Raw genomic sequence first — 144,179 nt, forward strand, 5'->3', positions numbered from 1 at the left:
GAAATAGATTGGATTCAGGAGAACGCATATAGAAAAATTGTAAAACCTATGTTCTCAATAAGAAGGTAAGACATCTAGGCACATTGTAAAAACAATAACTAACTCGATAGGATTTAGGTACCTAAGTAATTCTGATAATCTAGATATTCTTCTGTGGAAATAAATCATAAGGCTGAAGATATAGATGTTTTTAATTTAAAATATTACAATCCCATAGTATTTAATTATAAATGATAATGATAAATTAATGATAATCTGTATACTCTGGGGAATCTTGGTAAAATATTATGAAATTTTTGGGCACTATCAGGATGAGAAGTATGTCAGAGTTTAAACAAAATTGGGCCATAATCTTAGGAAGTAAACTTAGACTTTGTTTTTTCCTTCATTCCTCCATCTCTTTTTACAGTTTATTAGTATACAAGGTTCCTGGTGTGTATTAAGCTGGAATGAATTTTTGTGCTAGAGCTTACACATCTTTTCCAACTTCAGAATGCTTCCTTTTCTCATGATGAAAAATATCTATTTACAGATCAATGAAAGGCTACTCTCTTTTCCATCACTACTCTGGTTTAGCTGACTGCTCCCTTTTTGTGTGTGGAGCACATATTGCTTCTAGTGCCTGCTGTTCTTTTATCATAAATCCAAGTCCCCATAGAATTGGAAGATATTTTTTTCACATTACTTATGTTTTCAAGTAGGAACATGAAGTTCAAATTCTGAAATATGTTTGAAAAGAAAAGTCAGAGCTGTTGTTATTAGAAGGAATTCAAACTTCTTGTAACACTGACATGAAACATTGCACTCATTGTTATGGGAGAAGGTCAGTAGTTCAGATAGAATATGCATTACAGTTCCAAAAATGAAACTAAAGGAGCACTGATAATATATTTTTAAAGCACCTTTGCCTGTGCTCACTTATATGTTATTCATAAAAATGTGGTGGCCTTGCATCATAGAGACAATTAAGGCAGTGATTTATAAAACAGCCTTATCATAACATGTATTAAGGAGTGAAATGAAAATGTAGTCCCAGATTTCATAGTCACTTCTGGTTTTTTAGGAAGTGTGTACAACAGAGACAGGCTACTAATGGAGGCATATTTGCTTTTAATGGATGGGGTCCTAACAGGAGAGGGTGGGTACTTAATGAAAAGCACTCAAGTGTTACAGACAAAATTATGCCTCTGGAATCCTGCTAACAAGAAAATGTGCAGTATCACTACAATGACTGGATTATAAATGTAATTTGATCATATTATTAAATAATTATATGAATGAACGATGTTCGGCATTTCTTCTTAGGAATATAAAGCAATTGATGAAGTTATAAGGTCATTGCAATTCTTGGACAAACAGAGACTATTTGAATTTTTCATTCACAAATGCTATATGAACTTTTAAATGTCTACACCAGGATAAATGTTTTCTCTTTTATTTACCAGGGAATTATTTTGAACGAGAGCAATGTATATTGCAGTGTGCTCAACACAGGCAATTTCTATAATGTTGATTTAGGGTATTCCTCCTATATGAAAGTTTAATTATGCCTGATAGAAACACCTCTGTCACAGAGTGGTGAGAAACAGGACAAGATTTCCTAAGCAGTCAAATGAAGCAACTCTTGTTTGCTTACCTGACATTGACATCATAACATACATCATAGACTGCTCTTCTGTGAGAGCAGTGATATCCTGCACTAAGTACCAGCCCATCTCCTGCCCTTGGGTAAAATGATTGCATTGCTAATTTTTTTTGTCAAACAGTAAAAGGATATGTTTGATATTATGCTATGAAAGTTTAATTCTTTTTATGTGAGCTATAATTCATGTTACATCAACCAACATAGTTATGTGGGCGTGTAGTTGAGATGCAATAATTGGAAACATGACTAGTTTTAGTAGCAGCTGAAAAGTCTTATTAATTACTACCAAGAACCAAATTGTTGGATAACGTAAGTATAACATTGATGTCTCTATGTTCTGAGATTAATTTAAATGGAAAGATAATCTCTCACATTCTTTAAAACCCCACTGCAAAACTTTAAACCAATTATCTAAGCATCAGTCAGCTGTATGCTCATGTTTTCATTTCTGCATACTAATTGTTGAATTCTTTTACTGATAAAATACATTCATTGTAATTTATCAAAACCCTAAGTTCTCAATTTTATTTTTTTTGTCAAGTGGATAAAAGTGAAATTTAAGAAGTTTTTAGACTAGTTAAATGTGACTCTAACTAGTCACTAGTAAGTAGCTGGGTTTTTTTGTCTTGAGATTGATTAAATGGATCTCACTACTAAACACACATTGTTTGGACTTACAAGTGGCTTGGAGTATTTGATGGCATACACTCAGTGTATGAGCAACACAGTTGTGGAGCTAGGTCTGGATATGGAAAATTGTAAGGATTTCTTCCTTTAATGTCAAAATACCCAGCTGTTTTAGAATGTTGCACACCCAATATTACTTAATGATACAGGATTAGGTGAACAACTGTAGGCAGATAGTTGAATGAAGCTGGGAAGATACTCTATCATATCTAGCTACTGTGACTATCAGCAATAGTGAAGAGAGCAGCGTATGCTTTGTCTTGTGCCAGCAGTCAGTGTACACTCTTCCCAAAGCCTTAGTCTCTCTTTTCTTGCTTGTCCTAAAGCTTGAGTTGCTGGTGGTTTGTGTTTTGTTACCTTTATGAAGATAGCTGAGGTGTGCATCAGGGTCATAACATTTCATGCTCTTGGAGATGACCTAACAGAGCACATTCACTGGATAGGGGACTGCACGAGGCAGAATGGCAGCACCAAGAGCACTCTGGTGATGGTTGAGGCTGCTCTCATCCTGAAAGGGATTTTTCCCACATGTAGACTGACACCTGAAGGAGAATGTTCATTTCAGCCCCATAATTTACAAAAACATCCACACTAGTTAAGTCAGGTGCTGAGCTCTTCCCAGCCCTACACTGTTGCTTCTGGCATGCAAATTAATAACTGAGGCACTGCACATTCACAGATGCAAGGCTTAGAAGGCATTTCTCTCTTATCCTGTCCATAATTTAGGTGCTGGGTTAGAAGGGAGTCCAGAGTCTTGCAGTTGGGTGGGCCTGAGCTGTTCTCATTTCAAAGGGAAGTTGTGTCTAATGCTCAAAAACTCAGTGAGATTGCACATCAGGGACTTGCTATTAAACATGAAGTCAAAACAAGCTCACAAACTGCTTTTTCAAGTGCTTGTTAGCCAAGAAAAAGGTCTTTCCTGGAGATATAAGTAAGCACATACTTGTATTTAATCTTTTCCCACTTCCTAAGCTATGGTTTGCTCAGTTAAATTTTAGCCATTCCTAAGTTTCCCAAAGCCCTAATTTCTCACTGCATCTTCACCCACAGAAGCTTAAACATTCTATGATTTTAGACACCCTCAGGGTTTGACCCCGAGACTGAAATTTTAAAGTGAAATTCAACCAAAAGAAGTTTAAATACACAAATAGGTCACCCGTGATCTTTGTAGACCCTTTCTATGAATCTAGCCCATACATAACATTTTATCTTTCAGTAATTAATAAAACTCATAAAGAGTTGGAAGCTATTGACCTCAATCTAGTTATTTCTTTTCCTGTTTTGCTAATTTATTGTTTGCCAATTAATCTTAAGTGCAGAAAAGAGTAGGAGGATTGAAAATCCATAAGCTTTCATTTATTCGGGCCATTTCATTACCAATTGTAGATGTCAAAGCAATTTTCTTTCTTATAGGTAGAAATGGGGTTTTTTTTTTCAGATTAGAGTTTGCTTTCTATTTTACTAATAATTTTCTCATAAAACAAATTTTCAGCTGAGGTATGAGATTTATTACAAATTTCTGTGGTATTAAATGACCTTTAAGATAATACATGACCAGGTTAACATGCTTTTAGGTTGCATTGGAGTTGCTCATTTGCTTTCTGCTAACGCAGGACTCTGGCCAGCAGAGGTCATACCAAGTAAGTGGGATTACATAGTCAGACTTCTCTTAATATCTCTTCAGGTAAAGTTGCCAGTAAAATACAAGATAATGCTTCCAGCAAAAATATCTGATGGCTGTGAGAATATTCCTGGCATGAACTGAGCACCTTCTCCCACGGCTGCATGTTGCCAGTTGTCTGCACTCTGGCACCAGCGCCTTGTGATTCTGGCATAATCCATTTGTTGGTCTTTGCTTGACTCTGTTATTAATGCCAAGCTCTTCTCCATTACTGTCCATCCACACAGCTCAAATGACCTCACTGGCAGGTGCCAGTTCTATGGCTTGAAAAACACAAGTCCATGGCAATGATGACTTTCTCAGGGCGACTCAACAGCAAGAGACACGACCAGAAGTAGAACTTTACCTCTTAAACCATAAATTGAGCATGTAAATCACCAACCCACACAAATTTTCATCAGACTGCACAGCCTGGGTAGTTTGCCTCAAGCACCAGAAGACAGAAATAATCTAGGACTGAATAGCATTAGAAGGTAAAACTCCTTTCTCTGTGTTTCTCTGTAACAGCAGAGAATGCACTGGGGGAGGGATGGATTGATCAAATGCATGGAACTGCACCAAAAATGAAGCACTTAGGCAAATTATTTCACAGTAGAGAAAAGGTAGGGGTAGTGGTACTGCATGTTTCTCTTCACAGCTCTAGAGCAGCCCTCAGGAACCAAGGCCAAAGCAAAAGTACCTGCTAGATCGTTAATTCAAGGAGGCAGCTAGCAGGAGCTATGTCAGAAACTGAGAGAAGAGAAAAATGAGGACATAAGCTGATGAAAGAAAATGAGGCAGCTGTGACCACTCCTGCCTAGTGATCAGGGGAAAATTACCTAGAAGTATTTTGGACAGCAAAATAAGAAACAAACAAAGGCTGGAATGGAGGGGCAGAAGGGTTTCCTACTTGTTTTTAAAAATAAATTGGTAGATACTAAACTTATTTGTCCAGTCACTTTTAAATCTTGCTGTTTATATCAGGTATTGCACCATCTCTGAAGACTCAAAACATTGCTTTGAACATGTGCAACAATAAGCTTTATTGGGATTAATTTAGCTCACCAGGCTGGTCTATGCCTGCAAGATTGTCTACTATTTCTTCAACATGTGAGAGAATTCACATGGCAGTAGAGCAAGTCTAGTCACTCAAAAACAGACCATGAGGTTGGAGAAATTTCAGATGGTTATAATTCTCATTCTCTTTGATAGAACTCATTGTGTATCCAGGAAAAAACACCTGCTTTGCCTACCAGATTTCTGATTGCTTTAACTTTTTTTCCTTAAATCGTTTTGGTGACTTTTTGCTTTCATGATTTCCCTGTTGCTTAATAGTATAATTTTTGCTCTCTTTGCTTGCACACCATATGTGGGCTACAACATGCATTAAATACTTCTGGATTTTAACTATTATGAAAGATATGGATCTCACAAAATGTCAGTTATGGTTGGAATTCAGTCTGGTATTAACTGGTTGAAACCCTACCAATATCAAGGATTTCTTCTGAACATGAAGTCTCCCTTTTCTCCTGTCTGTTGACCCTCAAAGCACCATTCATATCTTCTTTATCTAAGACTCTGAATCAAGTTTATTTACAGAAGCTTCACTTAGGAACTATTACTGTCAACTGGGATGGACCAACCTATATAATATTTATAATTACTATATGGTCTATCTACTGTATACAGGACACTGTAAACTACATGCTATATTCTGTATACTTTGTCACATACACTTTATTAAATTAATAATTAATCCTTTATATGTGTATCTGTAGTACTAATGACAAATACAATATCTCAGTGAAACAATGGCTTTTTGGAATTAGAAATTCATGGATGCGTGTGAATCACCTTTAATGCAAAGGCTTCAATTGAGTGCTATGATCAACAGAATCCAGCTTTAGAGAGTTAGACTCCTACAGTAGATAGATCACTTTCTACTATGCAGAATTTTTCCTGTAAGAAACTGTTAGGTTCAGAACATAACACCAAGGGATGATTTTTTATATTCTGGTACTTTTATACTATAGGGCATACCATATTATTACATGAAAAGAAAATACACAAATTTGCATTTAAAGAAAATAAAACTGTAAATGGATCACACAATCAATTCAACAAATAACAGTCCAGTACAAATTGTTTCATGTTCAGTGTACAGCCAAAATATGCTGAAAGTATGTACGTTATTTTTGGCAAAGCTTGAATTCAGCTTGGAGCGTGCTACTGGTTGCTTACTTTTCTCTTACCACAGTTCACATAACTACTGCATACACTGAGTATAGTAGATAGCATAATGAACTGTAAACTGTATTGCTTGCTTGTACCCCAGCTAAAGAAAAAATAATTTAAAAGGATCTGAGAGCACTTGGAATGTGTGGGGTTTAAACTTAGTAATTTTTGTGCAGTGCTGGCCTTTGTGGTATTCTGGGACATTTAGGATTCAATTAGCAGGAGTCTGCTTTGTTTTCATTTTTAGTATAGTATAGAAGCATGACACTATCCAAATAAAACTTTAGTATAAAAATAACCTCTTTCAAAGTCAAATGATACGAACATTGGAGAAGAGTAAGCAAAAGGAAAGAAAGGAAAGGATACTGAATGTAGAAAACAACTTCAGAAAACTCATTTCTACAGTATGGAAGCCTTTTTGTTTCCATTGTGCATATTAGGTCACTTCTGAAATGTCTGCTTTTTTTCTCCAGATAGTAAAACTATTTGAAATACAGAAAGTACACTTTATTTCTACAGATGTCATTGTACATCAGAGCCCTGTTCAGACTGGACTGAAAAATATTTCTGAAACAAAAAAAAAATTTTACTGGAAATGTCTTCTAATTATATAGAAACTAATTATTTTTAAGTATTCTTTTGGATTTCCTTCTTGAAACACATATTTATTTGTAGCCTGAAACATCATTTGAGTAGCAAATTCTTGGATAGGTTTTGAAATGTCACTATTTTTCATGTTGCATTTACTTCTGAGATTCAATGTGATCTTTACTAGAAAAAATTATGAGGCTTTTGAGGATAATCTCCAAAGTGTTTGTAAAAGAGTACTAGTACAGCTTTGTATCCGTTTGACCTACCGCAGCTTTTAGTATCATTAGCTGGCAATGATTCTAAAGCAATCAGGTATAAATAAAAGGGCAAAAGGACAGGCTTCTCTGGCACTTCTGGTAGATTACATAGTTGTAAAGACATTCCTTTAAAGATTACTGATAATATGTAACATCTAAAAATTCCCACTTTGGTTATTAAGAGAATTAAAGACGTTTGCTTACAAGTAAACTCAATTAACTCAGAATATATTTTCAGTGTGGACTAAACCCAGCTGTGTTTCTACTGTGCTAAAAGTGCCTAGTGGTCAGCTATCTTTACTTATAAAAACACCCATTTCCCAACAGTTACCACACTGTGGGGTGTAAGATAATGCCTTTTACCCTTTCATTATTTCAGATACCACTGTGTACTGACTTGGTAAATGCAGACCTTTAGTGTTCAGCTGAGCTGTCCAAATATTTAACTGATCAAAAAATCATCTCTGTTTTCTTAGTTTAGTGGAGACTCTTAGTGGTATTCATGTGGTATTAATAAATGAGCACCTAGGAAATTTCTCCAAGAGTTTTGTGTTTGGAAAACCTGTCATCTTTAAAATAGGAAGAAAAAAATTACAAACTATAGAGCATAGCTGTCAGCATCAGTAAATGAACAGAAAAACATGTAATAATATTGGGTCACTGACAACTTCTTGTCTAACTTGTGAGATGCAGACTTTAGAAGTCATTTCATCCAGCTAAACTTTAGTGTGCTGTGAGTATTCAACACTATTTTATAAACATTTTAAAAATAGTATTCTTGCAAAAGGCTATTTACATGTAAATATTTTGTGCAATATTTTTGAAATATAATAAAGTTTGATGTAAGAAGTGTAAGAAATTGCTTTGTTTATTTCTGGATGTACTATATACAATTTATAAGAAAGAGCCTTTACTTGAAATACAACTTTTCTAGCAGTTTCTCTGAAAAAAACAAAATTAAGGAAAAGACATAAACCAAATATAAAGAATTATTCAAAAGTACAAATTAACATATGTACAATGTGACAATTATTAAATGAGAAGCTAAAATGTTACTTTGCAGAGCCACAATCACAGTGACTCATGTCTGCTGTAGCCCCTGGTTAGAAACGTGGATCTTGTGGTTATGGCAGGGAGCTCTGACTCAGCAGACACACATTTACGTACAACTGGTGCTACCAGTTTTCCTGTGTAATATCTAGAATGGAATTTAGGCTAGATTAACAAAACCAGGCAAACACAAGCACACTTGATGCTGCAGTGCTGAGCAGCTTTGTGCTTAACTCACTACGTTACAGTTTCTACGCAGTGCGCAGGACACTTTGAGCAGAGAAGCACTTCTTGATGGGCCAACTTGAAAATAAGAATGTAGTTCAATTTAAACCCTTATCCTATATTTAGGTGTTTTTCTCATTGCTGCAGTTGATGCCTCCCATTCCAACTTTACAGTCCAAATTGTACTCTTCAGATAGTTGCCTGTCTCCCTTCTTTCAAAAGCTGTGTACAAGTGGTGATAGTGATGCCCTCTCACTTCTGCTTTTATACAGTACCTTACTGGTTAAAGCACTCTCTTAAGATAACAGAAACCCAGATTCAATACCCTACTTTGACTGAGAAAATTAAAACAAAATTCCTTTAGCCTTTCAATCTCCCTCCTAATGACCAACATAAAGCTCATGAAAAGATAAGTACAGCTTCTACCTCACATGTTTTAACTATTCTGTGATGGGGAGGGAAAAAGACAAAAGTTGTTAACTAGATCAGAGAATGTCACTAAGGGAAGCAGGCCTTCTAGCAGACCTTCTGAAGGCCTTCAGCTAAAGGCAACAAGATAATAAGTCTTTTTACTAAGACTTGATCCCTAGTCCTGTTGTCTGTGGAAGAGATTTCTTTCCCTATTTCCATTAACCTGACCACTTTTGACAAGAAGGTCCACTGCCTATAAACAGGAGTGGACAGTCTACAGCAGTGCACAGTACAGGCTACTGGGTTTATCACAGTTTTGCAGGCACATGTGCCCCTACAGAATATGGCATATAAGTAGAAATCTCAGATAGAAACTGCATTTACATTACACCTTGAAATAAGTAAGAATGCATTACTCTTGATAGATTCAAACTGTTTCCCTAGGGTTGAGTGATAATGCTTTACCAAGTTGTTATGGATCGCTTGAGTTTATTCTGTAAAATGTATGAGCGCATCAATGAGAATCTTAAGGGTGGAAACAAAATACTACAGACAGCAGCCTTATGGTAAAATGATAAGAACATCAGCTTCTAACTCTTAAAATCTTTTTAACTTGGAAATGTTTGGTACTTTATATTAGATGTTTCTTAAAATCTTGCAAAGTATTTTTTAGTCACAGTATTTTGATTCATGCTGTCTTTAGCATGGAGCAGTATTTATATTGCTATATTTTTTTCTCTTTTTTCTCTACTAATATTTTTCAAGAAGTGCTCTCTTACTTTCTGCTGATAACTAATAATCTCCAGTCAAGCATAGCTTTGCTGTTGGGAACAGTGACAGATAAAGAACACTATCAATAATACTTCATTAACAGCATGGGAATAGTCTTAAGTGTCTTAACTCTTTCACCTAAAGAATTTTGATAAGTCTTTATTGAATCTGAGTTTTTCCATCAAAGACTCCATTTCAAAATGTAGGTTTGGGTAAGGAAGGACACACCACAGAACTGAGCTATATTTGATTCATAAAACTGAAAGTTTATTATCTCCATTGACACATCTGGGTGTTCTTTCCTGAGGACAATTTTTCTGACATTCTGCCTTGAGCTGTCTGCCTCACTTCTTTCATTATGTCTTACTCAAATAACTGAATATGCTTAGACACCACAAGAGTCAGTGGGAATGGGATTGTGGTCTTTGAACTTCACAGAATTGCATCAGATTCTTTTAAGACTGAGCTCATTGTTTTCATTGCTTATTACATCCAACTTAAGTGCAAAGTGAAATGCAAAACAGAAGAATGTATATAATCAATTTATTTATTTTGAAACTTCAAAAGGTTGTTATTGTTTCAGATAAGAGGTAGCTGCAACACTGAGTTTATTGAACTTCTGTATTCTACTTCTCAATATTTTTTACATAATAACATCCTCTCTGAACTCCAACTTTATTAAATTTACCTATGCTTATGGTGCAAAACAAGGGTTTTTTTTTTCCCCAAGCAGGTAATTTGTAGATTTTTATCTGTACTCAGCATTATTTCACACATGTATCTATTTTAAAAAAACAAACCACCTTTGTCATGAGAGCTATGCTGTAAATAACAGTGATAAACTTCTTGTTGCTTAACACATGATCTGTTAATGAATATGTACAGGTCTACAAATGACACTCAGAAAGGATCTGCAACTTTAAGTATTGAAGACACAGAAAAGCATAACAATCTTATCTAGTACTCTGCAGCTGTTACTGTATTAAAAGTTTCTTTGCTAGCCAGGTCATTCAATCTGTTCTTACCTTGTTTGGGATGTTTCAGGCACACAATTTACAATTTGGAGAGGAGAAAAGGGTGTTTTTATTCCCACTTCTTTTTATATGTCTGTCAAAGTAAGAATGCTACAAAAACATAGATATGTTTTCTGTTGTTGCAAACAAACACTGCAGGGTTAAAAGATTCAAGAGATCTCTCTTTTGTCCAACTGAATGCTGTTCCCTTCTAATCTGCAGTTTATAAGATCACAGGAAACCACAAAGAACATATTTCTTCTTAAAAATCTACTACTTGGTAAATTAATACTTTTATAATTTTGTACCAGCACTTAAAGTACTACAGAAACCTAAACCCCAAATAATATGAAACAAAATAATACCATGCAGTTTGTTGACTCCTAATAGCATTTATCATTTTCACATGCATTTGCTTTGCATTGCATTTGAAAACTGAACACCAAAAGTTCTTGTAAAGCTTGAAGGTTAATGGCATTAGTCTGCCCCTTGACTATAGGAAGCTGTCTATCTAGTTTAAACCGACAGATGTGCTTTTACAGCTGGAGCAATACACAGATATTTGAGTTTTGGCCTTCTGGGAGAAAGTAGTGGGTAAAATAGCAAGAAATGCCACTGAGCAATTTTTCCAGAAAAGATTGATCAAAGTTTGGAGTGTATCTTGACCTGAGAAGACTGAAGAATTCACAGGAGTCTCTCTAAAACAACCTTTTTTGTTGACTGAAAAAGTTATACCAAAAAGACTAATGGAATTGTATTATTATTATATTATATGAATTTATTCCAAACAAAATATATTAGTTTGATGGCTTTAATGTATTTGAAAAACTCACTGAATAATTTCTTCACAATATAATATTTTTCAATATTTTTTCTTAATTTAGAATTATTAAATATATGGGCAAAACTTTTATATTAATTTTTTCTGTTAATATAAAAGTAATATGTAAGTTTTGGTGTCAAAGCATGCATTTTTTTGTCCAAGTTTATTTCCACGAAAGAGATAAATTACTTCTGCAAGTCTTTCTAATTTCATCTAAGAATCCTGAGATAAGCTCTATCTGATAATGGCTTGTATGAATTAAGTGACTCTTTAAATACCACTTTTAAGATGCAACTTCCTACATTTGTGAAAGAAGTTATACAATATGTATTGTATTGCAGCAGAAATGGTCTTGGTGACCCAGAAAATCTAATTCAGTCCTATCATATCCTAAATATGCATAAAACTGGCTCTGGCTTAAGAATTATTCAGGTCATAATGACTGAAATATTGTACATTTTGTCTTCTCAGAAATAATTTTCAGTATAGAATTTTTGCCTAACTAGGACTTTTCTGAGAGAAGCAATAATTACAACATACTTGGAACTTAATGGATTTGCGAGTCATTTCCTCATTCTCTGTAGAAAGTGAAGAAAGTCGTACAAAAAGTGCTACTGTTGATCTCTAAGGGCTAGCACTGAATTCCCCTGAGATAATACATAGATAGCATCTAAAAGTTTGTTTGGAGTAGAATTGCACTGAGGTCACTGTTCAAGACAACAAACTTTCTGCTGCATTCTCTGACCCCAAAAGGTTAGAGTTTAGGAATTTCCTGGAGAGATTCTGTTTGGTCTAACATTTTTATGAAAGTATCAAGGGGATAGTTAAGAGCAATAGTGAGGTTATTTTCCCCAGAGCTGTAAAACTCTTTTATCTAGCCAAAAATACTTTCAGGGAGATGCCTGTTAGGTCTGTGTGAATGCAGAAGAGAAATCAGAACAAGGAAACTGGTTTTTGCAGGGGTCTAGGAACACAGCAATTTTTTAAAAAACTACTTTTGTGTTTACTTTGACTAAATATATTAAGTGCATTTATTTAAGTAGCATAGCAGTCTAATGTTTGTGTTTTGCAGCACATGAAAAGAAAGTTCTTTAACATTTATTCATATTTTTGACCTATTTTCATGTACAAAACTCATTAAAACATGGAAGAAAACAGATATATTTTTCATTGATGTAGTGAATTTGCTAATGATGTAGCCTGAAAAAACAGCTGGACACAGCTGACTGGACCCTTGATGATACAACTTTATTCATGATAACTAAGAGGAAGTCAGAGGAAAGTTAACTTTGTCATAATTGTTTTTGTTCAGTTTTCTTCTACTTGATTTGTGGAATATTTCAATTCCAGACATGTACTGCACATCATGCAATGATATAAAAACATCTTAGTGAAGAAAGAAATAAGAGTAGCTTTGTACAATCCACAACACTGGTAGTTTCACAGCAGAAAAACTGATTTTCAAGAGTATCCAAAAAGATACATTTTCTGACAAACTCGGCATGTGTTCTTTATCAGTGTGTAATTTAGGGCGTCTGTAATAGCTCATTAGTACATCTGCAGGCAGAATGTCAGTGCAAATCCTGACAGGTCGAGGCAGACAAGCCCCCCAGCACAGGACAGCGCTGGAGTCGATGCTGATATGGGGGACAGCAGCTGATAGTGTGGCTGCTGGCAGCAGGGGACACCCAGCACCCTGGAGGCCAGCTCAGCCCCCTTCACATGGGCACACCACAGGTGAGCTGGTACAAACAGGGACACAGCGTGGGCTTTGAAAGAACAAGCTGGCTGTAGATCCTTTAGTGGGCACAACTATTCAGGAGCACCCTGATGGCAAAGTCAGAATAGGTGCTAAAACCATGGTGTCTCTTACATTGACTGTGACTGTTGGTCACCAGTCACCTAACCTATCCCACTGCTACATTCTTCATTTCCACTCACTGGGGCACCTACAGCTTGAGTTATATTCACATTTGACGTTCACTTCTTGATTAACTTGCAGCATGGTCTTGTTTTCTTTGATAATTTATTCTTTATTGCTAAGACTCTGTTCAAGTTTTAGCCATATGTAATTGTGTTCTTGTTGACGAGTGTGCTTGTTACCCTCATTCCATCAACCTGTTTTCCTTTTTCCATCCCTATCTCCCACACTTCACTTTTCATCTAGGGCCTTACTGAAGGCTAGATTCCAATTCGTAGAATTGGAATAATTTCTTCAACCTTACTGTTTCATATGGATTCTCACATTTTGGTTTTTGTCTGAGTCCTATAAATACAAACAAATAGCAGTAATAGGGTTATCCTCCATATAGGTTTAACACTGAATATTAATGGAATTGTCATTCATATAGGCTTATTATTATTTCATTGCTTTCTCCTGGGGGTTCTGTAGGTGGTCACTTTCAATAAAAAGTTTCTTTGGAGGAGAACTGCTTTGTTTTTCAGTATCTTGGAGATATCTATAAGGTCTTCAGGGCAGACACTATGTCTGTTTTCTGTGTGGTCAAACAAATCACAATAACCTCCATCTTACAGCCATGCAAAGGGCAGCCCAGATTTCATAGAACATATCAGAAGGAACATTTTGTTAGTTGGATCTAATTTTGGTTATCAGGACTAAAACCAAACCAAATGGTCCTTGTCCATCATGATTTTTCTCACTCCCTGCAAGTGAAGGATGCTTAGATCAAACACATCTGATTGATACAACCCACAGGAGTCAGTTCAGTTTAAGTCAATACTGAAGATCTAGGGTACATATTACACAAAGAGAATCACTAAGCTTGAGCAACAGCTCCTTTCATGGCTATTTATTCCAAATAATACACTCATATAATACTATCTTATAAATGTAAACTAGGTTTTGCTTTTCTAAGCTTCTTATATAAACAGTATAACACAGCTTTCAGCTGACCAGTTGTGAAAGGTTTGTATGACTTCTAATAATGTGCTATTTACAGGCAAAGGCTAATAGTAAAATCTGGCACTTTGTGTGCAATTTGGATCTTTATCTACAATAAGTAAAGGTTTTAATTCTGTATTTTCACTCAACTGCTAAATTAATTAATTTCATAAAACTTTTTTAAAACTTTTTTGTATAAACCTGTTTGTATGAGCAGCATGTATTCCGACAAGGAGCTCACTGATTCAGAAACCAATCAAGAATTTATAAAAATAAGTTCTGATATTAATATTCAGTTTATTCAGGGTGCTGCTATAGCAATTCATAAGATGCAACAAAAAAAAAAATCTACTTCTACTTTGGAATAAACTTTTTGTAGTACTTTTTTTCTCTCACCATTTTGTATCTATCAGCAAGGAGAATATTTATGTGAGCCATTTGCACTGATGAGTTCATTAGAGTAGAGTGAGGAAAAACTTTTAGTTTGCAGAAAGGAGAAAATACAAGACCTCCCTAAGTGTTCACTAGAAGGTTTTGGGAAGAGGAAGCTGGTTACTAAGAGGAAGTTGAAGGTAACCTTTAAAACTAGAAACAGGCAGGGTGAGAATTAGGACAGCCTTCTTACCAAGGACTGTTCAGGAATATTTCTTCTAGCCTCAATGCCTCTTGAGAGCTAAATGACGTGTTACCATCTGCTGGGAACTGCCCAATGAAATCAGATATTTTCTGCAACTGGGATTAAGAATAGAGGTAATTGCCACTAATGTACCAAACCAAATATGGTAAGAAGGGAATGTTACAGAGTTCTCAGAGGAATTAATGAATTTGAGTAATTGAATCATCAATTCTTAATTAAAAAAAAATCATGTTTTTTGTACTCTTACAGGGTTGCTTTTCTGTCTGGAATTGAGATTCCATTGTGTCATTAAATCAGTATTAACACATTCAATTTTGGGTCTTGGCTGCTGCCTCTAAGATTTCATGTCTCTTAAAAGACATTTTTAAAGATATTTTTTCCTAAGAGAAGGCATAACAACTAACTGGGAAATTTCAGGTCTTCCTAATGACCTTGCACTTGAATAGCCACTTTTATCCCCAGAGGATTTAGTGGCTCTTAAACTTAATAGCAGCAAAGTGCTTTAGAACAGGATGAAAAGAATCCTTCAGCAGTTGAAAATGAATGGTAGAAAAATAAGTTAAGTGCTATTATTTCATAACCAGACCAATTTCAACAGTTCAGGAAGGCATTCTGTAGAGAATATGGAACAGAAAAGGAGATGTTTTTTTTTTCCTAAAATCTGCCTGAGGAAGCATGAATTTTAGTTGTAGTTGTCAATATAAGTTTTGTAACTGAGGTTTTGTCACTAATCCTTGCTTAGATGACTTTTTATTGTAAACAAAATAAAACTGATCTGCTAAATTCAAAATCATCAACCTCAAAGATTTACATGAAAATTTAAAATTTTGTCTTTTAAAAAATGTAATAGAGGATCTGATATATCTGAATTCTGAGAGGATAAATCTGAAATAGGTATGAACATCTTTCCCACTCCGTATATCCAAACAGAACAAGCTCCAGATTTCCAGTTAGAAGTATTATATGTACAGTTTATCTGAAATAAAAAGAAGTTCCTTTTAAAACTGAAATTTAACCTCAAGCAGTACGCACATAGATGAAAAGTCTTCACTTTTCTGTTGCTGCTTAATAGCCATTTAATGGGCAATAAAGCTTGGTCCCTAAATGCACTCTACTGTGTAGTTTGTCCTTGAACTCTCAAGTGCTGCATTGGCCTCCAGCTGTTAGCAGTGCACCACACTAATATTAGCAAGAGGTATCATTAGTGCTACTAAATGTGAAAAGAGGAGTATTTAAGTTACCGTGATCTGGAACATAAATAAACTGTTACTTCATATCCTCTCTTCAACCACTCTCTGTGGCTGTGTTTACATCTTCCTGCTGGGACAGATCATGGCGTGCACTACGGTCCAAATTAGACATGTATTCAAGGAGTGTCATGGTTCTCATCCAAATCGGGAGTCTGTGAAGAATAAAAACCAGGTCATGAGGAAAAAAATAATAAAAATCCATCTTCTTGGGTGTTTCTTCAAACACTATGACTAGAGTAACTCATAGGTATCCCAGTTCCTAAATTCTCTTATCTTTTTATTTCTTTTTCACGTGGGTGCTTTTAGAAATAGCAATTCTACAACATTTAAATTGTTTTGTTGAGGAAAAAATATTTCTAATTTTAAAATGGCAGTAATTTTATTTTCACCAAAATGTAACTTTTTATATACCATAAATTCATTAATTAAGAAATGCTTTTATTATCTTCATTATTTATTAATCATTCTACTCATTATCTCATTACTTTTTAAAAATTTTACAGTATGAGCTTAATGTAGCAAGAGGAAAGACAGACTTTATTTTTGAACACTCCTTGGTTCCAAGAAACAATCCTGCACTCAGTATCTTTGTCTTCTTTGAGCTATGGTTAAGTGAAAGTTAACCATAGCTCAAAGAGCCTGATAACCAGCCTGATTTCACTGTTCCCACCAATATGGCATAACTCTGGAAACTTGGGAAGGAAAGAAGACATGAATAAAAAGTCTTGCATTCCAGAGCAAGGGAGTATTCTCAAGAAGGGGGGGGGGAGCAGTAGGGAGAGGGAAACTGGGGCTTTGTCTCTCGAAGCATAACAGCATGTTTATAATAGAGGAAACACATACCCTTAAAAACTGACTTGATTGGAAGAAAATTACTTTTAGCCAGCTACTGAAATCCCTAAGCACATGCTGGTTTGTTTAATGGGAACCGATTTTGAAAGCATTTATGGAATGTATAGAGGGATCCTGTCTGAAAACACATACAAGGAAGGCATACCAGCTGCAGCTATTCCCTTCATCCTCACTGACATTAGCAATTTAAGATTTAGTCAAGCACAAAACACCCATGACCTTCTGAGCCATGCAGTCCCACAGAAAGCAGTCGACCTCTGCAGTTAGGCAAGCCATCATGAAGAAACATCACTGTACCACAGAAGACCTAAAATAAATCTGCAACAGTATTGAAAACTGTGGGACACTGAAATAAGAAAAGTTGTAAATCTGTGTCCTCTCTTGTCTGTTGCAATACTCTGTTCTCAGGATCTTTATCCCTGTAAAGCTAGCCAGAGAACAAGACTAAAGAGGACTGTAACTCAGCATGTTTTGTTCCTATTGTTCTCCCTGACATCAATTTTTCTAGCTTTAAAAGTCATCCAAAAGCAAATTTTGAATCGTGTTTCTACCTGGTTTCTGCCTTAAAAAATAATCCACGGTTTACAGAGAAATCTCCATGCTATATGAATTCATTGTATGGTTGATCAGAGGCTTGTAGAAGTAGCTCCATTGCCACTCCAGCTCTCTAGGCTGCCCATTTTTTAAGTATCAGTTCATTACAGAAAAATGTACCTGGCTGGGTAAAGTATTTTTTTTTCCCATAGTTAGTGAAGAATAACTAGAAATATACATAAAGGAGGGGGGTTTAGTACTCAATTAAAACTCCTTTTTAGTATTTATCTTTGTTGTTGCTAATCAGAGCTTTTCCAGTGATCTAGTTTACAGCATGACTCTCCAAGCAGGGGCAGAGGCATTTAATGAGGGTAGAAGTGAACAGAGTAAGGGAGAAAATGATCTGGTGGAGACAAAATGGATGTGGGAAATTCCTAAGTTAAATCAGTAATTTACAGTTCCAAAATCTACTCTAAGCACATTAGTGTGGGACATTTTATTGTCCCACAACTTTCTTAGTTATTTTCTCAGATCAGAAGGATGTCAGCGGAAGAAATTGAGAAGAACTCCCAAAGCAGATTTTTGCCTTTTAATTTTGAAAGGCAAAGCACTGTCTAGGAGACAAGCATTCCTACAGGGTCCTAGGTCCCAGATGAATTAATTTCTCCCTCAGATACCCTAAGTAATATCACAACATGCCAAAATGTTTACTTAAGGTGCAAGGTACTCACTTATTCCAATAAAAAGTAAAAAAAAAATCTTTGTAATTAATGGAGTTATTGTTCACAACAGAGAAAATAAAAATATCCACCTAAACATCTGAATTCAAATTTGTAGGCAAAGATTGACTAATTGAAATAAAAAAAATTTGTATTCTTTGTAAAGCTTGTGGGTGAAAATAGTTTTATGATACTTGAAGCAAAAATTCCAGGTAAAATCCATCTTCATAATAAAAAGAAATTTTCTCCTGAAAAAAAAAGGAGGGGAATTTGCCTGAATGGTTCTTGTGAGCCCTCAGCATATTTTTTTTTCCTTCCATAGGGAAAGTAAAAGGAATGATGATTAATGTTGGCAGCATTCTTAGCAGAATTGTAATATATATTTAGCCACTGAGTTCACATTTCTAAATAATATTATAACAAATGTGCTTCATTAGTGGTGTACGTAGCATTATAAGACCTTTGCAAGCATTACGAAACTTCAAAAAACGCCCAAGGCAGTCTGAACAAGGGAGATTTGGGGGTGATTTTTCACTCTTTTTAAACAAGAAGTGTTCTTAATGAATGCATAATGAAAAGCTCTTTCTTCTCTGCATTATCAAATACATTTTTATTGATTGAAAGCCACAGTTACATTAATTCTTTTAGTGTCATTAAATTCACATCCCTTGCACTACATTACATTTGCATTTATTATTTCCCTTTCTAAGACATGACTGAGAAATAAGAACTTTTAGCCTTTTGCTATTGGCCTGAAAATGTATTTTACAGCTTTATAGCCTGAGAAAATTGTATTTCAGATGGAGAATGGGAAGAAAACCCCTTATCTTTAATACAAATACCATGCCCTCTCCTATCTTCCCTTTAGTAGACATGTTCTATGTTGAGAACTTCCCATACAAAGGTTTCTTCATGTTCCTAATTATCCTCCTGGGCTGTGACTCTGTGCTGTGATTTTACTGTTTTTAATTTGAACGAGTGAGACTTTATTGTAGCTAAGCAGCAGATCAGTCAGGTAGAGTGAAATTGATACATATTCTCTAACATGCTGCTAATAAGAAAATTATTTATTGAGGTTGGCATATTGGAACAACAGTAATTTCCCTTGGCAAATCTCTTCCACTGAATGAAAAGCAGCCTTACTGTAGGTATTTCTTCAGCAATGATTTCAGGTCATCCCTCAGTCATATGGTTAGGTTAATCTAAAGCTAAGACTTTGTAAGAACAGACAAAGACCACCTCCAAGGAGGATTGGCAGAGATTAGAGTTATCTTACTCAAAGTACATAAAATAATAAAATGCTCTGTTGAATAGTTTTGGTCTGATAGCTGGCATTATTGAGCAGAAGTTTTCACTGAATCTTCCATGCTTATCTTACTAATCATCCCTCTTCCCCAAAAGATTAGCTACTTCATACAATCACGTAGAATGTGAACATTTGGTACAGAAAGAAACCAATCCAACATAAACCCCCCGAAGGCCAAAATAAAAGTGAAAAAAAGCTGAAACTTTTTGGGAATATGGAGAATATTCAAAAATTATTTTTCACGGTATCAGACCAAGCTGAATTACTTAAGGTGTTTATCCACTTACTGAAAACTGTTAGATTAAGGCAGCAAGGATGGAATCAATGGACCTTAGAAGCTCACCAGGCTCAACCACTCTACACAAACAGGGTCAGCTAATCCTATGTGATTCCTGGAAGGTGCTTGTCTGGCCCTGAACATGCCCAGACAGACACACCATATATCCTCACATTCCAACTTGTTTCAGTCCTTAATTATGACCTACTGTAGGATTTTTCTAATTACAAATGAAAATCCCTTGTTCCTTCCTTGTTCTCTGCCTATACAGAGTATATATTAATCCCTTCCTCTTTTATGTATCTGAACTGTTTTCATGCCCACCATCTTTTCCTCCTCAGCCTAAACAATCACATTTTTGCAGTTTTTTTCTTTGAAGTCATATTTCCAAACCTGCTGCACCAAGAGTTGTGTACAGAAGTCTGGCCTGTGCATTACTCCCCATAAAGCAGGAAAGCCATCACATTTTCAAAGAGGTACCACAACAAGATGAAAATGAGGAAGAATTTAAGCTTTTTCTAGATGAAGCTACTACACACTATCCTTATAAAATGCTAGTTCTGTTATGATGGGAGGGTAGAAAAAGTGGTGAGAAGTACCCATTTTTACATTAAAACCTTGTCCATTGCATGAATTCATTAGGAATTGCATGTGCTGCTCAGATAGAAGACAGGAAACATTTTTCATGGGTCTCTAAAGAAAGCTGAAGGAGTCTGTGTGTCCCCAGGAAAGCTGCTTTTGACCTATGACAGAGGCTGAACAATTTTATTACCCTTTGAATTATAGATTGACTAGAAGAACATAAAGAGCAGATACAGTTGCTGGTTGCTTTAAAGAAACATGAAAAATATTTCTGTTGGATGGGCCCAGAAACATTCATGAAGCAATCGAAAACTCTTTTGACTGATTAGAATTAAGAAGAGAGATGTACTGGAGAGTTATGCTGTCAAATGTTTTTCACCACTCGACATGTCAGCAAGAGGATTTGGGCAGGTGCTATGAGACAAACAAAGTATGTGTTTATGCACATTTAACACCTTTCTGCAGGCACTCTTGCCTCACACTGTCACCCTGGGCTGCTTTCAGCACGTAATGTGCTTCCCAGGGATAAAAACAGCACAGATATAGGATTTTGCAGAACACAGCAGTGTTTGGGAAAACTGAATAGTTTTGGAAAAAGCTGTGATACCTGGGCTAATGCTCAGAAAAGGGGAGGAGATAAATGTCAGTCCTCAACAACTCTTTTCCTACTTGTGCCAATACAGCAGGCAAAATACTGTATGGTGGATGCTATTGCCAGTAGGTCTGCTTCAACAAACAAGAAACAGATGTAAAAATACTTAAACAGAAAATACCTGTACAGATATTGATTTTTTAGGTGCTCAGCAGTAGCTGAAGCTGCAGTTCTAAGATTTTATAATGAGTATTTGAGAGTTTTTCTAGAGATCTCAAGGAAGATTTACTTTTTTTCTAACCGAAATTTAGGTAAAACTCATGTTTCCCAAAAGTAATTGGCAAATATTTATGTGGGATTTTGCTTGTTATTTTATAACCCAACATTTGGTTGGGTTTTGGTTTTATTGTTTTGGGGGTGGATTTGAGTTGTTTTTTGTTTGGGTTGGGTTGTTGTTTTATTTTTTGGGGAGGGGGCTTGGTTGGTTTTGCTTGTTTGTTTGATTAGTTTTTGGGGGGAGTTGGGGTTTTTTGAGGGGAGCTGATTTTTTTTGTTTTAGGTGGTTTTTTGGTGGTGGTGCTGTTGGTATTTTGTTTAAATTTTGTAGCAGGATCATTTGCAAACTGATGGAAGTAGCTGGTGATTTAACATTCACTCCATGAAATTAAGGAAAATAAAGAGATACCCAAACCTAGACACATACCAATTTACTTACTAAGAAACTTTTCCAAACCAGAAGTGATATTCAGCTCCAATTGTAGAACCTGAAAGCACAGAGATATTAAGAAAGGCTATTGGTACAAGTAACTGTCAGCATACTCTCCCTTTTGGAATCTAATATTACTTCTATAGGGCTAACATATATATAATAATACAAAGTCACTACTTCAAGAAAGAAAGACCTGAGAAATAGAAGTCCCACCAAAGTCCTTTCTCAAATGAAGGAGGGACAATTTTTATTATGTGATTTATCAAAAGATCTCAGGAACATGTTGAAATATGTGTTTAACCCTATGCAAGAAGATTATTAGGGAGTGAAAAAGCATGCACTTAGTGATCGAAAATAAAGAGTGACACTGAAGAAACTGTTGCTTCTTGCTATCCATGCTGAGGTCCAATCAAGCAAAAGAATCCAATTAATTAAAAAGCAATGATGGATTTTTTATTGATGCCTACATGAATATGAATTTAACCTTTTTGTAGACTGCTCTTAATTCCTTGGTATAAATTTATTATAAGTAATTTTAAAAAGCAAGGTCATGGATGATTTTAGTGGCAAGAACAATTTAGAGTGTTTTTTACTTAAATAAAGTTTGGACCTATCTCCACAAAAATATGATTACATATGTCTTTATCATCTCCTGACTCTCCAGCAGATAAAGACAAACTAATGTTTCTCATTAGAAACTAATCTGCAATTACTCTGGTCAGATAAGGAAACAGATAAAGAAAAGTATCAATGTTTGTATCTTGGATATGTGAAAGATTAAGAGAAAAATACCAACTTGTTATATTCATTACTAACAGACACATAACAGTATAAGGTCACTACCCTAAGAAAGTATTACTTCAAAATATTTAGATCTTACTGATGGATTTAGGTGTTTTTTTGTCTTGCCAAGCTCTTTGAAAAGTTCCCAGTTTCTTATTGATTGCACAAAATCTTGTGTTCAAGTGGTTCAGGAACTTAAATTTTAAGTCCATGTGAAGTATGCCAAGAGCATGAAACCAAAGTTGAAGGTGTTTCCATGGAAGAATGAAGGTTTTGCACTCTGCATATGTTTTTTTCCAGTTAATAAAATGTAGAAAATCACCATTAGATTATGGACAATTGTTCCAAGGAAAAAACTTAGCAAAGCATTTGGAAAAACCTAAGTAAGAAAACCATAAATACATGTTCCATAATAATCCTGATGAAGTATCACATAAACATACAAAGCTGATTTGCAGAAGACCACTCAGGTAACAGGTATTGATCAAGCTATTAATTTTTCTGTGTCACAAGTCTGATGTTAACTTAGAAAGAGGGAAAGCTGTGCAGAAACTCTTTAGCTACCCAAAACTGAGAAGCTAATTAACATGTCTGGGACAAGGACAGACTGCTTCTTTCATGACTTGGTCCCATCTCCAATTTGAACCATGTAGATTCACACAGACTTAGCCTGAAAGTTTATGTAAGATTTACTGGGCTTTATTGCAAAACTGATGAAACACAATTCTGTCACCCTCTTGTAAGTCATCTAACTACAAGTCCAAGTTGACTTTTTCTATCTTTAATATGTACTAATCACTTACAATTTTTTTCCTGTGGTACAGGAAGGGTGATCTAATAAAGAAGCATTGCAAAGAACATTATTTAACCTAGAAAAGCTGGCAATCAAGCTTCTGAAGGCTTGCAGGTTTTTTTTTTGCCAGAAATATTCAAGTTTCAGTGTTGGACAACCATATTCAGTAACAAGCTAGACTCCAATCCAGCCTAGTTGCTAGGTATGACTGCAATTTACTAGAACATATCTAGTGAAGCAAACAATACTAGATAACTGACAAAGTAATGTATGTGCTTACATGTCCCTTGAAGGAAAATTCAGTGGAATAATGCTTATGGCTTCCTGGGGGATACAGTTACTCTCATAAAGAAAAGAAATGCATTATAGAGAAGTTCTAATATAGCATGGGAAGAGTCCTTACCCCATAATGGAAATTGGACCTTTTATTTTAACTAAGTGCAAATCTTTGAAACTGCTATTGAAAATGAAATTGTCAGTAAAGAAACAGCTCACCTCAGCAAGGGGAGGAGTGCCCTTTGCCCAGTTTTGAGGGAGATGGATCTTGTGAAGAACTTCATAAGTATTTGGGGTCTGCCTCACAAAGCCATTTCTATAATGTGAGAAATGGAGGACACAGGGAAATCACATAAGCAACAATATGAGGTATTTAATCCCAGTGGAGTCTGGGTGGCCTCAGTAAATAAAGAGGCCTCATTTCTCCCAAAACCTTACCAGTCTGTAAGAGGGTGACTCTAGTAAAAATGGCTACCCTCATACATATGTAAACATTCTACTTTTTTTTCACTGTTGTGTAGTAGATCTATATTAGAGCTGTAACCTCCATCATAAGCTTAAAATAAACAAAATAAATTAATCATCATTACTATGATAATAAAATTAATAAAAGTCATAAAACAATCAAAGCCATTTTTAAAGGGCAATATCTTAATCCTCTTTCTCCTCATTACTTTGGCATAAATTTTTCTGTTAGGAAATTCCCCAGCATCATAAAACTATACAAGAAGTCCTCATGTTGCTTCATGTTAATAAAAAGAAAATAGCAGCTTTGGTGATCTGTATTATTCAAACTTGTTTCAATGCAAAGTCGTAACTTTCATTCCATCCTGCAAGGAATTAGGAACCAGCTGTCTTTAATCTGCTCTGCTGTTCTAGTCAATCACAGCTCTCCTGAGCAGCAGGGAAAGGAGGATTCAGGTGTTGACACTTGCTTCTGATTGCTGTGTGCTGATAAAGCACAGCTGCCCAGATGAGGAGAAAGTGGCATGCTTCTCCAAGCCTGAGCTTTTCATTTTGGCACCATCTCCACTGGTTAGTTCCTTGATTAATTCAACAAAGATTTTGTCATGTTTTTGTTTGTTTCTGGTAGTCTATACCCATGTAAAGATAGATTAATATCCATGTAAGGCTAGGTTAAATGATTACTTCTTAGTATAAAATCTTGTTGTTGTTTGAGCTCAAGCATGGTAGTCACATTGGTGTATTCATGTTTCCTGAAAACCAGCCTAATTTAGCAGGGCCTTTTGTCCTTGTATTTAGCTAAAATTCACTTCCTTTTATATTACAGTGCTATGTAGCATAGAAGCTGTAGCAAGTAAGTAGAAGTGAAGTAAAGAATTTTCATAGCTTCCATTTAAATGGGTTTCAGTACTGGCATTCTCATTTCTCTATAGAAGTAGAGGAATCGTAATGAAGAATCTCTTTTATTGTAATAGTTTAATATTTCAGTACTCTAGCAAAAGAGTGATATTAAAAGGCAACAAGTCAAAACTCTCCATGAGAGAAATTATGGTGCCAGAAATGGCTGACATTTGTGCTAATTTTAAATTAAAATATGGCCAGAAAACATGGACTAAACTGGGGACAAAAAACCAGTTTGGGCAGTATTTTCTTTTTTGCAAAAGGAACATGATTTGGTCCCTGGAAGAATATTAAATTGTACTTAATCTATATTAGACTGTTCTAAACCAGATGACTTAGTCATTAAATAATATTACTTAGTGTTGTAAACGAATGTGGATAATATTTTTTATGCCAAAATTTTTGCTGTAATGAGTAGGAAAGGAGTTTAGAAAAGCTTACAAGGAATTAGTCCACAGGTTGTTAATGATCCACTTCCTCACACAAACCTGTGCGTTTAGCACCTGATTTTTATTATCCTCTTTGCTAAAGCTCTTATTTGAACTAGGAGTAAATCTTATGATGCATAATACTTTATTGAATACTTATTTTCTTATTTACGTGCTTTGTTGACTTCATAGAACCTTTAGGTGGGGAAGTCAGGGAACATCATGAAATAGAAAAATCAAGGAAAAAATAGCATTGAGATCACAAACAAGGAATATGTTTATCTTAAAAAGAAATATAATTCAGTATTTCTGAAGACATAAGGTTTCAGTGATATTAAATAGATCAACAGGAGTAAAAATGTTGTTATTTATATACTACAAGTTGCAAGCAAAATCAGTACAGCTCTGTTGCTGTTATGACGAGTGCCCTGTTTTACTGTCTGCCCTATGTTTTCTCTTCCTAACCACCAAAATCACTCAAGTTTATTACCTTGCCTAGCTTCTTAGCCAGACAGCCATTACTGAAACTGCTTCACCTCAGTGGATGAGTCTTCCTGTTTTCTTATGTCTAACCCTACGTAATTTACTGATGGAGGTTGTTCTTACAGAAATAGGATTTTAAAAGTGGAACCCAGTTTTAAATAGGTGCCATAGAGAGACTGTGAAAGGAATTTTTTTTAGTTGCCTTTTGATGGATTTTTAATTGGTGAATATATTTCTGGAATTAGGAGGGAGAGAGAATAAGATCCAGGGTAATTTCTGGACCAGTGAAAAGTTATGATAATCCTTTGGGATTTGGTGACTGAATCAAAAGGCAGGCAATCATACTACTTTGATACACTTTTAAAAAAATTCAACAGACATAGCAGATGTTTTCTAATGCAACTTGAGTGCCCCAATTAGTTGTAGGTAGTGGGTTGCTTTTTTTAAAGTGAGGAGTTGGATGGGTAAATGAAAGAAACAATACCTCAGCTGACAATCTGTAACTGAAGGAAAACGAATGGAGTAAGTGAAGAGAAAAATTTAAATGAAATGAGATCTTCCTGTGAAAAGTGTTCTTTTTTTCTTCTCAGAGTGGAAAAATGGTCATTAGAAAGGTGTTTTTCTTGTTTGAGATTGTAGCATTGATAATTAGTGGTGATTCTAAAGTGTCTAATTTTGTATTAAGGAAAAGACATGGTTTCTGTTGCCTAAACCTTGAGAATAAGGAAATTATGTGTTTCCCACCTCCTAAATAAGTTTTCCATTCAGTAGATTTAAAATATATTTTTAAATTCTGTTCCCTGTTTTTGATCCAATAAACCTTTAGCTGCTGTTTCAGGAGCTCTTTCAGCTCTAGAAAAACAGTTAAAGATACAGTCTGAATTTGGTTATTTACTAGTCTCCTGAGGGAACAGACAAATCTTGTGACTTTTGCATCTCAGGTACGTGACCACAACTCTATGTATATTGATGTGCTTAATATGGCAAGAGCACACCTAAATGTTTGTTTACTGCCAGTCTTCTAACAGCCTGAATCACATACCAAACATTAAAACAGCAGGGTGAAAAAAAAAAGAAAAGGAAAATTTTTACCCTAGCTCACTCTTTCTATTTTGAGCAAAGTGCCACTGAGTCGTGGGCAGTGGTCCTGTGACTTCATTCTCTGTATCCCTCTCAATATAGAGTACTGGATGTTGACATGTCTTTTTCCTTTAAGGTGTTTCTTAAAGAAACTGAATTGAAGGAGAAATTAATAAGAGATAATGCAACTTAAAGGGTGAAAGTCATCATTCCAACAGGAACCTTCTCATTTCTCACTCTAACATCTATGGAAACATAACAGGGATATATATCCATGTTATTAGGTGGAGAAAAGTGAAATAATGAGAGCTTCTGTGCCTTCCTTCTGGTGGAAGTGTGGGCTTCTAGTTGCCTCTTAAAACATTTTGTTGTTGTTGTTTTAGGCTCTAAATACATAAACTAAGAGAAGGTATGGGGCTCAGTGGCAAAAATAATTGGGCATACCTAAACAAACTGCCAGTCTAATTAACATTTTTCTCCTCTTTCCACATCATGTTGAAAGTATTTATTTATGCACACATTAAATGTATTACATGAATGTAATATTTATGCCGACTCACACCAGCTAAGTCCCTGAAATAGCAAAGCAGCGTTATTATCTACAATTCCAAAACTAAGTTGGCATGCCATTGATCAGGCGTTATTTAAAAGGCTTAAGCAGACTTCCCAGGGAGGCTCATTTCCATCCAAATCAAACCTATAGCGAGTGTAACCTCACCTTATTTGTAATGCCTGGTGGGACACGCAGGGCTCCTGTTGTTGATGAAGTATTGCAGTGTAAGTAATTTGCCTGCGTAAGAGATCTATAGCTCGAAGGTCAAAGGTCCTGATGGCCTGTGACCCAGAAACAAGAAATGTTTAGCCTTTCTGTGTACATAAAGTTTGGCCACTTCAAAACCTTTTGAATGTGCCTGTGCTGTGCCGTGCCCCTGCAGATTTATGCGACTTTTCCCTCAACAGTATTTGTTCCAAAAATTCCTTTAAAAATAGTACCTTGCAGGATCTGCTTGGCCTCCCAGAGGGTGAATAAAAAATGCATTCACTGTCACGTTTGAGCTTTTGGGAGTGAATGATACACTTCCCTAAATATTTGTTGCCTTACGTTACTGTGAAAACAGTAGCTTAAATTGAGATTTCAAAGACAGTATTTTTCTCCATGGTTTTAATTGCCTGTGCAGCTTTGGTATGGTAGTTAGCCTTGTTGGTTTTTTCATCTTCCATAAAATCTCAGTTAACAATAATATATTACGTATAAATAACATGTTTCCTACAAAAATAACTTAGTTTGATCAATTTCAGGTATCGCTCAGATGAAGAAAAGATTTTTCCAAACGGTCTGGAATTTATGCCTGCAGCTGCTGGATCAGGCAAGCAACAGAAGTTAATCCAAAAATATGATAAAAATTTGGCAAAACCAGGGATTTTAGTGCAGCCTCCTTCCCAGTCTTGAGCGCGATCTCAGCAACATTTTAACTCTTTTTATTTAAAATTAGCTAACCATGGTGTGATGATCTCTGAAGGTTCTTGACAATGAAAGCTCTTCCTTGGGCTGAGTGTTTTCAAACCATTCCTTTTTTTGCTAGAGTACAGTTATGCCACTAAGAGACCTATTAGAAATAGCCTAAATCCATTTTGGGGCAAAATAGTTCTGTAATGGTCAAACAAATATCCATAGGTCTCCAATTTGTAGATCTTTTCCCTAATGAATGGACGCTGGTAACAAAATAGGATTTTAAAAGGAAAATCTGATTAATCTGTAGAGTGGCAAATTGTGGGTTAATAGCAAGAGTGAGGCTCTTTATCCAACAATTGTTCAGGATACACGTTTGCTTTCAATGCTGAGCAGAGAAGTTTTCCCTGACATTACCCCAGCAAAGAGCTCCTACACAGCTGTGCTGGTCTCTCCAGCTGTGTCCAGGTGAAACATCAGGATGTGCAGTAGGAGGTGATGGTGGAGTGCAATCAGGATAAGTGTTTACACATGAGAGCTTGTAGCAATTCTAGATTAAGTCACCCAGACTTGGTGTTAAATGGATATTTTGCTGGGATAAAGTGTCTGTATTGCTCCAGTTACATGCTTATTTCAGCTGATTTAAGGTATAAGCCAATTAAATTACTCAATTTGACTTAGGTTTTTATGTAGGTTTAATCTCTGAGCTACTGCCTTCTCAAATTTTCCCAAGCTTCCCTTTTTTTCCACAACTTTTTCTTATGGAAATAGTGACTAGAGAAAAACATGTTTTGACTATTTAAGCTTTTAAATTTTCTTCTCAATGTTTGGGGAAAGAGTGGAGAGGAAAAGCATCATTATTAAATGTGACTGCAAACAATTAACAGTAGAATATGTAAAGCAAATATGTTGAATTCTTGATTGCATCTTGTTATAAATTAGTTATTAATGGTTCATTTCATTTTTGCTCCGGTTACCTCAAGCAAACATTAGAAAAAATATTCCAATTCATTTCATTATTCTAATTATCTTTTTGTGTAAAGCCCTGTGATTGGACAGATGTTTATGAAGTTAAACAACTAATTCAAATGGTGGGGTTGAATGTATTTTTTCATGGCATTTTAAAAGGTCTCTGTCCCCTTGAAGCTTTTTTATGTCTGAGTTGGTTAAAGGCAGGCTGACAACAGAAAACTGGATGGACAGACAAATTAAGATACAGTTCTGTATGCAGTTTATAAATTATTCACATTGCTATTTCATTTGTTCTGATGCTATTTTTAAGAAAACTGCTGAAAATAGGAAGATAATGTGCTTTTCTAACTCCACCTTTTTTGCATAGCATACCACATTTTGGCAGTGGATACTAGTGTAGTCTTACACGGAAAACGTAAGTTACTTAGGATAAGCAGGTTTATTGTAACTCTGAGACAGACATGGCATTTCTGCCTTTACTGATTGTCACAGCTTAACTTTAATTTTTATAGCTGACAATGTTTTATCTCTGTTGTGCATAGATCTCAGTCCCTCATAGATTATAGGCAACTATTAATTTTCTTTGAAGGGATGGGGACTTACAGGTCAGTGCTGACTTTAAATTACCATTTATTTTTAAAGAAACTCAAGTAGTAAGCAGACCACATGGGCTGCTTTCACTTTGGAAGATACCCGTAATTGTAATGCTATTTGTCATTTTAAGACTAGGAATATGACCTAAGTTCCCAAGCCCACATAGCAAATAAACACTCCACGTCTCTAGGGAGCAGTACTACCACTCCACTACTAACTTTGGCTCATTATACTGAGTTTGCTGAACATTTAGCCCTTTCAATGTACTGTGTATGTGATATATGAGAATGAGTGAGTGGGTGTTGCTTGCAAATGTCCTCTGTTCATCCATAATATAAACAGGCCATCCTTACTGGTCCCTAGGTAACCAGTTTCTGGCTCAGTGTTTAAGCTGCAGTCTCCTGGAAAGATTGTGTGTTGGACCTGGTTCTGTTTGTATTAGAAAATTATCTAGGTTTGTAGAAACTCTAATGATTTACTGTCCATGATTCTAGCATATATAACTTAATTTGAATGCCCTGATAACTCCTTTAGCCTATATATCATTGATGCTTAGGCAATAAATCATTCAAATCCTTGGATTTGACCCCTACAATGTCTTTTCTTTGTCTTTTGGAGGCTACAGCCAGCAAAATGAAGTTCATTAACTCATGGCCTAACAGCGTGGTACTTTGTTGCTTTTCCCTGAATGCTTTCTCCTTAATGTTGTTACCATCACTTTAAAAAATATTCATTGATTATTCACATAGAGTAAATAGACTCACTATAATGATTTGAAAAATGTTTCTTCCCATTTTCGGTTCTTATCTGAGATTCCTAGCATTAGAAACCAGAGAATGAGAAGGGTGTGTGGGAGAGTCTGTGCTTCACCAATTGTAATTTTGTCATTATGCTTACTTGTATTGCACTTACCGCCTCTTGCACTGAAGTTGTGATTTGTTTCTAGCTGTTCTGCTTTGTATCCAAATGACAAATTATCAATCTTAGCATAATGGAGCCTTCATCTTACACTTTCTTTTCCATTAGAACTTGAAAAAAAAAAATGGTCAGGCGCTCGGTGTAAACTAATTCCTATTTGGTTGGGATTTTTTGATATGGAGTTTTTTGGCACTTGCAGAAAGAAGACTTTCAAGGTGAATTTTAGGACTTCCCTCTTACACTAAGTTCTCAAGGTGTCTTCACCTGTGAAGTTCCTCTGATGTGTGTGATGTGTTCCAGCATGTATTGCTGCCTGCAGAGTTGTGGCAGGCAACTTCAGTGTCTCAGTCTTGTCCACTCTTGTAGTCAGTCCTCTCTTCTGCTCTGTTTGCTGCAGACCATGCACTGTCCAGCTCTTGTAATGTTTATCAAACAAAAGCATTCTTTTCACACAGACTCAACCATGACAGTTGCTTTCCTCTCTTATGATTTCTGCATTGTCTTTTATATTAAAGCTGTGCTTCACCCATTACAAAAGAGTACCATAATTTCCTACCCTGCTGTAGCACAGATAAACCTCTAAGTAGATGTTACAGTGAATATAGTTTTGTAATGTTTCCTTATTTTTAGTAGAAGTGAACACCTCCTGTTTCTCTGCACCCCATTCACCCCTTGAGCACCACGTTTCACCAGCAATTATGTCTCTGTAACTCAGGCATTCCTCTGGAACAACACTTAAAATGTGCAAGCAGAATGCAATACACAGTAATATGGGAATTGGTTCTGACATGAATTTTTGGAAGACCACACTACTTGAGCATTTTCATTCTATAGCAGCTGTTAGTTACTCTTAAATGGTTATATTAGAATAAATGAGTGGAAAAAAACTTCATGAATTTCAGCCGTGACCACAGATATAATTTGTATCATAAAACATTTTACATAGTGGTCAATGTGGCATAATATATGGTTGAACATATGTTGACATGTATTGGCAACTTATGTCAGAGTATTCCAAAAAGCTAGTAGAGCCTCTTGACTCCTCTTCCTAATTATATTTCACTTCTATAAAGTTCACAGTTTTAGTATTCATTTCAGAACTCTTCTTGTTAGGTAGTACCTCAGAGGCACTTCAAATACAAACCAAGAAGTAAAAAAAAATGCAAAAATGAGGCTTATGACCTGCTTTTTTGGTTACTATTCACTTGGACAAATTAACTTGTGAGTTCACCAGTGCATATGGATCCATTTATGTCACTTGAACTGCCCTCCTATGGATGTTCCATGCTGGGCAACTGAAAAGGAGAAGCAAGGGAGCGGAAGTACAGGAAACCACAAGTGGTAGTTTGATAATTTGTATTTCAAGAGCTCTTACTTGAAATGCACAGGACTTGTACAGTGAACACAGTTAAAATTGTACTGATATTTCAGACACCATATTACTCACAAATTCTGGTGCTGTGAGCTTCAAGAGTAACACATTTTCTGGTTTATAGCCTCTCTTTCCAAGTATTTTTGATGCCAAGAAGTACAAATGAATATGACATGTTCATACTTATATCTTCTGAGAAAAGGCTAATAGGCCTTTCAGATCCTTGCCACACATTTTGTATTCTGTGGGCTAGGAGAACAAGGTAATCTCATTAAAAATGCACATAGCACTGATATGTAAATACTCTGTTTTACTTGGAAACTTTACAGGGATTTGGAAGATGGAAAGCAATAAAATAGTTATTTTGATTTTCCAGATTTAAAGCTGATCAGTCCAGCATAACACTATGTGTAAGAATTTATCTTGAGTTTTGTAACCTAGAACATTCGTTCAAAATATCTAGTGTTCAAAAATATCTATATCTAACTGGAGGACTTTCAGTAATGGTTTGTTTCAATGAGTGCTGCTCTCACTGATTACAAATCAATTTCTTCTTTTTATTAGTACTTGCTTTAGTTTGTTAGTTGTCCTATATCTCTGCTACATTAAATGCTGTCATTTCTATCATTGCTTTTTCATTTGTTTTAAGCTTTCTGGAGCCAAATATCTGAAGTAAAGGCAACATAAGGATTGCAACAAGACTCCATTTTACTTGGTTTGTTTAGATTTTCTACTCTTTAACTAACCTGAAATTCAAAGTGAAGATCACTTAAAAATATGAGTTTGTACAACAGAAAACTCAAACTGAAAACTGTAAATCTTTTGAGAGCTGGCAGCAGGAAACATCTTGACCACAACCCAACTGAATATTTTATCTCCTGTATGCACATCTTTTCCTATGAACGTAATTTTCCAGAAATGACCATCAGTTGAATGACTGTGACAGATGTGACTGTCAGTTGTCATTGGGCAAAACATTTGTTTATTTAGATTCCTCTTCAGGAGCAAATTTTTGTAACTATATAGGGAATATTTCTTGACTTAATGATTAGTAGTAAAGGAAGAAACCAATGTTAAAAAAATATTAGGAATGCAATAAAGAAATTAAATAGAAAATACCACTGTGATTACTTTTATCTGCAACAAACATATGATAAGTGTATACAATTGTTTTTTACTCATTTCAGTTTAGAGAAGGATGACAAAATGTATAAAACCATCATCTTCATGAGTAAAAAGCATACTGGCTAGGATCCTTCACAAAGAAAGAAAACTAAAGAATTTAGGGACAGAAGCTTGCAAAATCAAGTGTAGAGGAAAGGTGGATAGGATTTATTTCAGTTCTGTCATAAGAATGAGGGGCATAAAATAAAACTAGTAGTATTCAGAGCAAACCAAGGAAAATGTTTCTTCATACAACTTATTGAGCTGCCACATGGTGTGATGGATAGTGAAAATCTACATGATCTCAAAGTATGGCAGTTCAGATTCCTGGAAGAAAAATAAGAACAGTTACATAGAAAAATAGATAATGTTTCTCCTTAAGAAGTTTTTAAGCTGCATCTTGCTGAGGTTTAGATAATATTCTGAGAAAGCATAGCTATGTTCTTGCTTTCATTTTCCTCAGCTTCCTGCTGTTGGCCACTGTAAGGGTCAAGATAGGCCAGAGAGACCCTTTTGCCCCAGTGCTTCCACTCAACGTACAAGCTGCATCTATTCCAGAAATACTAATACCTAAGAAGAAAACAGAATGTAGGAAAGCCTTTTGTATATTATTTTTAAGAGTTTACCTCTAGAAAAAAAAGTCTTTCTTCCCTGGCAAAGGACCATTTCTGTGAGGATAGAGCTGTGTGAAAAAGGCCTTATGATTTTCATGTTTATTGCTTCTCAGTCACTTTTGGTTCAAAGAAGTTATTATTTCTCACTTAACCTAAATAGTAATATCATCTGCAAAGACAGTTATAAGTTGATTTGATCACTTTTAAAATGACTAATGCATTGCATCAGAGAGAATTTTGCATCTTCTAAAAAATATGTGTTTAAATTGTTTCATGTCCTTAGTGATTTCCTTTATTGACTTTTTACATCGTTTTCATAGTTATTCTGATTGGACAAAAATATATTCATATTCAATTTTTTTAAGTAGGAAATAAAAACCAAAATTCTAGTACTGTCTGTTACATACCAGCAAAATAATTAATCTAGTTTGATACATGTTGCCTAATCTAGTACTGTTATTATTCTAGTTTCTTCTATTGATTACTTATTCTACAGTTTTTTAAGTTAAAATACTGTGGAGGTAAAATAGCTGCTATATTTTTTTTAATGAAGAAAGTAAAGATATTTTAATCTGTTAACTGCTTGGGCTTTTCTTTCTATATTATTTTTGTCTTAACTGAAATCACTCTTTGTTTATTTACTAGTTTATTAGGTCTTTTTATTCTGATGAATGCTTTTGTTTGTTGGTATTTTTGGCATTTTCCCTATTTTTTGCAGCCCGAAAGTTTGGGATTTTTGTCCCAAATGCAAATTCCTTTCAAAGAATTCAATTTGAGAGTCATACATAAAAGTTCTTGGCTAGGATTGCATTTTCTTTGCAACACTAAATTATTCATTTCACAATTTTTCTCTGCCCAGTCAGAGCAGCACCATTAAAATTACTTAATATGCAACCTTAAAACTAAATGTTCAATCTTATAACCTCTGGTACCTTCAGTTTATGGGCTGAGGTAGTACACTGTCCATTAGCCCAGAAAATAACAGACTCCCATCTTTCTCAATTTGTACTTATTATACTTTATGTGATACCAAGGAAAAGAAACTTGGTTATATGTGGTTTTGGTTTCTGGCTCATGCTCCGTGGTGATTTGCTGTGTGTTCCCAGTAGTCATCTTTAACTGTATTGTTGGAGTTTTACAGAGTCTGGCAAGAACTCCCTGTTTCTGATGGACTTTTATGGCTTTGCAAACCCTGCTAAATCACCTTTACAAATTTTTATTCACACAAAGTTCAAGAAAGAATTATTACATTTCTTTTAACAGAAAAAAAATTTGATGCTTGGTATCTGAAGAGAAAAATCCTTTTTTTTTAAGCAAATTTCCCATATTGTATAACATTTGTTTTTACTATTCCCCTTCTTCAAAGTTGCAAAACATTATTTTACATGTTTTATTTAAGGGAGGAGGAATATTTTGGTAGTTTTCTTGTTTTGCTTTCAGAATATGTATAAATATTTCCAGAGGTGGAGTGGTATAGGAGGTTTTCCCTGCTCCATCAGTTGTGATTAGAAAACAAGTCCTTTTTTAACAAAGGGAAAAGAAACACTTAAACCTCACCCTCCACTTCTGAACATACACACCTGTAAGATTCCACAGTTTAAAAAGAAGTATTCTTGTGGGAGCTGTTTGTTAAAATAGTACAAACTGTCAAGATTCTTGGCTTCTTTATTCAAAATAAGCACTCATTTTTAAAAGGAAAATGAAGCACTTTTGTAATGACAGAATCAGCTTAGCGTAAGCCTCATCTTGTCCTTAAATTACATTTTCATTCCTATAGAATGAAGAAATAGAAAGATATGTTGCTGAGTATGCCAAGCTGGAAAAGGAACACTTCCCTTGCTTTCAATACAGGACTGAACATGATGCAGAATTAGTGATTGGTTTTGCAACACAGAACACCAGCGCTATGTTGCCATCAGTTTTGCCAAGATCAATGCATTTGTAAACCCAAAATATTTCCAGATTTCTTCATCATGTTCTGCCTAAAGAGCAAAACACTAGGCATGAAGCTTTCTCACTGAGGATAGTGAAAAATTTTTTTATTGATTTTTAGTAAATTTTGGATTTAATTACTATCAGAGTATTGTCTTCGCCCTCATCCCCATCCCCCAGGCAAAAAGTGAGCACAAGGCTCTAAATTATATCCAAAGTGTAACTTATAAACACTTATAAACCAGATTTGCAGGTAAATACTTGATACATTTTTCTGCTAATTCAATACAACATAGGTGTTACTTCATTTTAAAACTTTGGGTTTTGAATCGAAAATAAAATCTTACTAAAGAGAAATGGGAAAAAATAATGGAAATGAAGATGGAAAGTCTTTAGAGTAGGACAAAGCAATTGTCAGATTTAAATATTGGATGCCAAAAGAGGAAAATATTTTTAAAATCCCATATTTGCAGGATCCTTACAGTTTTTCTGTAGGTAACCAATCTTAAGCAACATTTTGGCTACATGGTTTATTCATCTCATTTTAACTATTATGGTAGCATGCATTTGACTGAGCAGCAGGATATCTTTCATGTACAAAACACCAAGTATTAGTAAATTGCATTCCTGTCAATCTATTATTTAAACAAAAGCAAGAAGAACTTAAAGGCCCTAGGAAAAACTACTAAAGGATTGTGTTGTTTTCTACCAATACAGGATGATTACAGTCATGCTGAAAGATATCATGCTGAAAATTTCTGATATGAAAGTATAAATAAATATTTTAATAAAATACTAATGTACTGTAAGAATGTTAGTGACATGCTTTCTACTTTCCATAGACGTCTTGTGGCCTTCTGCCTGATCTTTGGAAACAATAACTGTGACACTGATGTATTCAGTGCTATTGTGCCTGTTGTATTAGGAAAAAAAAAGACACTTCAGAATAAGATATTCTGCTTAAGACACATTTGGATGAACCTGGGGTAAATCTGCCTGGGAAAATGGGATTTAAGTGTCTAGAAAACAAGATTAGCCTTTTCCATTTGATCTTTGGTGAAATCACGTTGAACTGAGATGTTTTAGAGTTGACAGCTTCTAGTGAATTCGCTTTTTCTTCACATTACAGAATTGGAGAGCAGAGGCCACAGGCCCTGCTGCCCTTTTATTGTCTTACAGCTCTGTTGTGTCAATTCTCATGCAAGAACTTGTGCTGCACGTATTGAGTAGCTAAAGCTTCACTAATAGTATTTGACATTATAATAGATGTCTAGCCAAAATTATAGAAAAAGATTAGATGGATTCAAATCTCTGTGATTAATAGGATATGTTACTTCATGCCATTTTTTTCTTCTTTGAAGTAAGAATACATAATGAATGTCATAATATAATTCTAATTTTTGCAACTTCCTTGAATTGTTACCTCAAATAGGTGGCAACAAAAGGTAAAGACAACTGCCTCTTCCTTGTTTTAATAAAAGTCAAGCAGAAACCTCTGTAGTTAATAAAAGAGAGAAAGTTAAGTGCTACTTCATTTTCTTAATTATGTAATGCTGAAGGTTACATACATGGTACCATTTTAAAAAAAATCCTGTGGCAGACCAGCAAGATTCAGGAGAAAAAATATCAGTGGAAAATTATCTGTTTATAATTTTGTAAAGGACAATAAGCACTCTATATACAAGATAAAAAGTACAGTGCCTCCTGCACATCTCTCATGTGGAAATCTACCTTGGTTGGTGCTCTCTTTCTAGCCTGCTGTTGATTCAGTTGAGCAGTTTGGATTTACTACACAAGAAGCTTATGGTGAATAAATCTGGAATTTCTTCATTCCCAGGTAGGCATTTACCATTTACAATAAGAATGCCTATAGAGAAATTAGACACAATTTTCTGAGTTTTAAATATTAGAGAAATCAAGGGTTACACTCAGAAAAACTAAATTTAGTAGCCCATAAAACATGATACTTGCGAAAATCAGAGCACTTATATGGAATGATTGATATTTAGCTATAAAAGAAAGAATACCTGAATACCTGGAACACAGTTGTCTCATTCCCATTTAATTCTTGCGACATGTGCAAAGGAAAAAAAAGAGCTGTTTAAATTAAAACCATAAACATGAATCCAACAGAAGGAATGGATCAACTTGTGGGTAGTTTTCACATCTGGTTTGCTAAAAAAGCCATCTCATAATACATTTAGAGTGCAGTGCAGCACACACACTGCAGCGATGTGTGAGTAAGGGAACTCTGAGGGCTTCGTTAGTTTGTGAAAATCTGAGACTCTGATTGAAACCATTTCATGACAGTCTTTGAAAACCTGATCTGGACATACAATCTGTCCTGCATAACTGGAAGAAGACCTCTTATGATCAGAACTATGGTTTGAATCAGATAGACACAGGTGTGCATTTTGTCTCATCTTTATCTATATTTCTAATTCAGAAGATTTCATAATTGTAGGTAAAATGCTTAATGTTTCTCCCCTCCTGGAGCAGGGTTGGGGTTTTTGGGGGGTGTTCTTGGGAGCAGAATTCTAAATCTAGTCTGGGAGAAAGGAAATGAAGTGATGTTGGATTTTAATGCTTAATATTGGCTATGTTAGTCGTCCATGATAAAATCGGAGATTTTCTGTGTGAGATTTTGTTAAATGGCTTTTTTTTAAATCTACAATAAAATTGGACCTTTAAAATACCCACCTGCCCACATTTTTACATTGTAGAGTTAGTATGTTTTGTATATATAACGTGATACAAATAGCAATTACAGGAATTAACATAAAAAACATAACAGTTCTACAGAAATTGCTTCTAGTTCACTAAAAACAACAACAAAACAAAAAAAAAAAAAACCCCAAAACCCCCCAAAAGATTAAAAAAATAAAATAAAATAAAAAAGTGAAAGCAAAATCATACAGAATCCAGCAAGGCACTTCACTGTATTACATTAAAATCCTCATAAAGTTATGATTATCAAAAATACACATTGTAAAAACTTGTATTTGCAGTGCAAAGAAAAAAGGGTAGAAAAATGACATGCTCTCTCTAATGGCAAAAAAAACAATGAACCTCAAAATGTTATTTCTACTTGATAAAATTGTAACCTTTACTTGTTGAGCAATATCTGTTTGCTTGGGCAACCAGAATACTTTGAATGCATTACTGCTGAAATAGCAAAGGAGCCGTGAAGGAGTCAGTTCCACCTATGTGTAACAGATTATTTAGATCACCAAACTGTTAGGAAGTTTGTCTCACAATGCAGACTTCCATAAGAGAGGTTCTTTAACTAAAAAGAGACAAATTGGTTTTTAGTTTCCAGAGTTTAAAAAATTGGCAGGGAAAAAATGTGGTGGGGGGGGACATGTCAGGTTTTTCTGGGCCTAGGGGTACTGAACGAGAAGCTTTTGACTCCCTGAAGTTATTACTCTAGTTAGGGTTACTTTAAAAAGACTTTATAATCATCAGATGAAATGTAGGTTTTTTTCTTTGAGAAAAGAAAACATACATTTTTTTCTTTGCTTTCTGGAATCTTCTTAATCTGTTTTTTGGTCCACCTCTACTTTTTAAGCTTTTTCCACACCGGCTGTGTCTCAGATGCTATTTCCTTCATTTAATCTGTCTACTTTCACACTTTGTCGATCACACAGCTTTTTTAATGGCGTATTTCCCAACAGATGACTGCATCCCAAAACTCAATCAGAATGTCAGATCATCCAGCAATATCCTACTTCTATATGGCTTGATTTTGACAGTCCAAACATCTCAGATAGAAATCAAAGTGCTTTAATAGAAATCACTCCATAGGCAAGATGACAATATTAAGGACCTAAAAAATTTTTAGTCTGACTTAATCAATTGTAATGTGAATTTTTTTCCTTCACTCATTTGATAATTCTCCAGTAAAACCCATTGACATGTCTAAGCACCTTTTATCACAGCTTTCAATTTTTGCTCAATAGAGACCCAAAAAATGAACCATACAGCAATTTTTGTATGAAAGCATTATCAGTCAACAATCAAATACTCCCCTTATTTTATCAATTATGCCACTACAATGTTTGCTCCATTTTGATAACCAATTGGCCATGCTGGAGACTAAGTTCTTGTCCTGTCCCTCTTTCCGCCTGCAATTATTTTGCATCCCCTTATGCCATTGGATCTCCCCAGGAACAGGTATTCTAATTTCGATTCTCAACATGAGATTCCTTTCTGTAACTTTAGGCATCTCAAAGTTAGCATATAGTCTCCTTCTGTCCCTAACAGAGAGAAATATTTTAGCACATGTCCTAAAGTGCCAAAGAAATGGAAAGCTATTTCCTCTTTGGAAGAAGTCTGTTTTGTTTTTCATTGGCTGTAATGAACCATCAGACGCTTGGCTTTAGGCTGGAGCCTTAATTCTGGGACGACAGAAGGGAGATGAGGTCCTCTCCTATTTGTTTTACTCTTGCTGTTGTTCAGTTAGTTTTGATGAATATCTGCCCACACATGACTACTGCTGAAAACAATTGTAGCTCTCCATTCGGATTTCACATTCTTTGGTCAGAAAATGTTGGCATGATGCAAGAGGAATATCAAGGCAACAATGCCCTTGAGGCATCCTGGCATTTGCTTGGATTTGAGGATTTCTATGTATTCTAAAGGCTAGAACAAATACAGTTCAACTGATGACCTTAAGAAAATGACAAGAAAGCAGAAACATTTTTTTTTAATCTTTGCATGGTAAAAATTAGTAGAAATTGCCTGTAAATGTCTATTTAAAGATAATCTATCTTTTTAATGAAAGAAAGCATTTAAACATGCTTTGAAATGTCAAACTGACAGCTCTGTTTTGTTAAAAGCAAATGGTTTGGCTTTGCATCTTAGGAAGGGTGAAAAAAGGAGTTTGCTTATAAGGTCAAGTGTTCAAGCCAACCTGAAAAAATGAGTTGTGTTATAATTACTCCCACTGCTGTGCAAGCATGAAGTTGACTGATGAAATGAGTTTTCTTAATTATGAACTTTGATATTGTATATTTAGGATAAGCTTTTGAAAACTCACTGAGCTTGATCCCATCTTTTTTTGACCTTGACTGAGAGAGAGTAGATTGAACTCAAAAAGTTGTTCTATTCCTACTGGCACAAAGCATTATAATTTTACAAGGGATTTGTTACACAGTTTTACTAAACAATAGGTCACACAATATGCAAAAAAAATCCTTTGAATCTACTGCACATCTAGACTTTGAAGTTCTGTTTTTAAAAAAGGGAATCAAATCAAATGAATTTTCAAGATCTTCTATGAGTATTAATAGCCTTGCTGTGCATACTTTTCCATGAATACATCTCATTCTCATTTGAGTCTTACCCCTTTTGGCTTAGGTGATCAAAATAGATGGAAAAGGGCATGAAAAAGAATAGCGACTTAGAAAAAAAGATGTGATTTGAAAGAAGGCTATTACAATATAAAAGGATATTATTACAATTAATTATGGCTCCTAATTCCCTCCAGTTGCCTTAAAGATTTTAGTGCAAAACTGTGGGCTATTAGCCTGTCAAATGAATAGTTTCAGAATTGTGTGGAAACAAATATTTCTTTGGACTATTTTGATTTTTATGTAGGTTTATCAGCTAGAACACTAGAGCACCATAGACCCGCTAGTAAACACCTATTTTCATTCTAAAATCTTAGAAACTTACTAGGAGTAACCCAAGAGCAAAAGGTGTGTGGTGAAGCTATCTGCAATGCCTTAGAAGCAGAAAAATGTGTTTTAAACTCTAACATAGCTTGTCTCATCTCTCTTGTAGCTGTCTTTGTAGTCTCAGCAGCAGCACCACAAAGTTAGGGGTCCCTGAGCTTCCTCAGGTTACATTCCTAATATGGCCAGGTCACAGAAAAAAAAAAATCGTGTCTTGTTTCTTCTCTTTGCATGTAGCTGAGCTCATGGGCTTGGAGAGGCTGTCCTTGACTGTATACTAGTCCATAAAACAGATTAAAGTAAGTTATCATCAGGTGGTCTGACAGTCCAACCTCAGCTGGGGCAACTCAGAACCCAGCGCCACACCGGCCTGTTCCCTCATCCCAGAGTCCTTCCATGGCAGAGGGGCTGCTCCTGACTGTTCACATCTCAAGGGAGCAGGGAAATATGGTGAAAGGATGACTCAGACTTTGCTCTATCCTGCTTAAGTGAGATATCTTTGAATGGCCATACAGTTAAAGAAAAGGTAATTTTTGACCACTCGGAATTATAAGGCAGAAAGTGTAAGCAAAGGTAACATCTGTGCATCTCTGAAAATTATTTTAATGTAATAATCCACAGTTTGGAACCTATAATTGTGATTTTTTTTTTTTTTTGTAATAAAACATTTTCAATCTCTAGCTTTTAAAAGTAGACATCCTTGTCTCTCTGCCTCCTCCTCCTCTCTCCAGATCAGTTGGTTACCATGGGAAGATGCCATCACTGCAGGGAGTCTTACTAAGAAGCTGAGGTTAGTTTTAGTTTTGAATACACTCAGGCTTATGTTCATTATCAATAGAGAAGATTAGGTTGAGTTCCACAGCTGGAATCTGCTCCTGAAAGTGGTCTGTTGATCTACCCTTTGCACTTAAGAATTTTATACTGGGACAGATTAGTTGAAGTGTCCCTGTGGAGTATAGCTGTAGGTTTTTGATGGGATAGGAATTCAAAAAATAGATTAGGCCCAGCATGCTACCTGCTTTTTAGGTCAGTAGTAGCTGCTTGAATTCAAGTTAGAAAGATAAGCAAGCAGAAGGACTATGGATGTGCTCTGCTTTGCCCAGTGATGGGCTCATACCAGTTGCATCAGTTGCCTAGTTTAGCCTGAAGTGTGGAACATCAAGACTCTGTTCAGAGACAGATTAACAGGTCGAGCTGAAAGTAGGAAGCAGTCAATAACTGCTCTAAGCATGTCTCTTATTGCATAAATTCTTTAATGATAATAGGGAAAACTAGCATGGCTTTCACTATATCACAGCGAACAAGGACCTCTGCCACCCAGTGTTAAGTGTGTAGGGAAATTAAATTTTCTGGCCAATCAGTGAAAGAGGGAAATATTTGGGGCCTGTGATGCAATCTCCATATCAGTGTACCTTTGTTCTTTAATTTGCTGTCATTGCTTTTTGCTTGTTTGTTTTTTCTTAGCAGTTTTTGAAAAGTGAAAAGGTTAGGGATTGAATTTTGAAATCTTAGAGATGTTGCTTCCTCATCTTTCTAGGTCTGTGCTCAGGATGTATCCTGATGTCTAATAACAACAATAATGCTCTTGATTCAGCACAAAACATACAACATTTTGAAAGGAACATGTCATGGTTTTTTTTAAGCAATTGTTTAGCAGAGAACAAAACCTTAGTAACCAAGTTAAGCATGCTGCAAATTCAAACTTAGTAATGGTAACTTGCTGCTGCAAAGTTGGTTTGCAGGTTTCTCATTTTGCTTTGTCTGTCTTGTTATTATTAAAAAAAAAAAAAATAAAAAAAAAAAAAGAGGAAAAAATATCTGAAACTGCTGCTTTACTGTTTTTCTGTGAGATGTATCCAAAAAGCTGGTACATGGAGTTTGGTTTAGGTTTTTTTCTCTCTCTGACTGAATGATTAAATCTAGTTTCAATGAGGATGGCAGTAGCGCTCTTTATTAATTTCACTGAAACATATGAAGACTATTTTACAGATTTGATTTCCGGTGTACTTCCTTTCAACCCTATCTGTTGGACTGACTTTTGGTGTAATAATGATGTGTAAAAATAAATATTTTTGTTATGACTAAGTACAGTGGTCTGAACATGAGACTGTAAGACAAGAACAAATTTACTCTGGGGTTTGGACCTGAATCAATGAGAAATGGATTGAGTTTCCCTCATATATAAGATATGTACCATGGGCTTAGATAAACCATCTGTCTAGACTGTTTATCTAATTATTTTTGTCTCCAACAGTTACAATTGAATATGCTATTAAGAAGAGCACAGTGAGTGTCTGCTACTGCAGTCAGTTTCCTTCATGCTTTTCCAGCATCTGTATACATTGAATAAAATATCCAACATTGGACTCCTCCTCTCTTTCATCCCTCCAGCTCCCTTTTACTTAAAAATCATTTTATGGTCCTGATGTCCAGAACTATGTCTGATGCATTTTTAACCCTCACAGTTTAAACCTCTCATAACAACAAATTCCAGAGTTTTGCTACCTGGCGTATCAAGGAAAACAAAAGAAAAACCCAACAAACCCAAACCACTATCCAACCCAAACCACAAATCTCTCTGTCATAATTTTTAAGTTTATCTCCAACTATTTTCAGCTGTGTGAAAAATGAAGTTGGACCTAAGAAAGAACCTTGGTCTTTAATGTCCCCACATTTTGGCATTTATGGTTTCTGAGTCAGTATGATGGGCTGAAGCAAACCCTGCAGTGTGGATCAGGAAGTCAGGAGGGAATTTCAACCTTTAAACTTTGCAATAGGTCAATAACAACACTTTTTCTGACCACAAGGAACCAATGGCAGCACAGGGGAAATACATCTCTACTTGGTTATATGTAAAGATGGGACCTAGGGAGCAAGGACAGCAAAGACAGATAGACTTAAAATTGGAAGTAATTATCATGAAGTATAAAAATTATTAGAAAAAAATAGGAGGTAGTTCCCTTTCTATTGAGAAATGAGAGTGTTCCAATGTGGGAAGAGTCAGATCTACAACTACAGGAAAGGGAACATCTGGCTGGATAGAAAATCCTCAAAAAACATACCAGAATTACATCCTATTGCAAGCTTAAAATGAATCTGCCTAAAAAGCAAATACCACATGGGAATGTACATGGATACAGAAGAATGGGTTGGGGTGTTTTGTTCTGCCCTAAACAGTCAGATTTGAAGTACCTTCTTTCAGTGTTGAGCATCAGCTTTCAATGAACCCCTGGATAAATGTTATCCAAATAACAGTTATAAGTGTAACTTCAGAAAATAAAAATTTTTCAGGACTTTGAAAACACTGATCGTATTTAGCTTAAAACTAGAAGATTAGTTAAGGAAGGCTAAGTGTTCAAATCTGTAAAAGGGTTTTTTAAATAGGAGACCATAATTGACTTTTATAAATAAAACCTATTAAGAAAAAATGAGGATCATTAAAATGATGCATTTATACCACTCTGGGTTTGGAAGTGAACTGGTCTCAATAATATTTGACAATATCTTTAAGGTTTTAATAATTCAGCATTTCACATTTGTAGGTTTAGCATATTCCTAATTTCTAGGATAGGCAAAATATTGAACAGAATGTTAGAAGCGCTGAAGAAAAAGAGAAGGAATGCAGCAGATATCCAAGTGAAGAGGAGGTATACAGGAGCAAAATCAGGGGAAAATGCATCTCTTTAAAGAGACAATTATTTCTGTTGAATTGATTTGGTACCGTCTTGCCCTGCTATACTACCAAATTTTGTAAGCATAACTGGGAAGAAAAAGATTTTGAAAAAGCTATCTCATAGCTTATCACTTGGAAAACTACTGCAGGAAGGTGTGTATCATGCTAAGTGTTTGTATGTTTAGTGGTCATGTGCTGTTAGCTCCTAATATTTTTGTTGAATCTAAGATTGTTTATTTAGTTACATGGCTTCAACTATACACAGTTTAGATTGTGCACAGCTTTCAGTTAAGAGGCAGCATAAATTTGCAATCAGTCATTTTATTGTTTATAGTCAGAGGTTATAACAATGAACATCATCACTCTACAGGATGTTAAATTAATGTTCTGTGGATACTTGATGTTGTGTGAGACCTTACATCACAAGAGGGAAGAAAAACTATGGTAAAGAGAGAAATCATAATCTAAGCCAGCTGAATAAAATGTGTGCTAGGGCTTTCTCCATTCTAAGCTTTAGAGATATGTAATTTGCTTTGGTTCATTCAAACACTTTTCTTGAGGTGCAGCCTGGTGCTGTCCATTTTTGCATCATACTACCCCTTTATAGCAAGGGTTGGAAGGGTTTTACACTATTGCAGTCATTTAGTCTGTAACACAGAGAAATTCTAATGTTAGATGCCGATGGTTTTGATTTTAACAGTTTAAAAAGGGAATCCCTGAGAACAAAGAAATCCCAATAATCCTGTAATCCTTGAATATCAACCGGTGTCAAAAAGCTGAATTCTAAGGATTCTTGTCTTGTTAATTAATTTTCAAAAGGGACCAATTTTTATACTAAACAAAAGGCAAATTTCTAGATAACAAAGTGCAGGCTGCTAGGTCAAGCATTGCAGAAAATGATCTTGCAGCAACGACGTCGTTCTCATTGAACTGAAGTTATTTGTCCTGGCAATAATGCAAATGAATGGATAAAATGACATTTCAGGAGTCCTAGCTGGAAGTTCGGTGTAGAACAGTTTCCCATGGGGTTTTACAAGAGAGGATGTCTGATCAAAGCCAAAGAAAATATTTCAGTAGCGACTGATGATCTCCAAGCCACCATGCTTAGATCCTTTTCTAGGATTATATAAGGAAGTACTGAATGAGGGCCCATACCAAGAAAAAGATAAGGCTTTAAATGTGCATCTGATGAGTGAGGAAGGACATTGCTCTCATAATCAGTAAAACTGGCAGCACTCCTAAATATTTCCATTAAATTATATTATATGCAAATAAGAAATGTAGAGTAGCAGATTGCAGCCTCAAATCCACAGTACCCCCCTTTTTCAGTAGCTAAGTCTTCTGTAAAGCTGGTTAGTCTGAGTAGATAAGCAATATGAAAAGAAATGTGTAGTTAAACTTTGGGTTGCATGATTCAATGGTAGAAAATGTATCACTGAACAGTTCATTTGTCCAGTTTGGCACTGAATCAGAATTACCTTTTTTTTTTTTTCCCTAAACATTTACGGTTATTTACATTTCCCCTAATTTATGGTATCTACACCAGACACTGATATTTTAGACACTGATAAATACCCGATTTTTTTTTTAAATCATGAGAGGAGGCATGGTGGATTCCCATCTGTAAAGGAACTAAGGAAGCTTACTTAATGCCTTCATCTTTTGGGATGACTCCAGAATGGCACTTCCACAGTCTTCTGAGTTGCTGCACACAGGGAGCAATGTTTTTTACTTTTGAGATTTGCATTAAACATAAATGCCATGGAAACTTACCAGTAAGACTGATGTGTATTAAAAAAAAACAAGCCATGGTATCTGATTTTAACTCTTGAGTATGCCTCTGTCTGTTTAATGGGAGAATGAAAAGGAGATTGCTTTAAACCAAACACAATAATTTAAAGATAATGAAAATCACATTCTGTAAAAGGAAAACATTTGTTAGCATTTATTTCTACATTAAGCAAGTAAACCTCATTATGAAAGCATGCTACTGTTTTTTCTTGCTCTTAACTCTCATGTATTTCCCACTTTCTGCTCACATTTCTTGCAATGAGTTTTCACACGGCTAACAAATGGATAGGAAATAGGCATTGAAATGCATCCACATTTCAGAAGCACAATGTATCTGAAAGGAGCACATCAGGTATTTCTAGACACAGGAGTGGTGTGTTCTTGGCAGACATATATTACACCAACTTGAACAAGGGATCGGGGCCTGGATTTTTAAAACTCCTTCTTAAAACAATATTAAAAGAATTCATTTGAAAGACTCTTACTTCTGACATAAAAATTGTTGTTTTATTTTTCAACAGTAGCTCTTGTTGCCATTGAGGCATAAAGGACAGTCAGATCCAGATCTGTGTCTCTACATTTTTAGGATATCTCTTTAGTCACCTATGTTTATAAGGTCAACTCACTGTTAGTGTACACAGTGTCACTTAGAATTTTAAATTGATTGTCCTGTAGGCTGATTTCTACTTAATTTGAAAACAAGAGGGGAAATATTAACTATTAGGTGGTGGAGAAAGTATGAAATATATTTTAATTTGTAAACCTTCAAATTAGCCATCTCTTATGGGATGGAGAAAAATACAGTCTAGATTAAGGAAAACCTTAGTGTCCCAGAACTAATGGAGTATTTATGTGTTTGTGCACAGAACATATAAACTATCATAGATTTCAACCCCTTTCTTGTTAAAACCTTGATTAGACTGAGACTTGAGCCCCCATGACTATGGTTACTAGCTTTCAATTATGACACTTGAAACTTGCTATACAGGGCAGTTGGTGGAAATGCTCTATTACATAAAAGCCTTTGATCCCATGATGGATGTTCTATGAATTGTGGGGGGAAGAATGAAAGTGCTGGAGAACTGGGGAAATAAATAATGAAGCCAGCTGATATTATGATGGCACAGCAGGAGTGGTATGTTTCATTCTGTTTTGTGATTCAGTTCCGCGGCTTCTCCTTGCACAGCACTCTTTTATTGAAATAATATTATCTGTGCTTGATTTGTCAGGCAGGTTTTATTAAAGTGCTGCACATGAACTTCTCCAAACCAGTCTGTGGTACTTCTGAGAGATTTTTAATATATTTACACTCAAATCAGTAATGCTGTATTTCTATTTAGATGGATTTTACATCCAGGACTATGCTCTCTTTGGGCTTTAATCCTATGCTTTGATCTGAAGCGCTGTAAGGGTCCAGTGAAGAACAATGGTCTTTTTAATTTATGTATGCTATTTTGTATCTTCATAGCTGTTCTGCTTAACTTCTACCCCTGTATTTATTTCATTGTTTTACTCTATCTTGAAAGTATTTAGAAAAACATTAGTGCTTCAAAAATTTTCTAATGACTGTACAACCTCTTAAAATATAGCCCAATTTAAACTTTAGATTTCATTCTGATTGCAAATGAAGTGATTACTTTCTAGCATCAAAATATTTGTGCAGCAGCATGTTGAAATACCATCTTGGAAATGATAACAAATAAATAAAAAAACCCAGGAGGTACCTGAGAGCCTCTCAGAGATACCTTTATGTATAACTCTCAAAATAATAACATAATGGGATTCCCAGAGAATAAGAGCAGTGTAACATGAGCAGACTGCCAGCATCTAGTCAGGGCAGTCAGGGATCTGCCAACACAGTTGGTTCCCATACAGTCTAATTACCAAAAGATGTACACAAGTAATGCAGAAAACAAACGAAAAGCTTTTTAAATATTTACACAAGGGTAAATAATCAAGCAAAAAATAAGAGTATAAGGAATATAACATTTTCCTTTGCGTAGCTGAGATTTGAGCAGGCAGTAGAGTGTTACTTTGATAGCAATATGCTTTCTTTTTAAACTTTTAATCACAGTGTAACCGGAACACAGGATCTATGCTCAGTTTTATTTAGGGCTCTGACTGGGGTGTTACTTCTCTTCGAAGACGTCTTCAAAATGTCATTGATAGGAAGGCTACAAATAATTATGGTGCTCTTTGGATTACTGTTTCTAACACGGCAAAATCCTTTATGCTGCAGCCAAAACTAGCTGCATACTGTCTTAAGTGAAGCTGCCAACACTGCTCAACAAGTAACTGATTAGGATGCACAAAAATTTTCTTGGATGATTTCTCTGTGTGAGTTTTACCGAACTTCACCCCTTGGCTTCCGAGCCTAATGAAACGAGCCGGGCACGTCGCTTTTTCCTCGGGGCTGGGACCTGCCGCGGGGTTTGTCTGGCGGAGCCGGGGCCGTGGCTGGACGAGCCCAGCTCTGCGGGACGGGACCGGGACCGGCCGCCCCTTCCCGGCAGAGCCGCCCCGGGCCCTGCTGCCCGCGCTGGGGCCATCGCTCCCCGGGGCGCCGGAGGGAGGCGGCGGCGGAGGAGGAGGAGGAGGCGGAGGCGGCGGAGGAGGAGGAGGAGGAGGCGGAGGAGGAGGAAGGCGGCCGCCGGCCCCTCTCGGCGCGCAGAGGCGCAGGCAGAGGGCGCTTTCGCCATGCGCAGCCCCGGGCGCCGCGCAGCCCCGGCCGCGCTGACAGCCGCCCGCACGGCACGGCACGGCACGGCACAGCCCGGCGGGGCCCCTCGGCACCGAGCCCCCGGCCCGGCCCGCCCGAAGGAAGGCATCTCCCCGGCTGCGACCGGCCGCTCGGTCCCGCTCTGCTGCTCCCTGGCGCGCTCTCTCTCCCCCTCCTTCCCTTCCCTTCCCTCCTCCTCCTCCTCCTCCTCTCTGCGCTTTCCACCTCCCCTGCTCCTGAGTGAGCGCAGCCTCGGATGTCCGGTTTCCTGGTGGGTTTTTTACCTGGCAAACTCTGGATAACTTTGGTGAGAATTTGCAAAGCGGCTGGGAAAGTTGGGAACTCCCCTGCAGGCGCATAGGAGCTGCTGCTACCGCATCTTCTCCATCCCACGGATTTTACTGCCTTGGATATTGCGAGGGGAGGGAGGGGGGGAGAGGACAGCGAAAGAAGGGGGGGAGAGGAAAAGAAGGAGCCTCCTAATTTCGGCTGCATTCCTGCGACTGCCCCGCTCCGCGCCCGCGCTGCCGTCGCTGCGCCATGCACTTGCTGGAGGTGCTGTCCCTGAGCTGCTGCCTGGCCGCGGGCGCCGTGCTCCTGGGACCCCGAGCGCCGGCCGCCGCCGCCGCCTACGAGTCCGGCCAGGGCTACTACGAGGAGGAGCCCGACGCGGGGGAGGCAAAGGTAAGCCCGTGCCCCCGCTGCAGATGCCAGCTCCTCTGGGCATGAGGCTGCGAGTCCCTTCGAACGGACGGCTTGGGAATTCCACCAAGGAAAAGATGTGGGAGAAGCTTTTTGAAGTGTGTGTGTGTGTGTGGGGGGGGGGGGTTCCTTAAAAGTGGGGGAAGGCGTTTTTTTAGGAGTGTCTGAGTTTTCGGGGATGCTGGAGGGCGGGCTGCGCGGGGAACAGCTGCGTTTACAGAGGGACGCGCAACACCTGATGAGCGGAGGCAGCCCGCGGGCTGCGCTCCTGCCGTGCGGCGGGGACTGCCCCATCCCGATCCCGATGCCGGCCGGGCAGCGGCCCTTGGGCTGCGGCTGGTGCCGCCCTGGAGCAGGGGCGCGCCCCGCGGGCGCCTCCGAGCGGGTCCTGCCCTGGGCAGCAGTGCGGGGGATCGGGGGACGGAGGGCGGGCTGAGGAGCGCTCCGGGAGCAGCTGGGCGCCGGAACGGAGCGGCCCGGGAGGCGTGGGAGGACCACGACAGCAAAACCCCAGAGCTTCCATTTGTTGAGAGGTCTCTTGGAGTTACTGACGCTTTGGGTGAGCTCCTGCTGCTGTGTGACGGAGTTGACGGGAGGTGTAAGGTGACGCTCCGGTCTGAAAACCTCAGCTCTGCCCAGACGCATGGTGAAGGTTGGGCTTAAATTCTCGGATTCCAGACACAAATACTTAAAATTCTCGGTTAATTTTTGTTTGCATATTAAGTTTCGTAACATAAAACTCAAGTACCTTTGGTACTTGTGGTTATGCAGTTCCTGGTATGCTGATGCATGAAAAAGATGCATAGTATGTGGTTGTATAAGCATATGGCATTGTTAGGGAGACCTTTGATGTCTGTCTTACCCTCATCTCATTGTTTTGAAGATTTCTGACATACTTATTGAAAGCAATCATGACCTAGCTCATTCATTATTCATTTCAGTATGGGGCAGGAAGGGAGTTGTGTGGATTAAAATTTAAACTAATATTCTGATTTTTTTTTTCTCTTTCTATGCTGTTTGCTTTACTGATTAGAAAGTTTGGGAAATTTTACTGTAACTACCTAGGAAATCAAATTTTGATAGTATACATTAGCTGCACTTCAGGTATGCAAACTGTTGTACACCATAGTTGTACACAGAAGTCATACTTTCATACTTTTCAAATCTGCATGGAAAAGTTTACTGATTATACTGTAGTCTCTCTTAAAATATTTAAACTACAGCTGAATGCTTACATTGCAGTATTCTGAGCGCTAATAACGCTATCAATGGTCATTTTGATTAAAAGTGTATAAAGTGTTTTTCACGCTTCAGTATTTTAAAGTAGGAACACAAAATCAATTCAGTTTGCCACTCTTACCACTTAGACTATTTATAAAAATTAAAAAGAAAAAAAAGAATGTCAAAACTTAGTGGAGGGTAAAAATACCTCGACTCCTTCCAACCCGTGCCTGTAAGTCAGTTATTTACTGGGTGAAACTGGCATTTGAGTTGTAAAGCCTTGGAATAGCTTATGCTGAAAAGGCAGAGAGACTCCAAGCTGGAGCATAGCACATACTTTGTGTACTTAGACTGCTGAGGTAGAACAGCTGATAGTGAGGGTACTCTCCTCAGTGATGCTTTTGTGCTCCCAGCATATGGTGTGGAAAGTTACTCTGTTTCTTGAAGAAACCTCGAAGTCTTTGGGAGCCGCCACTGCAGTGCGTTGTGTATAAGTGCAAGTGCTCCCTGGAAAAAGAGGAACTGTCAGCAAAGCAAAGGAAGGAAAGGTCAGGAGACCAAGGAGATTGGGATAGCATGTGTAAAGCGATTACGTTAATAGGAAAACGTTTTTGTGCCTGACTACTGCTGAGTAGTAAGTAGAGAATGATTCTGGATCCAAGCAGACTTAGTCATGTTGGAAGCCTTTAGTTATAAGTTTGTTGCTTTTGCTGGAACTGTTTGAGTGAGTGAATACTGCACATATTTGTTTCTGTGAATGTTGAGATGAGTATCTTAGGTAATTATGAAAGGATTAAATAAGTACACTGCAAATAATTGTTTCAAGGAAAATATGATTGTATTGTCAGTATAAAGCCAACTGCTTGAACTTTGTTAACTTCAAGGAAGTTCACAGATGCTATGTTTTTACTTCCCATCAAGATGCCATGCTGCTGCATGTTAAACTGATGCCTAAGTGCAGGTCATACAGGCCATTGGGTCAACTCTTCATTCAATATATTTCTCTTCACTCCTATTTTAAGAGCTTTAGATTTAGAAAGCGCTTTAAAAAGTGTGAATGAAGTTGAGGCTCCTCCAACATAGGAGGAAAAGCTGGCCAGAAAATAGGGGTATTGTGTTTTTAGGCAGGTAATTTTCACGTCTTAAACTTGTCTAGAGATTTGCAGCAACTTGGAAGTGTCACAGATATAAATAGTAGTAGTTCTTCATACACAGCTCTTGCAAGGGCATGTTCTGCAGCAAGTGGGCACTGATAAGCTTGTGCAACACTACCTCATCCCTCTCCCTTCTACCCCCCACCCCTACTATTTTATTTTTTTTTTTCTGCCTAAGGGTATGATTCCTTATTTAACAAGCTTTCAGGGCCCAGATTAATACTCTTCAGCTGAACTGTCTGCTCAGTGGGATGGGAATGAGCCCTGCCCGTAAACCACCTCTTGCGGATTTCCTGCAGCACAGGGGGGGCTGTCCCGAGGGGCTGTGACCCCCTGGCAGCCGCACCCGCCCCTCTCTCCGCCTGGGGGGCAGGTGGGTGTGCGGGGGCAGGTGGGTGTGCGGGGGCAGGTCGGAGTGCGGGGGCAGGTGGGTGTGCGGGGCAGGTGGGTGTGCGGGGGCAGGTGGGTGTGCGGGGCAGGTGGGTGTGCGGGGCAGGTGGGTGTGCGGGGGCAGGTGGGTGTGCGGGGCAGGTCGGAGTGCGGGGGCAGGTGGGTGTGCGGGGGCAGGTGGGTGTGCGAGGGCAGGTCGGAGTGCGGGGCTAGATGGGTGTGCGGGGGCAGGTGGGTGTGCGGGGCAGGTGGGTGTGCGGGGGCAGGTGGGTGTGCGGGGCAGGTGGGTGTGCGGGGCAGGTGGGTGTGCGGGGCAGGTGGGTGTGCGAGGGCAGGTCGGAGTGCGGGGCAGGTGGGTGTGCGGGGGCAGGTGGGTGTGCGAGGGCAGGTCGGAGTGCGGGGCAGATGGGTGTGCGGGGCAGATGGGTGTGCGGGGCAGATGGGTGTGCGGGGCAGGTGGGTGTGCGGGGCAGATCGGTGTGCAGGGCAGCCTGCTCCTTCAGTCAGCGCTCTGCTCCAGGCGGGCCCGGGGGAATCTGCCCTCCTGCCCCGGATTTCACGGGTTTGGCACGGACCCGCCGCCCCGCAGGGATGCTCGGAGCAGCTGCAGCAAGGGGAGGGTGAGCTCTTTGCAACTTCAGCTCCTTGTACTGGCTTTGAGCGTTTTTATAATGTGTTTAGTCCCTGCTTGTGTTCTTTAGGTAATTTTGTATAAGGAACGTGGCGGGAGTATAAACTCTACCTGGGAGAGTATTATTTTAAAGAAATAAATAATGCCCTCGTGTTCGTTTGCTGGAAGTTTAAAAGTGAACTGAAGGAACCACGTGGGTATGCTGTGCAGGAATTAAACTTCTTAGGTCATTGAAATAAAGGTGTGTCAGTAGCATGTACCTAGACTTCATTAATGGCAATGAGGTAACAATAGCAGGAATAGGTTATTATGGTAACAATACCTGGAATGAAACTACACAGCTGGCAGGGTTTGCCATAGCTGCACCATCATTTTGTTGCATAGCCTTGAGAATTATGTGACTGTGCAAATGCAATATTGGTCAATTGTCCTGTGTAGTTTGAAAAGGTTTAAAACTATATTTAGGTGGAATTTTTTAGTTTTGTATTAGAATGGGAATAGCAAATGAAAATGTATTTACCTGTTGTAAAGCACATCCATGAAAATTTCACTGGCCTCTCTGTACACAGACAGCAATAAAGTGCAGAGCAGTTTGTGCTGTGATTCTGTGGTTTAGCGCAATGTAAATGCATGCACTTACTTGAGCTACATTTTTCTTGGATGCTACCTGAAATATACCTTTTAAATTTGATTATTATAAAATTATTTCAAATCTGACCTAATCATACAGTGCTGCTCATTGACAGCTAACAGAGTTTAAGTACTGTTAGTGAGTGGGAGTGTGAGGGAAAGCAGCGTGTCAGTTTCGGGGCTTTCCTGCTGTCACTGTATCTCCATGGTACAATCTCAGATCCATCAGTTTCATGGTCACCCGTCAGTTCACCAAGTGCTTTGCTCAGTGTTCTGTGCACAGGTGAGAGAGGAGGCTGCTGGTCTGTTCTGAAAACAAGCACACACCTCGCTCCCTGTACTTAAGCAGTGCTAAGTAGAGCATGTAGGGAGAAGATGTTTTCCTGCTGCTGCTGTTCAGTCTGCTGCAAATTTTCTTGCGTGTATGCGTGTAGCCACTCTCTTTTCAGACACGTGAACGCAAAAAGATGCTGGTTCTTTTTAGAACCGTTATTTGTAGCAGGTACAACAGGATGAAGATTGGTAGCAGTAATTATTTTAAAGAGTAAGCAATGCTTCTGCAAACATAGATATTAAACTTTGGTCTGGCCTTTTGTGTGACTAAAGTGCAGTACTAAGCTCAAGGAGCTCACTGCACTTTCTGGTTCTTGGAGAGCATTCCTGTCTGGTGTAAGCACGCTAGTGTGCCTGGGAGGGACTTCAGCTGTTTGTCAGCAGCAATCCCATGCATTTATGAAGGTTATAAAAAAAGCTGTGGAGGTCATTTTAACTGCAGTTTAAATGAGGCATACAGAAGCATCTCATCAAAAGTATTATTTTTATGCTCACTTACATTGTGTGTATTCAAAGTCTTGCCTGTTTTTCAATGGTGTGTATCCACTTATTTTAGTAAAAATAAACCAGGACTTAGACTTCAGACTGTTGTAGCTGAGGGTGATGGTAAAAATTATCTCCCACTGATACCCTGCATCCAGGACAGAAATCTGTTGAGAACCTTCTGCTGCTGCTTTTTAAAATGTGGTCAGTGATTCATGGAAAAAAAAATCTTTGGAAAAAAAGGGAATCCAACTAAAGTCACACTGATTTCCTATCAAATGTAATATCCTGTTTAATGTAAAAAAAATGTGTTACAGCTGTTTGTAGAATGAGTTATAAGAAATTCCAAGCAAGATTGTTCCTGAAAGTTCTTTTAAAGACTAAGTTGCTTCTTAGGAGCTTTGTTTGGTAAAGTACTAAATTTTGCTTGGTAAGTAGGATAGGTATGATTGTTTTCCCTATCTATTATAAATGTTTATTACTTTTTAAATTTCACTTTGGTTCTATTCAGAGTGATAATGTAGTACCAATTTCCCCTCCATGTGTGTTACCTACTTCAAAGAAAGTAATGGCTGCATAAATTGCACCAGAGTTTTAATTTAAAACATTGATAACTTACAGGAGCATGGATTGTTTGTTGACTTTGTCAACTTGTTTGTCTTGTTTTGTGTTTATCTGCTTCAGAAGTTCTTTTGGTGACAATATTTTGTGGTGTTCTCCCTCTTTGTTGCATTTCAGAATTTAGTTAGGAAATAGCTACGCTGTAAGTCATTTATTCTTCTGTTCTTCCATCATAATCTTCATGAATCAATCCCTTTAACTCTGAAGTAGTTTGATGGGTTTTTTCTTTTGAAATTTTCTGGCTTGTCTAAGATAGCTACAACTCCTTGCAAGTGTTTAGAGACTGCAGTTGTCAGTGGAAGGAGTTGATATTATAGTAAGAAGCTCCTTTTTAGCAAAGTAACTGAGAGAAATGTTCTTTGGGGAAGGAGGAGAAAACATGGGGGAAAACTTTTGATAAGGAAAGGAAAAAAGTCATAGCAGTTGTTGTATTTTGACACTATTGTAGTCTTTACTGAGTGTAGATGAGTGTGTAGTCATTCTTCATGTAGTTACTAAGGCCATATGTCATCTGAAGCTAACTTTTAGGATCTTGTTTATGGTTAACTTCAATGAAGAATGATTGCTTGGGGAAGTTAATGACATCAGTTACCTGACACTGGTGTCACCCTAACTCTATATTACTCCATAGTTTTCAGATAATGACTTTACCCACTCACTCACAGTTTTCTGATACTTTGACCTTCAGAATGCAGCTTAAAAACTGTTGAAGACATTTTATATCTTCCTCCTTACTGAATTGAGCAGGACTTTTTATACTGGACAAGGGAAAATTCTGGCAAATAATTGGGCAGTTCTTGGAAGAAGATGCCCGAAGGCTGCTGGGGAGCAAATGACACGTATTTCAAATGACATGTATTTCTGTCTGGTGTCAAGTGTGACATCACCTGTGTTACTTCTCCTACCTTCTTGCAGCAGTACTGAGAAAGCACTAAGTTATTTCAGGAATTGTGAAGAACAAAATCCTTTACACAATTATATGGTTTCATTCTTTGACTTTGCTTGCTCAATAGTTATGGTCTGTTGAGAAAGAGAAGAGAGAAGAATTAAGCAGAAGGGATAGCTTCTGAGAACAGATGCAACAATTGGCTATTTCCTAATATTTTTCCCTGAAGATGACCCATATTAAGTCCCCCAACACCCCACAAGCATGTGTGGAAACTTCTAATATTTCTAAAGATTTTTAGAAACAGCAGATACCCTGCTCTCCTGCATTGTTGTGGCCTCACCCTGAGTTTTGTGTGCGGTTCTGAGCCCCAGAATTCAAGGATGTGAAGGTCCTTTCATGTAGTTGCAGGAGGGCAGCAAAGCTGGTGACAAGGCTGAAAGGAATGTCCTGTGAGGAGCAGCTGAGGACTCTGTCCATCCAGCTCAGAGAGAAGGAGTCTGAGGAGTGACCTCCCTGCTGTCTCAGCTCTCTGGGGAGAGGAGGTTGAGAGAAGGGTGCTGAACTCTTGTCCCTCAGGTGCAGTGGTTGGATGTGTGCGAGTAGTTAAACTGCACCAGTGGAGGTTTAGACTGGACTTTAGGAAGCATTTCTTTACTGAGAGGATGATCAAACACTGGAACAATATTCTTGGAGAGGTGGTCGATGCCCTGAGCCTGTCAGTGTTTTGGAGACATTTGGACAATTCCTGTACAACATGCTCTAGCTTTTGGACAGCCCTGAAGTGGTCAGGCAGCTGGACTTGGTGATTGGTGTAGGTGTTTTCCAACTGAAATATTATTTTCTATTTGAAATTGTTTGAAAGAAGCAAAACTACTGTTGTTGTCCTTCAAGTTAATTCAACTGCCAAATTCAGCTGGCCAAATGCATTTGTGGTGAACTGCTCCAGCTGTCCAGAAGGTACTTGTGGCATCAGTTACAATATTTAGAGCCAAGAGAAAAACTGGCCAAGTGAAGCTTTACACATTATCTGCTCTTGACTTACTCATGTTTGTGTGGACAATCAAATGTTTGGAGGGCTAGTTAGTTTGTTTAATGGGTGTATTTGTTTCAGAGGGAGAGAGGGAAAGTTACAGCTGGTGCATCAACTCTCCAGTCTGCTTAAGGAAAAGTCTCTTTGGTTTTCTTTGTTCCCTAAGAAAAAAAAAAGAAAGGAAAGCATTTCTTACCTCAAACGCTGGAAGTAATTCTGAGTGGGTTTTGGTGGTTTTTTTTGTGTTCTTGTTTGTTTTGTTGGTTTTTTAAATAATCTATTTTCATTTTAAGTGCTGCCTTTGGAGCCCTGTGAATTTACCAGTCCTGACCTGTCATTCTTCTTGACTAACAACTGTGAGGTGCTGCACCCTGTGTGACAGCTTTGTGACTGCTGTGAGGTGGAGACTGTGAGGATACCATAATAGAAACTTTCACTGAAAGTCACAGACAGTGCTTGTATTTTGTACCCCTAATAGGATAATTCTTTATTTGGTGTGCTGCTGAAGAGAGAATCTCTGCTTAACTGCACACTCACTATTACTTAGAATACACCACTCCTATTTCATCTCAGGAATAGGGAACTTCAATCAGTCCAGTTCTACCTGTTTGTAACTACCCACAGATAAACTTGACAGAAATGTAATTTGCCTGTAAAAGTAATAATAATCAAGAGTCTTGGTGGAGGTAAGTAGCAGTTCTATAAAAATTATACTATTATGGTTAGATCAGCAGCGCAATTAACTGTGGGAGGAAAATACAAAATAAACTTGTGAGTTGATGCCTTATTGACGTTTGTCCCTTCCCTAGGGACAGATGTTTCCAAATTAAAACAGAGCCTAGGACTTCCTCTTCACCCCACCCACTCTCCAGCACATCTTGCATAATGGCCAGGGCACTGCTGCAGTACAAATACAACAATTTACTTTGTTTCATTTGACTTATAAATGTCAGATTATTCATATTAAGCATCCAATATCTCTTTGCCACAAGGATATTTTCTAATTTTACCTCCTTTAGTTCATTAGTACTGAAATATTCTGTGATTTGGAGGAAATGAGATGGTCATGTTAATAAGCAGGCTTGCACAGTACAATCAGGAAATATGGAGAATTTGTTTTTCCAGGAAGGACGATTACTTTGACTTTCCAGTCAAATGTTTTTCTGGCTGGTTAGAGAAGGGCAAAATGTTGGTTCATTTAAAAATACCAAGGATCTTGTTGAGCAGCCCACAGGGCACAGCTTTCAGGAGAACATTAATAGCTGCAAAAGTCCCACAGATGTGATGCCCCATATGGTGGGTATTGGCATGTCTCCTTTGTAAAGTTTAATTTCATCTAAACTGCCAGACAACAGAAGCAAGAGGCTCCAAATCAAATCCTCTGAGGCTTTCCCTGCTCGCTGGAGTGTCAGTGGCGCTGAGTTTGTGCTTTCTGCCCCGTGTTCCCAGGCACGCTCCGAGCTGTGGGAGCTGTTTTGAGCGCGCGGTTTGGAGTGGCCTGGGCTGCCTTTGTGGCCGAGCAGAGCCCGGCAGGTGGGCAGCTCCTGGTACCTCCGTGCAATTGGTCCCAGCTGCCAGGAATGCCGTGTCAACAGCGCTGCACACGTGAGAATGTCCCCTCTTGGGAGGGGTTCGGTGCTTGTGTGCTGAGGGAGGTAGTGTAAATTGACAGCTGGACTCAGACTGAGATCAGACCACCTCAGAGTGGCAAACTGGTTGATGAAGGGCTGCCTACAGTTGTGGTTCTCTCCAAGATTGCGGTGTTCGAGCCTGATGAAGGGCAGTCTGTACAGCTAAGAGTTGTAAACTAAGAGTTGTGAAGTGTTTTGTAATAAAACTTTCATTTTTCTTATCCAAGAAGAGCTGCCGATTTCTCTCTGAGTATCAGTTATGAAAATGATGAAGACTTTTAAGATTAATGATTTTTATTTCTCCGTGTGGCTGGGCCAGCAGGTGATCAAATCACTAAAAACAAATAAAGAAGTAAAAATCTGTAGAGGAGCTCTGAAGTACTTTCCTTTTTCAAATATCTGTGGATGGGCTGTAAAGCAGTAAAAGCACAATGAACCATGAATTTGGAGCAGGAAGTAGGGAAAGGAGCAGAGAAGAATTTTCAGAGGGCAGGGCCATGCTTCAAAGGAAGGAAGAATTAGCCTGTTCTCTTGCATCAGGTAGAACTAAAGATTTAGGCAAACTCTAAATTGAACAGTCACTACTAATCTGGATTAACAGCATAAAAGGCTCTTTGTAGTAATGAAACTCTTTGGATATCTTAGCTAGCAGTTTCAGAAAATTAATGAAATTTTCAAATCCTCATCTCATGTGACAGATGGATGATCTGTTTTTACTTTGAGCTTGTAAGTTGCTGCTTTACTCCATGATTAGTTGGCTTGTGCTATATGTATGGAGTATTGAAGTCACATAAGAGTAGAAGACTATGTGTAGCTGGTCAGACAAAATGCCTGATTAGCCCTGTGTGCCATTCTCAGCAATGCGACTGGGGAGCCCATGCTCTATAGCCACTGAACTTGCACCCTGTGCCCCACTGATGTGGCAGGGGATGATTGGAGAGTGGTGTTGGAATCCTCACACACAGTACGTGATGAGAAATGATCTGTCACATCTTCCCCCCGGCCCACCCTTGTCTCCAGTTCCTTCCAGGTGAAGGCTGCCTCTCAGCCATGGCCATCTCTATTCCTGCAAGAAGACAGTACCCAATGAGTCCTGCCCCCAAAAGTTTCTTTTTTTTATCCTTGAGCATGTGAGCTGCCCTGATTGATTCACCTGTAGGGAGCTTGATGCACAACATCCAGCTGATTTGTCCTCAAACCACCACATGGAAATGACTTGGGAAATTTTTATTGCACTTTTTTCTTCCACCTTTGCATCCCACCGACCAGGTTCAGGAGAAATACCTGGTGTGTCAGCATGTACCTGCTGCTCACTCCTTGGCCAGCTGGGGACCTCAGCTGGAAAACTCAGCAGCAGACATTTGCAGCATCCCCAGACTCATCATGTTTGTCAAGGGCAGCCATGGCAACATGCACCTGGCTGCAGGCACTCTTCTGGTCTTTCAGCGCCTCTTAGTTTCTTTTGGCTGGCCTTCTTTTCTTTTTATTTATGCCCTTACCATCCAAAGCCCTGCCAAATTAGTGATAGTGAGGATCTGCTTGACAACCTCCCTCTGAGCAAAGAAATGGAAAGTGTCCCTGCATGCTGACAGGCTGTTGGCTGCAGCTGGTGAACTTCCTTGCCTTAAATGATGGGGTGTGTGTGTTATTTTGTTTTCTTTAATAGCTTTCAGTTAACTTTTCTCCAGGTGTTCATTGAGCCCACAGAAGCTTTTCACATCAATGCTTCTCTGTATCAACAAGTATGCCTTTAAGTGGATGTTCTGTTTACTGTACATAATGGTAAATTAAAAAACAACCAAACAAAGGCCCAAGACAAGCAAAAGGATTGGTTCTGACACCTGCTGATTAAATATGAAACTTCCACAGTCCCTCCTTGGACAAGGCAGGGGGAAATTCTGTTCATGCCACTTGTGGCTTTATTGAGTTCCTTTCTCCACTGTTCTTTTTCAGGCTAAAGATCTTTCACTTATGTAACCCACTTTTTGAAATGAAACTGTTCTTTACCTTTGATCACCTGAATTCATGCCTTCTTAATTCTCTCCAAGACTGCAGAACAAGGAGAGGGGGGAGCCAGGAGGGCACACAAGATTCCATATGTGGGACACAACAGATGTGTGTAGGGACACAATGATGTTTTGTTCTCTTTCCTAATAATTCCACTTGTGTATTTGTTTTAAAAGTGTGTCTTGATATGCCAGTATTTTGTAACATGTCAGACATGAGTATGATTAAAGTGCCTCCTTTAAAGAACTACCCATATTTATATTGAAGGACAGGATGGGGGAAGGCATTTCATAGTTATTACTACTTCCTCAAAATTCACATAAAAGTTGTTCTTAGGGGCCTGTTTCAAGATGATGTATGATTATTTAGACTTTTGTGTTCATTGTGCTTTTAATGTGTTTTTCTGCCTGCCACATGTGCACTGTAAGAGATTTAATGGAACTAGCTATCTGTTGAGTTATAAACCATGAGCTGTATATTTAATGTCCTTAATGATTTTTCTTTAAAAATGAGATGTGGTCTCAGTGTGATCTGTGAAATATGTCAGCAGTCTTGCAAAGACTGTTTATGCCTGCTAACAATAAGATGTCACTGTCAGGCAGGATTTGTGAGGGCTTGGTTATGTGCACTAATTAGGTGCATATGACCAAGCAAATTTTAAAACCTGCCCATGCTTGCAAATTTTTAGATACATGTCAAGCCTAGCCTAAAGCATAAGAATATAGGAAATACCCCACTGGGGCAAGTTAATGGTTTGCAAGTGGCCTTTGTTGTGTCAGTGGCGCGTGCTGTTCTGTTTAAGGAGAATATTTGGACATTATCAGTTTCTCCAGAGCCCTCCCCTCCTACTCACCTAACTTGCACAGTTGTTGGATTGAGGATGTTAGAAGACATCCCTCTGCCTCTTCAGTATCTCTCTAAGGATGTCTTGTCCACGGCTTGGTCTGTTTTCATACTGAAGATTCTATTAGCAGTTGGTAGATTCTGAGCTACTTCATACCATGATGGTGCTGCTTTGGGGGCAGTGGAGTTTCTTTGGTTTTGTAGACTTGCAGTATATGTAAAGACTTGTTCTATAGATAATTTTGATTAATATTATTAAGATTTATAATTTGAACCTTGTGTCACACAGGCACAAAAGTTATTTTCAGCACTTGGGAGGAAGAAAGGGCATTTAATTTGAGGATCTGGGATATATGTCCTTAAATTTTGAAGACCAAACTAAAGAAGAAACATAAATGTGTAATTTAATTATTTTATTTTGCATTTCAATCAAATACAAATTTCATTAGCTCATATATTTTGGTCAGTCAGAGTCAGTGGGTGCATTGTCAGATTTCTCTCACCCTCCTGGTTAAGAGACTGATTCTATTTTCATCTTCAGACCTTTATTATATCTGAGGTGTCTCTTTAGTTGCCGTCTGCCTGTGGCTTTGCCACCTTGGGGGAAATATTTTCCCTCCAGGTCAGAATTAAAATCTGTAGCTGTTTTGAGGTGTTTATGGTGCCTGAAAACCCCTATTTTGGATTCATTAGTAGGAAATTCCATCTTCCAAGTGCCATTTGATAAACAGTAGTGCAGTGCTGCGTACACGGGCAATCCATGAGATCCTTTCCTTCTCTCGATGCCCTAGTCCGTAGAAAAGTACAGGGACAGTTGCAAGGGTATTTACAGGAAGGAGGTGGAGCTGAGTCACAAATTTCCCTTAATTCCCTATTCTCATCTTCTAGGAGGAGGGAGAAGATAAGGGAATTAAGAGAAGCCCTTCAGATAAAGATTATACAATGTGATCTTTAGCAGACATTGAGTGTTACCCCCTCAGAAATGTCTGCAGTCTTCTGAGGAAGATGAAGTCATCTAGGGTTAGGATTTTTTTTTAAATTTATCCTTGCATTGTTTTTCCTTCTGCTTTGTGCTATTGTGACATTTTTTTCTTCTGCTCACTAGAAAAGTACCATGTCTGCTGTATTTGAGGAATTTATGCATCTTGCCAAAGGTCCCATTGAGGCATATTTGTTTAAATAATTTTTGTTATAATAGAGATATTTTCCAACAAGTCATATATTGAATAAAATTGAAGTTCTTCTGGATCATGATAACATTTTTGAATTATAAATATTTTTTCATATTTGTGCCAACCTATTGATTTCTGTCATTGTTCTGCACATATTTATTACAATTGTGAAAACAATTACAATTGTATTTAGCTTTGATTTTGTTCTTTCCTTCCTCAAAAACCCTGGTATGTGCATTATCATAAAGCCCCAACTTAGACTATTTCACATATATTCTTTAAAGACTTAAATTTTTGTCATCACTATACATACATTTTTTTTACCTTTAAACTGCCTAATGAGGAAGCTATTAAAAAAGCTTTTTCTGAGCCAGAGTGGGTTGTGTTCATTAGCTAATTAGTTTAATCAGAATTGGAATTTCCTTTTCACTTTGAGTTAGTGCAGTACTGAAGAATTTAAAGTAAATGCAAAGTCTTAGTAAGATATGAAATTAATTGCTTTTCTTACAAAACTTGCACTGATACCTGAGTAGCAATTCTAAAAGAAAAATTGAATTAATAAATGAAAGAAAAATGGAATTAATGATTTTGGTAATCATTAAAGTAACAGAATTTCATGCAGAACTACTCTAATCCACTAACCAATTTTCCCATCTACTTCCATAAAATCAGAATTAGTTTGCAGCCAGCATCCTGAGACTCTGATATGTACATGCTTTAGCTGGGCTGCAACAATGGCTTCAAAGTCTGCTAGGAGATTGAAATAAAACCAAGAAGGAAACCCCACAACCTCTCTGACTCTAGTCAGTGAAGATCACCACAGTTTGAGAAGTTTCTACCACACTCTTTAAGGTCACTGTATTTAATGCCAAGCTCTGCCAGAGCTGTACCTTGGAAGGACAAATTGTATTATTTGATTATTTTTCCTTACTGAGTTTGCAGTGGTTTTACTAGAGTTGTCTGAAGTACACTAATTTTCTAGTATAATTATGCTCTGTAAGAAAAACTGACAGAAAGGTGTAATTGATCCTGCCTGTCTGGGTCCAGCCCTGGTCGCTCAAGAAGGTGGTGTCTGTGAGTGACAAGTAAATGTGTTGCATATGAGTTATGGTAAATAAGGCTGTACTTCATTTGAGAGAAGAGAGCTCCAGCCAGAAACCTGTCTCTGTTCTCCTGGTTCTTTCTCCTTCCCCTACACATGTTGGGAAGCTGGGGAGGGAAGTACTCCTTTTGGTAGCAGCACGGATTCCTGCTGGATTTACAGTAACTGTGCAACAGTTTACTTATGAGTACTTCAGGCAAATAATTCCTAGTGGCTGATCTTGCTTTACTGTGTGGCAAAATTAAGAGTAGTTGTGTACCTGAATGCAGTGTTTCACAACCACCTCCTCATGACCCGTGGCTACCAGTGGGAACAGATTATTCTAATAAAATTATTTCTCATTTAATCTTTGTAGGTAATAAGGTTCTTATTAGCCAAACTAATTTTGCTGATCTTTTTTTCTCCGTACATACATATAGGATAAGAATAGGCAATATTGAAGTGGAAGGCTGGTAATACTGGTCTGATTGCTAATTTAACTAGTCAGCTGTGCTTCCTGCAGAGCATGGCTCAGGAACAGCTATGAAGCTCCAACTCAGGTTTCCCTGTGATTACATAGTACTGTGGTTGTGTTCTGTGTAGTGATAAAGTGATCTGGTTAATGATGTAATTGTAAACAGGTTAATTTTTGCAACAAATTCTGTGTAGTTCATGAGCAGCTGAACTTGCGTTGGCAATTTACAAGACTGTCCATTGGTTATTTATGTTGAGCGAAGGTAGTTGTCCAAAATTATTTCTGTAGAAATAACTAAACTACCAGAAGGACGTATAAATATTATTTGTCTTCTGCTTTGTACTTGGACTTTCAGTGACACAAGTTTGGAGTCTGGGAATCTTTCTCTTGCTGTGATATGAAGATTTATTATCAATGTCTTGCTGTCATTCCACATAAATAATATGTTTCACTAGAGCCAAGATAAATCTGGTAGTGCTGACAAGCATGGAAACCACAAATGTATGAAGTGTATGAATACACTACAGCTTGCTACTTCAGTAAAAATAGTGTTCAGAAGTTGGATAATGCTAGTGTTAAAAACTTGCTTTTTTTCTGATGTACTTCTGATACTCTTTGGAGTTACCTGATGTTTAGGGACTTTGAAAAGATAAACAAAAATGCCTGCAGCTGTATTATCCAAACCTAGAGGGCAGCCTCCAGTCCTCTACAGAGTGGGGCTGGCTATGGGCAACTGGGGAGCACCACCAGCCCAAGTGCTTCCACTTACCTCCCTCACTGCAGCCTGTGAATTACATGCTGAACCTAATTTGGGGACTGTGAATTGATGCATAAACTGATACAGCTGAAGAGAGAGAAGCCTGTGTGTCTTAACACCTTTGAGTGTTTTTTGCTCATTTAGGGCTGCTTTTGTTTTAGTAGTAAAATAGCTGAGGGGGCAGCAGGCTTGTGTCTTTTAGGCTTCTTGAGCAGTTCCTGTGTTTTAAATCTGTCTCTAATTTCTCACTGTGTTTTGTCTACACCTTGCTTCTCTTCTTCATCAAACTGTGAAATAATCTGATCTCTCCCTTCCCATCTTAGTACCTATAATCATAATTTTTAATTGCCCTTTCTCACGTGAATAAGTGGGAATGAGGTTACACCAGGCTGTCATGGCTCTTTGATTCCTTTTCCACTTTTTCTTTAGCAAATTAGTGCCAATGTATATTCCTCATTGGAGTGTGTGTCTCTCCCCATGTCCCTCACCAGCTCCAGATCACAGCTTTCTTTTCCTCTTTCTCTCACTCTCTGCTCTGAGATCCAGGTTTCAGCTGCAGACTCCACTCTCTTCCCTCCCTGTGTCCTTTCTTTTTCTCATTTTATTCTTAGGGCAAAATGAGCCTTTTCCTGTTTTGTGTTTCTTCACACTGAAGTTAATTCTTCTCACTGCTGTTGCTTCATGACCCACTGCAGACCAAAGGTTTACCTGCACAGCAGGTCTTGTTTAGCAGCTGCAGGGAATATACCCTGATTGCTCCTTAAAACTTTTTGTGTTTTAGCAGAGCAAGCTGCCAAAGTCTACCAGAAATTCATAAGCTGTGAGGCTTATTTGTTGGCTAAATTTTACTGGAGATTTTAAAAGTATGCCCCTGAGACACCCTCATTTTTTCTTTGTCCTCTCATCACTCCATATCATACCTCCCTGTCAATTTAAGGTGCTACAAATCTTCTCTGAGGAGCCTGCACTATATTAATGTGGACAAGAAACAGACATTAGGACAGTTCCTCAGTGGAAAATCACACTTCAGGTTAAAGTCTGTCAAAACCTTTGAATAAACAGCTAGAAACAAGGTCTTACAAGTGGACAAACTGGAGAAGTTCCAGTTAACTGCCAGAACCTGCATGGTTTGTGCTGCCAGCACAAATGGTATTTATTCCCATTGCCCACTTGCTTGTTTGTCACCTGCACTGTCCCTTCCTGAGTGCCAGTGGGAGATGTGGGGAGCTGGACTGGGAACATGATCTGAGTGGCAGCTTGCCTGGGCAGAGGTGTGAGGTTAAGGAGTACTCGGTTGAACTCAACTGTTTTGGTTTTGTTTTAGTCTGGTTTACTTCTTGGCTTCACATGTGCCTGTGTCTACCCAGGAGACAAGAATTTTTGGGAGGGCATGAATAAGCAGTTGGGAATAGAAAGAGTGGGTGTGGGTTTTTTTTTGGATAGTCTAGGACATTTGTTGAATAATAACTTAGATCACAGTGGTACTGTTAACCCAGCTGTGAGGGCTTGTTTGCTTTTCACTTTGCAATGTCCTATGAAAAAATAGCCCTAGAGCAGAAAGTGCCTTGAAGGAGGTAGTTGTTCTTTGAAAAACATGTGTGATTATTGTGCCGTAACTGCTCAAAGTTTAAGCAACTGAGTCATGCTGTCTGGTCTTGTGTTGTAGCTGCAAGACAGGGACTGGCAGCCATGAGGAATACATTGCATGGCCTCAGTAACCACAGCTGCAAGGTATATTCACAAATTTCAGTTTTCAAAAGTTACCTCATTTAAATGGGCAGGCTGATTGAGGGAGGTTTAAATAAGTGTGCACTTGCACATTTATCCTGTGTAACAGCAACACTTTTCAGTTGCATTTCATGTTTTCCATAGCCTCTTTGGTGAAACTGATGAGGGATTTCTCTGAAGCATATGAAACTTTTGTCCTCAGATCAAGCTCAGGTTTCTGCAGTATTGAACATCTGCTTGGTGTTTAAATCCTGTTGGTTGGTGCCGAGTTGCACATAGTAAGTAGCTGAAGGAGAAGGTGATAGAGATAAAGCAAAGCAGCAATGAAGGGATGGGAACTGCTATCCAGTTTATTCCTACTGCTCCAGTAAAATGTATGCAGAAACTAAGGTTAGTAGGAGCACTATATAGCGTACTCTATATGCTGAGAGAGTCTAAAGCACATGCAATTTTTTTTTAAAGAAAAAAACTCTATATAGATCAATGCTTCTGGCTGCTAACACCAGCTGTTGTCTTGATTCCCATTCAGTGCTAATACAGTGGAATTGAAGGAGAGATAATTTTAGTATGGAATTTCCTGAGATCATATAGTTTTATTTTAAGGTATTGTTCTGTATCCGGATGCTGTTGCTTAGTTTAGATCTAGCTATAGAATATAATCATGCTGTTCCCACCCTTTTATGTATAGACACACAAACACACATGCACATTCACAATATGTGTCTATATCTATATTTACACATAGATTCTTTAGATAACTTGAAAATAAGAATACAAATGTGTGTCTAAAACTGTCACATTACAATTCTGCTATAGCTGAAGTAAAATTACTCAATTTTTTTCCATAAATTAATCTCTGCTAGTTTTATGGTTTTGTTTCCAGTAGGTCAGTTTCAGTTTAGAAAACACAAAATCCAAAAAAGAAATTTAAAGTTAAAATAGTCTGGAAAACAGATATTTACTGCCAAATTTTAGATTTTTTTAACTGCCTGTTTTTACCATGCCTAAAACTTTTATACTGACTGTCATGGTTTAACCCCAGCTGCCAAATGCCACACAGCTAAATACCACTGCCCCCAACTCCTAGTGGGATGGGGAAGAGTGTCTGGAAAAAGAAAGGTAAAACTCATGGGTTGAGATAAGAACGGTTTAATACTTGAATTGTTGACTAATAATAATAATAATAATAACAACAACAATAATAATAATAATGGAAAGAACAAAGAAAGAGAGGACTAAAACCAAAGAGAGACAAGTGATGCACAACACAGTTGCTTCCCACCTGATGCCAAGCCCATCCTCGAGCAGTGATGGGCTCCTCTGAGTTTCCATACTGTTTGTGATGTTTTCTGGTATGGAATATCGCTTTGGCCACTTCAGGGCAGCTGTTGTGGCTGTGCTCCCTCCCAGCCTCTTGGGCACCTGTTTGCTGGCAGAGCAAGGGAAGCTGGAAAGTCCTTGGCTTAGGCTAAGCACTGCCCAGCAACACAGTGTGTTTTCAGTGTCAGTCTCATACCAAATCCAAAACACAACCCTGTACCAGCTACTAAGAAGAAATGAGCTCTCTCCCAACTGAAAGTAGGATGCTGACTCTGTTAAATGGTGAGGAGAGACTAAAATTGGAGATTAGTAAACTGTTTTTCAGGACCTTGTGCTTATACTTGTTGCAGTCTTGGTGTATCTTACCTAGGCGTATGTTAAGACTCCAGGATATTTACTTCTTATGCTTGTTAGTACTTTATTGCCATAAGATTTCAAGTCTGTATACTCATTGACAGTTGGAATCTCAGGGTAGTAGAATGCAGCAAATCTGTGTTATCAAGACAACTGTTCATATTTAGGGTGAAACATATTTTCATGCCAAAATCATGACTTAATTTAGAAAAGATTTTGTAATTGTTAGCTGCCTGACTCATCATACAGTCAAAACACAGTGTGCATGCTTTCTGATGTGGGTGAGTAGAAGGCTGACTGCTTTCACTTGAGGTATTGTATTGTTGTGTTCTGTATAATTTCATATTATAAAAGGTGATCACGATGTGCACAAGACAGAAGCCACTGAGTTAGTAGCTTTACTTAAAAGTATCTCAATAAAAGGAGTTTTACAGGTCTTTATTCCCTCATCTGCATGAAATACATGCATGACTATAACTTGTTTCATATCTAAATGTGACTGTCCACGCATGTGCCTTTAGATAAGCTCAGAAGCCCCTGTGGCAGTGCCAATGAAATAGTTGCCTGTGCTCTCAGATGCCAAAGGTGGGGTCTCTTTCTCTCCTCCTCCTGCCTTCTTGCTTCATCTTTCTTTAATAGTTTTATTCTGAGTGGAGAAGTGAGACCCAAGTCACCTCTCTCGCACTTGTTTCATCTGAGTCAAAAGTGTTTTATAGTTACCTCATTTTTTTTGTCATATTTTCCTGTGAAGTGCAATAGAATTCATCTTTCTGCTTAAAACAGAAAAAGTTGTTTTGAGTAGATTGCAATTACAATAAGACCCAGGTGACTTGTAGGTGAAGTGCAGTTCTTGCCTCAGTACTTCAAGTGATAGTTTCATAGAAAATATGGCAAATGAGGAACACTGAATACAGTCTCCTATATTTCCCATTCATGTTTTTATGGCAAAAGGCTGCTTAATTTCATTAGAAAGGAAAGTGGAAATTAAAATGAATTAAAACTCTTACCTCAAATCCAGTGCAGTACCTTGATTTTTTTTAAACTTGATAATCCTGACCCTGTCAGTCTCATATTTATGATTGCTAAGGTGCATTGACAGAAGCAAAGCATAGGAGAAAATGTATTCCTGAATGCCTGCAAACTGTAATTGGAAGAACAGTTCAGCTGTCCTACCATGCTACTTTAAATTGCCTTACTAATAAATTGCAAGTGTTTTATATGGTCTGTAAAACAACAACCTATAAAGATAGGGAGAGCAATAAACAAATCTACATTATTGCTGCAGAAGTGCTTCCAATGTCATTGTTATCTGCTGGGTCACATAGAAAACCCTTTTTTACCTGCTGCAGTAAAATGCCAGCACTCCCAAATGTGAAAAATTGTGATTCCAGCAAAGCAAAATAATGAAAATATAATCTCATGATAGTTAAAATAAAACTGTGATTTACCTTCTAACATTTAACATTATATATACTTGTTGCATAGAAGACTAAATGTGAAATAGTACTAGAACATTGATTTTAAAACCACAGTAAGTAATGTCTACATTCCAGTGTTGTCAGTGAGACAGCATTATGAGAATCTCACAGATATAAAAGGAAACAAGAGTGAATTGTACCCCCCTTCCCTCTTCTGCATGTGGCACTGGTAAGGCAGTTTCAATGTCCACAGATTCAGGTGATGAATCCAAACATCATTGCAGCCTTATTATGCTGATCAGGGAGTGACATGGGTGTCTCTCTTCATTGTAGTGATTATATATCTCATCACATGATTGGAGGTGATGCTCTTCTTGTCCCTAATTGTCCTCTTACAAGCACACATGCTGCTTTTATATGAGTGTATATTCATCCATCATAGATCAGTAAACCAGAGTAGGTATCTTCATGGCTTGTCTGTTTCTAGTTAAGTGAAGAGAGAAGAGCTGTGATCTTTCCATAAATGTTATGACAGGGAGCAAGCTGTGTGAGTAATTCGTGCAGCCCCAGCTTGCCCTTATTTACATCTTGAAATATCTGAAAAAGAGCACTGGAGGAAGCTGTAGCTACGTGCAGAAGGAATTATTCTAGTGAGCCAAATCCAGTCAGTAATCTTGGGCATCTCAGTCCAAATGACCTTTCTGGCTTTGGAAGAAATATTTAATTTTTTTCAGCTTTTTGTCTTTGCTGGGCTTTGTATGGAAACATACGTGGAAGTTTGAATTGTGCCTCCAAGAGTTTAAATAAAACAGTAACAATTCTGTTTGAAGATGGAAATAAGATTTGGCAATATTGCTAACAGGAAAAGAAAAGCTTTCAAGCAGTGTATTTAGAGAACAAATATAATTTTTTTCATAATTAAATATAAATGCGCTTTTCTTCAACTGAGCATGCTAGACCTGAAATATGCTTTGCATATTAAAAATATGGGGCTGTTCTGATCTGTAAAGGAGTATAAAAGTCATAAACTAAAGAAGTGAAATCTTTAAGAGTTATTTTGGCTTGAGTTCTGTTATTTACTCAGTTATATATCCCAAATAAGTGTATTAGGTCAGTAGTTACTCTGGGCTTGCACTTATGTGAAAACAGAATGCAATCCCATGTTTTTGTCCCAGTCTGCAGACTTATGTCAGTCCCACACGTAGAAAGAAACAAAATATGGAGCCAACATCCTCAGTAGAAATCTCAAGTCTTTACTCTTAGCTATACTTTTAGGTGAAAGATCAAGGGTCTGATCTTTGTGGCGACAAAGTGGGGAAAGGGGGCAGCCAGCTGCTGAGGGCCAGATTCTGTGATCCAGAGTGACTCAGGGTATCCATGGCTGGCCTGTTGGCCCTGGGATGCTGGGGAGCTGCCCAGTGTGAAGCAAGACATTCTGATGGCTGGGCAGCTGCTAACACTTGCTGGATGGTTTTAAACTTCTGATAGAAACTTTACTGGGATAACAGATACCCATTTCCAGGGAACGCATTCAGAGTATCAGACCATGCATAAAGAGTGGTCACTGACCCCTTCTTCTAAGTGCAATTTTTAGATGTAAGCACCTGTTGCACTTTGCACAAAACTCAAGCTTTCAGAGGGTGCCAAAGTGATCAGCTTCCCGGAGAGATTCTCCTTGGTGACCCTCCTTTGTGAATCCCAGATAACTTCATGTATGTAAATGGTGCTTGGATATGCTGTTCTTTCAAACTAGTAAGCAGGCGTGGGTAAGTGTGGTGAAACACCTTTGGGTATTGAGCATGGTTAGAATGCACTTACAACTTCAGGTAATTTTGTTGTCCCGGCAAATACAGCCAGATGGAATGCTATTTTGTCTGCATGTGATAGGAGTGTGTTAGGTGCATCTTTGGTGTATGTTTTTTTCTGTCGTAGGCCTGAAGAAGACTGTTAGGAGAGATCTTTAGTTTTCACCTTCTGAGGAGTACAGGTGGGTATAGGGTAATGACCAGGTCCTCTACCTCTAATTCTAAGGTCTTTTAAGGTCCTCTACCTCTAATTGACATTACCAGGCTGTGCAGCAGCTTGCTGAGCGAATTAGAGCTGCTTTGAAATTTCAGGCCACCGTAACGGTGACGTGGAAGTTCTTCTGTGGGCATTTGTCCTCCTTCTTTCATTCCCTCACTAAGAGCCTTAGAAAAACCTGCAGTACTTCATATGAAACACTTCTGCTCAAGAAAATGCTCCTTAGAGCCATTGAGTCCCCTTCCCAGCCTGCAAATGCAGCTGCAGTGTCATGCACAGAGGGCAGACCAGGTCAGACTAATTCCCTCTTTGGGAAGCATGGGCACCAGCCAGAGACTTGAAATAGGAAAGAAGCTCGTTTTGGAGAAGTCATGGACATGGTAGTGAGAGTTGGTGTAATTCTCTTCTTATTTATGGAAAGCAAACAAAAAACCACAAACCCCAAAACTGCTGCATTGCTCAATGTGAACATATAAAGCCATAATAATTGCTACAGAAAGTGGAGACCCAAATAAACTCCTTTTGTTTTGCTTCTGTAATTTCCAACAACCTTTTAGTTAAGGATTATAGTGGAAAGGGAAGTTTAGAAAGCAGTACCTTGAATTTGAGAGGAAACCTGTTATTGAACCACAGTTTAAGATAACTGGGGTATAACATATATTATAATATATATAATATATATATATTATATATTATAAAATATATATAATGTGTCTTTTATATATATGCATATAAATATATATATATAGTAATGGGGTATTTCTAGGCATAGCTGGGGCAGGGTGCATCTCTGGGAGACCCTGCAAAGCATTTCTTGGAAGAATTTTGTCCATGCTTAGTTCTGTGTTGCAACAGCCACATCACTGTTAGCGCTTCACCTGTTAGTGCCTTCACTAGGTAACTAATTTGCTGTTAACTTGTACATTGTCACAAACTACCTTCATTTTCTGTTTGAACTTGACGTAAGTGCTGTGATTGAATGTATGGTAGGTACAATCAAGAAGGTGACAAGCTCTTTATGCGGGTTTGTCACTATTGGTTTGAAGACCTGCTTTGTATATTCAGGTGTTGAATAACAGCTGTGGTATATGCTTGGAATTCTAGTTCCCCAAAAAAAAAAAAAAAAGCATAAATGTGGAAGTGTACTTCTTATCTCTGTGTATGTAGCGTTGGCTATGCAAACTGCAAATTGACAATGTCAGGTTTTTTCTGCTAGGAGTTGTAATTTTGATATCCCCACTTTGAGTTTACCAGCTACATTTCTGTGTTGAATATTTTTGAACTGATGTCTCTGTATGTGAAGATTCAGAGTTCTCTGATAGTTATGAGGGTCAGGATTTGATTCAGTTTCTGAAGTTGGCAAAAGACAATGGATTTAATAGGCTGTGATTTAGTCCAGGTGCACATAAATAGTTATTTTAGTGGGAATAAAGTGCATACTTCAAGTTTTTAAAAAAATTAAAAATTACTGCCAAGAAGTTCTTTTGCCATTATATTAGACAGCTACATAGGGATATTTGAAAATATGTTAAGCTACTTGTTTTCTTTTTGGTGTCCTTTCTTTAAAAGGCCGTACAGAGTAATTTCTAGTGAGTAGTGTCAACTTTTTTCCACAGTCTAAAAAGCCGCAGTAATCTTTGGCAAATAAAGGATTTGCAAGTTTGTGAGCAAAGGAGTAGTTATTACCACTGGAGGACTTTAGTGTGCTTGTTAACTGAATTGCATTTTGAACACAGTCCAGGGTCTGTGGGCATTTAGCCATGTGCTGTCTTAGAAACTTGGTCACCCAGAGCTGTTGTGAGAGATCAGGGAGAGGGAACAGCTTCAAAGGATAAACCCATGCAAATTCTAAATTAGCCCCTGGAAGTTCTCTCTGCATGGACTAAGGCATTGGGAAACTTGAGAGATCTAGAGCCTGAAGTGTAATGTAACGAATATGTTGGATTTTTTTTTAAAACTTTTTACAAAATGATCTCTTTTTTGATAATAAAGGTCAAGTTTACTTCCTGCATTGCTTCTATTGAGGCAGATTTAAAAATATTGACCTTTTAGGGTTCCAATTTTTATTTGTTTGGATTTGCAGATGTTTGGAGGTTTTATCATTATTTTTTTGTTTAAGAATCCCCTGCTCATGGGTTTGTTGTACCTGGATCTCGCTAGGATGAGTCTGAATAGGTTTCTGTTTATCAAGGTAGGTTGAGGAACCACTTTAAGAGATGAGAGGTATATCAAGGCAAGATAGAACAGGATTTTCAGACACTGTGGACATCCAGTAGCTTAAACTTCTGCTTTCACAGGCATTTCTTCTCTTCAGCTGAGATAGATGAGTCAATGAACAGCTTAGGGCTTTACAGATGTTTCTGAGAACTTTGGGTTCCAAAAACCCCCAAAAGTAAGTTAAGGCACTGCTGGAGAGCCCTCACCATGTTCTTTTCTGCTTCAGTTCTTCCCCATTACGTAAGCTTTAGAGGACAGACAAGATTTCTGTGCTTCCAGGCAGTTGCTGAATTGGAAGTTCCTTCTTCCTCAAGTGGAGCTGTAAATATTAATATTAATATTAAAAAATACTATTATGCTGTGAAGCTATGTTCCTTCTTTGTTCCATGCTGACATCCTGAGAAGTGGGTAAACCAGGCTGCAGTTTGGACTTATTGTGCTATATCGAATGCAGCCATTCATTTAACGTTAGTGTTTCATGGAACCAGCTTTAGTTAATGCATTTTATCAGACTTTTGTCCAGATACTTGTTTCTGAGATTCTAATCACTATTCTTTTGAATTTTTTTTAAATATAACTAGCTGCATTTTATGCTCTTTAAAATTCTCATATCTCTACTTTTATTTGGGAAAAAAATCTTCATAAGCTTAAACCTTCTGAGAGCTCATTGCCCCTACAGTCTCAGACATATCATATTGTGGGTTATGTGAGAAATTCCAGCTTCTCCAAAGTCAAAACAATGATATCAAGAATTAGTTTAAAATTAGTATGTATGCCAAGGAAATGTCCACAAATAACTGATATACGTCACACATTTTAATTGACTTTCTTTTCTTTCCAACAAAGCTTTTTTTTTTCTGCTTAGTTAAAACCTAGTAGGTTTTTATGAGTAGAATTAATAGAAAGGAAAATAGGTGTTGCTCAGCTATTGGAGTATGCACCTTGAAAGAATGAGTTTGGAACTTTTTGTAGTGAAATTTTTCACATGCAGAAAATGAGATTAGTCTTTGGAACTTCATACTTTAATTTACTGAGAAATTAGCTAAAGTTAAGATTCAATATGGAGCTGTTCCAGAGATAATTTAAAATTGTGTTAATTTAAGAGTTTGGGGGGGCTTAAAAATTCTCAGCAATTGCTTTAAATTAAAATTGAATTGTATTAAAGTGGAACCAATAGTAATTTTCTTTTTTATTCTCCCTAAAACTAAGTAGTTTAAACAGAAACATATTTGAGCTCAGTTAAACCTCAATCAAAGCTTCAGTGCTAATGTCTTTATTATAGGGGGAAGTTCTTTCTGAAAAGCCAAATGTTGCAGTTTTTTTATGACTTCATGATTATAAAAGATTCTTACTGTAAATTGTCATGCAATTCAAAAAAAGTAATGATTTGATTTCTATAGCCCTCCTTTAGATTAAAACCATAATATGGTACTGAGTGGGTTTTGATGGGATTAATTCATACTTTTAATTTTTAGAACTTCAAAACCGTTTGTCTAATTAGAAATTATGGTTTAAAATCAACCATGTAAAGTAAATCAAGTGTCTCTTACACGAAGAATTGGCTTCTGGTGAACATCTGCATGAAACAACCTACACAGGAGGTTGCAGCTAAGCCACAGATCCATTGTTATGTACCCCAGTGCAGGGATGGATTCAGGCATCAGAATTGATGAATGGGAAAGGTAGTCAGCAATGTAAGTGTGTTCAGCTCACTGAAAGATTACATTTCACTGTTGTGGCTCCCCTTGTGTTTTGTTTTTTAAAAGCCTAATTAGATTTCTGCCTTTTTTTTCATGTTTGCTTTTATATACACTTATATATGTGGCCTTAAAAGATTGAAGTGTATTTTTTTCTGAAAGTCATTGCAAATTTTGCACAACTACTAAGAAAACAAAAGAAAAAAGAAAGAGCCTCCTGCATTTCAAAGTTTTTGGAATCGATCTATTAGTCAGAAAAAGATCTGTTTCCCTTTTACTCCCTTCCTCTTCCCCATCCTCTTAAAGTACTGGATGGCAATATGGTAGAATCCTGATTTTGGAGCAGGTGTCCAAACAACATTTGTTAGGCTGTTTTGTAACTGCAACACAAAGTAATAGTCTAGAAGTACTTTCTGTATTTTCACAAAGAGATTTTGTTGGCTGGTTATATCCAACACATTTAAGGAAAAAATCACTCTATTGGATTATTTCTTGGGCATTTTTAACTAACTGTGTTTTCCTTCTAATATATAATTACACTAAAAGACACTTTTTCTTGGAACTACATTCACATGTAGAGCTGTCCACATGAATATTGAAGGAGTTACTTGGTGCACTGGATCTACCTGAAGCTTCACGGTAAAAGAAATTTTGAATCAGCATGTCCTTATTTTGTTTCAAATACTTGGACTGTTGACAACAATTGCTCATGAGATATGCTGATGTAGTTCCATCAGAGAAGTTTGTCTTGATTGCTTTCCTGACTTCAGCTGCAGCAGTTCTGTTTTACAATGAGACTGACAGAAAGCAAGATGCTGGCTAGATTCAAAGCAAACAAAAAAGCCTCAAAAAAAGTCTGTGTGGCACAGCAAAGGGAGACTATTAAGAGACAGAAGGGGAATTTGGTTAATATAGCTTCCCATACAGATCTCTAGGAAAGAAGCTGATTCACCAGAATTCCTTTTCCTAATAGCCAATGTAAATAGCGTGTGCTGCAAGTATAAATCTGTTACTCTTTGTCCAAGATAAAGTGGATATGGAACATTACTTATTTCCTCTTTCCTTGTCTTTAGCTCTTAACTTCCCTCAAACTCCTCTTCTTTAGACTAAACACTGGTCTCTTGAGTGTGCTCTTTTTAGTTTTTAACTCAGGTTCAGGTTGTGACTCATAGATGGCTTTGCTGGAGAGCTGCTACAAAGTTTGCAGCAGTTGGTCACTTCTTCAGTTGTATTTGTCCAGTTGAATATTCCTGCCTGAAGGACTGAACTTAGAAGATTCTGAAGAGTTAAAAGTGTCCTAACAAAATCTCATAACCTTTTTCCCCCTGTATTTCTTATATCGATATTTCTTAATCTGGTCCTGTCATCCAAACTTTTTACAGCCTACCACTAAGCAGTCAGAAGCATATTTTGGTAAGCATCTCTCTCTTCAGCTACCCAAATCCAGAATGAGTATGTTCAACTGCACAGCAACAAGTGTGTTAACTTTGACAGTGAGCACAGCTGTGTTCACTTTGACAGTGAAACATTGACAAACAACGTAGGGTACAGTTTTCCCGCACTTTTGCTTCCCTCTTTGTAGTAACTTCCTCTAGACCACATTTCCTGTGTCTTAGAATATCAAGGAAAAAGCCTTACTAAAGTCAAAATAAATTACAGAGTGGACAAGATGATGCTTTTAATTCACACTGAGGTCACAAGCTTTCCAAGAAAACTGAGCTGGCAGAAAAAATTACACAGTTTTTTTTCTGAAGAATAATTGTAAGAGGAAGTGCAGCTCCATGACAACTGTTTGTATTTCTGTAGTCCTTAGCCAGTGCAACACCTTGGATAAAGGGCAAGGCTTCCTAATCAGTATCTTTTAGTGGATCATGGAGCAGGATCATGGGGCAGGGGCTGGGGAAGCTGTTATACAGATATCATGTGCAGCCCTGTCAGGGCTTGGTTTCTGACTTTATTTAGGCTGCAGAAATAGTGAGTTTAAAAGTATGTGTGATCTCTTTTGCAGCAGAGGATATCTGGATTTGAGAAGGGACCAGTGAGGCTGGGTTGCAGGCAGGAGACAGAAGGAAAGTTTGGCTCTTCCCCTTGTGACAGTGCAAAAGTGCTGCTTATTACCACGTAGAAGGTTTATCCTAACTCATCTAATCCGTATTGCTCTGTCCTTATCAGGAAACCTTTCCCTGCCATAACAGGAAAAGATAATGGCATTAATTTGATGTGATTAGTGTATTACACACAGTTGTAACAGATGTTTACAATCTTTTGGAGCATAAAGGATAAGGATGGTTTTTCATTTTCCTCCCTAAGAAAATGCAAATAACTTGTTTGTTTATCATTTGCTCTAATGTTTGTGCAGTTGGAATTGAGCCTGGGGTAGGAACTCTGGTTTTCTTTCATAGTCTTTGGAAACCAGCAGTCCTCCAGACTGATTGTTCTCAAAGATGGCAAGTAATAGCTCTGTTGTCCCTTCTGACAAATTTGAAAGTATTTTAGCATCCAGATTAACACACAGGAGAAGGCTTTCCCCATTTTAGCTGAAGCCCTTTGTTACTTTGTTACCCATGTCAGCTGCCTGGTTACCGCTGACCTTTTTTAAACATGAAATGTGAAGACTGAAAGACATAAATATGTCTTCTCGTCACCATCTGTCCATAAGTTGCTCCTCTGCTGATTAGGTAGAAGATCAACTTTCCTTTGAAGGTTAATGCTCTGTTTAATGGAAAACTATTTCCTTCTTCACAGTCTGGATTAAATCCTCCCGTGTAGTTTGAGTAGACTTCAGAAATATTTGCTCCCTAGTGGTTTGCTCTAGCCCCAGTACTGAAAATTGTGATAAGCCCTTAACAGAAGCTTGCTGGACAATCTGTTCTGCTTCATTCTTTCTTTGTCAGATGGGAGAGTTAAAGCACGTTTGTTTCTCAGCACTAATGTCCCATTCATTGGGTGGTCGGAGCGTGAGAGGCCAAGTCCTACTCATCTTTCTGTGGTTAACGTTCTTTCCACTGCCTTTATTCTTTTTATTCTTGTCACTATCCAGTTGCAGTGGATTGTCTGTTTAAAAACAACACGTGCTGTAGTAGAGATAATGATGCACAAATTGGCATCTATTGCAGATTGAGCTTTGAAAAAAAAAGCAGTACTTGCTGATACTCTGATTTACTGGTACCATGTCTCATGCTCTCTGTGGAAGTCACTTTTTAAAAAAAAATAAAAGAAACAAACAAAACCCCCATAAAACAACAACAACGAGACCAAAATCCACCCCCATCTGTAGAAGCTAAACTAGATAAATTGGTGTCTGGTACATAATTTGAACTGATTAGAAGATAGAGTGCTGGATTTAGAGCTGTACCACTTTTCATAAGCTAGCAATCTGGTCTAGGAAGGGAAAAACAGCTTTATATTTATAAGGACATAAGGTAGATTTATTGGAGTTGGTGTTTTTGGTGATTGATGTAGTACATAGACATAATAAGTGCCAGCTGTTACTTCTCTGTAAATCAGAAACAAAAATATTTCCTTTTATTTCAGTGTGAACTATCTGACTTGCTTGAATTCCTTTTTAATTCAAAGGACTTTGTATTTGCAGTTACAAATTAGAAATATATCTACGCAAACAAATTAAAAACATTGCACTATAATACTATAATGGAACCTGAGAGCAGCATCCCAAATGTGTATTGTCAGGGTTTGTTATCCTTCATGAGCTAGATCAAAAGCATTTTTCCATTTCTGCTTCAGAAATACGTATTTCTGTCTTTTTCCATTAAAGCTGATGTGGATTTGGCTGCTCACATCCCTTGGTACTCTAGCTGTATATGGAAGCATCGTGTTTTTGTTAATGGAACTGAGACAGACTTTACTATTCTGTTCCTTTTAATCTCCCCTTTGAAAGTTCCTGCTTTGTTAGGAACTGTTAAATAACAGATTTACATATTTGGCGTGAAAAAATTCAGAGTTTTGATGTGCTGTCAGAACTACATGCTACAAGTAGTTGTTGTAAAGTCATGGTTTATCTGGTCCCTTTAGCCCTTAAGGAGACTGCATTTCCATACTCTTCAGTTTTCTGTAACTAATTGACATGTTGATAAATGTCATGTGTGACATAACAGGATCTAAAAATAGTCTTGTGTTTGCGTAGCATAAAGGGTTGTGAACTATGTAAAATGGAAGAAAGTTAAGTTGAAATAAAACAATTGCTCAATATGCATAGTCATGTAATGCAAGAAGCACATTCCTGCAGCTTGTTAATAAATTCAATAAATGGGAGTTATCAACGGCTGGTATCTGCCTCTGTTGTTATCCAAATGAACAAATGGTCCATGGTGACCTTTGATAGTTCATTTTAATTATATTTTAGTGGCTGTTTAGGGTTCTCAGACAGGTTCAGTTAATTAAAAAAATATTCTCCCTGACATTCTTATAGATAATGAGTGTCTTAGAGTGTTTCTCAACCTTCAGCTTTTGCCTTTCTAAATGAAACCATGCTGCTGCTTGGTTCACGTGTATGACAAGTGGCATCAGTTTCCTTAAACAGCTTGCTGTGGTCCACTGATGTTCAGTGCTTAGGCCCAATCCTGCTAACTTGTGTGTGCTTCATATGGTGCAAGATTTACTGGACCCTAAACTCCAGATGGGGAGAGGTTACAGACAGTAAAAAGTGGTTACTTTTTGTTTGCACCTGAATTTTTCTGTTTTAGAATATATGGGAAAAAAAATCTTGCTTTTGTTGTTATTTGTATCTTTATAATGTTCTGAAGTTTAAATAGAAATTAACTAAAGCATTTTTATTTCTGGAAACACACGAAATTATAATTTGCTGTTAAATTTGACATTCCAGCATTTCAGATGTATTTTATTCTTTCATTTGCATTTGTTTACTCTTTAAAAAGATTATTAGATGTCAAAATACAGAGGTGCTACCACTTAAAGATGTCAGATGAAACTTTGTTGTTTTAGGACCTGTGCTTTTCAGAAATGTGTTTCCCTAATTTGACCCTCAGTAACCCTTGAGAGACTTGAGCACAAGTTACAAACTAATTACATTAATTGCTTTACTGGAACTTGCTAGGCATTTTCTGTTTATACATTAATGTAATATAAATATATCTCAGGCAACAAAAGCCCTTGGGGCAAATTTATGTCCTGAGTAACCCTGTTCTAGTGACCTCAACAGAATTACTCAAAGTCAAGACAGAATTTAAATTGGAAGACCAGATCTTCAGCTGCTCTTAATAGTCTCAACTCCACTAAAATCAGTGTAGCTCTGGTCACAACAGCCAGAAATGGCTCCTTCAATTATGATTTTTTTTTTTATTTGCAAGCACTTCTAGCAAAGGGGTTGGGCTGCCTTTTCATTCCAGATTTGAAAAGGAGCAGAACTTAGCTATAGAAACAATTTTTATTTTAGTCTAGCAGTTTTATAATGTACACAACCTTCTTTTGTCTGCATTTTGGAAAAAGCCTTCATGAAATAGCCTCTTTTGGCCATGCATTTTTGGTTTTTCTATACCATTTTCTCTGCTATGATCTTGCTTCTAAAAAAAGTTTGTCTAACCAAGCAATATATAGGAAGTTATACTTAACAGTTACATGTGTTGTTTAAGAGTGTGTGTAAATATAGGAATAGTCACCTTGTAATAGAAAGCTTTTTTCAAAAATAAATTTAAAATTATGTCTAATCTGAACTCCAGCCCTACAATTGTTTATATCACTTTATATTCACCTTGGGGATTATCTTCTTGGTTTAATTCAAAAAGATGTGCTCAGAATTAAGTCTGGATGAAAGAAGATTCTCAACTGGAAATTTGGATCGTGAGTATTTTGTTTAGGAGGAACCACAAGTGATCTACATTTTTTTACAATATTATAGCAGTAACCCATCAGTGGGAGTTGTTTGGTAGAGTTTTCATTCAGTAGTCAACATTAACACTTTTTTTCCAGCACATTGAATTGTGTGTCTATTCCTTCTCTCAGAGGTTTTTTGTACTAACTGTAGGGGTCAATAACATCTTGTTTTTTCAAGTGACCTCTGTTTGCTAAACAAATATTAAGTTACCATCAGTCCACTGGCTTGCTGGAAGAGAAACTGCATACACTTCTTATTAATGGTAGCCTGTATTGTTATTCTCTAAAGCTCTTCTGCAGGCTTAGCCAAGGAAGTGGAAGTGTAGTTCAAGATGTGAGGCTGGTGATCCTCACTGTTGATTAATGTTTCAGTGTCTTGCTGGTCAGTATCCTCAGCAGAACTGAGGCCCTGCTGATTTTTTTGTCTCAGGAAATGTTTTCTGTCAAGGCCTCTTGTCCATCAAGGGAATCAGCTGCACCTCCCAGCTAGGGTGCCCGTGTTCTGATGCAGAGTGCATCCTGTGCCAAGTGAAATCGAGTTAGGCAGTCTCAGGACTGCAATCTGTAGATATTCCTAGGGTAACTTTTAAAGGAGGTGGTTGGAGTATCAGTGCAGGATAGCTGTACTTATGTGGCTGTTTTCTCAGTTCCAGGTAATATTTTCAGTATTCTGTTCTGGTCTTTAAACTCACTGTGTTAGATGAAATTTTGTCTTTGTTTGGCTAGGATAAAACCTTTCCTCCCATTGCCTACATATGTGATACTGATTGAACATGTTACTGCATAGACTTCCATGGGTTTTTCATAATTTTAATTTGCAGCAGTACAGCTTCTCCCAAAGTAGCAGTGCTAATTTGAAAGTGTGACAGCTGACAGACAAACTTTGTGAGATTGTCTGTAGGTACTTTTTAATTAATGTTTTGTTGCTGGAGTTGAGAGGGATTGCCACAGATTTTAAAGAGAAGGAAAAAATTTGTTGGAAGAAAACAAGCAAAATTTGGATGACAGACAGAAAAGTACTACCAGCAGATGGTCAAATCTGAGGAAGAACAACTCCAAAGCAAAACATAAATCTTCTGGTTTATAGACTGTCAGAGAAGAATTGCCTGCAGAGAGATGCACACAGCATAGGAATCAATCAGGAGGAGACAGACCTCTGCATGCAGACCCATCAATAAGGCATTGTTGGAACAACTGTGATGGATGGATGTAGGAAGACTGGCAGAGAAGAGAGGAATGGGAGTTTCCCTTTGCAAGTAGAAGCAGTTTGAGTGGATGGGTTTCTTGTTGATCAGGATCGGAGGAGGGGCAGGAATGAGTGACATAATGGTGAGCCTATTTTAGGGATCACTTGCTTAGTGTGGGAATAGGACAATGTCATGTTTAGGCAACTCTGAGACCCTTGTTCTTGGGATAGATTTTAGCCTCCCTCCTGCCTTCTGGAAGGGCCACACATTAAAGCAGCCCAGGATGTTTCTGGAGACTGTCAAAAGGACACTAATTGAGGGTGCAATGTATCTGAGCGAGAGAGTCCTCACAAATTAAGATCTGGCCAAGAAGGCAATAATCAAAGACAGCCTTGGCTTGTAGCAACTATGAATTACTGAAGCTCATGTGAGGAATTCAAGTAGCTGAGTATCATCCTGCCCTTAAAAAGAGCCAACTTTGGGTTTAATTAGAGAACTGGTAAATGGATATTTTTGGAGTTAGACTGTGCATGCCAAGAGTAAATCATGCTTGACAAATCTGATCACATTTTCTAATGAAATTATTGGGTTTGTGGATGAGAGCCCTCTCCTGGGATTTGTCCTGTTTTACTACAGTCACAGATTCACATGTTATTCTGAGTTGGAAGGGACCCACAGGGATTGAGTCCAGCTCTTAATGGACTCAATAATGAATGACCCAGGTATCAAACCCACAACCTTGGTGTTACTGTGCTCTAACCATGTTTTTACACCTTTGAGAGTTACAGGAGAAGAGGGTACATGCTGGTGAGACAGAGCCCACCTTCATATGGTTTTTGTATAGCAACGAACTGGAGGTGTGGAGGCAGTGGAGCTGATAGACTTCCTTGCCATGCAGATGGACTCAGGTACACTGGAAAAATCAACTGACTGGAATCTGTTGAGATTCAATAAAAACAAATGCAAGTCTTTAACCTGGGATGGAAGCGCTCCTTGCAGTGATAGGGACTGAGGCTCAGTGGTTGGGAAGCAGCTCTGTGGAAAAGGACTTAGGGTTCCTGGTGGAAGCTGAACACCAGCCATGCAGGCTGACAGTGTCCTGGGCTCCCTCAAGAGGAGTCTGGCCACTAAATTGAGCCAAGTGGTTGTCCTCTACTTGACTGTTAAACCGCATGTGGAATATTGTGCTTGGTTTTCAGCAAAAAGAAAAAGAAAACAACAAGAAAGATGTTAATAAACTTGACTGAGTCGAGCAGTGGGCCACCAAGATGGGCTGGAACATCTGCTCTGTGAGAAGGGTCTGAGAGGATGGCACCAAAGAGTGGTCTTCCACTTACAGGTTATTTCAGCTATGGAACCAGGCTTTTCACTGAGGTGCACAGGCTTAGAACCAGAGACAATTATCGTATTTTGAAGCAGGAGAGGCTTCCAAAGGATATAATAAGAAAATATATTTTCTATGGGGATGATAAGCAATAGAACTAGTTTTTTAGAGACATTCTGAATTTTTTTGTCTTTGGAAGTTTGATTGGGATGTTGACTAGATGACTATTGGGGACCTTTCCAATATGTTATTCTAGGAGGATTAGAAAGTAAAAAGTACTAGTTGGCCATAAGAAAGCAAACAAAACAAACAAACAAAAAAAAGAATATTCCCCCCGCCCAAAAAAAAAAAAAACCACCAAAACAACAAAAAACCTACACACATTCCCCCCTCCTGACAAGACTCATAAATCTGGAAGACTTTTAAATTAAAATTATATTTCTAAGTTTTTAAGTCTTCCCTTACTTTCAAAAATACTGCCATGTGACCCAGTAATATATCTAAATCATGAAAATCAGAGTCACTAATATACCAGTGATAAATCTGAAGTCATGAAAGAACACACATATAACTATATGTCATTTATACCTTTGCTGGATTTGACTATATTGAATTGTCTTTTTAATTTTTATTTGAAAAAATCATAAGCCTCTTTTTAGAATAATGTGCCATATTTTCTGTCTGACAGTGCATTTTCTGACATCTGTTTCTATCTAGAATAGCTCATGCTTTCTGAAAACTGGATTAAGTATAAATCCTGAGGCAATGACTTCAAATATAATGGCAAATCAACATAGTTTTGATATACTATCCTTCTGATTCAGGATATGATACCAAGTGTAACTTCTACCTTTTATTAGCAGATGTAAGGCCTTTTGCCAGGAATATTGGTATATTCAGTTAAAGATTGCTTTCTGTTTGTTTTTCCCAGAAGTTCTTTGGCTTTAAATTTGGAGGTACTGCTAAATAGGTATAATTCTGCATGCTAGCCTGTTTGCCTGACATGGCTATCTCAGTGAATTCACATGGGGCTTCAGTGTGTACCTGCATTGGGAAAGCTCTAAGAACTGAAGACTTATTGCTTCCTTTTCCATGTGTTTGCTGCAGTTTCTGTGTGATTTTGTACAAAAGTGTTTACTACGTGCTTTTTGTACTAATTTTGTACAGGGAGAGTCTAATGAAATGTTGCTGTTCATATAAGGAATGTCTGTGTGCTCTTCAAAACTACCTTCAAGTGTGTTTAGCCCTGAGAAGGATCACTTAGCCTTTCCCTAAGAAGGGTGCTGAGTCTGCCAGCACTGGAGTCTATCTATGGGCAGAATCAGTAAGCACAAATAGCTTTGACAGTCAGAGCTGGGAGACTTTAGTACCTGTGTCATTTGGTCTTAAAGATGGTGGGGAGAAGTTTTAGGCAGCTCATGTAAGGAATGCTCAAGGAAATGTTGGCATTGAGCTCAGGAAGCCAGCCACATGTGGCTGCAGAGAACAGGGATCCATCCTTAAATGTTGAGTATTTGCTGGAAATCTGAAAAAGGCCAAGAATGGAAAGTATGTATCTGGACACTTCAGAGAATTATTTTCTGTTCTGTGTGCGGGCTGCAAAGTACCATGACTTAGTGCAGGCTTTACTGAAAGAGGGTCAAAATAAGACAGACAAGAATTTCAATTCAGAGAAAAGACGTGGTTTTGAGTTCAGTTTGAAAACATGCACTTATTGGCTGGGTAACATGAACTTTGTTACCTTCCAAAATTTGGATTGACCAGTTCTAATTCATACTTTCCATGTGTGTGCTTCATGTTGCTTACAGAGAGGATAGTGAGTTAACATGGCTTTTATGTAAATTCCAGCAGTCTAGACTTTAAACTGCATCTCTCTGCTGGGTTATCCAGCCTCCCTTATTTGATGGGACAGAGCACTGTGATACTGAAGAAGAGTAAGAAATCCTTATGCAAAGCCCACAGGCTGATCCGTACTGATCTGTACCTCACCTGGAAATTATCTGTGCTCTTCACTGTAGCTGTATATGCCAGGGCAAAAAGAGTACAATGGCTGGTGCTGGAGCCCCAGGAGTTAGCTGCTGTTTCTGCATATGAGGCTAGCACCTGGTGACTGTAGCAGTGTCCTAAACCTACCCAGTTTGCATCCCTTTTTGTCAGTGGGAGTTAAGTGCTCTTTTGCATTTAAAGTAAATAGCTGATACAATCTTCTGACTAGCATGTGCCTTTCAAGCATGACAAATACCAGCTTGTATGTCATTTGGCAGTGACTGCTTCCAACTCTGTGGGAACATAAGGTAACCTTGAAAGTGGATGCCATTAAATAGTATTCTTATCACTCCTATAGTGATGTCACAGAAACTGCAAACCTGGAGCAGCAATTATATATTTGCTGCTGCTTGCAACTCACTAGAGACTTTTTAACTAAATGAATATGCTTTACCCACTGTGTCACTTTAGTTTATGCTTCTGGTCCTCAGGTAAGCAATTCTTCATCTTTTCTCTGCTGCTCAATAAATTTTGTTAATAAATTACAGTAAAATGCTATTGAAAGCATGTTGGAATATTGGCCTCTCATAAGACAAAAATCAGTGAACTCAGTTTCTTGGTCTTTGGCTCACAGTTGACATATTGCTCAGAAGTCAGAAATTAATATTTAGAATTGAGGCTAGCAGAAACATTTGAAGTTACCCAAAGACCTATATGAGCTCGGGCCTGGGTGGAAACAAAGTCTACAGGTTTAAAAATATAAATGTTTAACATAATAAAAATATTGAGTGCTCACCAGCACATCTTTCTAATCAGTAGAAAAAGAAATAGTTAAGTTTTTCTTCACAATGAATCCTCTAATGTAAGATTTGCTACGTCTCTATCAAAAGTGTCATGCTGCAAAAATGGAGATGACATCAGTGAGAACAAGAGCATAAATAGCATGACCCAAGGTAGGATTACAAGTGTGAGGGAGTTCAGAGGGTGTGAGACAGTCAAGTAATGTTTCCCTGTGGTAAGACCAGTGAGTACTTGACTTTCTACCTGGACAGCTTTGCTTGGGTTATTTTTGGTATTTTGCTTGAAGTGTTTGCAATGACAGAGGCTAAGTTTGTGTCGTATAAAGTCTTCCAGAATTAATGTTTTTTTCTTAAATCCAGCAGATAGTTTAGAATCCAGGGGTCAGAGAGTTTGAGGTAGCTACATTTCCACAAAGACCTTGCATGGGGAGGGAGTGTGGAGAAAAGCCCATTTCCTAATAAAAATTTATTTGGTAAATACACAAGTGCAGCAGGGATTTAACATGTATCAATAAATTTGATTAGACTGAACTGTAGCCCTCTGCTACAGTTGCTTGGCTTTGTTGTGATATGAGATGCATGGGGAGGTTACTGAGCTGTAAATTATATGTGCTGTCCTGTAGTTTCACTGATCTGTTTTCACTTTCCAGGGAGTCCATGTGCCAGAGGCTTTACTTTGGGAGGTGTTAGGAGTCAATCAAGGCTTTGGCAAGGGTTGCACCAGATGTATCTCATGTTCATGGCATTTCTTAAGGAAGGAAAGACTCCATCTAGGTGAGCTTTGTGGACTGTAGTAGAGAGCAAACGTGAGCCCTCAGGCCCCTTGGTTATAGGTCCGCCCAATGTCAATGGTGCCCAGAGCAGGATGAGCACACACACTTGTCAGAGCATTTTGTCAGTACCCCCAGCTCCTGTTTAATGTCTCTGAGACATAATTACTGGTTTTGTTGCTTTGGAGGGTCCATCAGTTCAGAGAAACTTGGGGTTTTTTTGGGGTTTTGAGTGTATTTTTGATTTTAAATTGTCAAAGTATGTGCTTCAGCCCCTTGGAAAGGTCTTTGTGTGGTGTGATACTGCAGGTTGCATGCTCCAGGAGGTGACAAAAAGGGTTTTTTCTTGCTAGAGCAGCTGGGGACAAGCTCATGGTGTTTTGTTTTGTGCTGTTAGAATCAGGCACTGGAGTGAACTGTCTTGTCAGCTGTGTCTGGGTTTCCTCATGTGTTCAGTTTGGATGAGGAAGAGACCAACAGGCTTGAACTGACAACATAGAAACACCCTTGTCTTTCAGTTGTACAGCTGGTCTGATAAAAAATGAGGGCATGCACTTTGTCTAGATTGTAGTGTTTGTATAATGATGGAAAAATGTTTCATGGACATATGTTGTGGAGTAAACTAGGAAGACTGCAAAGCAACCTGATGTAAACATGTAAAAAAAAAAATGGAATTGGGAATTAATAATACAAACATGCTGTGGCAAGCAAAAATGTTTAGAGAAGTCAACAAAAGCTATTACAGGCACTGGTAAGATCATGAAAAAATCACCAGATTGCTTTAATAAGGACCTGAAATGTAACCGAGTAGGAAACATGCTGTCTTTGTTTTAGCAGAATGGCTGATACGGTAGTTATGCCAGTAGGTTTAGAAAGCAAATTAGAATGTTTGAATTGAAAAGTATAGCAGCAGTAAGACAAAGATGGGCTTCCAGGTAACTATTATTCAAAGTCCAATAGTGGTGACTGTGGAAGAGCCAAAAAAAGAAAAGGATTAAAAACAGAAGCTGCATTTTAGGGCTTTGGAACGTTAAAAGTCTTAAAAAGCTCAACATGATATTTAGGGCTGGTAAAACTACAGATACTGTAACTGTAGGGACTGAAGCATATTACACACAGAGATGTATGGATGCAGTAGTTAAGCTAGGAGGCTGAATCCTGTAATCCTCACTAAACAAAAATCCCATTGAAGTCGGTAGAAGATTTGCGTGAACAAGGAATGTATAACCAGGCAATTAGAGACAAAGTTGCAGCCTGACCTTGACTGGGCCTTTGTGCCTGTGATTAGCTGTACCCAGAGCATCTGGGCACATTTCTTTAAAGGCACAGTCAATTTTAATGGCAGCTCAAAAAAGAAATACAATTATGCCATAGTTTAAGTTCTAATGGATCCAAATGACGAATGCAAACAATTGCAAAGAGACATATTAAGGCAACATTTCTGTAATCTAAGTCTTTTGAAACAGCAAGTTCTGTGTTCTTTGTTCCTTTCCTTCTCAGGAAAAACAGGAATTTAATAGATACTGTTCAAGTTTTGGCACTTATAATTGAAAGGCAGCTATTTGACTTCTCTTAAATGTAAAAGAGCATGGGAGATTATTGTGTGAGGTCTCAGAAATATCCTCTAGTTAAATTAATAAAAATATCTAATAGCATTTGCCTTACATGTTTATAAAGTTAAAATTATAATTGCTCTCCAGATCATTTTAGAACTATTTCAGTGTGAAACAAAAGGTTCTTAAAATTCATCCATTTACATTTTTCCTTCTTTTGTGATCCTAGTTCAAATAAATTTGAAAATCAACAAAACACTTTCTTTTGAAGCAAAATTTAATTCAGAAATGTCATTCTCACTGCCAGTTACTCTAATGAGACATGTGTTCCTTGTGTCTGAATCTACTTTGTTTGAAAAGAACTGTTCTTAAAGCATTGAGGAAATTGCAGTTCCCAGTAAAAGAAATGTTAGAAGCATACAAGAACAAACAGAAATTGTTTCATGGTCTGGTCCTGTAAATGGTGACCTCAGTGACTACAATGGGCTCTTGGTATTACTAAGTGTGTGTCCAAAATTCCAGTGTCCAGGACTGCAATCCTGTAAATACATGTGTATGCTTTGTGGTACGTGCCATAAGCTATTGGGGAAAAAAGTCAAAGGAATTCTTCTACTGCATTATTTTTGTGTGCACATAATTCCATCGTGGTTTTATATGAAAACCGTTATAAGTAATCTCTCCAGATTGTCTTTAGGAAGTAGTTTCATATGCTTTGAGAAGCAATTCCTGAAAGGTTGCCAGTAGTGCTGGAGAATTTGAAATTTCTCTCTGCATAAGTTCTCCTGCTTTGACGCTTTCTCCTGCTAAAATCTAAGAAAACCTCTAGAACCTTTGATTTTGAAGATAATGAAAATTATAGGATCTATTTTTTTTTTTTCATAAAGTTGAGAGCCTTTTGTTGGTTTTTTTTTCTGCTTTTTGTATTGGAATCTGTCAACTCAAGATGTGCACTTTTCCTGCTGAAAAATAAAATCTCAGGGTGCTCCAAGCTGGAGATGGGTGTCACACAGTCATAGTACCAACACACTTTTACTCCCTTACCTCTTCTCCTGTTCCTGTTTTCATGTCACAAATCTGACTGGGTTTCTTTACCTAAAGTTCTTCTGTTCAAGACTTTGTGGCCGAGTAACTACAAAATGCAATGACACAAACCTATTCTTTTAAATTAAAAATTTGTTTACTTCTAAGAGCAGATGAAAAGATTAACCTTACTAAATGTTTCAGTATAACAGTAGGGCTTATGCCTATGCTTAGCCTAATTTAAAACATCTTCCTTACGTCTTTCCAGAGACCTGGAATAACTAGAGCCTCTTTCTCCCTTTCTCCTGCTCTCTGTATTCCTCCTTTTAATATATATAATCCATATTAATCTATTTTTCATTAGTTTCTGGGCCTGGATAAGAATGGAGGCAGCTCAACAAGGTGGTATAGGACAAGTTTCAGCTAATGGCAATTATGATGGATTACAAGATGCAATATTGTATCTTCCATCAGGGGTTATATGTCTTGCCGTTCAATGGAAGTTGAGTCCTCAGGGCATACTTCTTGCAATAACTTCATTCTGGAGTCAAGCCTCATTCAAAAACTCTTCTGATAGCATACTGTTCAGCATTGGATTACTCTATGTCCTGTCAGTGTAAATTAGGATCTGTTTTAATACTGCTGATGTTCCCTGATCCTTTTTAAGTAACATTGCTGTACAATACGCTATTCAGAATAATTTAAGCCAAAAATAATGGGCAACATACATTTCTCCTGATTTAGTTGCATGAAAGGGAATTGTGACCAAGTTTCAATTTAATTCTTGGATTTGCCATTCTCAGGGTTTCATTTGCCTTTCCCTATCTCTCATGCCTTGCTGGCAAATCTCTTAATACCTGTCAGGTTTTACATGGTACAGTAAGCTTTCTCCTTTAGTGGTACAAAAGCATGATTTCTCTTCTTGCGATCAAAGACCCTTGTTGTTTCTTATTTTTATTTTATCTTCCCCATCATTCAGAACAGGTGTGACAGCTCCACAGAGCTACTGATTTTTATTATACTGTAGTTTGCAATGAAGTTTGGCAATGAGGGAAAGTAAAAAGGAAAAGAAAAGTATTACAGGCTCAATGTCTAAACAAATGGGTTTGTCTCTGCATAACTTATCTGTTACAGATGTCAAGTTGTGGTCCAAAGGATATTTCACACAGAATTCAGAGTAGAACAAATTTCCAACACAAATTATCAGGTTAGGCACAAGTAGGTTGTGGGTAGCTCATCCTCTGAATTGTGTAACTACTCAGGCTAAAAAAATTCAGATTATCTGTTTCTTTTTGCCTGGATTAGCAGAGATCCTTTACATAAAATATTTAAGTAATAGCTTGATAAAAAAAATAAAAGCATCTTCTGGTACTTTTTTTATTAATGAAATCTCACAATTTAATAGCTTCATTTCCAAAACCTGTCTGATATGTTAGTCTGGTGTGTTACTTTGGCTTATTAAATAGGCTTGTGTCAAATTAACTGAAAAAACATGATGCTAAATAGCATAAGCCAATAATAATATAATTTTAATGACATATACTTAGAAACCCTAAAATGAAATAAAATGCGCAGGTTTCTGAGCCCCTTTATTTGTTTCCTCTTTCATAGATACAAAAACTAAGATTTTTTAAATAGAATTATTGTGTTATTACTTGCTCACTTTTCTTTAGTTATTTTGAATTTTAAGTAGTGTGTTGTGTTTGTGGCTGGAATTTTTTTTGTAATAGTGACAAAGTAGGTGGTCTTGTAATTAATATTTCTGTACAGATCTGTAAACTGTGCAAGATTTGTTTAACAAAACAGAAATCATGGTCTTTTTAGATTAAGACATTTGTTTAGGAATAAAGTTCAAGTTTGTCTTTGAAATTCAATGATGTAGTTTCATGGCCTGTGAAATTATTTGTTTTATGAACCATTTTAAAAGTATAACTAATTCAAGAAATTTCTGTGACCTGTTGCTAAATATTTAGACTATGGATTAATTATATTTTCTCAGTGTTTCAAATAGTGATTTTAAAAACTTGGTGAAAAGGCGAGTTACTTAGTAGTGAGAGAAATTATTCAACAATAAGACACAGTGTGTTCATGTAATATTTCCCTCCTATAAATGACTGCATTTTCAAAAATTCAAGAATAAGCAAAGGTGTTGAATTATAAACTAAATAGTCTCATCACAGTGAGAACCTATGTGTTCAGCATAACTCAGAAATGTTATTACAAATGTGCAATTTATTATTCCTGCCCTTAGCGCAACCTTCATTTATGAATGATTGTCCTGCAGAATAGAAAACATGATGTAAAAACTACCCGCTGCCTTCTTGAAGGCAGTCCCTTGATACACAGCCAGAGCTCCTGCTCACTGACTAATTGGGATCTGGGATGTGTTCATGTAGAGCAGGTACTGTGCTCAGACGGTGTCTCAGAATGTGCTGGCGTTCAAATTAAAATTAATTTAAATTCATTTAAAATTAATTTACCCCTTACCTCCCCACTTAGTAACCCTTCATTTGATACTGAGAGAGATTTTAATTCTCACTGCCGGTGTTACACTTGCTCAGGATTGCAGCTCATTGCAGTGCTAGCATGTTAATAGTTTTCTTCAAAAAAAGACTCTATATTTGGTTTTTTTGACAAAGCTAATAATAGTTGTTAATAAAAGCAATACCAGTGAAAGCTAAGCAAAGACTGAGAATAAGCAACCTTCTTTGAATGGCCTGATAGTTTTTACTGTTGTACTGATTTTGATAGAATACATGTGACTGCTGAAAGGAAAACAAGGTTACAGAGTATTTTGAAAAAACAGCAACATTCAGCCCATATAAGAAAAAAAAAAGCTTAACTGGCATTTTATCTTTTTCGGAGAGAGTAAGGTATTTTAATGAGGAAGATTTCTAGCAGGAGTGCAAGCTTTTCTTTTCAGAATTGTGTGCTTTGCTTCTCTCAATGTTAGTTAAAAGTTGCTTAAAAGCATTCAAAATGAACATATTGTTTTTATAATGTGTCAGATTCTGCAGAGCTGCCATGTGACAGCCACCCAGATGTCTTGTAGAGGCAGCGCACGCAATCAGCACCAGAACCTGGCTGGGCTGCAGAGGGTGCTGGCATTCTCATTCTGTTTGCTCTGTCCTTCCTGGCAGGGGTCTGTGCCTGTTCATCACCTTGATGTCCCAGCAGTCATCACAGTGTTGTCCTTTATTTTCCCTTTACAAATGTTTTTTTCTTACAAAGAGCTTCCCCTTTCTTCTGGTCGTGCATCTGGACGTGCACGATGCTGCACACGTTTGTCACCACTCGGTCACTGGAGCTGCTGGTGACCAAGAGAATAATGCACAAATCTCATCTGGTACTGATTGCACTGCCTGATGTTGCCAAGGTTTAATCAGATGTAAGCCTTTCAGCAGCAATAATCCAAATCCTTATTGATTCCAAATCTATCTGTAATGCTAGCTGGAAGCTTCAGTACAAGCCTTAGAATCAATTAAACAATGCAGATGAAGCTGCTCTTAGACAGCAAAGTGTTATCCACATATTGACCTTTTTTGAAAGATCAGGCTGAAGTGGGTGAGAACAAAACCTTTCCTGTTACTATAATCTAGTTGTGAAATTTCTTCCAAAATAGGAGTCTAGCTAAGGTGCCACAAATCCTTGTTCTGAAAACTGCTCTCTGTTATAGTCAGGAATGGTATTGATTGCCCAAGTTTGTAGAAACCTGTGAGAACAAGCTGTCCAAAATGAGTTTCTAAAGCAATCAGGCAGCAGCCTACAGTGCTGCTCTAGAAAGCAACTAGATTTTTTTTTTCTTTTCTCTCTGCATCCCAAGGAACTCAGATAAAAAAAAAAGGGTATTGTCATAAGTAATTCCCATTGAATATATGAAAGTACCTGCATTTTTTTAGTGAAGGTTGAGAACCACTGAGGAATGCAGGTACTTGAAGAATAAGTACCAGCCAAGAAGCATGTTTCAGAACCTCAGCAACAGCTAAATGTTTGACTAAAGGACTTAATGTAAGTACCCTTATGCAAATCTATAAACTTAGGTATTGTTCCAGCATTGCCTAAGAATATCTAAATAAAATATTGCCATAAAAATGCTGACATGCATAAAATTTAATTTCCCTTAACATGGAAATTTTGCATTACTGATTACCTTAGCCTAAATACGTGTACTTATGAACTGGAGGAGCAATATTAAGTAGTATAAACCTAGGATGATTTTCTAGCAGTTTATGATCTTCCTCTCAAAAAAATGGTCAAAACAAGAGAAAAAATACATTATATATAATATAGAAGTGACACTTCTCTAGTCTTAAGTTTATCCTTATAGCCTATGTCTTTTTCTTCCTTCTTAACAAATTCTTTCGAATTTCTTCCCAAGAAGAAATTTATTTTTCCTTGCCTATCTAGTTTGTACATTCCTTACTCCTCCCATTTATTTGTTTTCTTGTCCTGATGTTTTTCTTAGTATTTAAAATTTCATAGTGAGTAGAAATCACTTAAAGCAAAATATAGTCCTGACTGATTTGTTTATTTATTTCTTTTCTTCTTTGATTCTTACTTTTTATGTTTGTCTGATGTGCTTTGTAAGCTCCTTGGAGCCGAGACTGATTCTAATCTCTCTGCTGTTGTCATGATGTTTTGATTTAGTTCATATTAACTGCAGTGGTCTTTCTACTTATTTCTACTTATATCACATCACATCTATTTGAAGTGATGTGAAATAAAATGTATGTTCACTGTTACTGTTTGGCTTCTGTAAGGCTCTGTTTTGTTACTGTATTGAATGGTAACTTAAAAGTTCTCAACTACAGTCATCCAAGTTTGCTGGTGACAAATGAGTGTATGGGAGATTCAAATCAGGGCTTTTCTAGTAAGACCATAGAAGTGGGCATAAAAGTTGAATTTAATTCCTAACTATAGCTACAATTTTTATTTTATTTTTTTATTGGCATCAACTTCTAAAAATACTAGCATTGAAATACATTAAAATTGCAATAAATTATTATGCAAGTGAAGTGTTTATAAATACTTCTGTAATATTTCCATTTGCTTACCAGTAATTTCAACATTCAGATTTAAGTACTTGATTTTAACCCATTTCACTCAATCAATAAATACAGAATATAAGCATCTTAAAACAGAGGGGTTTATAGACAGCATTTTCCTCTTCAGAATTGTCCACAAAATCCTTGAAAATGAAATGAGCTGACAGCTGTAGTCAGGACAGATACATAAGGTACCATTATAGCATATTGCACCATCAATTATGTGTCAAGCGTGCTGCCAAATATTAAGTGTTCTGACCTTTGTTATTAATAATAGAGGCAAGCACTGGGGACATATGAAAGATAAGTAATGTAATGCATGGAAAATCTGTTATACATTTGACTTTGTTAATGGATACAGAGCCTATTTGGTGTCCTGCCCTTTTCCTTGCAAGCCGTAATTTTGTGAAAAACTGGGCATACCATGTAATGGAAAGCCACGTTGTGAAAAACATACTTTGATAGAATTAAATATTCTGAAGTTAAATAATAGCAAGAGAGCACTTGTCATCAAGCTTTGCACCTTTATTTATATGTATTTGTCACTTCCCCCATTCCTCATAAAAAATGTGAAATTATTGAAATGGAGAAGTGTAACTTTATTGTATTCTCCATTCACACTTGTATTTTTAGGTTGTTATTTTGCTTAATATCGCCTATCATCTTGTAGTGTTTGGCTAGTCAAAGGTTTAATCAGTGTCTTTCTCTAGAATACACCTTCTAGCCTTTTCAGATGTTCATGCAGGACAACACTGATAATAGCTAAAAATGACAAAAAAATAGTAGAATGGTCAACCAGAGTGGATAAACACTTATGAAGGGAGTGGTGCTGGTTAAAAAAAAAAGTTCAAACCCCAATTCCTTAACTGACTTGAAAATGCCAAGAATATAGAAAATCCTGGGATAGAGAAAACTCCTTCCTGTGCAGTCACTCTTGGCTCTATTTCCTGCTAGTAAAACATTAAGCAGTTGGTCCACAATTTCATCAGGAGCGCTCTGTAATTATATGAAAACCAACTGTCTGTTTAAATTTATCAAAAAGTATTCTTCAGTCCTAAAAGTCATAGAATCTCTCTCATTACAACCTGTGATAATGTTCTATTACTTTTTTTTTTCCTCCCTTTGAACTTCACATTTGGGAGTAACTAGCTTGGTGGCAGTAAGTGCAGCTACAAGCCATATTTCTTTCTGAACTTCATTAATCTGCACTTGCATAAGAAGAATGAAAAATGAGAGCTCCTCTAATCTCTAGTACATTTTTGTTGATGTAACTTTCTTTGTGTCGTCATATATTCTAAATGTGTTTAAGTCTCAAAATTGTTTTGCAATGGAAATCCAGTGTCCCACACTACAAGCCAATGCACAATTTAAAAAGAGCAAAGAATAAAAGATATGGACCAAGACAGTATATTTTTGTCAAATTACAAAAGTTTGCACAAAATCAAAATCTTTCCAGACCACTATTAGATTTACAGAAGCAGATTAATTCTTCCCTTAAAAAGTATGAAACTCTCTCTAACAATCCTTAATGATCTGATGCTTATCCTGTGTGCAGGACACACTCTTGTAATCATCCAGAACTCAAGATTTCATTTGATGTTCATGTCAACAAGATGTTTGGCTGTTCTACAAAATTAAGTCACAAGTTCCTTAAATAGATGTTCTTCTAAACAGTTTTCCACAGATGAGAGTAATATGAGAGTAATTTGCTGCAGCTAAAAAATACATAGATGTATAGGAAGACACTGTTGATCTGTATTTCAAGGTAGCACTGTAAGCATATTGAAAAAGCAACATTTCAAGGGAGTTTTTTTTGTTGGTTTTGTTTTGGTTTTGTTTGTTTGTGTGTTTTTTTAATTGTTTTTTTTCCCCTCCCTAATTCTGGGCAATAGATGCAGTGTATATGTATGAATTTCCTTCTCCTTTTCTTTCTAAATTGGAAGAAGGGAGAGAACAAAAGTCTTCTGGTGAACAGATTGTTTTTCCATAGTATAAATTTGAATTGAAGCCATCTTTACAAGCAAATTAAGCTAAGCAGAAAATATTTCAGATGCAATAATGATAATTTTTTTAAAGTAATTTTATATGTCTGCTCCAGAAATTGTTTTCCTTTTTGTTTATATTAAGGGAGTACTCAGAGACTCATAGAATGAGCTGAGCTGGAAGGGACCCATCAGGATCATTGAAGCTGCTGGCTCTGCACACAGCAGACCCAGGAGTCACACCATGTACCTGAGGGCATTGTCCAGACACTCCTTGAATTCAGACAGGCTTAGTGCTGTGACCACTTCCCTGGGCAGCCTGTTCCAGTGCCCAGGTACTCTCTGGGTGAAGAAGCTTTCCCTGAGATCCAAACTAAACCTCTCCTAACTCAGCTTCGTGCCATTTCCTCAAATCCTGTCGCTGGTTTTGTAATGAGATCAATGTCTTTGCCCCACTGCTTTCCCTCAAGAGGATGTTGAAGACCACAATGATGGCTCCCCTCAGTCTCCTTTAGACTGAACAAACCAAGTGTTCTCAATAACTTCAGACCCTTCACCAGACTTGTGACCCTCCTTTGGATGCTCTCTGATAGTTTGATTTTTTTTTTTAATTTTTTTTTTTTTTTTTGTATTGAGGCACCCCAAACTGCACACAGTATTCAAGGTGACGCTGCCCTGGTGCAGAGCAGGACAATCCCCTCCCTTGCCCAGCTGGTGATGCTTTGCCTGATGTCCCCAGGACAGGGTTGGCCTGCCAGGGCACTGCTGGCCTAACTTGACATCAGCCAGGACATCCAGGTCCCTTTCCAGAGTGCTGCTCTCCAGCCTCTCCTTCCTTAATCTGTACACACAACCACGACTGCCTTGTCTCAAGTTGTAGGCACATGGCACTATGGCCTGTGGAATATCCAGGGTAAAATAAAACTTTATTATATTTGATACAATGCTTAATTAAAGCCATGAATTTCTTCATATTTTGAGTTTTGTTCATACATATTTAATAAATGTGCAAAAAATTTTGTGTCCAGCTGAAAAGACGCAGCTTGATTGCCTGACCAAAGAGGAATTAGTCAGCATGCATTATTTCTAATAATTTCACTTTTCTGCTTCATGTTTGACTTTTTATCAACATAGTAGTACTGAGTTTCATTACTTATTTTCCTGATGCTCTAGGCTGCACTCTGAATATCTGCAACATCAGCCGCCAATGTGATGTTTTGTCTGCTGTGGGCTGTGCAGGCTCAAGGATTCATCAAAGGTGGCAAAGCTTTGGTTGAATTCTCTTTCCATGTTACCCCCATGATCTGCTAGGACTTCCTAGGATCAGCTGCTAGATGGCTAACCACAGGTTTTATTCCTCTGCCTTTTACATAACAGCCTGGCTCCCAGCCTTGTGACAGGATATACACGCTGTGCCATGCCTGTTCCCATCACGTGGCAGACGCACATCTGCAACGCTGGCATTGTGCTGCTGCAGCAACTTGCTTCCCATTACTCAAGGGCCATGTGCTGCAGCACCCTCAGGAAACAGTTTGGCAGGGAATGAGGCTGCTCAAACCCTGCACTCCTCACCTCTCAGGAGGTGCAAGCAGCGAGTTGCCAAATTAGTTGCTTGTTAAGCTTGGATTTTTGTCTGTGACCCGCTGATTGAGACCCTGAGTGGCATCCTGCAAGGAGAGCAAGGGTGAGGGGGAGTGAAATTCTCTGTGTTACCATTAAATTTGAAGTCAAAGCTCTCAGAATCTGATTGATTCATGTCTTGGGTCAGGGATGGTCCTTCCTATGGTGACAAGGAAAGAGATGAAGGCCTGTATGGGCATATTTCTGAGACAATGTCTTGATTGTTGAAACCTCCCAGGACAGTCGTCTGCAAGGTTAGTGAGGCTTAAGTGAAAACATTTTTTGAACTTCATAACACTTTGTTAAATTAAAGGAATTTACAACTGGTATTGAAATAATAGAATCACAGAATGGCCTGAGTTGGAAAGGACCTTAAGGATCATCTAACTTTTGGCCCCCCACCATGGGCAGGTACATCTTTCACTACACCAGGTTGCTCAGAGTTACATCCAGCCTGCCCTTGAACGGCTCCAAGGATTGGACATCTACAGCTTCTCCGGGTGACCTGGTTGAGTGCCTCATCCTCTTCACAGCTCTGTATATAGCTGTGTTTACAGAAATGAGGTCTGTGAATTGCCTTGTCCTGAGGTGTTTCTGCTGTGTTTGACTCCAGATAAGGGGCTAGATGAAATCACACGTGCCGTTTTATACCCTTGCAGTTGTCCGTGAGACACGGAGCAGTTTTGATTCAGCTGGGCTAGTTCTAAACTACCTGTTTTACTCATGTAATGTTCTAAATCATTGAACTGAAAGAGTTTTTTTTTTTTTGTTAGTGGTGGAGTCAGATAAGAAATTGTGAATTTCAGTTCATGTAGCTTCGCATTTCTGCATTTAGATATTTTAGACTCTTAAGGTTTTTGGAGTAGAGCAACAATTTTGTAGTAAACTGTAGAGAGTCTCCAGCCAGTTGACGGATTTTGTACTAGTTTGTACCTCTGTATTTTGTGTCTCATACTGCCATCTAAGGGCCATGTAGGCTGAGAAGGTGGCTAAAGGCTCTTCAGTACTCCTCTTTCTCCATACTGCCTTTCCCTTTGAGAGGTCAGCAATCCATGGATGAGAAGTGAGCAGGGGATAAGCACCAGTCTTTTGATGCAGTGTGCTTCATCTAAGAGGAACAGAGGAATCTTCCTGATAAGCGATAAAATGGAATGTAAATCTCAGTCATTCAGAAAACTACAGTTGCAATGAGTTTGTGTAAAGGCCAGAGAATAACAAAGCAGGATTACAGGATTTAAGGCTACTCCTGAAACAGAAAGGAAGTGTGAGGTTTACACTCTTCAAGGTACCTAAATCCTCATGTCCTACTGATTTAGGAAGTCGTGCTTTATAATTTAATTTGCTTATTAAGATTTTTCCTAGAATGCTACCAAATAATACTATTTAGTTTATTTGTTTAGTGTTTTGTTTGTTTTTTTGGGTTTGTTTTAACTGGTTTTGCAGTTGTGGGCATTTCTATTTTCTGGGACTAAGAGATTAAATGGTAAATAATTAGTGTTACTTCAGGAGTATATGATATTAAATAATCTGAACATCATTTAAGTATTTGGGGGTTCAAGCATTCAAAATTTCATCACAAAAACTTACCTTTCCAGGATAAAAATGCTTTTTTAAAATAAAATATATATCATCTGCAAACTGCGTTTGTGTAGGCTTAATTGTGTAGGCTCCTTTCTCACACAGATATTTTGAACTGCAAGAGTGATAAAGAAGTGGTGGAAGAAGCAAAACATTTCATTGTTTGTCAATATAGTAATGTTGGCGTTGAATGACAGAAGCAGTTTTTATGATGATGACCCCTTTATTTTACAATGCATGACTTGCTTTTCGGGCTAGCTTCCAGCAAACCTTGTGTACCAGAGAAAGTAATTAATCTGCATGTTACTTTGGCAGGCTCATGGAAGCAAAGACCTGGAAGAGCAATTGCGGTCTGTGTCCAGTGTGGATGAACTCATGACAGTGCTTTACCCGGAATACTGGAAAATATTCAAGTGTCAGTTGAGGAGAGGAGGTTGGCAACACAACAGGGAGCACGCCAGCTTTGACACAAGATCAGATGATTCCCTGAAATTTGCTGCAGCGCACTATAATGCAGAGATCCTGAAAAGTAAGTACAGGACGCATTCCAACGCACAAAAAATGAAATTTTGAAGGCTTTTCAGTTGTGTCAAAAACGCTTTAAAAGCTAAGAATTGTCAGTAAGCCAACCTCAGCAGTTTGATAGGATGTGTGTTCTATTCTAGAAAATCTTTGATAGTAAGCCTTTCATAATGAAACAAATCACTCTGCAGACATATTTTAGGTATGTCCATCGTATAAAATTGCTTTCTTGGCTCAGTAGAGAAAGTGAAGTGCTTGTCTTAAAGTATACGGAATCCTACTTCATAGAGGCTATAACAATTTTGCAGAAATCAAAGAGGATGCTAATAGTTGGGCTCATTGAACTATTTCTTCTCATTTTCTGCAATTGCATCACAGCTGGTAGTGCTTTCTTCGCTTATGCATTACGACTTTGGAACACCAAATAATCCACTTGTAACTTTTTCATGTTACAAGAGGATAGTTGTAATGATGTTGTGCTAAAACAAGCAAAACCATTTTCAAACCAGTGTGTTTGAATGCCCTTCAGTGTTTCAGATAGCTTGGATGAAAATGTATTAACTTACAGTTTAAGCCAGTGCTTGTAGGCAGAGAACGCAGGATTTATGGCAGGAGGTGTATTTTTGGACATGAAATTGGAAATCATGTACCTTAATGGAGAGTTTAAAGTACACATAAGGCAAAATTTCCATTTTTGTTGAATAGCTTAGCAAAATCTAGTGCCAAAAGGGAATAAACTTACAGCTGTAAGTCTCAGGGCTGTTCAGTGTAAGATTATATTTAGTAAAATGCTGTATAACATGATACAAAGTCTTTGCCCAAATTTGCATGGATAATCTGGGCACAAAAATCTTCCATCAGATTAAACCACGTGCTGTACATAATTGCTGAATACTTTTGCTTTAAATTATACCCTTCTAGTTAACAAACTAAGCATGTATTTAAATGAACTTCACATTACGCCTATAAAATTTTAAAATTATATTTTATATCCAAGTGAAGTACTGTGTGGGGCTGGCTAGAATTACTTTGCAGAAGTGTGCAGAGCTAAAGCGCAGACTTTACTCAAGATGAGACTTGCCCCAGGTGAAGAAAGGAGGCGTGCAGCTTCAGCTGCTGGCCAGCACTTTGAGGGAGGCGATTCTGCCCCTCCCTCTGCTCCAGTGAGACCCCTCAGCAGCGCTGAGCCCGCAGTGTCCAGCTCAGGGGACAACACAAGAGGGACGTGGAGCTGTTGGAGCAGGTCCAGAAGAGGTCTGTGAGGATGTTCAGAGTGCTGGAGCACCTCTGCTATGGGCTGAGAGAGCTGGGGCTGCTCAGGCTGGAGAAGAGAAAACTCCCAGGCGTTCTTACAGCAGCCGTCCAGAGCCTAAGGGGGTCTGTAAGAAAGATGAGGAGAGATGTTTTAACAGATCCTAACAGGACAAGGGTAATAATTTTAAACTAAAGAAAATAGATTCATACTAGATAAAGGGAAGAGAAATTTTACTGTAAGGATGGCGAATTACTGGAACAGGTTGCCAGTGGGATGGTGGATGCCCCATCCCTGGAAACATCCAAGATCATTCAAGTTTAGGTGGGGCTCTGAGCAACCTGATCTGCTTGAAGATCTCTTTGCTCATTACAAGAGGATTGAACTAGGTGGCAGGTGACATTTAAAGGTTCGTTCCTGCACAAGCCAGGCTATGATTCTGTGCTTTAAGGCCTCCCCTGCCTGTTGGATTCCCTTTTAGTCCCACTGTGACTTTTCGTCTGCTCCATGATGATATGTCATGTCCCTGTGAAGGAGAAAAATCAGTTAGAAGGTAGCAGAGAGAGATGTGTGTTTCACTGACTAAAGGCCGTGACTCTAGAAATTCTGGTTTTGAAGTTTAGTAAGGAATCCTGATTTACTGAAAGATAGTTTTGGTTTTAAACAGTTACTTCATAACGTGAAATTCCCTGTAACTTGGCAGGTATCGATACTGAATGGAGAAAAACTCAGTGCACGCCACGTGAAGTGTGTGTGGATGTGGGAAAAGAGTTTGGAGCAGCTACAAACACCTTCTTTAAACCCCCATGTGTGTCCATCTACAGATGTGGAGGTTGCTGCAATAGTGAAGGACTTCAGTGTATGAATATCAGCACAAATTACATCAGCAAGACAGTAAGTTCTCACACTTCTACAGTTCTTGTACTCCTTGCAAATACATTTATGATCGTGCATAATTTAAACTTTCTTATTGCTAAGGAAATAGTTGATTCCAAAATGCGCAGGAAAAACAGCTGAAGACACTACTGCCTGGGAAAAAAACGCGTTTAACGCTCTTGTCACCAAAATATTTTTATTTTTCAGGGGAAAAAATAATTTATGATGTCTCATTCTCAATTTTGAGATTATCCATGAAACTTAATTCTCTCTTTTTCCCATCTACCTTATGCCTCTAAGGGCCAAGCACTCCATGGAAAACTAGCCTGTAATTTTATTAGTGTAGACTGCTGCAGGATGTGTGCAGACAGGATGCATGTTTCAAATGAAGCCTTTTTAGGAAGGGTGTTTTTCTATATTAAGACATATTAGCATTATGTACCTATTTATTTATTTTGTTGTAATGCATCTTATTCCAGTGTATCTGCAGGTTTTGTTCTTCAAGTTCAGGGTTAGGGATCAGGTAGGAGTGTGCAGAGTTCATGCACTGAGCCTGTGACCTGCCTTTAAAACAGTATATTCTACATTATTCTAAGTAGATACAGGAATTATCTCAATTATCTTTCAACATTTTCCTCAAAAATCATGTAAAAATAGTCATACTTAAAATAATTTCCTAGGGTATTATCCTGTTACTATAGTATTTGGTAGGGTTTTTGTTAGTTGTGGGCTTTTTCACTTTTTAGTGTAAATCTTGCTTCGTTTTTCAAGAGGATTCATCTAGCTGAAGATGCAGTACATATTTATAATGAAGACCAAAAACTGCATAGCCAGTTATAAAATTGAAGCCCTTAGAAATGTCACTCCTTTATAAAAAAACTTCTTAGTGCTCTGAGCCTTTTCTCAGGGGAATTGGGGAATTTTCTTTACGTCCCCTTACAAAGGGAATGTAAAGAAAACAGCAAAACCCACCAGTTTTGTAGAGTGCATTTTCTGCCCTCATTTCTCACCAATCTCTGTCTGAAATGGTATATCTTTCCAAGAATTTTTAATCCTAAATTTAGGCTATTGGTAGACAGCCACACTGCACAGGAGTAATGTAGCTCAGATAGCTTAAATGAGGACAACTACAACACTGACGTTGTTCAAGCTTTACCATTTTTCTCATTATTAGGAGAAACCATTTTCTCAATTCCACTTGCTTGAAAGATGCAAATACAAATTTCATTTTAAAACCCAAGAAGTGGGACTTTTTTTTTCTTTCCATGTATTGGTAAAATTTAGCTTACCAAAATAAAGAATTATCTAATCACAGAGAGAGCTGTTCCACATAACACAGATTTCCTGGTTTTTGAGCACTGTGTCAGTTTGGGCCAAATCAAATCTTTCTCTTCATCTTACTGTTCATATCTGTTGAGCAAAGTAATTTTTTACCCAGTAGAAAATGTTTAGCACTGAGTTTCTTTTTGAAGTTCTTGATGTTATTGGTGATGATTTGATGTAGAGTAGTTAAAGATTTGAGAGACTCTGAAAAGGAAAATGTTAAAGGTCTTACTGGAAAGAAGAGGCAATAACACTGTTTTGTTTTCTTACTTATTCTGTAAAAGCGAGCAAATGTATCTATGAGTTTTCTGTCTTGCTTCTGATTTCCAGTTTTATCTGGTCCTCGACAGAATGCAGTTTTAAAAAAACCCTTAATAAAGGAACAGACCTATAGCTATATATCTTCATCTGTCACCATCTCAAATTTTTTAAAATTATGTGACCACAGTTTAACTCATATCAGATAAGAATTAGAAAGAAAAAAAGTATTGGATTCAAGACCTTCTGTGCAATTCAGGTACCCTACACATCTATTTTCACCATAGTTTCCCTTATTTCCTGAAAGAAATGACTACAAATAGTTTTCTCATAATTCACCAATTTTTAGCTTTATTTTTTGTGCATAAACTCCATAAGGTAACTTCATACTGTTCACCCTGCAGAAAAAGTGCTTAATGGGAAACTAATTTTTTAGCTGGAGTTCTTACTGTGAGGGCAAGCTCTAGCATTGGTTCCAGACATTAAAATATAAAGAAAGATTATATCAGCTTTCATCAAAATTATTTAAAAATGAAAGAACTAAACACAGAAATTATTTTTATAGGGAGCAAATAGTTGATTTCCAGCAGAATGGACCAGATCAGATGTTCCCAGATTGCCTTGGTGGCAGTGGTCTAGAGCAAGGTCAATAGTTTCTAGTTCAGGCTGTGTTACTCCTTTCTAGCTATTTCACTTTATTGAGAGAAAAGTAGAAATGTATTCTGCTATGTTTTTAATACAATTTTTTCCCAAACCCTGTTTTTGTAGTTGCTAAGGGATATTTATACAAGCAGGATTGAGATACGAGACAACTTCTTAATTAAAAGTACAGTACAAGATCTGTGACAATATTTGAAGGCTCCCTAGGCTGATTCACACACTGCAGTAGGTCCTTTCCTGCCTGCAGTAGCTCAGTTTTTAACTGGTGGCTTGGCTGGTAAGGATCTCTGGGAAATGTGACTGGTTGGATTTTCATTCTGTGGTGTGGTTGTTTGGGTTTTTTCTCTAATTTGTTATCAAACAGCTGTTCTGTGTTTCCATGGCACAAATAATTCAACAGTGGTTTCAAGGATTGTGGAAGTACCTGGGGCAGTTACAGGCTGTCCCTCAGCAGCACTTTTTAATGCCCCAGCTACAGACACGTGCTCGTAGGTTGAAGGGAAGCAGAGAGCTGATGTCAAAGAGTTGTTTCATCCCATTCTCCCTCTTGGCTGTCAGGATGGCCATTTTTTTGGCTTCTTTCAGAACACTTGTTGTAAAGGGTCCTAAATCATCTTGTTTCACAGTTACAGTTGTAGTCCCTCCAGGGAAAACATCTATCCAAGCAGATCAAAATTAGATTTAGAGAAGATTTTCTCACAGGAAACAAGTTAACAGCTTGAAATTGTTTGCCCAGTTTGGGATGTATTTGGTGTTCTTTTTCACAATTCACAGATATGCCACAAGAATATTCAGTTGTTTTCAACATTACAATTTCTACCTTTTCCCATGCATTTTTCTGTTAGATTAATTATTGTAGTGATATAATAGGTAGTTTTAATAGTGGGAGATATATAATTCTAAATGTTTTTTGTTAATATTTCTGGGCAAAGAAAGGAATTAAAATAGAAAAAGATAGAATAAAGAACCCAAGCATATTAAACAAATACTAATTTGTTATATAAAATACCTGTTGTTATATCCCACATAAGCCTTGAAATAGTTTTCCAAGAAAGTTCAACAGTAATGTTATGATGATGTGCCATTTCTCAAATAGTTTATTTTCATTCTTTTCAATATAGACATGTTCAGTTTTGAAATCAGTCTTATGTCCTTAGTTTAAAAATCCCTCTAGACACATTGTACTGTTACACTGGTTATATTTGGCTGGCTTTACTGACACTTTAGAAAGTGCAAAGATCACAAGTGATGGAAACTTAGACTCAATCAATTTAAGGGAAACTTGCCAAAATAAACCACAGGCCATCTGAAGAACATGGTGTAGTTAATGTAAATCTTGGGAAAAAAACATACATAAATCCTATATTTGAAAAGTATCTAGAATGATGGCCTTCCCACACAATAACAGTTTTGATATATTTTAGGAGTCAGGGAACATATTAATAATTTTATGTGTGCTGACACAATAGATATTGGCACATATGATGATAGTGCTGAATAAATTAATTTAGCCACTGAAGCAAAGAAATGCTGTGTATGAAAAGCCTCAGTTTTTCTGGTCAGTACACTATGAAGTCCTTCTAGTGTAAAGAAGAAGCCATCAAGGCCAAGGATCAAAATTTTATGTCTTTTGGGGCTTTGAGTAACCAGGTCTAGTGAAAGGTGTCCCTGCCCATGGCAGAGGGGTTGTAATTAGATGATCTCTAAGGTCCTTTCCAAACCAAACCATTCTATGTTTCTAAGGATCAGTGAGAAGGAATATATGTAAAATGGCTTTTTCAGGAGTTCTGATAGTGCCTTTTCTCAACACATTCAGAGATTTCCATCTTCTGTTAGATTCTTTTTTTTTCCTTTCAAGTTTAAAATCATGTTATGTTCTAGGCTGTGGACAGTACTTGGAAGGGAAACCCTAGCAATGGTGTGAAATCTGGAAGACCTGCCGTCTGGCTTTCTGTGTTTATATAAAACAGCCTTAGACTGGCTGAATGGCAGGTGTTGAATTTCTTATTAAATACGTTTAATTATTAATGGCTTTCAATTGTTCCTCAATTACACAGAGCTTCTGTCAGTATGTGCTGTACTCTGAGATTAACAATGTGTAACTGATTTATGTTTACAATTAGCAGCTTTTCTGGAGGAGGACAGGGCTTTGTGATTATGTGGGGGGGAGTTTTGTGTTTGTTTGGTTTTTTGATTTTGGTTGATTTGTTATTTTTGTTTTATACATATATATATTATTCTTTAGGTATACAATCGCTTATTGCTTCTGTTGATGCTTTCCACTGGTTTCTTGAAAATGCAGTGTTGGTGGCAAAAAGGCACAGGGCAGCATGGACCAATTGAGGCTATTTCTGTCTTTTATTTGCCTCTGACTGGAGCAATACTCATGAATCGCTGTTTTATTTATTATAACTACTAACATTTTTCAGAGCAATGAATGCTCTCCACTTTTCAAATACTTCTCTAATCCCTACTGCTATCAGATCTTATGTTCTTTTGGGGACTTAAGCTCATTCATTGTAGTCTTTGGTACCGAATATCTGTCTTTAGGGATTGGTACCTGAAGGAAATGGTTTCTCCCTTTAGAGTGAATTAGTGTGTTTTTTATCAAAATTTAAAGTTGGAAAGGAAGAGAAGATTTGGGCAGTAAATCCAGTCTTTTAGAGAATGGAGGATCAAACAGAACTATAAGCCATTTGGTCTCCAAGAAGAACTGCCCATTTGGGCTGTGTGGGTAGCAGCAATAGTAGCCACAGCCAACAGTGGTGCCAGAAAAGGAATTGAGAACCAGCCTCATACATAGATGTTATGAGGCATTTTTCATAGAAATATCCTTTCTACGTGTTGACATTTGGTTGTTAAATGTTGCCATACATGCCCTATAGTGACAGCAGATGTTGAGCTTATTGTTCTGTTGGATGAGGAAGGGGAGCAAAAAATAAATTGTAGATGTTATCAAAACCATAAAGCATTGTTCATGGCCAGGTTTTACATAATCTGTAATGTTTTACTTAGATGAAGGTTCAGACAAAACTGATGCTTGTTGAGTTTATTCACTTAAATAGTTTCACTGAATAAACAGTAGTAGCTATTGGGTGAGGTAAAATATGTTACTATTAAGAGAATTTATTTGAACAAACTGAGGGTAATTTGAGGAGGTCAAGGAAGCTAGTCTACCTTTATGTTATTTAACTAGACTTTTTTCTCACTGCACCACTGAAGTGGTGATAGGAATAGTTGTTAGCAATATTCATCTCCAAATGATACCTTTCACAGTGGAAGGATAAATGTAAATTAAGATTAATTCACGTTCACCATCATTTCCAGTTCCATTACCATGATTGATGTGTCTCAGCTGTTTTTGTGAAATTTCTCTCGGTGATCTCCTGAAGCTGAATTGGACTGTTGGGCAGGGACCTACCTCTTTTTGGTGGTTTGGAAATGTAGCAGTCGTCCTGTGCTGCCATCTCCAGTGGTCTGGAGTCTGCTATGCTTTGCAGCACGGCAAATTGATCTACTGCAAGAATACAGGAAGAACATGCACTTGTTTTCCAGCTGCAGTTAGGTCCATTCACAGACTCATGCTTATTTCACTTTCTAAGATTTATCAGTTCTCTCTGTAGCAGGTTTTTATTTCAGCTTCAGAAAAGCAAGGTCATACTGTCATGAGAGAACAGAAAAAAAAAATTCTCCTTACATGTGTAATATTGTAATTAAGTTCATACTCTTTGTTCTGCCCATCAATTCATGCATATTTTCTAAGAATCAGCTTTCTAAACAGGTGAATACATCCCATAATGCTGTATTCTATACAACATTCTATATTTTAAAGCATTTAAAATTACCAGTATTCTGATTATATTTGCATGCTGTGTAAATGACATACTCTAAAGTTACAGATTTTTAAAGAGTATTGCAAATACATCTCATATAAAAATAAAGTTTTTTATACAATCTTACCAAGTGGAACTGGAATAAAAAAAACAATGACCATTTTTAAAGGTAGTAAAGTCCCCAGAAGATGAAGAAATGTTCTTAAACGTATTTGGAAGAATGACTGAGCACCTAAAAGGCAGCAGTGCACTGTTGCCCTTCTTAAAGACCATCAAAAACCAGCTTTTCAGACTTGGACCTAGTGTATTTGTCCTAGCTTTTCAGGAGATTGAGACTTTAATTTTATAGCAAAACCTACTTAATTTGATGAAGTAGATGTCCTGAACTGAAAACTGAACTGTTCTTCTGTTATCACTTGTTCAGTTTTACTACAAGACATCGCTGAAGTTGTTCTCTTTCACCAGTTGAACTATAATTTCCGCTAAAATTAAGATCTTGTTAATTCACTTACAGATTATTTTATCAGTAGTGGATATTTCTTAATACTTTGGGGGGAAAAAAAAAGAATAGTTAAAGGTATATTTTATCAGGATAGGCATATAACTTGCACAGAAACAAATACTAAAAATTTTTAAAATGTGGTAAGCTGTAGTTCAAATGTTATTCATCCAGAACTGGTGTGATCAAGGTCCACTATACTGCTGTGTTACATAATCTTTTGTAATTGTGCAACTGATATATTAGGTGACAACTTACTGTCTTCTTTATATTATTCTTCAGTTTTTCAAAGCACCTTCCTAAAGTTTCATTTTGGATTTTTTTAAAATGCTGCCAGTTTGAAGTCATCTCCTCTAGAAAAATGAGTTCTTTGTATATTTTCCTCTCATATATTAAATGTTGTAGTAAGCAAACTGGCATGTAACGGGGTTTAACACTAAAAATGTTAGTTATCACACCATAGCTATTATATTCATTCTGCGCATAATAATTATTTAGCAATATAATTGAACGCTGGAGGACAACAAAAAAAATCTGCGCTTAAATTCTTGATATGTTTTTTGTATGTCCTTCCATTAGTTTCAGCTGGATCTGTGACAGAGGTGTTTTGCTTTTTGCCCTTTGCAGCTGTTTGAGATCACGGTGCCGCTGTCCCAGGGCCCCAAGCCCGTCACCGTCAGCTTCGCCAACCACACGTCCTGCCGCTGCATGTCCAAGCTGGACGTGTACAGGCAGGTCCACTCCATCATACGGCGCTCCTTGCCGGCAGCACAAACTCAGTAAGTATCAGCCTTGCCTTGCCTTTCACTTTGTGAGCAAACCTGTGTAATTCAGAATTAAAGTACCGCTGGGAAGTTCTCACAGCTTACATAGGCGAGCTATGCATGGCAGTAGCAGAATGCGTTCTGCAAGGGAGCTGCCGTTATTTTACACAATTTTACTAAATTAACATCACCTTTTTTACCCAGTAGATTAACTGGAGCGACATGATTTCACAGGGCAGCACTGACAGAACCAGAGGACACAGTCTCAAGCTAAATCAGGGAAGGGATAGGTTGGATATTAGGAAAAAGATTTTCACCAAAAGAATAATAAAGCGCTGGAATGCTCTTCCCAGGGAGGTGGTAGAATCACCATCTCTGGATGTGTTTAAAAAAAGACTGGACATGGCACTTGGTGCTGTAGTTGAGGTGTCAGGGCATAGGTTGGACTTGATGATCTGAGAGGTCTCTTCCAACCTCATTATTCTGTGATTCTGGGATTCTGTGATTTAAAACTGAAGAGTAATGTATGTGGAATTTGCTTGATGAAAGAGCTACAGTCCAATTGAGACTTAAAAAAAAAAAATCAGCAAAATAAATTTATTTTCCAAAGAAAAGCTAAAAAATATCTCTGTAAATAATTAGGAGACAATATTTCTCTCTCAATCTATATTTTCATATTTTGAATGCTTTTTTTAAAGGCTTGTTTTTTAGGGAATCTTTAACTCGCAAATCTTTCTTCACATCTTCACGTGCCAGAGGTGCATATAAAATAGAATGGAAGGGGGAAATAAAGGGTTAATTGACATTCCATAAAAGTAGCATATTTATTTTTTTATGTGTGTAATTTTGAATGAGAAATTTCACAGAACAATCTGGCACCACAAATCTGTTTTTAAGTTATTAAAACACTTGAAGATCTCCTTCCTTAATTTAGAGTTTTCAGCGATGATTTTATGATGTATAAATATGTAGGAGGTCAAAAACACATAACAGACTAGCAGTTGCTTTGAGGAAGAGTCAATAACTAGAAGCCAGTCTGGAATGAATTGACATTTTGTAATAAGGTGAGTGAGTAGAACAAATTTCTCAGAGGTGTTAAGCATTTTCCTCAGTGGTTTCAATCTGTTTAAGTCTGGATGTTTTCTGACATGTTCCTAAACATAAATTAAACTCAAATAGAATATAATCTATCTAATTTGTTCATCAAAACATGGATCATAAACAGTAGCTTGGAAATAAATCTATTCATAATTAGTTTAATTGCATAATTAACAGATTATTAAAAAACAAACCCAAGAGTCATTAAGAAAGTCAAATTGTGTTGACTCTCTCCAGCTTCTCTAAGTTAAGAGCAGTTGAAGTGATCAGTGCAAGAGTTTATTCTAGCCAGGAAACAGCTAAGTGTAGTTGAGGGAGGTGAGAGTACAGACACCAGACTTGGACCAGCACTCACAGGTAGCAGTTTGTCCTGTGACTAAGAAATCACACTTCAACAGAGGTAAGACAACATAGTACTAGATGAGAATATATAAAGGTCTTCTCTACTGTTACTTAATGTATTTAAGTTTGAAATCTGTGGCTTCATGCAATAAAAAAGCAGGAGGGTTTGATTTTTGTTTTTTTTTTTTGTTCAATTTGCTTGGTTTGGTTTGGGTTTTTTTTAACAGAATACAATAAGATGTCTGTAGATTATCCATATAATTTCTCAAGCAGAATTGGAAGGTAGGCTAAAGGAAGCGTATGCCAAGGAAACGTATGCAAGAGTGAAATCATTACTGGGATGAAATCAGGAAACACTAGTTTGATAAAACTATAACTGTACTGGGGTGAAACAGGGCGATGTTAAACCACAGCAGTCTTTACAAGTGCAGTGATTTAGCGTGTTGAAGGGGAGTGGTCTACTTGAATGATGATCACGGAAGAATATCCCAGCACCTGCATTTTTGAATGTGTGAGTAATGGTGCTCAGGGGAATGAAAAGTGCATGAAATGTGTAATATAGGTGTTGTCTTAAAAGATTAGTAGGATTTTAGAAATACTACAGAAACAATGAATAAATTACATAGCCCGGATACATGAAGTTAGGCTTGACTTGTTCAAAGATGTAACGTCAGCTGTGGTGATAAAGAAATTGCAAGCAAGGAAGATGAGATAATACACATAAATATTCTATCAGTGATTCACCAGACAGCTCAGTTCACTCATTCTTTAAAAAGGCAACAGCTGCTGTTTGGATTTTTTGCTTTCTTTGGTACTACTACCTTGGCTGCAAACTCTAGAGGGGAAAGAGGACTAAAGTGTTTAGTTGTTTATTGTCTTTATTTTCAAAGTGAAGAGGCATCACTGCTGAAGGTCTAATTCTTTAGATTCGAGAAGGCTGGCCAGAATGAGTGACTGATGAGAAATTGTCAGCTAATGGCACATAACTTTCACATAAAGTGGAATGGAATCTGATAAACTGATTTTACTTTTTTAAAGTTTTGCCTACACAATTAATTACAAAACTACTATTGCTGTCTTTTGACATCTTAAATTTGAAAACATTTTTGTAGTTCAAAGAACTACATGGAAAATGCCTATTACCATGCAGTATTTGGCATACAAAAGAATTTTTATACTTGTCTATATGAGGCTTATGTTCTGCGGTTAGGTCTGTTTCAAATCAACATCAGCAAAGTACAAATGCCATCTTCTGGAATTTGGAGCTAAAACTTGATATATGAGAAGGTTTCTTCAACAAATGGTTGAAAATCTCTGAAGTGGGGAGAACCTTTAATAGCAGACTTGACAGGAATAAAAAAACAAAATTATGAATGAGCTGACACTCTTAGAAAGATATTTGCAATAGTGAGAAACTAAAGCAATCAACAACTGAAATAGGTTTTTTTTCCCCCTTGAGTTCTTATAGTAGTAAATCAACAGCATTTTTAATTTCGCAGGTGTCATGTGGCAAACAAGACCTGTCCGAAAAATCATATTTGGAATAATCAAATTTGCAGATGTTTGTCACAGCATGATTTTGGTTTCTCTTCTTACCTTGGAGAATCTGGTAAGCGCTTTCCCTTAAAGCATCAACTGTCCTCCTAAAGACAAGAAGTTGTAGTAATTGTTTGTATCGTTTTCTGTATCATTGCTACTACTGGTTGTTGCTGTCTTTTGATAAATGCTTGTTTTTGAAACACCATAAAAGGTATGGATTTGCTCATTTCTCCACATAAAGATGGGTGAGAGAGTAGACACAAAATTCTGGTACTAGTGGGACTTCTCTGCTGCTTTTGCAGACACATCTGAAGGATTCCATATCTGTGGGCCGGGCAAGGAGCTGGATGAAGAAACCTGTCAGTGTGTCTGCAAGGGAGGCGTGCGGCCCTCGAGCTGTGGACCTCACAAAGAGTTGGACAGATCATCGTGTCAGTGCACGTGCAAAAACAAACTGCTCCCTGCATCCTGCGGGCCCAGCAAGGAATTTGATGAAGAGAGGTGCCAGTGTGTATGCAAAAAGACCTGTCCTAGACATCAGCCGCTGAATCCTGCAAAATGCATCTGTGAATGTATAGAGTCTCCCAATAAATGCTTCTTGAAAGGAAAAAGGTTCCATCACCAGACATGCAGGTAAAACCACAGTTTTTATTTCTTTTATGGTGTTCAAGGCCTAAAATTTTGGGTTGTGACATTATCTGACTTGTTGAATTGCTTTGTAGTCTTAAACTCTAAGCCTGTTGTCAGTTCAGTTTTTATCTTCTATGACTTCTATAATCTCTAAGAGGAAGCTACTAGACATAGTAAGTATCCTAAAGCATATTTAGTTTCTGGTGCTCTTAGAATGCTCCTGGTACTTTTCTTCCTTTTCCTTTTTTTTCCCTGGTGAAAATGAAAAAATGTAATTAGTTGGAATTAAAAAAAAATACATATAGACATATATATACATTTGTTCATCTTTATAAAGAAAAACGTCAAATATAAGTAGAAATACTTGTGTTGAAATCTCTAAAGTGAGGGAACAGATTATTAACTGGCATTACTTGTTTATAAGTATTTGGCCTTTTAAGTGACAGAGAAGAGTTGTTAGAAACATCAGAAATTATTTCTTCTCTTTAATTCAATTTTATGTTTGCATAGAGAAAGAAGCCAGCCTGATTACATAAGCTTTACACATTACAAAGCGTTTGCACTGTAGGTTTCACTTCCAGCAGTGCTACAAACATAACCCACTAACAGTTTGAAAGAACATTCACGACTAGAGAAGTCAGGCACTTAAGCTAAGAAATGCCATAATAAATATCTGATGTTGATTTCAATATCTCTGTTGATTTAAAGGCTTAGTATTTGAGGGAGGAAATTAAGTTCAGCCTTTCTCTGTTGTGTTGTGGTTGAATACGATAGAATCATTTTCTCACTTCCCAGGACAGTGTGATATAGGATGCTTTTACCTTTTTTCTAAGCTCTTTTTCTTTTGTCTTTGAGTGCGGAAAGCAAGGTTTATATATATTGTTACTTTATATCTCTAGAACCAATAGTCCTGTAGATGTTAGCACTGTTAGAGGGGACAATCTCTCCTCCTTAAGAAACGACTTAGCATAGGTTTCTCACATTTTGGTTCTGTCCAGCACAAGCTGTTTCTAAAAGGAATAAAAATCCTGCAACATCCTTTTTATCTCTGAAAGATCCCTTGCTCGTTTAGAACAGCATCAATTATACAATTTAATTTATATAATAAAAATATAAAATATTTTTATGATACAAATTTATTAAAAATACATGGAAGTACAATTCTGTTGAGATTTGTACTAGACATGTGAGCCCTAGACATGAGCATAATCCTGTAGTCAGTCCTAGTCAGCTCCCGGTCCTACAAGTAATGCTTGTAGCTTCTGGCTTTGAAGCAGTAATATTTTTATGCACTGTAGCTAAATGCCTCTGCCTCTAGTGTTACACCCTGCTTCAGATGAAAGGAATACAAAATCATCTACAAAGCACAGGATGGGAAGGGAAAAAAGCTTTTAGCCTACTGCTTTTTAAAGTGATCATGCTGCTCAAGAAGTAGCATTTCCTCATTTTGTCTATTGGAGTTCTTAGAGTGCCCGCTGTAACAATTTGGGCATTCTGCACAGCAAAGATTCACAATTATTGACCATAAAGAGAAAGTTGCTGCTGCTTTGCCCAGCTCTATGAATAGTGAATAGTGACTAAACATCTGTCTTAGCTCCAGTGTGCTCAGATTTTCCTCATTGAAACAGACTTCTGTCACATGAAACCACTCTATAAACAGCATTCAGACCAAGTCTCTTGAAAGACCTGGTCTATTGTTCAGCAGTTTCCTAAGGAAACCACATTTTATGTAGTTACAATGACTCTGCTGCTATTCACCTTGTGCTACCACCTCTAAAATTTATTTTGGTCAGTTTTGGCTGGGCCAGATAACTGGGAACTTCATCTGTTAAGCACTTTAGAGGAGGAGAGGGACTTTCTTGCTCTGTTGAAATGTCCCAAATAAGGATAAGACTGAAGTAACCTGACCTTGACTGCTGCTAGACACAAACTCACATGGGAGAGGTGCTGTATAGCACTCCCAGCTGCAAGTTGAAGTTCACAAGGACGCATGAATCCTAAGCAAAGTGAACTCCTCATGGTTAATGTTTTCATGAGCGCTTTTCATTGTGTACAGTCACAGACATGTGGAAGAGTTTGGCTTTGCCACTTTTTCTTCTTATTTAATTTTGCTGTCATTTAGTACAATGGGCTGAACTTTCATGGCAGAGACAGCGAAAAGGTGAGTTCAGTGTTTCATCCACTGCATCTCTATGGAGAACCTTTTTCCCAGAATGGACCCCTAGCTGGTTGCTTGTTCACTTAGAATATTAGGTCCTTCCACAGACCTTTTAGTTGCCTTTTACCACTGTTTCAAAATTTTCGGGGCAATAGATCGCTAGGGGTTTGAGAGATTCCCATGAGCTGCTACACTGATTTCAAATTTCTGTTAGGTGGCACACAACAGTGTTACTCCCTTAATTACAGAGACCACAGTGGTGAACTAATCTGTGATAAATGACATTGAAAACACTGAACATGATGTGACTAGTTAATAAATGTCCCATTTGCAGTCTTCCTCATTCCTTATCGCTTTCCTCATAGCCAGATTCATTTGTTGAACTGGATGGTGTGAATTAATGTAACTGTAGTGCAGACCTGATATCATAAACAAATTATTGCAAAGTAGTAACTTAGTATCCAAAGCAGGCACACAACATACTAACTTATTTGCAACAACAATAAGAGTCGCTGCAAGCCTGAAACAAGAATTACCAAGGGAAGAGGAGAGTGACGTTGCACAATTGAGCGTGCTGTATATACGCAAGTAAAAGTTATCGTAATAGATCATAATATCAGTGTTTCACCAACAGGCACACATAATTTCAATACAAGTTTTAACTGTAACTGTGCTGAAATTCAAGATATATACTTTTGTCTTTTGACTCATTGCCAGTGTCTGAGAAAAATCACAGACTTGTACTTTGTCTCTATTATACACCACAAAGTATTTAGCATTGTTATTGTAAGGTTATTTTGGGTCAAGTTCTTGTTTTAATAGAAAAATTAAATAGGAAAAGGAAGGGTTCAGGGACAACCAGAGATATTATCTTTGTATAAGTTCTATTTTTCAGTCAAGGAATTGGTGAGGAAAACTTCTGCCGCTGCACAAGGAGATGTGATTTGTGGTTCAATGCTGTATTACTTATTAAACTTATTTTAATCAGATAGATACTAATTCTGTTCTTTCTCCATTAAGATTTATCAGAAACATGATAAATAGGCTCTGATTTTTCTTCCGAGTGCACACAGATGCAATATGAATGCAGATATATTCCCACTGGCTCAGAGACTGGCTGTGTGAATTTGCAGTTTGAAAGGAAGTATGTTCTCATTTTCAAAATCAGAGTCACAGTGTAACATATGTAGGCAAACCTCTCTCAGGCTTATTGAAGTAGTCAATAAGGTGAGAAACAGTCCTGGGTAGGAGAGTGAGAGATTTGTTTATAAGATGATTCTGGATTACCACCTCCAATTTGCAGCATGCAGTAGGTTACAACTAACCAATCTGAGTACAGAAATAGATCCTATTTTCAAACTAAAGCTAAAAAATAGTACTCAAGATTAGAATGCAACTACAGCCAGCAGTGTGATAAAAAAAAAGATCCATATGTATCTGTTGCAATAGAATAATTTCAGTATAATTTGTTATTGTTTCATTGTCTTTTGTAAAGAATAGTTCAACTGAAATTGTTTGTAAGAACATAAAAACTTAAAATATACGTGTTTGTAGGAATTAAATATTCTGTTGAGAAATAGCAGTGTGAAGGCACACAGCTTTCTGTTCCAGTTAACCATAAACAATGGTTTTGTATTAATGCCCACTTTCTTCCCCTTTCTTCAGTTGTTACAGACCTCCGTGCACGGTGCGGACGAGACGCTGCGACGCTGGCTTTTACTTCAGCGAAGAAGTGTGCCGCTGTGTGCCTACATATTGGAAAAGACCACTTATGAATTAGCCAAGAGAGCACTACTTGCCACGCTGGTGTACACTTTTCCATTAGAACAAAAGAGCAACAGAAACTTTGCTAATATTTGGAATTAAATGTTCACCAGGGACCCTGTGGGGCTTTCAGAGACAGACTCGTGCTTTTCTCAAGACGTGGAAAGCAAATATAGAAAACAACTGGGGTTCGCGTTTTGTAAAGAACTCAATAAGGACTTGTTTTCTGTCAATGACCAAATGCCTAGGTTCTCCTTCTTGTGATTTTTTTTTTTTTTAAGAGATAATGACTATATAATTTATTTCCACTAAAACCATCGTGCAGCATTTCTGTTTATAGCAGTAACAATTGTTAAAGCTCACTGTGATCAATATTTTTATATCATGCAAAGTATGTTTAAAATAAAATGGAAATCGTATTATATAATGGTGAGAATGTTTAATCATCTGCCTAAAAAAGGAACTCAGATTCAGCTCTATTTTCTGGATTCTTAACAGGGAAAGAAGCAGTAAGGAGAAAGCACTTTTATGAAAGAAGGCTGCAGACATTTTCTTGTACCTGTTGTGTTTGCCATGTGGCAGAATTACATTGAGGGTTTTGTGAGCCAATGGTACTTCTGTCTCTAGAATGAAAGTAGAAAAGGCATAATTAATAATAAGGAGAACATTGGAGATTCTGTACATTGCCCAAGTATAAGGACTATGTTTAAAGCACAGCAGCAACTACTCACATTCTAATATATTCATCTCCTATTTTATTTCTTGGTGTCATTCCCAAGGAAAAGTATAAAACTGAGTCTGTTCAAGATTATTGGCATGTAAGTGGAAATACCAAGATTGCTTTTTATTTAGTGTTACAGGCTACGTTATAATTTTTACGGCTAAGTCTTTCAAAATGCTTGGATGAGTTTACCATTATGTAGTCAGATCAGATCTCTTGATCAATGTATACAGAAGCAAATATATTTTAAAGGGGAAAAAATATATTCCAATGGGAACATGAAAGGACTTGTACCAGTCTGCTGTGGATTGACACAGTCTCTACATTGAAAAAATCTCTTTCAGAAAATATGAAATCAAACATCTACAATTTTAAAACAAGGTAAGATTTTTAACTTAGAAGTTGGAAGGAAGTTTTTTACTTACAGAAACTTTGTTGGGTGCAGAGTGGAGCAAGCAAAGCTGCAAAGCAAAATTTTTGTGATGGGAGTGGTCAGAGCTCTAAAAATAATTCTGCTGGGTCTAAACAGCTTTTCTTAAAAGAGTTATTGATGAAATAGTATTATATTCCAGAACTTTGGCCAGGAGGGGTTGCTTTTCTAGATTCTTTGTATTTCATAAGTTTTGATTACTCAGTCCCCATGGTGGGTTGAGGCAGTGTAACAGGATGAGAGATACTTTGAGACTTCAGCACTTTCCACTGTCTGCCTGCTGTTCTCAGTGTTCTTCTTAAGAGCCCAGCTGTTTATTATCCAAACAGGATAATAGGATGAAGTTCAGGCATGCAAATTCTGAACAATGTCTTTATTACCATATTGCTTCAGCAATCAAATGCAGGTAGAAATGTGGATGACAGTTTAACATTGATGTACAACTTTAGCTGTCATAACAACTCACACTTCCATCAGTAGGATTGGTAGTCACGCAAATCATCAGAGTCTAAATTGGCAATGTTGACATAATAGCTAGAGGTTAATGTTGAAATTTAATTCAGTATTCAAAAAAATTCAAGCGTCCACTTCTATAGGTTACCTGCTTGAAGGAAGCCTAAAATACCTTAAGAAACAATTGAAAAACAAATTGGATTACTGCCGTGACTTGTATTGATGAACTAAAACCACTACACTTTTAAAAAGACATGAGGGAATAAAAACCCACTGTAGGTGAAGATTTTAAATTTCTGTCCCAGACCAATACAGAAGACAGGCAGTGAAGAGAAAGACAAACCAAATCTGATACCAGGAACAGAGCCTAAGTAAGCAGCTATCTAACTAACAGATCAGAAATGCACTTCTGGTTATAAAGTAGAAGGGCACAAGTGAAGGCAGAACAAAATCTACATTCCATCATGTAATTCCACAGAGATTATAAAAATTGCATGTTAAAACAATATGCAAATAAAAAAACCAAACCCTGCAAAACTGAGCAATGATCAAATGTCTAAATTTTTTTAGAGGGTTCATGAAAACAGCTAATAAACCCATTGTGGCTAAGCAGGTACTTGTATTTCTACTGAGTGAGCATACTACACTCAAAAATAGTAAAACCCATCTGAGTAGGGAAGGGAAGGCAGGAAGTTCAAAAAAGACCAGTGAACAAGAAGTTTCAACATTATCACAAAACACTAGTATCCAATAAGAATTACATTCTTGAATGCATTTTTCCTAAGTTTCCAAGTACTGAGACTTTTAAGCATAAATTATGCCAATCTAAGTAAAATAAGATTTATAGAGAGCAAATTCCTGACTTGTAAAAGTTACCACAAAGTCAGGTTTGTGTCTGAGCAAAGTGAATGGTTAGCCATTCACAAAATTATGTAGATGCATAGAATAATTTATACAAGCAATTGATAACATTTTCTGATAATCAAAATCTCCAGTTCTACTTTCCACGAGCATAGTTTTATAAAAATGCATTATACATAACACAAACATCAGAATTATTGTCATTACTAGTGGAGAGACTCTACAGATTCTATATGATAAATGTGATTCCATTTATCTCCATACTGTCATGAAATAATCTCTAGGGTAGGTCTTCCTTGCATTTATTACATAAAGTAGCTTATAGGTCTACACTGTTTTCAGTTTTGAAGTCATACTTGATTATGATCTCTTTGAAATTATCATCTTCACTTCAAACCTTTATATTCTTAAAAAAATATAAAAATAGGTTATACACCTTAAAAGGAGATTTGATAGATAGATGATAATTCTATACGCAAGTTATTCTGCACTGACTCCAAATAAAAAGCTTGTATTGTTATTTGTCTAAAATCCCTGTACTTTGTACAAAAATTACAAGGTGGTTGGGAGAGGGAGAGCGCATGTAACTGCAGTAAATCACATTTAATAGTAAACAGACTTATGCTTGCATTTCGTCGGGAATTTACAGCAGTTTCTGCACTCTTTCAATATTGTACTCTAGGGAGACCGTAAATTCTGCAGGGTAAGCCCCCTCTACCTGCCCGACCAGAGGGACATGCTATTTACAGTGTCAGTGCTGTTGGTCAGCTGGCATGTTTGTTTAATTCATGCTGAACAAGTTGATAGTAAATCAGGTCTCTCAGCTCTATTTGAAAGACCAGCATGAAATCTTGCATATGTACTGTATCATCTTGAAAGGCTTAGTGTGAGGATTGCTTTCAGTATTCTCATTTTCAGCCTTAAGATCTCAGTTACAACTCCAGCTGCCCTTGAATTTTAGCACATCTCCCATTTCTTTCAAGCATAACCACCCATCACATCTATACCAAAAGACAGGAATGGAATAATTAATGCAGTCAGTGATCTCATCAACAGATTAGCCTGAGGAACAGACTATGTTCTTTCAAATATTATTTATTTTATATTTAATTTAAGGATATATTCTTAAAATATTTTGATATAAGTATATTTAATTTTGCGTCATTTGGAGGTACAAATGGTTGCTGTCAGGTAGAAAAGTTTGAAAATGGTCAATTCAGAATTTCCACAACTTTTTCATTTAGAAAATATGACATAGGATGAATTCTTAATATTACAGGGGTTTTGCTTCCTCAAAGAAAATAAAAATAATAGTTGATAAATTATTTAATAGTTTCTTTTTGTTCTCTTTCTCTTTTCCTTTTGCATTTCAGATAAAACTATTGGGAAAGAACACAGGACAACCTTCTAATTGAGTGATGAAATAATAAGATCAAATGAATGAGGTATTAAATTTTTTTAAATTTAATTAATATTAATGGCTAATAGTAACTAATGAAATTAGGCCACTTAAATACAAGTTTAAGACTCCACAATACACTAGAGGTCTCAAAAGCTCTGGAGAGATGACAACCTTTTTATAGAGCACATGTCTGGACTCATTTTATCTCTACTCTCTTGTCCAAATGTTGTAATGGAATGTGGGCAGTAGAAAACATTAGGAGGTCAGCAATTTTATAATTAAAAGTTCAAAAATTTTAGTAATTTATCATTAAAAAATTATAATTTGTCTGTAGTCTGGATCTGTGAATTAGGGGACCTTATTTCAGCTTGAGAATGTACTAAATTACAAGTAGCACATTCCAGAAAAAAATAATAAAAATCTTAAACACATAAAAAACATAAAAATCTTTGCTCTTTTATATAAGCATTTCTGCTTCTGGCAAACAGCAGAAACCTCTAGTAAATGTTTATTACCATTTATTCCCTTTTCTTCTCAGCAAAACCCTGTCATGAAAATAACATCTTATAGATTCAGGTAATTTTCCTGATCCTGAGTAAGGATATTGTATCCATCCATGACAGCCACTGCCTTTCAACTGCGTTTCAGCAAACTCTTTATCCCTTCTCTACATTTACAATCAGCTGTATGTGGTCACTGAGCTCTTCCCCTTTGCTCTCTTTCTCAACTTAAATTACTTCTCTTGGATTTCTGCCCCATATCTCAGTCTCCCTGTAAGAGCATGTCTATTTCCCTGTCAGCCTTCTCCACATATCACTGTTAACTCTAACCCTTCTATTTCCCTTTTTTATCCTCCCTAAAAATAGCATTGCTTTCTTCTCTGTTATCATTAACACCACTTTATTCTCTCTCTTAAATAATCATGCCAACACTGGGATTAATCTCATTTTAGACACCTAGAGTTACTCTTCACTACACATACATGAAAGCAAGTGTTAAAAATAAAGTCTGAAACTTCACATTCCAATTTTGCAAATCCAATCTGTCCAAGCAAATAATAATAATAAATATAGTTACAGTTGAGAGCTCCCCAAAGCAAACTTGCAAAAAAAGATAACACATATGTTGATCACCCTAGCAGATGCCACTTGAAACAGAAAGGATAATTTACAAACAAAAAAACAGTTTATAATATCACTCTCCCAGTAAAAAAAATTCAAGTTTTAATTCTGCTGGATTCTGCAGTCTAACAGTGTACTCACCCAGCCCTCGATGTCCAGCGCAGCATTTGGAACTAAATTCAGCCTTGTTACTGAGTTTGTGTTCACATCCCATGCTGTGTGGGGAATAAAATCTTGGGCTCCAGGGCGGGTAAGGATACTTCTCATCTATCCCACGAAAACCCCGAGGTCTGTGCTCTTCCTTAGGACAGAGGTACCCACCACTTGCTTTGCAGCACTGTGAAGACAGATGAAATGGGGTTATGGAATCTTTTCCAGAAGGATAATGCTATTTTTAAGGATAGATACTATTTGTAAGCTCAAATCTTATATCTATTGATGCACTTTTCACTAACCTGCACACTGTCCAGTAATTTGGCTGGAGAACACTTTTGGGTCAGTCCATGGGGTACAATCAGAGTAGATACTGTTGGTTTCAGCTTATCCAATCAGTTTTTGTAAACTATTTAAGAGACACTTATTTTGAAGTGCAGCAAATAACCTCTTACTGAAGGACAAAAATACCTTGGACATGTATTGCTTTCAGAAAGAAAAAAAAAACAAAATTAAACAAAAAAAACAAACAAACAAAAAAAAAACTAACCACAAACAAACAAAAAAAAAAAACCCTAATCATATGAGCAAATACACTGCCTGGAGGCTTAGTTTGAAATAAACTTGAACTAGTACTAAGATCTCCACTTCCAAACTATGACCAAAATACAAATATATGTTTTGTGTAGAGAATAATATTTTATCAAATGTAATTTCTAAAAAAAAGAGAGTGAATTTTCAAACACATATTGGTGTTAACTGTCAGGAAAGTGTCTGACAGCACACTTGCATATTTATTTGAAAGAACAGGCTGTGCAGCAATGAGATGTCTTGATATTGCAGCAAGTATTATGTATAAAAGATCAGTATTCTTTTGAAAGATTAATAATAGTAGCTTACACTCTAGAGAATCCAAGTGGTAGAATTTTATCTGTTCATTCAGTACATTACTGCAATAAGTTTAAAAACATTCAGCGTTCATAATCAGAGGTCTTTATGTTTCAAAGATCTACAAGTTAACATTTCCTTTTATTATGGCATTGTTCTTTGAAACATGTAAAAAGTATATCTCATATTCTTAAACTGTAGCTTAATTTGAAAAACAGTTCTAAAATAACTATTTTCAATTTAGTAACTCTAACAATGATAAACAACCAGTGGCTGAAGAAAACGTCACCTTTCCCGGCCTACAGACTCAGTTCAGATATTCACTCTGTTTCCAGTCAGAGTCCTGCAGAACTGTGCACGCAGATTCCCAAACCAGCATCTTCTCTCTGAGTGGTTTAGAATTGGGAATGCAGCTGCAGCCACCAGTGCTGACAGATTCTGGGCTCTTCTGTGACTTTCCCATCAGGCAGCTTCTAGGGCCAGCTTGGAATGAAGATCAGGTGCTTAAGGGGCTTCTTCAAACTCCCAGGAAGAAAAATCAATACTCAAAAAAGTAAAAATAAATAAATAAATAAATAAGAATCTCAGCAATTGAAAAGAACACCAAGAAGAGGTTAGCTGAAGACAAGTCAATACATCTGCAGGATGAGCTTGTTGCTGACATCACTGATCTGAATTCTTCTGATCTGAATGGCATTTCTCATTTCAATGGCTTCATTGTAAGACTGTGATCACTCTTCAGAGTAGCAAGGCCTGGTAAATATCATCAAGCACTCGTGTTCTTTACAGGTTGTTCTATCATTGATTATTGAAGAAGGGAAGAGCTACTCAGGAATATTTTACCTGAAAATTCCAGGTTTCACAGATTGGTAACTATAGCTGTTACAACTCTCTAGCTTGAGAAGACATCATCCTTAAGTTTTGTTCCTTTTCCATGCAAAATGAAGCAGCAGATATCTACTGAGATTTCTTTTTAGCCCTCCCTGAGAGAGCCAGAAACACTGTGAACCTCAAAGCATGCCTCATGGAAAAAGGGCTGAAAAAATAAGACAGAGAAAACTGAAAATCTCACAATTTATGAAGTGTTAATTAAGATTAGGAGCATTTGAAACAACTTCTACTGACAGCAAAACCATTCATATGAGGTTTGGGAAGTTGTAAAACAGTCAGCTTAAGCCAAATTGTGGTCTCCATCCACTGTTTTGTCCCTGCCATGAGAGTTTGCAACACAGTGAAATGCCACACCAAAACATAGCTAAGCCTTAAGCATACTCACCAGTCAGTGCTGAAAATCTCCTTCTCACTGAAGAATCTGTAAAGAGACAGATGAAAGGATACATAAAGGAAAAAACACAATTAATTAGATCCACAAATGACTTTATAGTCGCGGTGAGTGATACCTAAATCCTAAACTTAGACCAAAAGGATTCCTCTTTAATTTGCTCCCAATTCATATGAGGCAATTTCTGGAGTAATTGTCCCTAACCTGGAGATGCACTTTGGCAAGTGCCTAGAATGCAGTGTATATACCTAAACTCTTATCAAGGCGTGTAAACTGATGACGTCTCTATTTAATCTGTGAGGTAAAATTCAGTAGATACTCAAAGTTCTAACAGCTTTACACCCAAAACTCAAGTGAAAGGTTCTCTTAGTTCTGTTTAAGTTGTTATACTTCATATAAGCAAGGAAGATTCAAGTCAGAAATGGAGAACATAATACTCTAAACTAGTGTGGTTGACTTGACCAGGATCCCAGTGCTATTTATTTGACCGTCATGTTTTTGTAAGAGAACACCAGATGTTAGAGAAGGGGCTGAACTGTCCGGGAGGTTACCTCCTGCTGTAAGCCAGTAGTTCTGGAAATGTGACAAATATGGGAATAAATCCTTTTCATCTAGTTCTTGTGACTATTTCTCGTTTCTCATGGGAAATGCTTTTGTCATGTTTTTCTTCTGTAGGATATGACATGCTTTGCTTTCTTCGAGAAAGTGAGATGCAATGGTTCTTCTATGGGCAAAGAAACTCCACATATTTTTGTATTTTTGCTGTGATTTCATTAATTTGTAGGGTAAATTGACACAGTAAGAACTGGCTTATACTTAAATTTTCATCTGCCTTGCCAGGTGTGCATTTGATTATTATGGAATATTTCTTGGTTTACAATGCTTATTTAATCATTTAATAAATTAATTAAATTTATTAATTTAATTTATTTTAATGATTATTTAATACTCTATATATATCTTGATGAAAGCAATACATTTCCATTTTTTAAGCTGTCATCTTCATGCGTAGTAAGGTATAACTACTAAAACAATTTTTAAAAGGAAAACATTTTGAATAAAAAAGCCTCTTTACTTAAACTTCAATTGTTTAAAATCTATTTAAGAGTTAAATGAGAAAACTTTTAATTTAACATGTTTTGCAGTAAAAAAATTATCTTTGAAGCAATTAGATAATGTTCTGCTTGCCTGTCTTCAAGACCCAACCCAAGACCTAAATTAATACTTAACACTCACATGTCCAAATTTATCTTAGCTGAAATGAAAAAACAAAAGTAATTGCCTTTCAAAGACAAAAACAACATACAGGAATTGATGAGAGGTGATCTCTTCTACCTCTAAAGCCTTTAAAGTTTGGGGTTTTTTTCCTTTGATAATGTTAATTTATCCTTATTATTTACACTGCCTATATTTTCTTTTGTCTTTACATGAAATGAAACAATCATTGACCTAAACTGTCATCTGCTGAGTAGAAAACTATAAGCAGAGAAGGTTGCTCAGTGGGATCATTCCATCTGCTAAGACACACAGAGTATGAGAAAAGCATTAAATATGCCCTTAATGCACTGAAAAATAATGTTACAAAAGCTAATTTATTTCTTTAAATTCTGATACATTCTGTTTTACTTCCAGATTGCACCAAAGAGTATGCATTTCTAACAGATCCAATCTCCCTCTCATGCCAAAATACAGAAAAAAAAAATGTTAAACATACTCTCTAGAGATACTTAACTACAAATAAGACAGAGAGCACTGCAAGGTTTTCATATAATTCTATAAAAACATCATTACAGTACTATTCATCTATTTTGTACATTTTCAACAGATGAAAAAGTGCATTTAATTGAAAAATAAACACAATAGAAATATCTTTCTCTTGCATAAGCCCTTTCATACCAGAATTAGGCTGTTTTCTAGACAGTCCATAAACAAAAGACTAATTCCCATGACAAGATGCGAACGAGGCATATCCTCTATTTCACTACAAACTTTGATGAGAATTAAAAATACTTCTAGTTCTGCACAACCAGGTGCTAAAAACTGGCATCCAGCACTAGTGAGACAGGCTGTCTCACTATATTATATCTAATTCATAGATAGAATATATGCAGTTTGTATGCAGTCTGATTCCCTATAATATTTTCAAAACAGCCACTGGCCAACTTTTCTGATCCATTTCTATCCTTTTCCTGCAGGTACTGTTTCTGTGAGAAGCAGAGAAGCACCAGTATCTTCACAAGAGCAGAACAACAATCTCCTTTCTGGCTCAGTTGGCTTCATGCAGCCTTCTGTATGGAATCTCATAACCCCACATTTATACACATCTTGCTAAGAAGTATCCAAAAAACAAAAATCTGTATTTTGGTCCAGAAAAGGAGCTGGCTTTGAAAGACAGGACAAGAGACAGTGAGGAAAAATAATGCAGAACAGTTCTGGATCTGTAGTAAAACCATCTGTTCCCATTCCCCCAAGGGTGCCAGAATTGTAGCTCTGTAAGGCTATTTCTTTTCTTCCCATTGCTTTCTATTGAAATTAATTATTTTAGTCAATTTGTATGAAGAAATGGGTCTTGAATGCTTTAATTGGGAAGTGTTTCCCAGGCAGAATTTAAATTCTAACATCCAAGTCCAGCAAAAAGATGCTTCAACTATAGCATAGTTCTTAGTGACCTCTCACAATTATGTCCTTTTTTCAATGACTGATCAAGAGAGTAGCTATGTTCTTATTTTTTGTTTAAAAAAATGGAATATTAACATAGAAGTGTAGAATATAACTATTTTTCCTAAATATTAACAACAGTTGCTAAATTCCTACAGATACATTTTGATAACTAATAAAGCTTATTTAATATATCTCCATAGAAATAAACAGAGAAATAAATATATCAATAAATAAATATTAAGTATATATACAGTTAACTAGAGGAAAAAAAAATCATAGAGATTTTGAAGGGAAGTCTTGGGTAAAACTGTTGTTTTGAATGCCTTCCTATTAAAATTATAATGCTAGATAAAATACCAGTACAGATACATACAAAAATAAAATTTCAAGGAAAGAAAAATCTCCTTCCAAGTACCACAATGTCCTTACAAGTAATAATGAGAATTTTAACCTAAGAAAAGAAATGATCCCTCTGCTAGGTCTTAGAGCAGATAATCTCAGGTACTGCAGCACTTTGCAAACTTTTCAAGTGTATCCCATGATACATGATCTCCTCAGTATGTATTATGAATGACTTACAGACAATGGGGGTTTTTTCCTATTATTATATAATGGGTTAGAGAACATATGTAAGACATTCCATTTTAAGCAGTATTACCTGAAATTAATTTTATGTTAAATGGTACATCGAGTCTCTCTGAGTTCCTGTCACCTTTTAGCTTCACCACTTAATTTCTCACATGATCTCTCTATAGGAATTTCTCTCCCAGCATTGTTTCTGTAGTTGTTTGATGATTCCCTTTTCATCTTTCCACTTCCAAAACTGATACCAGCTGCTGTTTTCTCCTGGATTACACCACAGCCAGTGCTGGAGCATCCAGCCTCTTGGATATTTTCCCTGCCTACAGTGATAGCAGGCTGTCACAAGAAAGGCCTGAATGTGGCATCACATAGTTTCTCTCCTAATGAAGCAGTTCAGACCCAGAATTGAACACAGTGATTTTAAACTTTAGATATTTACATTGCAGGACATTTAGCACCTCCTCTAATGAGACTCACCTTCTCTTTAATAAGATGTGCTAATGAAAATATCAGTCTTCCCACTATTTTACATACAGCTTCTCCCAGTTTGAATTAGTTATTGAGCAATGGAGATGAAACTCGTAATTCTGCTCTCTGTAGCAAATTTCTAAATTTGTGCAGGAGGATAAGAAAGTGCTCTGCTGAATGCAGTTTTGCCTTTTCAATTTCATTTTACATGCTAGCTGCACAGTTAAAACTGAAGACTGAAAGTTACGCCACTGGGCATAAAATTCTGATTAAAATGGCATGATTCTCATGATTATATAGGGCATAAATACACTGAAAAATTAGTAGAGTAGTTTTGGCTCTGTTAAGCAAATGCATAAATATTTCTGAGCTCATTGACTGCCCAAGTACAAAGTTGTATACTAGTTGCTTACACTGGGTATGTAATTCCAGCTGCTTTTCCACACAGCATGGTGAAACTGTACAACTTGTGGATGAAAACAGGAAAATGATTACTTTGGATTAAAGCCCTCCACGTTTTTTTCTGTGGTAGGAACACAGGAAAATTATGTGATGTTATACTCCATTCATTAGTATCACGTTTGCTCAGTAGTCAAGTAACCACTTGTTCCTAAGTGGATGACTGTGCCAGCAGCATTTTTTGAACATAAATTAAATGCATGTTTGACACTTAGCTCTGCATTAGAATGCTTTCCAGAAATATTTTAAATAGTAAGTCTAGGAATGCTAATTATGCATCATTCAGCATTACAAAACATATTTTTCAGCAATTACTGTATTTAAATATTTAATCCAGTTTTACCCAATATTTGGAGTAGGAAATAACTGAACAATCTCATTTTCAGCTTCAACGTATTGGCAAAAATAAATTTCAAAAAAAAAGCTGCCTTTAAAATCTTCTAGGGCAATAGCAGTCCAACCCAGACATGTGCCCAGTTGGCTCCAGAGAAACCTTCTAATTGGTTAAAGCACTTCAAAAGTCAATAGGAAATCCAAATCAGACATCCAAAAACTCATAAAGGAGAATGGTATTGATAGCCTAACTAAAGTACAGCAACCAGGAGGAGTTGGAAGTCATTGTGCATCTGTTGCCATCACAGTTCTGGGCTTCTCAGTACAAGTGAGACATTGAGGGGCTGGAGCAAGTCCAGAGAAGGGCAACAGAGCTGGTGAAGGGCCTGGAGAACAAGTTTTATGAGGAGCAGCTGAAGGAGCTGGGGCTGTTTAACCTGGAGAAAAGGAGGCTCAAGGGAGATGATCTGGCTCTCTCTGAGGGGGTTATAGTGACGTGGGAATGGAGCTCCCAAGTAACGAGCAACAGGCTGAGAGCAAATGGCCTCAAACTGCACCAGAGGAGGTTTAGATTGGATATTATGGAAAAAATTCTTCACCAAAAGGGTTTTCAAGCACTGGAACAGGCTGACACAGGGAAGTGGTTAAGTCACCTTTGCTGGAGATATTTAAAAGACACGTAGATGTGGCACTTGAGGACATGGTTTAGTGATGAACTTGGCAGCTCTAGCTTTAGTTTGGACTTGATGATTTTAGAGGTTTGTTCCCAGCCTAAAGGGTTCTATGATTCCTTGGATACAGACATCTTCTCAAACACTTCACACAGAAGAGTTTGGCACAGAAGAGAAATTATATCCAGCTATGGCCAAAAGTACTTAAGAAAAAGGGGTGGAATTAAAATCTCAGATGTTTAACACTTCTTTTGAACTATCCAGAAGTGATCTTATTCGTGCCATTTCGTTAAGTACTGACCAGAATACAGTAATACTATTGAATAGTTAGTAGAATATTAAAAGGTGATCTCCGAGACTAAACATCGCAAGAGTCTTGTTTCGGACACCAAGCATAGGTGACACTTCAAGGCTGTCAGGTATAAATGCAAGGCCTAGAGAAGATCAGGATTCACTTAGATATTCAAGATGCCACTGGACATCTCTCTCACTAAGCATTTGGATTGAACATTGAACTTTTACTTTCTCAGTTAATTCTTTTTATTACACTAATTTCTTTTATTGTTTCGGTCTGAGATAATTATTCAATTGTATTACTTAACTAATTTAGATATTATTAAAATTTTACTGCATTCTTTTCTTAAGTGGACTAAGTAGTTTTAATATTGTTTCATCTCCACAGTACTTGAAAAACTTCCCAAGAGCCAAGTAATCTATTTAACCACGTCAGTATTTTTATGCATATACAAAGACACCCCTTGTGAGAAACACTTATTCTAGGAATATTATCTCATACAACTTTCATATTAAAAACCTTCTGTGCTACTGACTCTAAGCCACTAATAACATTTTGAATATATTCCATCATTGTCAGTGTCTCTTGCTACACCTGAGAAGGCATTTGATCTCATACAATACGTAGCACTTGCTATTGTTCTAAAAATTGCCTCTATTGGCTTTTCTGTGTGAACGGTTTCTGAAAATTATGATGGTTGAATTTGTGGTCAAGTCAGTCATTCTGAGAAAGCTTATAAAATCCCAAGAGACTCGCAAAGAACAATCAATCCCTACATCAGGAAGCAAAAAGGAAGTGCCAACCCAGTGGAAATTTATTTATGACATGTTTGAAGTTTGTTGAAATAACAAAACGCTGGACTTAACCATCAAACAGGGCATATACAAAGGCAATGAAATTAAATCTTATTTTCAGCAAGGGAATGATATTCAAGTAAGTATTAAAAACTTGATTTTTTTTTTTTTAAGTCACTCCTGAAAAATTAAAACAAAAAGGTAAATGTGATCATATATGTTACATTAGGCATCAGTGAGAAATTTTCCTTGAGCTATATCCTTGCAGGAAATTGGCTAAATGTAGCCCCTTGGCGCCAAGGAGGTCACGAGCTCTGCGTCAGTGCTAATTCATTTTTTCTGACTGCATTGTGTTGGGAAATCCTGATTCCCAGTGCTGAAGTGTAAAACAAGACTTTGAACTCTATGGGATTATGCATATAATATGCTGAACATTAATGAAATTTCATTTCCTTAAACATGCAAGGAGAGTATTTACGCAGAAAATGTTCTGCATATCAGTAGTTATTTTCTTTCGCAAAAGTTTCAGATAGTTTTCTCTTCTGAAATGAAAATTGTATTTGGAATTAAAATACTTAATGCAATGCAATTTTTTTCTCTTATTTTTTTGTCTGTGGAGATATAACCCTAATTACCCAAATTAAAACATTCTTAAAGCAAAACTAGTCTGTAACCCCCTTTCAAGAATCTGTCAATGGCAAACAGATATTCACCATAAAAAAAAAAAAAAAAAGCAAGCTAATTCTTATTTATGAGAAGCTAATTCTTATTTATGAGAAGACCACAAAAATAATTAATCCAAATGTGAACACAGTAGAGACCAAAACCACCATACCAACAGGCTTTGCCTCCAAGTCAAACTTGCATTTGAGCCCTAGCTTCTGCTAAATAGGAGACAGTCTGAAATGTAAATCCTCCAAAGCTGAAAAATATAAACATACCACAGCAATTAAACACCACAGTTAAAAACCTGCAAATTGTATTACTCAGATAAATCAGTAGATGAACAAAAGTGTCAAAGATAAAGGTTCATCATGCTTACAGCACACATCCCTCAATAGACCACCTGCAGCACTCTACTAGTGCTGGCTTTGAGAATGGCAAGCTTTAGGTTATACAGTGAATGTTGTGGCTGTGTCTAATGAAATTGGGGATAATTCTGGAATGTTTCACGTCGGAGAGAAAAGATAATGCGCTTTTCACCCAATATGCAACTACTATGCATGTATAGAAAATGGCTAGAATTCAGGACACTGTAAACCTGCTTTGCAAATCCTCAAATTCTCAAATCTCAAGTAGACCCTCCTTGAAGACTCCCAACAGCTCTTGCACTGCTTCACCTGCTCCATGCATCAGTGTTGATTGTTTGTCTAGACAGAGCTGTGCTGAACTACTTCTAGTCTATGCTCAGCTTTCTCTACAAAAGGGAATAGGAAGGACATACCACAAGTAGCCCTAAACAAGTAATGAGAGTCTTTTTTTTCTCTGTAGTGCAGGTAGTGAGCTTTGCAGAGTCACACCTGCAATGGCGTACCAGGCACACTCCTCCTGCATCCCCTGCCACCCACGGAGCAGCCTTATGAAATGGCTCTTGCAGAATCTGGGAAAAAAGGGATGTCTTAAGCAGCACAGCACAGAGATTTAGATAAGGCAGAATATCTTTTCCTAGTGCTAAAATGCTGTGGCAGGGTGTGCAATAGGACACATTGGAGTTCTAGGGTTAGGATTAGGACATATATCAGTCAACAGCAAGGAGGAGGGTCAATCCCACCAAAACATGTATTAACTGTGAAGTTCTTCCAGGAGGACAAAGTATATTTGTCAAACATGGTAAGAATTATGAGTTTAGATGATGTTAGGGAACAAGTTGGCTGCTAATCATGTACAGGAGGTGATCTCTTTCTCCCTCTTGTGTGGCACTTCCATACTGACAGGCAGATAATAGTTGTCGAAAATAAAATAAACAAAAATTTGCAGGCACCCCAGCCCTTAGTGAAAATGTGATGAAAGCTTTTTTTGTCGAGTTGTCTATCCTCTCCTTTCTCTGAATACAGTGGCTAATACCTCTTGGAATAAAATTTCTAATAAAATTTGTCTCCAGTTTCTTGTGAATAGGCAATAGCAGTTCAGAGCTGTTGGCTCTTTTCCACAGTTTCTTAAATTCTGCCTTTGGAAAGCAAATTTTCTCCAAGCTCTTTGGAGAACAATAGTTTCTTGCTGTAGCCGATGCAGTAACTTCTACTAATAACCAGTGTTCATAACACAGCCTTTAAAGCCCTCCCAGGCATCATTGCCTAGTTTTTCCAAGCAACAAGCCATTTACTATTATTTTGTATCCATGAGTTGTCCAATGAGTTGGGCCACAGTAGCAAAGGCAAAGCTAGCTGTTTATGTGTTTGTACACAGAATCATTTAGGTTGGAACTCACTTCTGAGATCATCCAGTCCAACCATTAACACAGCACAGCCATGCCCACTACTAAATCACATCCCCAGCACCAAGGGCACAGGTTTATGAACACTTCCGAGGACAGGGATTCTCCCACTTCCCTGAGTATCCTGTTCCAATGCTTGACCACCTTTCCAGTAAAGAAATTTTTTCCTAATATCCAATACCTAAACCTTCCTTGGTACAATATGAGGCCGTTTCCTCTTGTCCTTTTGCTTGTTACCTGGGACAAAAGATGCACCTCCAGACCTTGAACATACATAGAACATGGGTTTTGGTAGGAGGAAAACGGAGAGTTTATGTAGCACCCTATACAGGCATCAGATTCCATTCCCAGAATCAAACTGACCCAACAAAACGAAGTTTGTGAGTCCATGAAACAAAAGTTTTAACTCTCTCAGCACAAAATGAGCCATAAAAGACTCCACTGCTCCACAGCATGTTTAGAATGTTTAATAGAAAAGACAAAGCATAATGTCCTTAGCTGACACAGAAGGCCTTGTGCTAGAATTGAGTTAGGGATATTAGAAAAATAAAAAGTTATTTCTGGTAATGGGATTGGGTATCTTATCTAAGCTTATATTACTGTAGGAAGACACGTAATTGAAAAACACAAATTATACTTCATTCTACTTTTTTTCCCCCTTTACTTCTCATCCCATTTTCCTAAATAGCTGCTACCAGATTGAAATGGCAAAACTCTTGAGAGCACTTATCCAATTCCTACCCATAATCTATTTAGCATATGTTACATACTGAGCTTATTGTACTGTCATTAGGGAGATGGTTTCCATTGCCACATGTCCATAATCATTAGCTGTCTGGCTTGTGCAGATTCTTAGCATCATTATTTAAAAGTGATTCGAAATACTACTCTTATTTGGGGCCAATACAGGTTACCTCATGCAAACAGATCTTGTTCTCTTCCTTATCTAAGGAATCTTTTTGTTTATTTAATTTCCTTGCAAAGGTCGCTTCAGCTTGACTTCTGGCAGTTCTAACCTCTTCCTACTTTCTCTGACCTACAAGATAAAGCTCTCTTTCATGCTGTCTTTAGGGCAGGAGGGAAGAAGTTCTTTCTCAGGTCAGGATTCATCCAGATAAGCCTGGAAACCTTTCTTTGAAGGGTGATGGGTTTGGGGTGTTTTATATTTTGACTTGCAACTGTTTTCTGCATTTGAGCCCTTGACCTATTTAGTTCAAGGTAATTAAATCAGTTTATTGGAAACAAAATTCTCTTAAACTGTCATTTTTCTTTTTTCATACTTATATTTTCTAATGATATTTTTGTCTGTTTTAGCATCTTTTTTTAAAAACACATACTTAGTAATTCTTATAGTTTCTCACTATGCATTGAATAGATACGTATCTAAGCCAAATAAATATTTTATAAAGATGAGCACTATTAGACATATCCACATACAAACACTGAAGAAATAACACACACATGTTAAAAGGGACATTTAAGCACACATCAGTATTGCAATGCAGCTGTCAACAAATTCAGGGTTTGTTTTGGTCTCCCACACTTACAGTATAATGTTTATTCTCCTTTAAGTAGTATATACAATTTGAGACCTAAGCATAATGTCCCTCTTCACGTTAATGACCGTGCACAAGGGCTGCCACTCACACATCTTGTAGGTCAGACAAAACGCACATTAGGTGTTGTCCCACATCCCGAGGATGTCATTTGATGTGTCAACATTACAGTTTTTCTTTTTATTAGTCCCAGGAGTTGCACTAATTTTGACAGCTGCTAAACTCGTTTCCCTGCATTTTAAATTTTCTAAGGCAATCATCATAAAGGGACAAATCCTGCTTGGCTTTGCAGAGGAGAAAGGCTTTGCTCAAGCCTTTTAAAACGTGATGAAAGCGAAATGATTGTTAAGACTTTATGGTTTGTTTGGGTTTTTCTTTCCATTCAAAGCTAGGCAAAGTAGCTAAGCAGTGAGCTTTGTTCCTCTTTTTCCCTCCCTACAACATTAATAAGGAAACTACCTAAGCCCTGACCTTTAAAAGTACATATTCTGAGAGTTCCTAAACTAAAGGTAAGCATTTGTTTAATTAAACAAATTCTGGAGACAATTACAGAATCAAATCACTAATGTAAGTATTTAAGCAAATCTCTTTTGAGGAAATCTCTTACCCTTAAACTTTAATTTATAATTAAAGTGAATGAAAAAATAGTTTTTATTGGAAGCCATGTTTTATGCTGCTGCTTTTCCAGAACATGTATTATCTAAGCTTTTTCATACATCTCATACATGCTATATGAGAGATGTTGAAAAGGCCCCCAAAAGAATATAAAAAACACAGTAGTAGACCTTTTATCTTGAAAGTGAATAAAGTGGGAAGAGCAGGAAGAATTACCAAAGCATGCTGCCTGAAAAGGAGCAGTACATTTAGCCAAGGAGATTTGTGATATGCATTTCAAAGGAGAAACTGAAGATATTCATCCTTCCAGAGGATCCACCATCCTTTCAGATAAAGCAGAAAGTGGAGAACATGATTTAAAATGTGGCTAATGAAATTAAGCATCTGAGCTACTATCATAAGCTAAGCTCTACACTGCATTAATTTCTTGCAGGTAAAGGATTCCTTTCAATGATTTTCCAAAAGCAAGTCTAGAAGTGAGTTTTAGAGGCCAGAATGTCTCCCAAGAAGACATTGCATATGCTGTCAGAGATTTTACTTCCTCTCTCATTTTCCCCCCATGGAGCTATCCAAAATCCTGATATTCACAAGTGAACCCAACCAACACGCTGGCTTCACAGACATTTACAATCCTACCTACAACTAGTCCTACAAGTTTTATTTCTCATTGTCCCATGTTCATTTGATAACAAATTCAACTAATTGCCCCAAGCCAAGTCTGTTTTGTTCATGAGGGTACCTGCTGAATGATCTCTGCCTGCCCTTATCTCAACCCACAAGCTTTTTGTTATATTTTCTCCCTCCTCTCCAGCTGAGAAAGGGAATAAGGTGGCTTTGGTGGGCACTTGGCATCCAGCCAGGGTCAACTAACCACACATATTTATTTGCAGTACGTGAAACTTCATACACTTTCTAAACTGTAAGGAATACGTCAAGTTTCCTCCTTTGGCTTGTAACAATCTGTTCTTTGAAAAGCAAAGAAAGACTCAAAAATCTGCTCAGAGGAGAAATGAAATACAATAATAATCCCAAATCAATACAATAAATCTTGTACACATTCTTCTGAGTAAAGACAGTAAGTGTAATTATTATTTAAAGCTTCCCAGTAGAGAGGAGGAAGGAATTACAAAAATTGTGGTCAAAAGGTTATAGGCGGCAATACTGATTGCACACAGTCTGATGAGAAATGCTGTTGAGTGCTGATAAAAGCTGATGGGTTTTTTAATTTTAATTGAAGATACTTTTCAAAATTTATGTAACTTATCCTTATTCTTGCCTATGAACAAAATTACATTTTCAGTTTCATACTGATACATTGTGGTGACATCAAGACATTGTCACTAGACAGCAGCGTGCAGAAGTTATCTGCCGGTGGCACAGACTCATGCCAACAGCTGTATGGGGTTAACAGGAGTAGATGCCTACTACATGGATGGCTCTGTCCAGGCAAATTTCTTACCCCATAACTGACCTCCTCTGAAACAAAGTCTCAGGGCAATTATTTGATTTTATTTCGCCTATTGGTACCCATAGGAAAATGGATTAGAATTTCCCTCTTCAGGCCTGTGGCTTCATGAAGAAATAGTTCATGCTCCTTTGCAATCTAAAGTTGCACCATAACATTATTCAACATCCACACACAAAGCTCCTCAGCACCACCATTACAGTCGGGTCCTGAGATACTTATGGCAGAACTGAAGGCAGAGTCAGAAAAGTCTTAAGGGCTATTTTAAAAAGCTTTTCTTTAACAGTTCCCTTGAAGGCATTTCCTTCCATTGTCTTTTGAAAGCTATGTCAGCTGTCCATTGTTCTTCATGGACAGGGCTGACAACAAGATTTTTATATGTGCCTGAATTTCAGTGCTATTTTCCATTTTCAATGACATTTAACCAACCATTCAAATACATAATTTTCAGGACTGGGATTTCAGCGCTTGTATGACTTTGAAACTGGTTTTATGGAGTGCTACATGGATACACATCCTAAGCCAGTGCTGAAGAGCACCTGTTTTCCAAGGGTCAGCAACCTAGTGCAGCATTCTAGTGAGTTCAGATCACTTTTCCCAGCTCCATGCACATGTATTTTTCACAAAAAATACTTAATCTCTTCAATATTTGTATTGAGCTAGACTACTATCTTTACAAATTTGAATTGTTTTGCCATAGTTTCTAATTAAGTAAATGTATTTCAGCTTCAACATTTCTACTAACCTTTTCCTTCTATTACACGTTTCTGAAATATTTTCATGTTTTTTTAAAAATAATCATAATCTTTCACCCTCTATGCTTTATGACTTCCTTCTAAGTCATTGTTATCTGAAAATATCCTACATATTCTTTTTATTCTGTTATTCAAGGCATTAATTAATATCAAGTAGTATTGGTTTTAAGTTAGATGATTGAGGAATACTATTTAATAAATCAGCCTTGAAGCAGTAATCTATTTAATCTCATAATGGTGTGAAATACAAATGTTGATTTTATTATTAACTTTTTTTTGCCCTCCCCACCACATATTTTTGATATGATACTCATGATTCCAAGTGATAAATCTGAGACAATCTACTGTGAAACAAAGGTTGAAATTGTCTATGTCTGCCATTATTTACTATTTTTTTCCTTCTTTACATTTTAAGAATTAAATTTCCATTCTGTATACTGTAAGAAGAAGAGAATATGGAAATTTGAAGAATCACCACAGGCACACAACCTGAAACAGCAAACACACTGAAAGATTTACTATGATCCTTATGGGTCATTTTGACCCAAGACATTCTATGATAATTATATTGTATCTCATAAAAGTAATTTGCCTTCATTGCTCAGATCCAAGGTATAAGGATAATAAAGACCAACAATTTTAAATGAGATTATGCATTCATCACATTTTGTCACATGGTTAAATGTATCTCAAAATAGCTATCCAAGAATAGAAATGCTACAAAACTCTTCACACATTCAGAAATTTTAAAATTTTAGTACAGAACAATATAGTACTGGAATAATCTAAAATACTTTTCTCACAACATATAAAATTACCTTTATTTTATAGTTCTGACTTAATATGACAGCTAGGTCCTTTTAAATAAGGTTCCTATTGCCTCCAGCCTGTCCTCTCCACCTCAAAGAGCCTCAGTGGATTCCATCAGAGATGGAATAACAAACAAATAATGCATGTCTACTTCAATTTTCACTTTATCATTTCCTTAATTAATATAAAGACTAACTTTCAGTTCTGTGAAACCAAGGGAAAAAAAATCATATTATTGAGGATATAATAAGAGCTAGGTATTTCCTACAATGCAATGGAGTAATTGAACAGATTTGTTTACAAAAGGTTTTTTCCTCACAATCCAAGCCCCTTTCTACGTGATTCAGCAGGAGAAAGTACAGACTTTTTTTTTTTTATGGTCAAATTTGTGAATGGAGAGAACTGTTCTACCCTAAATTTATCATTGGGGGAGACAATTTTGCTGCAGGAGTGTGAGAGATGACATATCAGGAGAGGTCAGCCATGGTATCATGCCACAGAGTTGTGAACTGATGAATAAACTTAAGAGGAAAAAAAATACAGTCAAGTGAAGAACTATTTTTAAGGAGTAAAATACATCATTATCATTAGACATGTAGGATTACATTTCAGAAGAATCTAAGAAAACGACAAACTTCTACAACTGATTCTTACGGATTGTGGGGCGAAAGTGGTCAAAAAATGTGTGCTGCTGTCACCTACTTGTTTACTGAGGACCTTCTAACAATACTAGATCCCACTAAATGCAAGTATTAAAATATAAAAAGTAAACCTGGAGCAGCCCCATTCGGGTCAGTTTTGGGATTTAAAACTGAGGTAGGTGACAACAAATCTAAAGCCTTCAAAAGTGCCCAGAAGATAATTCCTCTAAAACGGCGCATGCTTTCTTCCAAAATAAGCTCGAAGACCGAGTGGAACAGAGTCCTAAATAAATTTAAACTGCTCCCTCTTTTCATGGAAGTCCAAAAAGATGAGGGGGAAAAAAAATAAAAAGCAGTCGGAAATGGTGCACCCAGCTTTGTTGAAAGCAGACCTTCAACAAAGTAAACCTTCAGAGCCGCTTTGTAAACAGCCAGAACCAGCCAGTCAGCTTTCTGTAAACAGCGCAGTCACGCACCAGCAGAGCACAGCGGCCTTCTGTGGAAGGCTCTGCTTGATGTTTAACAGGGTTACATTTCAGGCCAGCTAATAGTCCTGTGACTATTATCATTGCAGTTCGATTGCACAAGCCAGAAAACTCTTCAAAAAGTGGGCCACAGCCTGTTCTGCTTGGCGATGATGTTAGGAAATAAATCAAAGAGAAAATCAATAGATCTCCTAAAATATGGCAAATTTATTCAAGGTCCATTCCTAATCTTCATGAATAAGCAGAAAATACTTAGTTCACCTTGAGTTAACAAGTTTCAAGCCAGTGCAACTGTCATATATACAAGTATTTATTCCATCCTTGTTTGCTTCTTTCTACTTTATGCTTACACCCCATTAACATATTTTGAGAAGAAATTAAACTGATCATGTGAGTTATTTCCTGACCTTCAGAACTTGAAATATTTAAAACTTGTATTTATTCAAAGCAATATTACATGCTTTATTCGAATAAATTATCTTCTTAGTTTTAGTGACCCTTCTTAGTTTTCTTCATAAAGTGAATGCATAACCATCACTCCCACAGAAATAAAATTTAGTTTAACAGTTTAAGTATTTTCATCCCGTGTCTTTTATGGCACCTTAAAATAAACTAAATTACTGTAAAACACTCTGAGTGTCACAGCAATGAAGATCTGGCAAATTGACCACAATTCAGATCTAAGTTGCTCTTAGAAATTGCCTTGTGAAAGTTTTAAAACTTCCAAGCTCTTCTGGGTTGAAAGACAAATGAAAATTGTTAACAGAATGAGTATATTTGCCTATTTCCTGTACATTGTATGTTTTCTGCAGAAATAAATTTTCTATGGCCCGTTCTCCATCTCAGTGATATCAATGAAAAGTGGCATTGTAGGACTTCTACACTAAGGGCTTTTGAATGTTCGTTTTTAGTCTCTACAGATGTAAGAGTAATAAATATGACATAGCCTGAGTATCCATTGTTATCTTGCAGTAATAATGACTGTTTTTGATGGCGTATATAAGTGAGCCCAATGCTGAATTTAAGTACCCAAATTCTTCTCTTTTTTTAAGAATTCACAGTGGTTCTAGCTTTTCAAAACTTGAGAACTGGTAAAGAAATTTAAAAACTTTTAAATATATATATATATATAAATTACTGCAATCCTGCATTAATAATGCAAGTTTCTAAGTAACTTCAATAAAGTATGGACCTAAAAGGAGGAAACTAATACTTTCAAATAAGTGTAAGCTGAAGGATAAGCCTGACTAACACATTTAGGCCACCTTGATATCTGTGATTAGTGTGCAAAATATGTTAGGAATTTTGTTATGGCATGGATTCTGAACACAGTTTCCCTGTCCTAAATTTGACAGATTTCTACAAAGCGGCAGATTTGTTCTCAGAGTTGTCTGGTTTTTTTTAAATCTTACTATTATTTTCTAATAAGTCTAAATTGAAAAGAGGTAAAGTTACCCGGCAACTTGACAACAATCCCTGAACAGATGAGTTAATTAAAAACTACCCTCAGATGGAAATGATATTGTTTGCATATCTGGATTGCTACTATTCAAGCTAACAATTGATTTGTTATAGAACCATAGAATCACGGAATATGTTGAGTTGGAAGAGACCCACAAAGGTCAGTGAAGCCCAGCTCCTGGCTCTGAACAGGAATATTCCCAAGAATCAAACCGTGTGCCCAAGAGCATTGTCCAAACGCTCCCTGAACTCTGTCAGGCTTGGTGCTGTGACTTCTTCCCTGGAGAGCCCGTTCCAGTGCCCAACCACCCTCTGAGTGAAGAACCTTTTTCTTACATCCCAGCTAAACAGCTGGAGGCCACTCCGTCTGGTCCTGTCCCTAGTCAACAGGAACAAGAGATCAGTTCCTGCTCCTCCTCTGCTCCTCACAAGAAAGTTGCAGACTGCACTGAAGTCTCCCCTCAGTCTCTTCCAGGCTGAACAGACCAAGTGACCTCAGCTGTTCCTTTTATGGCTTCCCTCCCTCAGGCTCTCCACTGTCTTTGTAGATTGTCTTTGAATGCTCTCTAAAAGTTTGACATATTTCTTGTTATATTGAGGCACCCAAAAGTGCACACAATATTCAAGGTGAGGCAGAGCAGAGCAGGACAATCCCCTGCCTTGCCCAGCTGTGATGCTGTGCCTGATGCTCCCCAGGACAAGGTTGGCTCTCCTGGCTGCCAGGGCACTGCTGGCTCATGTTCAACTAGCCACTGGCCAGGACCCTCAGGTCCCTTTGCACATCCCTGCTCCCTAGCACCTCATTTCCCAGTCTGTCTGTACATCCAGGGCTGCCCCATCCCTGGTGCAGAATCTGGCACTTGTCTTTCTTAAGCTTCCTACAGCCAGTGATTGCCAGACCTCTGAATTGTTTAGGTTAAGGTTTTGCTTGGTTTATGCTAAGTTATGAGTTATAAATAATAATATCCTAATGTTTTAATTTGCTTTAAAGGCAGCATTAGAAGAACATAACTACTATAAACTTCTCCTTGCCTGAGCATTCTCAAAACCTTTTGTGTCTTAGAGTCACAAAAGCCATATTTGTTTTTATCATATATAATCCTAGGGAAAGGGGCAGAGGCAGACAGAGGAGGTGAAAAACAGGCTGCACCTAATTTTTCTCTGGTTTTGCTTCCCTGCACCCTTAGATTTTCCTTGATGTATGCTAAGGAAATAAACTAAAGCACACATGGTATTTTTTACTGAAGGTTGGCAATGACTGAATCTCACCATCTTTCGCACAAAGAATTCTATAAATTTGGTCAATCTCTCCTAAACATTAGGTATTTCCAAATCTTATTGTACCGGTATTGATTTTTTTTTTTTCTAGCAGAATATTAGTACCATGACAGATAGCAAAGGGAGATGCACAAAAGAGAAGGAAGTCTGATGGACCCTTGGACCTGAAGTGACTGCTTATGACAGTCTGTGTTCAATCTTTGCTTTAAAGACAAAATGTTAGAGAAAAACCCTATAGGGTTGTCACATCTGGATT

The 144,179-nt window shown here is 37.3% G+C and overlaps 1 protein-coding gene across 5 annotated transcripts; it reads left to right on the forward strand.

Annotated features, from left to right (window-relative positions):
- Positions 1-50,276: 50,276 nt before the first annotated feature.
- Positions 50,277-119,268, forward strand: VEGFC (vascular endothelial growth factor C). 5 transcript variants are annotated; one of them, XM_063156162.1, is made up of 8 exons: positions 87,942-87,987; positions 88,414-88,537; positions 101,647-101,860; positions 103,809-103,999; positions 111,182-111,333; positions 114,258-114,367; positions 114,600-114,930; positions 118,751-119,268. In XM_063156162.1, the coding sequence occupies exons 3-8, from the start codon at positions 101,707-101,709 to the stop codon at positions 118,863-118,865; spliced, it is 1,053 nt and encodes a 350-aa protein (XP_063012232.1). In that variant the 5' UTR covers positions 87,942-87,987; positions 88,414-88,537; positions 101,647-101,706; the 3' UTR covers positions 118,866-119,268. The 5 variants fall into 5 exon arrangements, with proteins under 5 accessions (XP_063012228.1, XP_063012230.1, XP_063012229.1 ...); XM_063156158.1 differs by lacking the exons at positions 87,942-87,987; positions 88,414-88,537 and adding an exon at positions 50,277-50,494; XM_063156160.1 differs by lacking the exons at positions 87,942-87,987; positions 88,414-88,537 and adding an exon at positions 51,045-51,164.
- The last annotated feature ends 24,911 nt before the right edge of the window (positions 119,269-144,179 follow it).

This window comes from Melospiza melodia, chromosome 5 (assembly GCF_035770615.1).
Source record: "Melospiza melodia melodia isolate bMelMel2 chromosome 5, bMelMel2.pri, whole genome shotgun sequence".
NCBI classification, from domain to species: Eukaryota; Metazoa; Chordata; class Aves; order Passeriformes; family Passerellidae; genus Melospiza; species Melospiza melodia.

Bases quoted from the DNA above. Each gene is read 5' to 3' on its own strand.
- VEGFC (XM_063156158.1), top strand. From the start codon at position 50,351: ATGCACTTGCTGGAGGTGCTGTCCCTGAGCTGCTGCCTGGCCGCGGGC. The intron at 104,000-111,181 runs GTAAGTTCTCAC...TGCCCTTTGCAG, and splicing joins CAAATTACATCAGCAAGACA to CTGTTTGAGATCACGGTGCC. The intron at 114,368-114,599 runs GTAAGCGCTTTC...CTGCTTTTGCAG, and splicing joins TTCTTACCTTGGAGAATCTG to ACACATCTGAAGGATTCCAT.